This window comes from Scleropages formosus, chromosome 11 (assembly GCF_900964775.1).
Source record: "Scleropages formosus chromosome 11, fSclFor1.1, whole genome shotgun sequence".
In the NCBI taxonomy this organism is placed as follows: Eukaryota; Metazoa; Chordata; class Actinopteri; order Osteoglossiformes; family Osteoglossidae; genus Scleropages; species Scleropages formosus.
Window position 1 is genome coordinate 10,711,181 of NC_041816.1, and position 109,786 is coordinate 10,820,966.

Below are 109,786 nucleotides of genomic sequence, written 5' to 3' on the forward strand. Positions count from 1 at the left end.
GCCAAAGGCCCATACCTCGCAGTCCTCCACCACCCTTGTACTTGCTCTTGATGGCTGCCAGGCTGATGGACTCCTCGCCCTCTTCATCCTCCTCATATCGGTCCGGCTCTAGGTAGCCAGCACTCAGGCCCCGCTGATGCTGTCTCTCCCGCATACGACGTTGCTGGGACTCTCGGCGGATGGAGGCACGTAGACGTTCCTCCTCTTTCTGAATAAGATGAGCACATGAGGGGTTAAAGGTCATAGTGTCAGGTGGCTTCAGATGCAGGGCACCTTTGTTTCACCATCGCAGTGTACAGCAGTTAAACCCCATAATGGTGCTCTTTACAAACAGACTATATTTACATCTAACGAGGATGGGTGAAGTTCCCAGCTGCAGACTCAGTTACAGTAATGCAGGCTTACATAACAGTCAGCGAGACACCAGTGTTTGCACACAAGGCTCATGAAAATAAAGCTGCTAATTTCCACTGAAAACAAACATGACAGTACTTCACAGCAGACTCACCAGTAGCTGCTCAGCCAATGTCAAACTCTACAGTTTATGCAGCCATTGTAAGGCATTGATTTCCCTACCTACAATGATCAATTCCAGTGATAAATCCTGCTTGTACTGAATTTAACCAGTAAGTGACATTTGTTTGTTCACAATGGTAGGCACCAAAACAGAAATTTTTGGACATTATTACTAACTTGTCTTAATGAAACTTGGCTTTGGAAGAAACTAAGCAAATGTTTAAGTCCTGGGGTCCCCAACTGCAGGTGGCCAACACTAACCTTAATCATCTCATTGCGCTGAGACTCGGGGTCGCGGCCTGCCATTGGAAGGATGCGGATCTTCTGTGTTTTGGAACAGCGATCCGCCAGAGAGAGTGTCATTTTCCTATGGGTGGCACTGTCCGTGGAGTGTGGCCTGAGGTGGGGAAAGGGAGCGGTGTAGTGAGGTCACACTGAGATCAACTGTGTGGAAGACAGGGGCAGTCTGAACCAGGTGGGATGGGATTTTGCTGTGACACCAGGCCAGCTTGTTTTCATGCTTGCTCATCTTCAAGCACATAAAAGTGAAATGTAACAGCAAACTCTTCACAGTCCAGTGTGATCATTCTGCTCTCCTTGATAAAGCACGGCTACAGCTGGGACATATCTCCAATTACTCATAAGCTTGCAACCAAGATTTAAAAAAATTAAATCTGTTGTTCTGGCAACTTTTGCTTTAAGCAGATAAGTTGCTGCCCCATAACAACTAAGCCTTCCAAAAGAGGCAACGTTCAGGACAGATTAGGGGAAAAAAATACAACAGGATTAATCTGTTTTTTAGCTGCGAAAACAGACTCATTGCTGAAAATATCAGCATTGCATATTGTCGTAAACTGGAAGTTGAGAAGGAAAACGTATAAATTTGAATCTGGTGAACAATAATGATTAGAAAGACAACCGTTTATAAATCAGGCTATGATTTTTAAATATCACAAAAAAGATATTACATTTGGCCCTCAACTTATGACCAAAATTGGGACCTACACCTAACTAATTGTTCATAACTCCAAAAGCAGTTAAAGCTAAATGGTAAATACAGCTGTCTATTTTTAACACGTTAGGGTCTATAGAAACAGAATGTGAGACAGGGTACACCCATTGTATTATTAATCTCAGAACTATGTTAAAGGTACACATAAACAGCATCACATAAACATGCACAATGGTGTTCAGTTATAGGCTACCTTATCTTCACAATCAATAAATGCAGAAAATACCCAGGTAAATATTTTGTTTGAAACTGTAGAAAATAAGTACCCCATAACAGCTATTTTAACTTTTTTCTAATTTCTAATTTCAAGTGACATTAAACCTAATTTAAAAATGACAACACAACTACATTCACTCCATGAATCGAAAGTTTCTGAAGATTTCTAACTGATTCTTCCCATAAAGAGGCACAACATTCCTCATCTCGTTACTGCTCAAAGAACACTACACTGGAGCTGTAAGCATTGTAAATGCTGTTAGAAGCCTGTGGAATGAAGTCAGTCCTGCATTCCAACTGCCTTCTGTGCATCTATGGACATGTAACAACCTAACAGTCACACAGAGAACCACAGGTCATTTTTACTCCGCAACAAATTTTAGAAGATGACATATTGAAGAAAATGGAATTTAAATTAAAAAAAAATAAATAAATAAAAAAAAAGGAAATTGTTTAACCTTTAAATGCTTTTTAGCAAATCATAACCTGAATGTCCTCAACATGAGGTACTGGTGTACTGTGAAGAAAGCGTGGTGGGATGAGTCCTGGACATACCTGAATGTGAGTTTGGTCTTGAACACAGCTTGTCCCTGCAGACCAGTTCCCTGGCGGATGAACAGGTGGTTGTGGTCTCCCTGCAGAGGAGCCTTGTACACATCAAACACCTCGTTTCCCAGGTGCAGAGACATGCTGCAGAGGGGAGGGACATTGATTCAAGATCATTGCCTCATCCCAGCAAACACTGAGCTCTTCTGCCTCTGGCTGCTTGATGGTCCCACTTACAAGGGGTCCAAAATCTAAAGTCCACAGGTTCTTGGTCTTGGTTTCTTTTGTGATGGAATGACCCCCCTTTTTTCCTCAGGACTGCTGAATCACTTCCAGCATTCAAGAAGTGTTTTTAAAAAATCTCTTTGGAATCCACTTCTATTCTGGTCCTCTAACTGGTCCATAAAGTTGGATCACACCATCTGTAATGATCACCTCTATGTTTGAGAGTCACTTCTACAGAAAGCTACTCATGTAACGTGTCCCAGTGGTATCAAACGGCTCTGCTCTACTCTGAAACATCTGCATTACTATCTTTTTCTATTGTGGACTGCAGTTTTATTAACCCTGAATTAAATGTCGCTTTAAAGAAAAGCTAAATAAATCAATATGCATGTAACTATAAATAATTCCCAGAACTGACCTGCCATCAGACCACTTGACAATGCGTGCGTTGCTCTCGCGGATCTCGCTGCCTTCCTCATCCCTACGGCTCCTCCATCGGATTGTGTTTTCAACCTGCGTGGCACACAAAAGTGTTGCTAGCAAATTTTCCTACCGAAAAGAATCCAGGAGCGTAGGACTTTCTGCCCTGATAATTCTGTACTTGCGTGCCTTGAGTTTCAGTCTTGTCCTACCCTCTTCATCCAACATCTCTTCATCTTCAAATTCATCCTCGTAGTACTGCGGATCAAATGGCCTGAACAGCCAAGGAGAAATGCCAACACTGGGTCATGCTGCCAACAGCCAAATCTGTAAGATTCTGACAAGCATGAGAAGCTGAGGAAAGCCACCTACCTGGGCTCCACACTGAGGAAGTTAGGCAACTTGACAAAGTAAAGGTCACTGCCCAGATCTGTGCTGACCTTGGGAATCTCTACCTCTATCCTGGTTTCAGGAACTGGCTCCTCCTCCTGCTGTTCCGTCTCCATGCCATCTTCATTGTCCTGCAGTACCAGAAAACAGCCATACATAAGTGGACTTAAGAGCATGAATGAATGAATGCTGTATTAATCCTAGATTAAAACCACATGTGGCTAAAGCAGCATAGAACATACAACATGAGCCATATGTACTGTCAATTTCTAAGACAAGAACTGGTGACCACTGGAAAACAAGACATTTTCTTACTACTGTTCTTACTTTTATTCATTTAGCTGATTCTTTTCTCCAAAGCGACTTACAACTTTCAGCTACTTACAATTATTTACCCATTCAAACAGCTCGACAATTTTACTCGTGCAATTCAGGGAAATTACGTTGGTCAAGGTTACTACAGCTCAAGGTAAAATCTTAACCAGCACCTTTCAAATTAAAAATTACACTATGAGATGCCCGCACCACTGTTGTACTTCAAACTGTATAAGTTTATTATATTTACTATTTTCCGCCGCTTATTTGTTAAGGCAGCTGGTAACATAGTGGTTAGAGCTGTTGTCTTTGGATCAAAGGTCGCAGGTTCCATCCCCACTTCCGACTGCAATAGCCTTGAGCAAGGTACTTACCCTAAATTGCTCCAGTAAAATTACCCAGCTGTTTAAATGGGTAAATAATTGTAAGTATTTAAATAAGTAAACATTGTAAGTTGCTTTGGAGAAAAGAGTCAGCTAAATGAATAAATGTAACTTTAATGTGACACATGCTTAGTATACTTTAACCATACCTGGCTGGACAAATGCATCTGCACAAGAAAAACAAATGTAGAGACTATGTCACATGTTGACGTACCAGAGGTTGCCCCGGAGTAGGGGGCTTCTCAGCATCGCTGTCTGACGAAATGTCATCAGCCTCCCCAAAGAGGTCATCTGCAGCAGGTTTCTTTTCTAGAGACAGTGTGACAAGGAGCTTTAGACTCATCTCTGCTGGCTATTTACAGAGCTGCACACACCAAACGTGTACAGTTATACACATGTGATCATGTAGCGCTGCTACGACTGCTTTACCTTTCCTTGGCCCTGCATCACTGTCTGAGTCAGAATCTGAAGCCACTGTCTTTTTGTGCTTCTGTCGAATAAAGTCCTCCTCACTGTCACTCCCTTTAGCAGATTCTGCAGTACAAGGTCAGAACAGGTCAGAAAGTCACCTTGCGTTAAATGAAACCAAGTGTATTGTGAGGTGAACCGTAACTGTCTTTTCAGTTAAATATAATAAAAAATGCTTATTTGAGATAAATGCTGTTTTCACCATTTCACCAGCTTTTCCTCAGTGCAAAGTGACACAAAGCTACACTGTTTGCATGCTGCATGTGAATGAAAGCTACAAATGCTGCTGCACAACATACTGACAGTGAGCTCTGAGGACAGGAATGAACAGAGCTGCACCTGATTTGTGTCTCCTCCCCTCCCCTTCATCGTCAGATTGCTCGTTCTCCTCGCCCGAGTGCTGGGGTTTGTCCTCGTCGTCATCAGATTGATCGCTTTTAGCGCCGTCGCCCCACTTCTCGTCTTCAGAGTGACCATCCCTCCCCGAGCCTTCACCGTCCGTGTGTGGGGTCCCCGGACCAGACCGCGGTGTCCCAGGGTCTGAGCGGATACTTCCGACTTCTGAGCGGGCGCTGCCTGCTTCTGAGCGGGGGCTGCCGCCCTCTGACCTCAGACTGCCCATGTCGGATCTGTGCCCACCCTCACCGTCGTCCTCCTCCTGCCCCTCGGAGCCACTGTGCTGCTCCATGTCTGAGTGTTCGTTGTCCTGCTCCGAGTGCATGCTGGCCTCAGACTGGTTGTCCGAGTGCTCCGAGCGGTTGTCGCTGCCGCTGTGTGGGCTCCCATGCTCGTCCTCACTGTCGTCCCCAAACAGCTCCTTGTTGCTGGGCTTCCCGCTAACCTGCCCCTCCTCCTCCTCTTCATCATCGTCGTCATCGTGGTCCCGCTCGCTCTCACTGCCCGAGACGCCACTGGCCGACTGTGGCCTCTCCTGCTCCGAGTCGGATCCAGACCCAGAGCCGGACTCTAAGTTGCGGAAAGTAACAAACTAGGTTTACTTAAGAATCACACGTCTGCAGCTATGCAATGTCTCTTTCTCTTATAATGCACAATTTGTATTTTTGCTGAAATGTACGTCACTTTAGAAAAAAGCTAAATGAATAAATGCAAGTTAACAGAAGCACACGTCACATTACTGCACAGATGCTAAACACGGTGAAAACACCCCACCCACTCAGCCACTGTTAACCACCTCTCTCATCCCATATGCCATGATGATGTGCAACAAAAACACACCATCATGTCCCATTACGACGTTATCAGTTAGAACATGTACATGTACTTTTTCAGCAGCAACACGAAGAGGAATAATAATTAATATATTCCGTACGTAGCGTAGGTAAGCGGTAACTCACTGCAGACTCAGTCACTGGCACTGCGCGGTGCTCTGCGTTGGTTTGTGCTCATAACTGAGGAATTTTTTACCGTTAAATACACGAATCATGCGCAGCAATAGATGTTCGGTAAATTCCGATATGACCTCAATCATCAAACGAAAGCAAGATAGGTCAGTTTTTAGCACGAACGCCGCAGCTGCCAGTAGCACGGCCTAGGGCCCTAGGAGGCACAGCGGCTCTCAGCACCTTCTCAACAGCTACCGGGTAACACAAGCTTTGAAAGCTCTGTGCCGTGCTACGAGCTAAAGCGCATAGAGATGGAGACTACAAAAGCGAAGCACAGGGCTTTACCTTGCTGTTCGTTGTCACTGTCTCCATCGCTGCCGAACAGCTCGTCCATGTCCGCCATCTTCTCGGCACCCTAAGCAGTCGCAAGAAAACCGGAAATGAATCCCGCACGCACTTTTGTTTCCGGTGTCATTCAAAGTTAGCATGCAATTAAAAGGTTAACCCACAGGGCGGCGACAAATCCTTCTAGAGACTGGAGGTGACCGGAAGAGTTAATGGCCTAAAGTCCCCTGGTGAAAATAGCCGTGTTGGTGATGAATGTGCTGCATTCTAAATTTCACGTTTTACCTGAGAGGTTAAAGATGTTATTCCCAAATATAATGCGACTTGTTACTAGGACCAAAGAACTGTGAACATAACGTGGCACAATTGTGGAATAAATCCCGTGAAGCTGATAATTCAAAAAGAATATGTAAAAATGTCCAGCTTCTTCCACACACATCAGCACATAATCCTCTCTAGGCTGATCTGTCTGAATCAAGTGGTGGATTATGCAAGCTGTCCGTGCATTTTTTCATAATTTGTCTCCGCCTCTGTCAGTTGACCCTTGTAGATGTTTCGGTTGATCGGTTGGAAAAAAGCGGTAAATACAGATAGGCCATGTTTTAACCAAGTAAAATGTTAGCCATTTATGTAGGAAACATTCAGTGTCTACTCGTAAATTTCGTTGTTCTGCTATTTGTTTAGCGGATGTCTCTGTGCAATGCGACTTACAGGGTAGTTTATACAAACACACAATTTTCTGAAACCGCTTGTCCCAAGTGGGGCCACAGTGAGCCGGACCGTAACCCAGTAACAGAGTGTAAGGCTGGAGGGGGAGGGGACACACCCAGGAGGGGACCCCAGTCTGTCACAAGGCACCCCAAGCAGGACTCGAACACCAGACCCACCGGAGAGCAGACCCTGGCCAAACCCACTGTGCCACCGCATCCCCATAGTTTATACAACACAAGACAAAAAAAATGACTATAAGCTGATGAAACTCTAAGATGAGATATTGTTGCTCCTAACACAAAATCAGCCTAAAAATGAACCAGAAAGAAATAATCATTTCACAATTCCACACATTCTTCCTGTAGTCCTCTTTTCAACAGCGACACAACGCACAGAGTGAGCACAAGGTGATAAAAAGTGAACAAAACTGTAGTGGGAGGTTCTTCTTTCATATTGCCTCGTTCTGGTATAATAAAAAACCAACATGGCGGCACCCGCATAATAAAGCAGTATTAAAGAAATGTCTGTGTCGGAGCTTAAATGTGAAGCGTCTTATAACCCCAAGAACACTACATGGTGGCAGCGGTGGGATGCTGCTGATCTCGCGGAAGCGTTTAAGCTGTTCAAGCAGAAGATGCTGCTGGTGTGCGAGGATAATGGCGTCGCGGACGGTCCCGATGTTGCGAGGAAGATTTTAGAACAGGGGTCGGCGATGAAGGACTACGGAGACTGAATGCGTCCGGCTTGACTGACGACGAGCAGAAACGTCCCGAAGAATCATGGGAGTTATTTGAAAAGCAATTAAAGGTTGCTGTGAACTTCAGGATTCACAGATTAAGCTTAATGCAGTATCGACAGCGGGAAAATGAAACCCTTGATGAGTTCGTCACTAGAGCCCGAGCACAAGCACAGTTATGTGAACTCTCCGAGGACGAAATGCAGGAGAGAATCGTGGAGCTTGTCATAATGAGCATGCCCATGGAAAACTTCCACAGAGAGCTGTTGGGAAAAGAAAAAGGCTCCACGCTTCAGGACATGCTCATGGAAGGCAGAAAACATGAAGCTGCGCTCATCGGCACCCGCCAGTTACAGACTCTACAGGATAAGAAAATCGATCACATCGGGATGAAAAAGCCATGTGGCCGTTGTGGGCTACACCACAAACCCCGCGCATGCCCGGCGTATAAGGATGTGTGCAAGGGCTGTGGGAAGAAGGGGCATTGGAAGAAGATGTGTCGATCTGAAAAAGGTAGAGAATGTAATGAGAGACGAAACAGGCCTGAGAAGAGAGATGGCAGGAGGAAAAAGGGTGCAAAGAAGGTTGATGCTGTGAGGGCAAGCAATGATTGCTCCAAGGCAACCGATGACAGCTCCGAAAGCTCCGAAGATGAATTTGCTGAAAAGTTTCATAGCATAGACATACACAGCACAGAGGTTCACACCCGAGATGAAGCCTATACAACAATTAAAATCAAATATCCTGGCTGCAACAAGTCAAAATTCATGAAAATAAAAATAGATCCGGGTGCACAAGGGAATGTACTCCCACTCCGTACCTTCCGACAGATGTATGGCAATATTGACCCAACAGAGGTCCTGAAACCGATGGGTATGACGAAGCTGACATCTTACAGTGGTCACTCCATACCATGTTTCGGGAAGCTCCCCATGCAATGCAAATATGACACGTCCGGGTGGGTGAGTACAGAATTCCATGTCGTAGATGCTAATGGCCCGGTGTTACTTGGGTTACCAATGTGCACTGCCCTGAATTTGCTCCCTTTCAATTGCCGTCTCGAATCCTTAGAAAAGCCTCCAATCAAAGTGAGCGCTACAGAGGATCTAGTAAAATTATACCCAACGCAGTTTGACACGATTGGTAAATTAGAAGGCCCGGCACGAATCATTTTGAAGGAAGATGCAGAGCCACATGTTGATCGCCCAAGAAAATTTAACATCAACCTTAAACCGAAAATTAAGGATGAGCTCTGTCGTATGGAGAAACTAGGGGTCATCAAGAAAGTGAGAGAACACACAGACTGGTGTTCCAGTATGGTATGCAGCCTCAAGAAAGACGGGTCACTCCGTTTGTGCCTGGACCCTAAGTGGCTTAATGAAGCGATCAAGAGATGTTCCCACAAAATACATTGGAAGAGGTAAATCCTGAATTCCATGGAACAAAGTGATTCAGCAAGCTTGATGCTAAAGCTGGGTACTGGAGTGTACAACTCGATGAACAATCACAGGCGCTTACTACATTCCGCACACCCCTAGGGCGTTATTGCTTCACACGCCTACATTTTGGCCTCAACATAAGCTAAGACATATTCCAGCAGTGCATGGACGAAATCTTGGAAGGCCTGGAAGGGTGTGTTGGAATTGCAGACAACATTTGTGTATTTGGCAAGACAGAAGAAGAGCATGACAAACGCCTATTGTCACTCCTTGAAAGGGTGAAGGAGACAGGGCTGGTGTTCAATTCGGACAAGTGCTTCATAAAGCAGAGACGAATTGCATTCTTCGGGAATGTTTACAGCGAAGATGGAATCTCACCAGACCCAGATAAGGTAAAAGATATAAAAAACATGCCTAGCCCACAGGACAAGGAAGATCTCCAACGCTTTCTAGGACTACTGACATACATGGGTTCCTTCATACCAAACTTGAGCCAGAAATCTGCAAGCCTGCGTGAGTTACTGAAAAAGGAAATACCATACGACTGGTCGGAAGACCACCAACAAGCCTACGATATGCTCAAAGATGCAATATCAGAGCATTCCAGTATGGCATACTTTGACACCACGACTTCAGTAACACTTGAAGTTGACACCTCGCTGAAAGGACTGGGCGCGGCACTCCTACAAAACGGGCGCCCAGTGGCATTCGCATCAAAGACCCTAACTCCTACTCAAGCTAATTATAGCAACATCGAATGGGAAATGCTTGCACTTGTGCATGGAATAGAGAGGTTCCATACTTACCTATATGGCCGGCATTTCTACATCAACACAGATCATAAGCCCTTGGAGATGATCTGCAAGAAACCAATAATAACAGCCCCACCAAGACTGCAGCGCATGCTCCTCCGAATCCAAGGATATGACTTCACTGTCACATATAAGCCAGGGCATCTAATGGTTCTGACCGACACGCTATCACGACTGCCAAACCCAGAGGACAACACCGCTGTGGAGGTGGAACCAACTGTCCACGCAATCACCTTTGACCTCATAAACTTCAGCCTCGTGAAACAAAACGAGTTGAAGGTCGAGACTCGACAGTGCCCCGTCTTCAATGCACTTGCTGAGGTGGTGTACCAGGGATGGCCTGAGAAACTCACAGAGCTATCCAGTGATCTGCGAATATTCTGGCCATATCGAGACACAATCGGCATCGATAATGGCATTCTCTTTAAAGGAAAGCAAGTCATCATTCCAGACAGAATGAGGCATGACATCCTTACACAGCTTCACAGGAGCCATCTTGGTATCGAGAAAACAAGACTGCTTGCGAGGGATTCTGTCTACTGGCCGAACATGAACAAGAATATAGAGAGGACTGTAAAGGCATGTCGATTCTGTCAAGAGGATCAAGACCAAAACAGAAAAGAGCCAATGATCGAGAACGAGGTGCCACTGAAGACATGGCAGACTATTGAGACGGACCTTTTTGAGATTAAAGGAAGGCAGTTCATCATCATCGCGGATTATTACTCAAAGTATCCATTCGTAAAGGAACTACAAAGTCCAGTGACATCCAAGTCTGTCACAAACATTTTCAAAGAGTTATGTGGCATGCTTAGAAGGCCTGACCAAATAAGATCTGACAACGGCCCACAATACTCAGCAACAGAATTCACTAACTTCTGCAAAGAATGGGGTATAACACACACAACATCGTCGCCCCACTATCCCCAATCCAACGGTTTTATTGAGCGCCAAGTCCGAACCGTGAAATCATGCATTAAAAAGTGCATGAAAGCCAGAGAAAGCATATCACAAACTCTTCTCAACATTCGCGCCACTCCAGTTGACAAAAAACTCCCGTCCCCTGCAGAAATGCTGTTTGGCAGAACTATTGCCACCCTTCTGCCATCACGAAAAGGAGACGCGGATGACAATGTCAAACACAGGCTCATGCAGAGAAATGAGACGATGAAGCACCAGTATGATGCCCATGCCAGGAAAGATCCACTTCCACCACTGTACCAAGGCCAAGAAGTGAGGGTCCTGGGCGATTCTACGAAAACCTGGACTCCAGGGAAAGTCATAACTCAATGCCCAGAACCAAGGTCATATGTTGTTGAGACTTCCAGCGGTGCGTCCCTAAGGAGAAACAGGAGACACTTGAGAGAAGCGCGCCCACCACCAAGTTCAACCACATCGCAAAGTGACACACCCCAGTTCACTGACGATACCACGCAAGAGTGCCCGGTTACCAAAACCGAGGTGGGAAATCACCCTGATGTGATCCGTACACGATCTGGCCGTACCGTTAAGAAACCAGACAGATTTCAATAAAGGAAAAGAACACAACACGATGAAGAGAACATCTCAATACGAGTAAGACGGTCTGCCCCTAGGTAACTTTACTGATGACTTCTTAGAATATTTCTGTTCCATTGTGAAGACGTAAAAGGGCACAAACTCTTGCTGTCTTACGTTATGTATATTAGTTCTGTTCACACTTTTCATTTAGCAGTGTAACTTGGGGGGGAGAGTAAGCTTGTATATTCTTTTTGTGAAAGCATCGTTATGTTGAGGGATATTATCGATGGGTCTTGCAGTTGTATATTCCAATTGAAAGATCTTTTCAAAGTTTGTAAGTAACTTTGTCTAATGTGATATTTGTTTTCGTTGTATAATGAGGGGGATGTAGTGGGAGGTTCTTCTTTCATATTGTCTCTTTCTGGTATAATAAAAAACCAACATGGCGGCACCCGCATAATAAAGCAGTATTAAAGAAATGTCTGTGTTGGTGCGGTGGCGCAGTGGGTTGGACTGCAGTCCTGCTCTCCGGTGGGTCTGGGGTTCAAGTCCCGCTTGGGGTGCCTTGCGGCGGACTGGCGTCCCATCCTGGGTGTGTCCCCTTCCCCCTCTGGCCTTATGCCCTGTGTTGCTGGGTAGGCTCCGGTTCCCCGTGACCCTGTAAGGGACAAGCGGTTCTGAAAATGTGTGTGTGTGTGTGTGTGTGTGTGTGTGTGTCGGAGCTTAAATGTGAAGCGTCTTATAACCCCAAGAACACTACAAAAACAATGAAGGCAGTTGCTAATGAATGACACTCAGATAATTAAAGCATTAATTTAATATAGTATAAATATAAGCATTTTACTGAACCAAGCCTTTGAAATAAGTTCACACCACTTGTAGAAATGAGAGAGTATGAAAGAGGACAACAAAAACTTTATGGAGTCATAAAACTTGTCTTTATTACATGCCTTTGTTCCTTCTGAAAGAATACCATTTTCCAAAACTTTTATAGATGTAATTATTTTAATGAGGCATTTGCTTCAACAGATTTTTTTTCCACTCACAGAAGGTGACTGTAATGCATTGGAATTGTACTGTGTTAGTAATGTGTCTATCAAGTAAATTGGGGAAAAAAACCACAGCAGATTATATTACCATTATTATAACGTTGTATTAGTTTTATGAAAAGCGCTAAATCACAGCAGCATAGAGACAGAAACAGTATACAGAGAGACTGCAAATAAGTCCACATACATGAAACAAGTGCAGAAGGTCAAAAGATATTTTGACAATGGGAATTTGGCAATATTTCAACAGAATGGGAAAAATCAAACTTTTTGCTAATGTTTCTTGAATGGTTGCGTGAACCCCATTTCAGTAAGTATCCTGTCATATTCCCACAATAAATATATCAAAGTCCAAGGAAAGACTTTAGCACATATGGGCTACATTCATACACAGCAAAAGAAAAGTCAAGGTCCTGCTCCTATGTCTCCCTCAATGAACTGTAAGAATTAGCAACAATACTTGTTAAAACAGTATATAATGCAGAGATCATACCCTAAAATGTCTGATGTAATGAGCTGTTTCTCAACTTCAGTTAATTCTGTCTGTAGCCTGTTCTCATTTTCGAGGGCTGCAATAAAATGCCACAGTTGTTGGTATTTGTAGAAGTCCATGTTGGATAACACAAAATTATTTCTTGGGTTGGCAAAGCTTACAATTATTTGTTCTACAGACAAGAACAGTATATTAGACATCTCTTTAGACAACCATTTGTGGAGTTAAAGTGTTGGAGGTGGATCTGTGGACTGTATTAAAGACTGTTTATTTTCTCCAAGGCTTTCAGAAACTGCAGGATCTCATGGAGTGACGTGAACGCCAGGTCCTTCCTGAGGCTGGAATAGAAGAACTCTGGGGCCTAAAGAGAGAAACAGAAAAGGTCTAAAAATATATATATATATATATTTTTTGGGCCCTATTCTATTTGTGAGTGCCTATGTGTGAATTTGACAGTGAGAGTTCTTAGGGGCAATAATACTACAATCTGTGTAATAATTTAAATGTGCTATAGAACATGAGATCTAACGCATCAAGGTGACTTTTTCAGATTTTGTGGTATTGTTAGAAATGGTGGCTTTTTAAAAGTTGTCATACCTCTTTGCGCAACTTCTGCAGCTGATAAATCAGTGATCCATCATACTCAGCAAAAGAGTTCAGGCAGAAGTGTAGCGCATTGTCTTTCAGCCATGCAGAGACATCTGCCTTCGTCCATGTAACCAGGGCAGGCTCTTAAACACAAATAATAATTGTTTTCTGCTTAACTGTATTGCCAGAATCCAACTGTTATTTGCCAGAGGAATACATAAAACTTGTTTCCATTACCCATACATCCAATTTCAACAACCCCTTGTCCAGAGCAGGGTCATGGTGAATTGGAGCCTATCCCAGAAGCACTGGGCACAAGGCTGAGGTGGGTACACCCTGGATGGCATACAGGTCTGCTGCAGAGTACCCACACAATCTCACACTCACTCATTCATTTACACACTATGGGCAAAATAGTGTCACTGATTCATTTCAACTGCATGTCTTTGGAGTGTGGGAGGAAATGAGCACCTGCAAGAAAACCACGCAGACACAGGGAGAACATGCAAACCACACGCAGATTGAGTGGGGACTAAGCCAACGTTCTCTCGCACCACCCAGACACTATGAGGCAGCAGCACTACTTTCTGCCCCACCATGAGTTTATGCTGTTTTCTTCCTTCATAAAATCCATTTTCACTATGTGACACTGCAATTTGTTAGCTGCGATTTAAAGGAATGTCCATTCACACTTCCTGCTAACATGACACCATAAGATCTTTTTACGGTCACTGTATTGGTGTGCAAAGTCTATGCGGTCTGATGGTTTAAATTTCTATTTTCTTATACCCTGTAACTTTTTATTTATAAGAAAAACTGTAAAGGTGATTTCAATTGAAGGGGCTTCTTGCAAATAGAGAAATCAAGTTATATATTTTGTGTTCTGAAATCAACGCTGAAAAACATCAGGAAACAATTGCCCCGGTGAATCACTCCAAGTTATTTTTGTATTTTTATGTCATCTGGGATTTGCTTTTGAGAGCCTGTTGAATGGTAACATCTGGGCTCCAAATATTATGTTACAAATGATGCAAAATATGCCTTCATAGCAGGAGGTTCCTCCAGTAAAAACATTTTCGCTGTAGTCAACATCGCACAAAAACAGCTCTAGGATCCAAGTCAAAGTTTTTTTGTTATGAACAATATGTCATAGAAATATAGCATACATAAAACTGTTCTGTGAAAATGATTCTTTGAAAAATGAGGATTTTTCTGTTCTTGATAAAGGGTAGCACAGCATATTTTTCTTCTTGACATGTCTTCTCTTCCCAGCTGTTACATTTAATATTTCACATTAAACTGGAAAGGCTAGTGTTCTGTGCCACTGCTGTCCCTCATACTGTTAGTGGTGCATCAAGATTTGCCCTTAGGTAGTACTTTGGTGACAATTTGGGTGGTATTGAGAAAAAGAAATAATCATTTATGGGAGAATTAGATTCTCTGTTGGATTACCTTTGTTTTATTACCTTTGTTACACATCACCACTTCTCTTGGCACTGGTGTGCAACTCTTAATGTCCCTAATGAGCTGCTTTATACTTTCTTCAAAATTGCACTGTTCACTGAAGTCAATCCAGAGTTTTGTTCCTAATAAAGCTCCCAGCCACCCATCAGGCTTGTAGTTCTGTTCCATCATGAGGGGGATGATTTCTTTTCTCAGCTCAAAGGTGTATTCAGCCTCTGTGGAATTTGAAGAGGAACAGTGTGGAAGTTGTCTGGATGAGTCCACCTGACAGCTAGCGTATGTCAAACGGGTCGTTCTAGTGATGTTGTTAAGAAGCAGTAGGTTCTAGTGGTACATTATGGGTGGATGGAGATCTTTGTGGATCCTCTGTTCATTGGCATTCTCATCTACAGTTTCTAAGGTACCTATCAGCAGTCTAAATATATTTTCTAATTCCGGAGGATCAATTTTCTATGCAAACGCAGCACCAAAAAACTCAGCGCTGGCAAAGTATACCAAATGTAAAGCATATCACAGTACTGCAATGAAACTAAATGTAATATTATTTTATTTTCATTATCAGCATCCTGACTGTATTGTTGTTACACCACATTTCAGGAGTACTTTTCTGAGTTATGACAGTCATATGGGCCATACTGTACCAGTCCTGCAGTTTGGGCTGTCTTTGTACTTGGCAGAGACCCCGATGAGCACCACTGATGCCTTCTCCACTGCCTCTGCCATGGCCTGTAGAGTAGAGCCTGCCATTTGCTCCACATCCATCCACACCTTGATGCCAGCATCCTGTGGTGTTTGGTTCAGCGCACAAGAAGAGAACAAGACAATGTCAGCCCCATGTGTCATATTAAAATTTCTTTATCACACATTCGTATTAACAACAGTTGTCAGCTTCTGGTAGTAAACTAACCTGAAGGGCTCTGTTGACCTTCAACATGGTCCCCTGGCTATTCCACTGGTAGCTGATCATGATGTGCCCAGGTGGCCCTGTTACGGCTGCTGCGTATTGGCATGTCATTTTGGTCACAGTTCATATTTGATGTGAAAGTAAAACATTACAAGAAGTATTGATAAACTATTGGCGGCTTGGTTCCTTCCAAGGAACTGCATAAAACTGCTGTGTTTTTAAACAGCTCACGTTTTTGTGTGACTTACCTGAGGGCGGCCTGGCCTTCTCCTTTGACTGCTTCTGAATAACCCAGAGAGCTCCATGGGTTGAGTTACAGACTTCTTTGTTTGTGTCTTTAGACAGTCTGTCCAGCAACTCCATCAGGGTACTGTCTGTCATCACCATCACAAAGGGCATATGACTATTTTCTTTCTTTGAAACAGGCATCATCAACTCAGAACTCTACAATATGCCTCCTCTTATAGAGAATAATATGGCTACTCCTATGCCTACTAATGAACTTCAAAGCTGTAAAACAAGTAGACAGTTTGGCTAATGTAAGGAACCCCAGTTCTCCAGTATAGTCTGTGCTGTGTGATTAAATCAATAGGCCTGGAAAATTGTGTGTTGATGAGCACACACTTTGAACCATCTGCATGGGAGAGCGCGATGTGTATTTACATTCCACGCTCACCTGGAAATGACTGAGTGAATGAACCGGGGTTAAAACTTGGAAAGCATAAAAAACGCATTTTGCGCTCCTTTTTTTAAAAAAACTGTCCGGTCACAGAAAATCAGCTTGGCTTCATTTCGCATCATCTCACACTTTCGCATATACTGGTTTACTCACTTGATTCCAGTTCTTCCCGTATTGTGCAGTTAAAGGCAAGCTGCCAGATAAGCTTGGTGGCAAACAGTCTAATGCGGTAATCTTCGCTCTTCATCATCACCTCACATTGTGGAATAGCCCCAGACTCAAATATCTACAATGTAAGATCATAAGGAAAATAAGCTATTTTTTATTGTGCTACAGTGACCCCTTTCAGTGTGATAAAATGCCCTCAATCATATTCCCATGGTCTGATATGTGGGCTGATCTGTGGTGTCCAACTGAGGACAGTGTTTATTGAATTCCGTTTCATTCTTTGACACTTTGTTCTAGAATTGGCGTGTCGAGCAGATGGTTCACAGGGTGAGGTGGCACCGAGCTGACACATTGCACTGCACTTGCAGTTTTTTCCAAAACCTACCGGAGATGCACACGGACACACAAAAAGCCGTTCACTCAGCCTACAGTACCTTGTTCTTGTTTTTCTCACATGTTGCGATCAGTGTCAGCCCTTCTGCAATTTCAGAGGCGGTGTACCCACGGCAACGGCCATCCTTTGATTCTAGGGCACCCTGGAGCAGCGTCAACATGATTTCCACAGCCCCTTCATGGAGAGAAGTTGGTGTGTCTGTGATAGTAGCATTATTAATATCTTTTAGAGCTCATTCCTTTGGGCTGTGCCTGGATCTATTCTTTTGCTCTTCTGAAGTAAGCGCTGAAACCCACACCCAGATGAACAGATCAGATAATAAATGGAAGCTTGGATTGAGCCTACATGGTTAATTGCGCACACACACACACACGCACACACACACACACACACACACACACACACACACACACACACGGTCTGGATCACGATCATTTATGTTGTAAAGAAATAAAACTTCAGATCATTCCCTATGCGCTTCATTCTGCAAAGCACATGGACACTATGGTTTCAGACAGGCTGTGCAGCGTTCATGACAAATGTATGAAGTTAAATTATCTTTGATCATAAGGATATGGCTCTCAAGTATGTGTAAAAGTATTTATGATATTAAAACTGTTTCTACCATTAATTAACTGAATTAATAGATATTTGTAGTTTATTTTTACAAGAACTCAAAGAACTCAGGTTCAAATTCCACTTCTGCTGCATCACACTTGAGCAAGATACTTACCATGAATGGATACAGTAAAAATGACCCAGCTGTAGTAATGGGTGAGTAATTTTAAGTATCTTAATGTCACTTTGGAGAAGTGTCAGCTAACTGGATTAAAAACAATTACAGTAATGAATCTACCACAGTATTTCAGTTGTGACGTTACATTTGCATTGTGGAAGGATGCATGGATCATGAAAAAAATGACTTTGGAAACTAAGGTGCAGAGAAATTGAACTTGCTTTTGTTGTGAAATTTGTGTGTAGCTGGAGGAAGTGACTTGTGGGGACAGGTGGCTCTGGGGTTGTGGCTGGGAAGACAAAGGTGCCTCGGGTCAGCAGTCTGCGCGTGCGGGTTTGGTTCTGTTCTCTCCCTGATGGTCTCTCCTATTAACTCTGGAGAGAATTAAATAGATGGTGACTAATAGTTTCATTCCTCAGTGGCGTGTTTGTATGGTCCTGCCACCTCCTCCTGTGTCACATCGGACTTTGTGTGTCACATACAGTGAATTGATGAATGATTGCGAGTGAGACCGTCAGTGTTATCAGAAGTGGGAGGTAGTTCTCACATGTTAAGTTATACTAAGCAAAATTTACTTTCTGTGCATAGTGTATTCTGTTCTGTATTTTTTAATGCTCCCATGAGTGTTTATTCCATGTGTACTATACTCTGAACCGAAAATCAGTGCCAGGAGTTGCTGTCAGGACTTTCCAATATGGAGTTGGATTAATGCGCAGGTGCTTGTACTGTCTTTTGCATCTTTGTAAAGATTGCACACAGAACATGCAGGGATGCAGAATGACTGTGCAGTTGGCAAAAATGTTGTACCAAATAGTAAGCCCATTGTATGAAAAATGGGTGTGTATTTTCATAAGCTTTTGTAGTGGCTTTTCACTGTATGCGACCCCATTACAGCAGGGCTGCGTGTACTAAATATGTCACAAGCATTTGGTATCTGCCTTCAGGGTGGAATTTGTTATTTGTTTACAATAACTATGGGCCTCTTACTGATAATGGATTCATAGAAAATACACACACATACCCACATTGTCTGAACTGCTTGTCCCATACAGGGTCGCGGGGAGCCCGAGCCTAGCCCGGCAACACAGGGCGCAAGGCTGGAGGGGGAGGGGACACACCCAGGACAGGACACCAGTCTGTCGCAAGGTACCCCAAGCAGGAAACGAACCCCAAACCTACCGGAGAGCAGGACTCAGTCCAACCCACTGTGCCACTGCACCCCCGTCCCTGGCAACACAGGGCAGAAGGCTGGAGGGGGAGGGGACACCCAGGACACCAGTCCATTGCAAGGCACCCCAAATGGGACTCAAACCCCAGACCCACCGGAGAGCAGGACCCGGTCCAACCCACTATGCCACTGCATCACTGCACCATCATGCCCCCCTCTTCATGAAAAATATGTTATTATTATTATTATTATTATTACTACTACTACTACTACTACTACTACTACTACTACTAATAATAATAATAATAACAATAATAGTGACGATGATGAATAGTTGATACCTGATTCATCCATGATCAACTCAGATTCATCCTCATCAATGATGTAACCCAGTAACATAATGGACACCACTTTAAGAAGCTCATTGTCCACTTTAGTATAATAGGCAATCTTCTGAACCCCATTGTCCTGTCTGAGGAGTGTCCTGTTCGTCGGAACTTTGGCAGTGTTGTGAAGGATGCAGAGTGAAGCCTTCACGAGATACTGCACGTTCTGAAAACACGGATAAGACAAAACTGTCTTTTGCAGTATGTCACTTCTAAGTGGTTCAAAAATGGTTTTCCTAAAACAGACAAACCTTTTCCATTAGTTTTTCTTTGTAGGGTTCATGATCAAGGACTGCAAGGAGATGCTGTAGTGCACCAAGCTTACCAAGCTCTTTGGCTGCCAAAAAAAACGCGCAGGCTATTATTAAAAATTTAATTAAACTCAGTTACTTGTGGTAAATTATTCTACAGTGTGCAGTACTTTTCAAAACTGTAAAGTTTAAACATTTTTATTAAATTTTAAATTTCTACTTACCAAATAAAAAACTTGCATCACTTAGATTCCATATTGCACTTAATGCATAGTATGTTGGAAACCATACCAAGTTGCTTGAGAAAAAACCAGCTGCTGAAAATCCTGTAAACATGTTGACTAACAGTTCTAAAGAGGAAAACAAAATATGTATTAGCATGAAAATGGTAAAATTGTCAAACATAAATTTAAGGAAAGTACAGTACTCACTTTTTATTTACTTTTATTCTGTTTATTTATGGTTGAGGTAATGAACATATAGCTCAGTTGTGGGACTGATTTATTCCCATCTCTGTTTTGGATGAAAATACGAGACAAATCTATGTAAGTACTCTTTATTCTTTATTTATAAACCATGCAAGTGGTGATTTGTACCTGCACCCCCCTCTTTCACCAGCAAGTCCCCAACTTCCTGTCGACTCTTCTCATCCTCATATTGAAAGTAGAGTTTACACAGTTCCTTCAGGAGAGCTGCAGCTTTTTCACTGTTATAGCTGTAAAAGAGGGATTCTTCATCTACTGTACATTGTCCCTGAAGTAGTACACACAGTATAAGGTCACATATTGTACTATAAAATACAAAATTAATTAAAATATATAACATAAATGTGTATAAAAAGGATAAACTATTACTATATGCTATGCTTGTAGGGTAAACTTGCCATGATTTCTTAAAAATCATTTATTTAATATGTAGAATTTACATTTAGATTTATTCATTTAACAGATGCTTTTCTCCAAAGCGATGTACATCTCACAGAAAATACAATTTGCGCATTATATTAGGAGAAAGTGAGACATAGTTGCAGACGTGTGATTCTTAAGTACAGTTAGTTTGTTTCTTTCCCCCATATGCACCAATGTTCATCACATGAGTAGCTGCATAAAAATCAGAATATCGACGATTCCTGATCATCTTCCTAGTATGTTTTTTTTTTCTGGGATACACAAATTGTCACAAAACGATTGTTTTAATTATCCTGTTTCAGTCCTTCCTGTAAACCAACAACATAAAGAAACAAGAAACATAAAGATAATTAAAGAATAATATTTGATACAATACCTTTTCAGGTCTTTTAGTGAAGCAAGAAGGGCAAGAGCCATAACTTGTGTTACAGAAAAATTCTGCAACAGAAAACAACACTTGTGCTACAACGAGTTTGGGAAAGAATACTTGAATTACATGAATTCATGTGGATTTAGTTAGTGACACATTGGGAAATTATCTATATATTGTAATGTGCATCTATATAAGAAAAAACAAGGTGTACTTACCCACAATATCTGTGTTTACGGAGATTACTGTTTGTCTCTTCAGTTCACCTAGCAACTTGAGCCACACAAACACTTTCTGAATGTTCTTCCTAACAGGTTTTATGTTACAAGGATGCGGGGGACAAACATGCTTTAACCACTGACTGTGCTTATGGCAGCATTTTATCAATTACTGTAAGACAAGTGATGCATTAAGAAACCAAGGGACTTCGAGGGAGACACAGCTCTTTGTGTAATGCAAGTCACAAGTGTTCCTTTGTGATTGTGATTGTTTGTTGTTTGTTATTGTGTTCCTTGGTACAGTACATTCATAGAAGGATTAGAAAAACAGAGCTAAACGACCAGAAACAAATGACATGTTATGTGTACATCTGATGATACTGCCATTGCGGTTTGTCATTTTAGACTCTGATCATTTCCCATCTATGGTTCTCCGTAGAAAAATACTGAACTGGTACTGTAATGTAATATAAATGGTCATTACTTTCAGTATTTGTTCCTCACCTCAGTATGACTTTCTATGTCTATTTGTAAGCATTGCCACAGTCACTGGTGTGTTCTACCAATCTGGATTGTATCAAGTATTTTCAGAACACATCCAGACACAAAAGAAAAAAAAACGATTTTTTTTTTTTTGGCTGCATGGACCATGGTGATGATAATCACACACACACACACACATTTTCAGAACCGCTTGTCCCTTACGGGGTCACGGGGAACCGGAGCCTACCCGGCAACACAGGGCGTAAGGCCGGAGAGGGAAGGGGACACACCCAGGACGGGACGCCAGTCAGGCACCCCAAGCGGGACTTGAACCCCAGACCCACCGGAGAGTAGGACTGCGGTCCAACCCACTGCGCCACCGCACCCCCTATTGATGATAATCAATAAATCAGAAATCAGATGTAAAATACTTAAACAAACCTTAGAATCCACTTAGAATTAAAGAAGTTTTTCACCTGCCGATGATGATAAATTGGAGTTTATACCGCACACTAATATGTAAATCCGTCTGTGCTGTTAGATCTAGGGCTTTATCATTAAAACTGTGTGGAGCATAATGTACTGCATTTCAAATGAGTTTGTTAAAATTGACTACAATTCCCAGAAAGCACTGCACGATTTCCTGCGCTTCCTTTATTGTACCAGTGTTCGATTGGTGCTCGAAGTACATGAGGCAGTGAAAACGCCTTCTATCGGTCGATTTTCCCGTCAGTCTGTTCGCGCCGCAGTACGTAGTCTTGCCCGATATCTCTCTTCCTGTGTTGCCGCCCTTGGGGTGCGACAGTTCAGGCGAGAATCTCCAATCGGAAATACTGCTAGTAGTTTACAGCAAGTTAACATCGAAAAACCTCAATTGCTTTATAACTAAGCATTCTTCGCTGCGGCACTTTTTTTGGAGTGTTGCTCTTTGGTAAGGTAAGATTGATTCTCGCTAACTCGGAACGCTTCTAATTTTAAATCAATGACCACCCGACTAGCCGCGGGTCGGTTACACTGTACGGGGTTGATTGTTTAACATGTAGGATTGTGAGGTGATCTTTCCATTAGAAAATGTTGAGATGACATCACTAGTTAGTTTACCCAGCTTCAGCTTGTATGTGAGTAGTTAGTTATCATGAACGACCGCCGGCTCGTGCCCCTGGTGAGTGTGTGTTCAGATCATGATCATGAGAGAGATGGTGTTCTCCACCACGCCTGAGTGTGTGTGTGTCACTGCTAGTCCAGCGTGTGCTTTTCACAGCTGAGCGCATGAGCAGTGCGCGATGTGCATGAGCTCTGCCTGGCCGCAGTGCGTTAAAAACTCGCGCTGTGCGTAGTCAGTCGTCTTCGGGTTTTGTCGCCTGCTGTGTGTGTAACTTACTGCCGTGTGTGGTAGTGGGTGGATGCGCACAGTCCTGGTGCCCCCGGTCTCTTCTTGCTCTCATTATTCTTTAACGGTTTAAGTAACTTATTGATACTGATAGCGAAATTGCATCGAATTTTTGCAATGAAGCTGAAGTGCCGCGCGGTTCATGCATGGACGATCTTTTGGTAACAGCTGTGACTGGGGTTGGAAGCACCGTTGTATGGGATTATCATGATTATATTGCTATTAACCTTTTTAGCGGACTGCTGTGTGCAAGGAGACTTAGTGTTCGATAAACGACTCGGTACCCTTGATATATAGGAAGAATGCCCTAGGGAGACTCGTTGTAGTGCTGGATTTCCTTGGGCAGCAGGTGGCGTAGTGGTTAGAGAGACTGCCAGGGTTTGAATCTCATCTCCTCCCCCAGTTGACCAAGGTATTTACCTGGAATTGATAGTCAAATTACCCAAATGTATATGGATAAATCATTAAGTTGTTTTGGAGAAAAGCATCCACAACAAACAAAAGTATGTATGAAGTGTAATACAAGAAACTTTACAATGATTTACCCATGCATCAGGATGTTCTTACTGCATCAGCCAAGGGTAGATGCAGTATGCTGAATAAGGGTATTGTGGTACAAGTGGGATTTGAACCAGCAGCTTTACTTTGTGAGGTGACTGCCCTTACATAACACTACCTGCTGTCCCGGGGCTGTGTGTTACAATGGGACTGGATCCATTCCTTTTGCAGTAGGAGCGAAGCCAAGGTGCCCGTGGGCAGGGCAGCCTCCCGGGTACAAAACCAGTCCTAAAGTTGCTGTTAAGCCTTTGTCGCTAGATTGGTCAAAGTTGTTAAAAATAGTTTCGACTCGTGGAACTTGTTGAGTGATGCCACGTTATCTTGTATTCTTGGTCAACTGGTTTATCAGGGTAACTTTAGACATTCTTTCTGGAGGTGAAATACAGGTCAATGTTATGTTAATGTGTGGGATAAATGTCCGTTTCCATCTGCTGTTCCTGTTGGGATCACTGAGCAAAATGTACTCAAATAAATGTCTCTTCATACGATTTTATTGCTTGTTTGTGAGCGCTAGTCAGATCCATTAATTGCTTTTTTTTTTTCCCCCCGACTGAGTTAATGAGTCGACAGTTAGCCGGACACTCCTTAAATTCCTTCTTTGTTGCTCACGTTTGCTGTCATGCCCTGATAAGCATGAGGCCTGACAGAGAATCTGTATTGTTATAATTTTGTAAATGGACTTGGAGCAACAGGAAATATATAAAAATTTCAGTAGTTTGGTCCTAAAATGTCTGTCATGCTAGAAAGGAGTAGAGCAGCTAGTATTTCCTGCGCTTGTGTGTGTGAGCCAAACATCCAAGAACCAAAGAAGGAGCTTTTAAACAATGTGCTGAGCTTGTACCACACTTGTAATTTCATCTGTAAATGCATGACCTTGTCTTTGCGAAAGGAGTTCTTGATTATTTAGTTGCGTATGCAGGCATATCATCAGATCTGACTTTCAGATTTAGTTATTTAATAAGAGGCGAACGTTTTCCTGAAACTTTTCAGCAAGTGCAGTGCTTTGGAAGGAGCTGGGATTATAGGTGCCTTTGGGAGTTTATTGGTAGACAGCTTGTCAAAGACGAGTCATAAGGAAGTGCTTCGGGGCATCTGCCAGAAAATCTGTGTGGAAAAAGACCATGTATGACTTGCAGCCAAACAACTGGAACAGTCCCCCCCCATCTAAATCAAATTATGATTGATGGCAGACTTCAAATTAAAGGAAGTTGGCCAGTCCACACCTCTATAGATGACGCAAACACAATAGCGCTGTGGTGTTCTCACAAATCCACAGCTACCCCTCCCATGTTTTCACTCAGCTCTATATTTATTGTGCAATTTACCAAAACACAACAGTCAACAAACCAAAGTGAATTTTGTAGACTTTTAAATATGCCATTGCTTAATATCTTAATAGCCATTTTTACCTAGAAATAGTTGAGGAAGTGGTCAGGATTGGAAAATGAGGCTGAGGAACATAACCTTCTTTCTTTGGGAGTGCTGTTGGGAAGTCATCTTGCTAAATATAACTCTGCAGTCATTTTCTGAGATAGTAATTCTTCCCTTTTCCTCTTCATGTGGTCAGTTGCTAAATACAATGTTGGTGCTTTTGCAATGAGATGCAGCGAAAACATGCTCTTACATGCTACAGCTGGTAGCGTAGTGGTTAGAGCTACTGCCTTTGGACCCACAGATCATAGGTTTGATTCCCACCTCCAGCTGTAGTGGCCTTGAACAAAGTGCTTAACTGCTAGAGTAAAATTACCCAGCTGTAACTGCTTCTCCAGTAAAATTACCAAGCTATACAAAGGGGTAAATAATTGCAAATACCTTAACACTGTAAGTCACTTCGGACTGGTGTCCTGTCCTGGGTGTGTCCTCTCCCCCTCCGGCCTTATGCCTTGTGTTGCTGGGTTAGGCTCTGGTTCCCCGTGACCCTGTATGGGACAAGCGGTTTGGAAAATGTGTGTGTAAGTTGCTTTGGAGAAAAGCATCAGCTTAAATGAATAAATGTAAGAAATTGTACAGACATTATTGTGGCTTTTCTTATTAACGTCTAAAAAGCTGCCCGTGTACGGTATGTATGCCCAAACCCATTCAGAGAGGTCCTCAGGGACGCTGCCCAGGACTTTTTAAAATATCCCTCTTTGGTATGTTTAGCTGTGATGTCTATGGTGCTGCTGGTTACATTTCCCATTGTTTCAGCATCTGCTTTTCTTTACAACTAGTTCTATGTGAAACAGGTGTCCGCTCTGCTAGGTCGCCGTGGGGTGCAGAAACTGTGGGTGGGTGTACATTGTAATGTAAATGTTTATATGTATATCCAAAAAATAACTTCTAAGAAGGTGATTAGGAATAGTCAATATTCTGGTAAAGTTTTATGCAGCTACTTTTGTGATGAACGTCGGTGTATATGGTAAAGGAAGCTAACTGTACTTAAGAATCACACATCTGCAGCTATGTCTTTCTCCTAATGTAATGCAAAAGTGTATTTTCTGTGATATGTATGTTGCTTTGGAGAAAAACGTCTGCTAAATAAAAGTAAATGTAAACATACTGGAGCTAGATCCATAACTCCTTAGTTGGACAGAATCAGACTTCAGTGATTTCCTTAAATTTGACTTTTTAAAATCTGATTATCCTCCTCTGTTCTGAGAGGTTCATGTTTTCTACTTCTTGTTGGTTATTAACACTATGGACTTTACAACTGATTGTGATTACTTTGAAAAGCATGAATGAAGAAATCCACGGTCCCGAGCAGCCTGTACAGGCAGCGTTTGAGGTGTGCTTTCTCGGTTCACGAGGGCGAGTTCTCTCAAGTCCTGCTGAAAGAGGCTGCTGCCCGAGTCGCACAAAGCTGGCAGCACACCACTCGTGGGTATCCAGGAAGGCTGTCAAATAGATCTGAAAGTGAGAGCTGTAGATGAGGTCAGGAATTGTACACACCCCTCTCGTTGGTTGATCCTCCCGCATTAATGCCTGACTCAGAGCAACACCTCACTTAGTCAGGTCATGACCGTGTGACATCATCTTGCAAGTTCAGGGGAAGAAGGATGAGTAATCTTAAAAAAGAAAAATATATATTTCCCGGTATGAATGAATGAATGAAAATGAGCCCCACTTAAACAGGACCAGATTTTCCTCCGCTCAAGCATTGACTTTGTCTGTGTTTTTTGTTAAACACTGTTTAATCAAATAAGTCAAGCTTATTTCCTTTAGTAGAGGTTCAGCCAAGAGTGCTTTCAGAGTTCGAGATGATCACTGAGGTTAGGTTTTTAAGCTTAGTTGTTAAACCATATATAAAGTGATTATTTTATGTTTTGTTTTTTTTTTTTAAACATTTTGTGTTTATTCCACAATGTTTACCAAAGGTTGTGGTTTGGGATGTTGTTTTGCACACATTTATGCTAATAACTAGTTTGAAATACAACATGCTTAATGAATCAAGAATTTATTAGTTTAAGGATTTTATTCAGATGTGTTTCGTGAAAAGTACCTGGTAAGGGCTTTGAGATACTGGCTGGAATCGTATCTGTCTGTTGCTTTTTTGGCTGAGTAACCACTCTTATAAAAAAAATTTGCAAATCCACTTGTTAATGTCAGCTCACCTTAGGGGAAAAAAGCAGACACCTGGTTGAGTGGCAAAATCTCAAGAAGCACTCATGTACTAGGGATGTTAATTCATGGTAATGTCTTTGCTTTTTACTTTTTTGTGAAATGTTTTGTGCAGCTGTGTGCTATGAATAATACATGTAAGTGCAACGCTTTAGTGCCATTACCTGCGGTGGTGCCCTTTTAAAGGCTGCACCAGTTTATTTCTCCAGACCTCAGTTTGTGGTGTTTGCTCACCGAGGGGGTGCTGGGACATGTTTTAATGTCGAGTCAGAAGTCGCATAAGCGACAACATGCTTGTTTCTTGAGAACGGCACATCTGTTGTGTACTGTGTGAAATGTGGAAAAATGAGGTCATACGCCATGGGAGAGCGGCAGGAAGAACTGGTTCTTTTTTGCAGATTGCTGTTTATTTCACATCACAAGGAGCTTCTAGAATCCGGGTGTACTTTATGGAGACTTTGCACATAGGTGGAATCTCCCTGTAATAGTTATGCTTGTATTTCAAATCTAGAGGTATGTGGATCAATAATGCGGTCCGTTTTAAAGTCCTTATTTTCGTAATCCGATTGCTGTACATGGCTTACCCATTGGCTCTTTCAGATAACTTTTGTTTTTTAAACAAAGCTCTAGTCTTTTATAAAAGACCGATGGGGAAATATATCAGTTAAAAATGTGGCAGAATGCATTGAAAGACCTCTTTTGCTGTGCGTTGCTCGTTGGTCTTCTTTCTACCTTTTAATTTAGAAATTATCCACAGCTGTAACTTTTGGTTAGGTAGTGGCTTTAGAGCTCTGGTTAAAAATTGTAAAATGATCAGGAAAGTGAATTTATTTAGAGAAAAATAAAATGGAACTTTCTACAGTTTAACTTATAGAAATGAAATCTCTTCTATTCTGTGTTTCAGGAGTGTGAACCTGGCTGGGTGTACTGATCAAAAAGCCTGCCTCCACCGAGTATATAGCCTCTCCAGTTATGGCGCTGCCATTTAAGAAGGACTTGGAGAAGTACAAAGATCTCGATGAGGATGAGATCCTCAACAAGCTCTCTGAAGAGGAGCTGAAACAGCTGGAAAGTGCTCTTGAGGAACTGGACCCAGAGGTGAGTGATAAAGAGAGACATGGGTGCTATACCCTGTGATGAGGCAGGAGCTGGACCCAGTTGTGAGGTAAAGAGAGACTCTGGATGAACCTTGTAAATGTAATTATATTTGGAAATGTTCTAATTCAGATTTCTAGCGCACTGAGTAACTATATATCTATTTTTTTTTTTACCCAGAATGCCTTGCTTCCAGCTGGCTTGCGGCAGAAGGATCAGACCACTAAATCGGCCACAGGTCCCTTTGATAGGGAGAAGCTGCTGAAATACCTGGAGAAACAAGCTTTGGAGTACAAGGACCGGGAAGATGTGGTCCCTTTCACAGGGGAGAAGAAAGGTACTTTTTATTTACTGGTTCTGCCCCTGGTTACCACTTGTTCACTGTTCCATTTGTGTTGTATTACACAAATGCTGTGATCATTGCAGTGCCAGTATTCTGCAGCAGTAGTAGTAGTAGTTTAGCAAACATACTGCAGGTATTCTACTGCATTGGGTATTTTTTTCCAAAACCAGCTCTTGTTTACACAAAATACATGTTGACTGTGGTGCTTAATGGAAAATTATGTTGATTTTTGTGGAGTGTGTAGTGGAATAGGAAGAATGTGACTGACTTTCATTTGAAGCAAAACTGTGAGGCAGTTTGTGTTTCAGAAAAATAGAACTGGTATTTGTCATGCCATCACCTGAATCTCATAATTTTCTGTGAAGCACAGGTGAAATAAGCATGGGGCTTGAGCATGCAGTCAGATTTCTTTTTTTTTTTTTTTTTGGCCACCTAGTGTATAATAGATAAAATTGGCATTTAATGTCAAGACTGATTTAGATTAGAATAGGTTTCTAGGTTTGAATAAATATAAATCGGTAAAATATCAGCCTGCTTGACTTTGATTCCTTCTACGTCTTATGATGTATACAAATTAAGGAGCAATTACAATTCAAAGGAAAATAATTGCTTAATGATGGAAGAGAGGGGAAAGTCTGTGGTACATATTTTGAACAGAAAGCTTTCTACACCCTACACAACTTGTATGCCACTCATATAGTGGGGGACAGTGTAGCTCTGTGTAAGAGAGAGCGAGAGAGGGCAGAGTTTTTTTTTGTGGTGAAAAAGGTCTGAACTTTATGTATCCTATATACTTCTGTCACTGGTATTTTTTTTTCTTTCTACACTTAGATAAGTGGTAATAAATGCAATGCACTTTATCACAGTATAGGCCAGTTATATTACCAGTGAGCTTGATGGCTGAGTAAGTCTTTTTTACTTTTTATAAATGACTGTGTATATGTATAAAACTGAAAATGGTTGGATGACATTCTGTCAGTTGGTTTTTTGGGTGGAGTGCTCTGGGTAGTGTTAAAAGGGTAATTCAAAAAAAAAAAAAAGTGTTGTGCAATGATTTGATATTTGTGTGCTATAACTAAGACCCACCACTCATACTTCATTGATGTTAATGCTGTCCTGATGTTTTGCCCCCATTTTCAACTAAGAGAGTAAAAGTGCACAGTAGAAACTAAACTCTTGGTTCTAGGCTTTGTCAAAAGGAGCAGGAAAGTCTGCTTAAGGTAGGGTTCCTCCAACTGTCCTCTGATATGTATAAGAATGTGTTATGCAACCCTGCTGTCATCAGCTGAGAAACAGATGTTGCGTCATTACATCCAATGCAACTTAGAAAGTATAGATTGCTGGTGGCGTAGCAGTTAGAGCTGCTGCCTTTGGCTCTAAAGGTCACAGGTTTGATCCAAACCTCTGGCTGTAGTACCCTTGAGCAATGTACTTGCTCTGAATAGCTCCAATAAAATTACCCAGCTGTATAAATGGGTAAAAAAAACTGTAAGCTTGTAATAACTGTAGCTTTAACATTGTAATTAACTTTGGAGAAAAACATCAGCTGAATGAATGTAAATAGATTGTACGAAAGGAGGACAAGAAGCTGAAATTTTCCGTCTAAAATTGGTGTTAACTTATTGTTGGGGTTAGTGAGTATCAGTGTAGATGTTGGCACTTCGGCTATATAATGGGGTTCTTCTACAGTGATCGGTAAGTTATGTATTCAGTAGAGATGCATCTAAGTATGAACTGTTTCTGATTTTTATTTGGTAAAAGCAGCAGAAATTGATTTTGTTTCATTACATATCTCCTAGAAGCATTATTCTCCACTTTTAGACATTAATTTAAAAAAAAAAAAAAAAAAAAAAAAAAACTGGTGATGGATCTTAGCTATCAGCCTCTTTTAGTTGACTTTACTTGTCCTCTTCACTAACATGTTAAGTTGATTGACATGGATACACCTATGAGCTCAGACTTGTCGTTGATCATTTACACCAAGTAGTACTCTCTTGTGGTCCTTAATTCCCAGACGTGATGCAAGCAGTTGTTCAGTGGTGAGGGATCTTGGCTTTTTTTTAATATTTTTTAAAAGATACAGTAAATACAGTACCTCTTACACACACCTAGCCATGTGGTTCTGTTCATTCACTATTCATACAACAGGTTGTGGAGTCAAAGGGACTGGAGGAGGCTTTAAAAATGTCTGAAAACACAGGCTCTTTAATGACAGCTGGGGGTGAGGGAATGGGTGGAGGTTCAGTCACAACTATGGAAAAGCCCAAAATCTCCAAGTTTCAGAAAAAAAGCTTTCTTGGAACCTTTCCAGAGAAATTCCAGAACCATGAGTGTGGAGCCCAAGGGGTCCAAACAAAGGGAGAGTGGGATAAGATGAAGATGTCAGAAATATGCTTGATACATTCCATGTCTCTTAATATTGTTTTCTTTCAAGATGAAATTCATCATCTGATTTATCTATGAAGGAGAAACAGTCCTCTCTGTCTAAAGTGTCTGAAATATTTCAAATTAGTTTAAAAGTTGAGGAAAACTCTTTTGTATTATTGCAAAGATAGACTTTTTGTATAGATTAGAAGTCTTAAGCCTCTTAATACCGGGCTGAGTGACCCAGATTCAGGTCATGAAATGTCAGTCACTGGGTGGTGATGCGTTCAATGATGGCATTAGTTGACACTGTGTCAGCACCAGTACTGTCTGCCATAGTTAATATGAATTATTAAATTTTTGAAATATCATTGGGCTTTAACTGTCTGGTTGATGCCTTACATTGATTCCACTAAGAGATGATTTTTCTTAATGCCCTCTTGATCTATATGAATGTTTAAATGAGGTCTATGCTACTGTACTGTATCTGTATGCTTAAGTAGTTGGTTGCTGCAGGTCTGCATTAGAACTCTGAGCTGGTGGAGCAGTGTAATTTGTCACCGTATGACATGGGCTGTATGGTACCATGTGGCACCGAGGCAGACTGCTCGACACGCCCCTGATGTCTCAACACCCTTGGCTCTGCAATGTATAAGCACACAGTAGACTTGCCTGCCCGTTGACAGTGAGTACTCCCAGGTAATGCCACTATTAGTAATTACTATTAGTTAATATTTGTAAAGTGTGTGACACTTATTTATAGCTGCTTAGTTGTCCAGCAAGTCTTGTGTTCAGTGACCCACTTTGCTCACTCAAACTGTGCAGAATGTGGCACTCCGGCAGTCTTGCGTGTGTCCCGTCATTCCAAGTGGATCGTTGAGATTCCCACAGGAAGAGCACTGATGGCGGCCTGATTGTGGAGCACAGCGGCCCTCAGGAAGCGCAGGCTCCCACGGTGCCGCTGGTCCTCGTCAAGGCCCTCTCTGTAGGGGAAGCAGGCGGAGGAGAGGGAATGAGGGGGCAGAGAGGGGCTCTGTCTTTCAGTGTGCCGGCCAAGTTTCTCACACCAACACAATGGTGTCCTGGATCTGTGGCAACAGCACTTCTCTCTGTGTTAAACAGAATGGTCAGTTTCCACGGCAACATCACAGTTGGCTAGTGCTTTAGAGACCCCTGTTTTTTTCTAAGGTTTCTGGTGTCAAGTTCTTATAGCCATCACTGTAAGACATTAAGGATTTTCATTTCAAGTCCTTCTCATGACAGGTGATGGATTCCATATTTGTAAACACAATTCTAAAAACTGATCTTTTTGATTAGAGTTTGGCCGCTATACATTTCTGTTTATTAGTTTAGCTGATTACTAACTATTGTTTAGCGCACACGTTTGTCCAAGAATACTTACCGTGCTTAACACTTTGCAATAACTCACTGCTGTTTATTCAGAAGTGACGTAACACATTTTCACTCGCACGGTCATACAACGAGAGCATTTTAATGTAACCAGTTCACCTGACCCTCATGTCTTTGGGTTGCGGGAGAAAACCCACGGGAACACTGGAAGAACGTGCAAACTGCATACAGAGCCAGATTTGTATCAATATCCAAACTTGCTGTGCCGCGGTACCACCCAGTAAAATTAGGACCGATGGTTCAGAGGGTACTTTCTCTTTTCCACTGCTGTACAGATAACATTGAGAACTTTTCTGGTCGTCTTTGTACCGTTTGCCTTTGTGTTTACTTGTTGACTTGTGTTGCACTGGTTCACTTTCGGTTACAGATGGTGGGTTAATTCTTGTTTGACTGAGAGAAGAAGCTCTCCCAGTGCATGTCCTTCTGGAAGTGGTCCTTTGTAACAAGGAAGGATAAAGTAGGGATCACTTACAGGCCTGGATATCCAGCTGCAGGCAACACTGCCTCCTTGAAACTGTGTTGAACAACCAGTTGGGCCATTGACACGATGGAAATGTGCTGCATTTATATTCTCGCTGCCTTTTATTAGCGACTGAGGAAAGCAGTGGTTCAGCGTGTTGGGGCCCTTTATTCCTTTCTCATAATAGCACCAACATGACATTGGTGGAAAGGGGAAAGCTGTTTTCCCATAAAAAAGAAATCCGAGTACTGTATATTTATGTCATTCACGGGGTTTCCAGGTTTCGGTGAACCACTTACTTGCTGTGTTTTGCGTGATTAATTTACAACTTGTGTGAATATGTGAACAAACAACATACGTCAACATTTGTTTTAATTTTAAAATTAGCTTCAAACTGGTTCTAGATGCTGGCCTTTAAAAACAAGGCTTTGTGCATTAGATTACGATTTCCAGATGTCTTCTTCCCTGGAGACGTTCATTAATTATGAACAGATTTCTTTGGAAAGAACATTTTTTTTTCCATGAAAATCATCCTGTAAAAATGACATCAGTGCTGGAAGGTTTCAGAATAATACCTGTAATTTGGTTCGTCACTATTACGTAGGAGCATGTTGTATTTATTTAATTCTTCCCCTGTTTGAATTCCTTTATAATCTCTAAGTCTTTTGGGAATGGATAAGAATCTATCTTGTCTATGGAAAGTGAACATGTCCACCCTCTTGATGCGTTCTTGTCAGAGGATTAAATTCAGTTTTAGATTTTGGAGAACTGTGAACACAGAGGAAGTTGGCCACTGAGAGATAAGTCATATGTACCATAACTAGCTGAGTGTGTGGTAAAATTTGATGGTTTTTTTTTTTTTTTTTTTTTTCCCCCCCAGGTAAAGCGTGGGTGCCAAAGCAAAAACCTGTTGAAAAACGGCAAGAGGAAGTAACAACCCTCGACCCAGAATTAGAAGAAGCCCTCTCTAGTGCCACTGACACTGAGCTCTCTGACCTGGCAGGTATGAAGTTGGCAGATGAATCCTTTGGCAGCTTGACGGGAAACTTTGAGAGGGGGGAAACAAAACCCAAAAACTTTAGACACTCTTGTAAGGTTTTATTTTCACAGGCCCTGTGAAATGTGCGATTGTTCAGCACTGGGCTTGACTGATCACCCAGAGCCCTCTGTACTGGAGCCCTGTTGTAGATAGAATGCCTTTTGTTTGGGCCCAGTATAATACATCTATGTCTGCCTCTAGTTTGATAGCCTGTTTAATGGACAGGAAATGGAAAATAAGACAACAAAGAGACTGTTCGGTCCATTTGGTCCCCAAAGCCCTTGCAGAGAATAGAACTCCTCACACCATAATGTGCCTTCTGCCAGCTGAAACTAGCTCAGTCCATGCTGACATAAAATCATCTTAGTTTTTACTATATTTTTTTCTTCTAAAACTTCTGTGTGTGTCTTAAAATATTTTATATCAGGCATCAGTATTTCTTTATTTCTTGAGTCCTATGTTACTTTTAGTTAGACACCGAATTAGAGCCAGATCTCATTTATTTGCATTCACAATTTACACTTCTAGAGGCTTCCAACTAAGCATACAAATGAGTAGAGAAGTAGCCCATTACTCTTCTCTTTCTTTACTAGGAGTTATAGGTATAACCAATCAATGTGAGACAACTGCTTGCTTTTATTCAGTTCAGTACTGGAAAAGTTAGCCCTTCACTTCTAGTCTTGGTGGACTCCCTTTTAGCTCGGGTAAAGGGGTCCTCAGTAACGCTTGGCTCTAAGTTGCTGTAGTTACACACTGAGCTGTAGCTCTGTTTCAAAGCCGATGTAGATGCTGTCATCAGAGGTTCAAAGTTGCATGCGCAAGGAACATGTAATTGATTGAATACATTGTGGTTATTCTTTGTTCTCAGCTATTCTTGGTGTCCATACACTGGTGACAAGCATCCAAAGCTCCGATAGTACCAACAGTAAAGATGGCTACAACAGTGAGTAACAGTGTATTTGTTCAGATTTTGCCTTTGTCAGTGATATTTTAAACTTCCTATGTATCCTGCTTTGTGTTCTGTTGGAAAAAAATAGCTTTGCTGTCCTTGATGCTTTTGCAGATGTCATCAAAGGGGAGAAAGTGAAGCCCGTTTTTGACGAGCCCCCAAATCCCACAAACGTGGAGGATACTTTACAGAGGATAAGGTCTAATGATGCAATGTTAACAGAAGTCAACTTAAACAACATCAAGGTACATAGCAGTTTCACCATTGAGGATTTCAGCCAATGTTATGTGCTCGCCAGGTGTGTGACATCCCTGTTTTCACACTCTAGAATATTCCCATCCCTACACTGAAGGACCTTGCCAAGGCCATGGAGAAAAACACACATGTGAAGAAGTTCAGCTTGGCAGCAACACGGAGCAATGACCCCATTGCTGTGGTGAGAATCAAAACTAGATCTTAGAGGAAAGTAAGCACTGACTTGTGTACCTTTTACACTCTTTCTGTGAATATAAACATGTCCCTTGGCTGTTTTACTGTAGGCCTTTGCAGACATGTTGAGAGTGAATAAGAACTTAAAAAGTCTAAACATGGAGTCCAATTTCATCACCAGTGTGGGCATTAAGGCCCTGGTAGAAGCCCTGAGGGACAATGAAACACTCACCGAGATAAAGATTGACAATCAGGTAAGGAGCTCTGTTGACACAGACTGCGTGTGTCTGCTACCACTAGTTCTGTTTGTCATGAAATGTTGGATTTATACCTATGGTCTGCAATGGACCTGGACGTATTGTTTGATCTCCATTCTTGTCTTGGGTTGTGTAGCGGCAGCAGTTGGGAACCACAGCAGAGATGGAGATTGCAAAGATGCTGGAAGAGAACACAAGCATTCTCAAGTTTGGGTACCACTTCACACAGCAGGGTCCAAGAACTAGGGCCGCTGCCGCCATCACCAAAAACAACGACCTGGGTAAGGCCTTCTGGGTTGTTCTGTTCGTGTGCCATTTGCACAGAAACTCTATACTCTGTTGGACTACTGGTTGTCCATTGGAGAAGTTGAAGTGCAGGAGTTTTTAGTGCGTTAATTTGTTTTTGAATTTGTTTAGTTTTTCATTTGTTTTGAATTTAAATTAGCAAAGCGCTTATGTGGTTTCTGTTTTTTCAACCTAAGCTATGAAGCAAAGTACTGCCATCCTGTCTGCGGTGCCATAAAGACTCTTTCATATCAGTGCAGTCTTCATTCAGCCCATGATGCTCTGGGGGGTGCCTAAGAATGCAGTCTCTTGGCAAAGGTCTCCATGCTCCTAGCTGTGGTGTCCACATCTGCTTTCTTTGGTTTCCTCCTCACCCATAATACCCCTCTGATTAACAGCATGGACTGACAACACTGGATATGCGTTTTTGTGGACAAGGTTCTGATCTAACCGATTCTTTAACCCAAATCAGCTGGACTGCTTTGTTTTGCTTAGTGCTCAGTTGTCATTTAAAACAAATAGAGGTTTTAATGCTTTATGTGTTGACTTTATGGTTTTGTACATGTGTGTGGCGTGCCGCAGCATGCTGCTTGGATGTCTGCTGCGTAGCATCCACATCTCATGTTTGTGTTCAGTCCGCAGGAAGAGACTGGAAGGCGATCCGTAGAGACGGGGAACTCGACTGCCATGCGCCAAGTGGCACATACTGTTGGAATTACTTCAGCTGTACTGCAAAGTCTTGTGCCAAACGGTGGGGCACAGCATCTTCAAGGAGCACCATTCTGAGAAGAAGGGAAATGACTGGAATAGCCCTTTCCGTTAATTGTTTATATTACTGTTGTTGTGCTAGTTCTTACTACTGTTATGTTATTCAGAAATAATTGAGTCTAGTGACTTTTTTTTGCTTTCTTAAGATCTTTACGTTACACCCACCGTTCTGCATGACCACATGTTTACCACTTTTGATATCTTGGCATTCTTAGGCTTTTTTTTTTTGGTACCACAGAACCATTGTGAAAGTGTTTTAAAAAAAAAAAAAAAAAAAAAAAAAAAGGCACTGATGCAATGTAAAATAACAAGGAATACGGAAATATAGTTTCTGCATTATATACGTGACAGTGCTATGGTTGCAAGCCATTAGCACATCTAGCACAGCAGCAGCACACAGTGGCCAGTCTTAGAATTTATTGGCTGCACCATATATAGATGCACACATGGCTTTGTGTGTATTTAATGGAAGTAAAATGCATTGTTCCACATTGTAATGACAGTTCTTCTTTAGTATTGTAGAAAACGTTAGTCGGGCCTTCTGTTTTGTAGATTCAAACATGTGGTGATGTTGACAGTGGGACTGTTTAATACTGTAGAGGAGTTGGCGACTGGAATTGGAGAGCACTAACACACACGCTCACATGGTAGCCTGCCTTCATTCTTTTATAAACTTGTTCACACACTCTTAAGGGGTGACAGGGTTTGCTAGTTGTACTCTGGCTTTTCCTGAGCTGTGGACAGTGTAAACTGCACTGTATAGATGCATATCTCTCAATGGCAGTGTGTAAATACTTTTTTTTATAGTAGTTATTGAGTTTCATTCCAGGTCATGCTTTGTTACTTTTTTGTTTCCCCTCCACTGCAGGAAAAGGGATCAAGCTGAACAAAGATGGTGGTTTAACCAAGTATATGTGGTCTTTTTTCTTTTTCTTTTTAGCCAAAACAATTTAGTTTTAGCAGTGATTATCTGTAAACATAAATATGTAAGGTCATTGTGCTACCTGGACTCCACTCTAACAGAAAAGTCCACTCAAGTAGCAACTTCTCTGTCATGCCAAAGATGCGTGCTTTAACATTCACACCTCATTCCAAGACATTCCCATTTTGGTGTTCTAGTCCTTTATCACATACAAAGTACATTAGAGAAGTACTAGGAAATTTTTTTTAAATAAAAAAATTATAGAATCTGGGAACATGTACTGAGCACTGTACAACCAATTTACATAGCTGTGATATAATACTGTTAATATCAAATAATGTCTACAGCTTTGAAATGCAGCCTCACTGTTATGTGCTACACTCCGGTACTTGGTTGTCTGAACTTCGTAAATATAAACGGTAGAATTTATAGCATGCTGTAGGCTACAGAACAACTGGATGGCACAGGGCAATGTGCATGTTTTTAAAGGTGCATGAATCAACCAATTCACCGTTGTCATTTTAACATTAGCTGTCCGAACACGCTGTGGAAATCTAACCACGTATCTACATGTATGTTGACTTTTTATGTTTTAATGCATTCAATTATTTTAAAATATTTTCTATAAATGTTTAGTAAATCCATGATTCTCTGTGTATAGTCTTAATGTTGTTGGAATCAGATTGCGGTTATTATGGGTTCTCTATGATGGGTACCGATTAAGCGGTTTTTCTTGTAAGAAAAATTATGTATGCAAAAAGTGGATTGGTCTTTGGCTTTGCCCTTTCAATATTATGTAATAGTTATGTGTACTATAAATGTCCATCTCAGACTGTTGAAGCAGATTTTTCCAAATTTGTTAGCCAAAGTAATTCACTAAATTTAAGTTACTGCTGAGATCATATGCATACTACAGGTCTGAGCTTAAAAAGAGGAAATATTACTATATGTACTGTTAGTGAAACAAACCAAGTAATAAATGTTTTTCATATCACTGTTTTGGATTTTTCTTATGAATTCTACAGTATGTTCTTAGGACATTCTATAGGCAGGACTATGAACATACATTCTGTGGGTGAACATGAAGAAAAGTGTAATAAAAATACATTTATTATAATACAGTAAACATGCTGTATTAAAGTAAAAGGTTTTTGAGTTTAGTTTTTTAAAAGCTGCTTTAAAAGGAATGAAGTCTTTGATCCCCTACTGAAAGAACGGTATTGGCATTTGGTGGGGCTGAAGTGGAAGAATGCAAATGACGGTCATTACCATGGAGACTAGCATGTAGTCCTGGCCCATGTAATGCTTGGAAGGATCTACAGGTGGAAGCCTTCTAACTGGAGCCTTTTTCTCTGAGTGTTTATGCATACCTTTTGGATAATGTAATAGTGCTACATCATTCCTGGCACATAGTGTTGCAAGTACATGGCCTAAATATACTGAGATCCATACATGTAGCAAACTAACATAGAAAACTGCTATTTTTGTTTATGGCAGATAGGAAACCTGGCCTTTAAGATGACCATATATATATGGTCATCTTATTTGTGGGCTACTGGAACTAAAACAAGGCATCCATGGACAAAAGATGAGAATAGGGAACTGTGGGAATGCTACTACACAAGTAACCCCAGTGAAAGGGGTTACATGAAGAGGATGTGGGACCTATGGATACTTCGAACCCAACATCAAGACTAACGCCTAAACAACCAGTAGCTCTGTGTTACAACATCCGCAAGAAACAACTGCTATCACAACTAGAGATTGATGAGGTACAACACAAATGTTACGGCAAGGGGGAGTCAGGACAACAGGTCAGGGGGGAGATATCCCCACGCTCCAAGATACCAAGCCCCAAGAACAATGAGCCCTTGTAAGCTGAATGCAAGAGCAGCTGACCTAAGAGATAAAATCATGGCTAAGAAGGACACCTGGAGCCCCTGTGGCCAATTACCAAAACCAAGTGAAGTACCTACTGAAAGTCTACTAGAAGATGTGAATGCAGCACTACGAACAATCCCTACTGCGACCATCACTGAGACCAACCAGCTGATGTACAACACAGCAACAGTGATCCTTGAGATGCTTGGATACAAGATGTATACCAAGCATAAGAAGCAGTATCCTCCATGGAAAAGAAGGCTAGAGGCCAAGATCAAGGCAGCACGAAGGGAAGTTAGCCAGCTATCGGAACTGCAGAAAGGTGTGATGAAGACCCTGCCTAAGAAGTACAGCAAGCTGTCTATACCTGAGGCCTTAGAAACTGCCAAGCAAAGACTCACAGCCTTGGCTAACTGCCTGAAGAGGTACACAAGAGAGATAGAGGGCAGAAGAATAAACCAGATGTTCTCCACAGAACCATCCAAAGTGTACTCTCAGTGGCAGGGTAATAACATGAGAGCGGACCCACCAAGGTTGGAGACTGAGCAATACTGCAAAAACATATGGGAGAAGGAAACATCACATAACAACAAAGCCCAGTGGCTAGTGGATCTAAGAGCAGACCACAGCAACCTCCCTGAATAGGATCCAGTAACCATCACAGTGGCAGACATCCAAGAAAGAGTCTCAAGTATGAAGAACTGGACAGCACCAGGCCCTGACATGATCCACGCCTTCTGGCTAAAGAAGCTAACTGCACTCCATGAGCGCCTGGCAACACAAATGAACCAGCTGCTAATGGATGGGACCCACCCTGCATGGTTAACAGAAGGCCAGACAGTCCTGATCCTGAAGGACCCCCAGAAAGGAGCAGTCCCATCCAACTAAAGCCCGATAACCTGCCTCTGCACAACATGGAAGCTGCTCTCAGGTATCATAGCGGCTAAGATGAACAGGCATATGGCTCAATACATGAGCGGGGCCCAGAAAGGAATTGGTAGAAACACCAGAGGAGCAAAACACCAGCTACTGGTAGACAGAACAGTCACTCGAGACTGCAAGACCAGACAGACACAGGTTGTGCACCACTTGGATTGACTACAAGAAAGCCTATGACTCGATGCCTCACTCATGGATCCTGGAATGCTTAGAACTATATAAGATCAACAGGACACTAAGAGCCTTCATCAGGAACTCAATGGGGCAGTGGAAAACAACCCTAGAGGCCAACTCCAAGCAAATTGCGCAAGTCACCATCAAGTGCAGCATCTACCAAGGAGATGCATTGTCCCCACTGCTGTTCTGCATAGGCCTGAACCCCCTCAGCCAGATCATCACCAAGACTGGCTACGGATACTGACTACGGAATGGAGTAAACATCAGTCACCTCCTCTACATGGATGACATCAAGCTGTATGCCAAGAGTGAATAAGACATCGATTCCCTGATCCACACCACCAGGATCTACAGCAATGACATCGGAATGTCATTCGGATTGGATAAGTGTAGTCGGATGGTAACAAAGAGAGGGAAGGTAGTCAGAACTGAGGGGATTGTACTACCAGAAGGCAACATAGCAGATGTTGAGGACAGCTACAAGTACCTTGGAATCCCGCAGGTGCATGGGAATCATGAAGAGGCCGCAAGGAAAGCAGCAACTGCCAAATACCTGCAGAGAGTAAAGCAAGTCCTGAGAAGTCAGCTGAATGGGAAGAACAAGGTCCGGGCTATCAACACCTATGACCTGCTGGTCATCAGATACCCCGCTGGCATAATAAGCTTGCCAAAAGAGGAGATAGAAGCCACTGACATCAAGACAAGGAAGCTCCTGACAATGCATGGAGGGTTTCACCCCAAATCCAGCACCCTGAGGCTGTACACTAAGCGGAAAGAAGGAGGCCGAGGACTAGTGAGCGTCAGAGCCACTATCCAGGATGAAACAACAAAGATCCTTGACTACATCAGGAAGATGGCCCCGACTGATGAGATACTTAGTGAATACCTCAGGCAGCAGAAACCCGAGAAGGAGGACGAGGAAGAACAGGAACCACCATGGAAGTACAAACCCCTACACGGTATGTACCACCGGCAGATTGAAGAAGGGGCTGATATCGAAAAATCATACCAGCGGCTGGACAAAGCTGGACTGAAAGACAGCACAGAGGCACTAATCATAGCAGCACAGGAACAAGCGCTAAGTACAAGATCAATAGAGGCCGGGGTCTACCACACCAGGCAGGACCCCAGGTGCAGGCTGTGCAAAGATGCCCCTGAGACAATCCAGCACATAACAGCAGGGTGTAAGATGCTAGCAGGCAAGGCATACATGGAACGCCATAACCAAGTGGCTGGCATAGAGTACAGGAACATCTGTGCCGAGTATGGGCTGGAAGTCCTAAGATCAAAGTGGGATACACCCCCAAGGGTGGTCGAGAATGACCAAGCTAAGATCTTGTGGGACTTCCAGATCCAGACTGACAAACTGGTAATGGCTAACCAACCAGACATAGTAGTGGTGGACAAACAGAGGAAGAAAGCCGTAGTGATAGATGTCGCCATCCCAAGCGATGGCAACATCAGAAAGAAAGAACATGAGAAGCTTGAGAAATACCAAGGACTGAGAGAGGAGCTAGGAAAGATGTGGAAGGTGAAGGCAACAGTGGTCCCCGTGGTAATCGGAACACTTGGGGCTGTGACCCCTAAGCTGGGAGAGTGGCTCCGGCAGATCCCGGGAACAACATCCGAGATCTCTGTCCAGAAGAGCGCGGTCCTAGGAACAGCTAAGATACTGCGCAGAACTCTCAAGCTCCCAGGCCTCTGGTAGAGGACCCGAGCTTGAAGGAGTAAGACCGCCTGCAAAACGGGGGGCGAGTGGGAAATTTTTTAATTTTTTTATTTTTAATGTGATTAATTTTTAACATCTTGTTTTAGGGAAAACAGTGATGAAAATGAATTGGACAAATCTCAGATGTATGGAAGAAAATTAGTCCCAGGAGCACTTTAACACCCTTTCGAAACAAACAGAATGGACTCTTTTCATCAGGCATCACTGCTTTATAGCACCAGGTGGCATAATGGTTAAGCAAGATCCACTTCACACTACTGTGGTAGTCATGAGCAAGGTATTTACACCAAATGACTCCCGTAAAACATACCCTGTTGTGTAAATGTACCAAATACTTTTAAGTCTCTTATGACAGAAGGATCAGATAAGCAAAGTATTAATAAAACATGAGATTTATTTATGGTAACAGATAAAACTAAGATTTAGCTGTAGTAAGAGCAGTAAAATTATACGCAACTTGTTCATCTTATAGATGTATGTAAAATTTTAGTAGATTTGTAGTTCCCTGTAAAAAACATGCTTGCACAAGACTGAGGGAGGTTTCTAGATCATGTTTGTAAACAATGGCTGAGCTACTTTGGTGAACAGAGTAAAACTGGCACAGGCAATGTCACTTTGAGCATGGGGTACATCCAACAAATGGGGTTACTGAAAGTTTTGTCTCTGCAGGCAATGTGGGGTCGCAGATCATGTACAGCCATAGAGCAATAATGGTCAGCCATCCTTGGAATGGGCTGTTCCTCTGGTATTGCCTCGAGTTCTTTTCGAACATGCCATTGCAGCTTAATCTCGTTGAAGTTTGACCTTTGCTCTCGAAATCTACATGACGTTGGAGAGCTTGTGGGTAAACATTTCAATCACAGAACACACAATCACATGTATTCATGCAATGTTTTATATTTAAATTTGTTCATTTGGCAAATGCTTTTCTGCCCCACCCTGCATGGTGACCATGCATCAGACTACTGCTCTTGTATTATGTACTGTTCTGTCTTCTGATTGCTTCAAGATTTTGTTTCCTATTGCTTTTCCCAAGATGGCTGAACATGCTACAAGTGCAATACACATGATTTTATCTGTGTAAGGTCCTTTACTCAGTAATTGCTTACAGATGGATCTAGGGGGCCCAAACATCTGCAGCTGTTTTGTTTGAAGGCATCCTTTCTAATAATGAGAAATTTGCCTCATCTCTTTCAGGGTATTGCTGTTGGTGACCTTAGTTAGGGTGTTGATTCTCCTCCAAAAATGACGAAATGGTCCGTAACAGCTGCCCTTTCTACATTATTTCCAGTACAAATAACTGGCAGCATGTGTTACATTGAATTTGTCTGGGAAGTATAAAGGCATGGAAAATGTCTGAAGGACTTCTTTTTTGTAGCTGAGAGATCTGAGGCCACCCTTGATTAGATCAGATCAATTTGGTGTTTGTAATTCTTAAAGGCCCTCATTTTGTGTCATGAAAAAAATAAAAATGATTTTTTCAGTATAGGCTTCCCTTGTACAAGGAAAGGTCCTTTTCAAAGAATTCAGACTGCAGAGAAAATGTAATCTGTACTGTAAAATTTGAAAAATGTGATGGCAGCTCACACAAGTAATTCCTTCAGAGCGGAAATCTGAGTTCAGTGCATGCTCCTCGATAACATCAAACACCACACAAGGTCAGCAGACCCACCACCACCACCACCACGTGCAATGTTGCCTTCCCTTCACTTCTCCGTTCATGCTGACAGGAATGTGTCATATCTCACAAGTCTTTGTCATCCATAACAGGCTCTAAAGCAAAAAAGTTTTAAATAAAGTACCAAAAATTTAAAAGAGTACTTCATACTTGATGTTATAAGCCACAGATAATTTTCTTGAAAGGAAATATCATTATGAATTACTGATCCGATTTAATATTTCATTGCAAATGATACTTTGCAAATAGCTCAGTAGAAGGGATGGGAGTGTTACGTGTGGTTACAATAACTACGTAATGACAGTTGTCTTCTCAGGTAGTATTAATCTCTTTTATGGTGCATTAACGGTAAGAGCAGTCTCTCAAAGCACTTTACAAAACAAACAAGATAAACACACACACACACACTGTCTGAACCGCTTGTCCCATATGGGGTTGTGGGGAGCCAGAGCCTAACCTGGCAACACAGGGTATAAGGCTGGAGGGGGAGGGGACACACCCAGGACGGGACGCCAGTCCATCGCAAGGCACCCCAAGCGGGACTCGAACCCCAGACCCACCTGAAAGCAGGACTGTGGTCCAACCCACTGCGCCACCACACCCCCACAAGATAAACAGCTTACGGTAAACTATAAAACATCCATCCATCCATCCATCCATCAGCAAATCTGCATTTTTCAATTAAAAAAATGTAAAAAAATAACAATGGAATAAAACAACAAAATAACAGCATGTAAAAGCTGCAATACTAAAAGAAGGACAGAATCATCCATCCATCCATTTTCTTGGCTGCTTAGTCCTTCTAGGGTCGCGGTGGCAATAGGGAGAGCAGAGAAGCCTAGACATCCCTGTCCCTCGCGACTTCCTCCAGCTCAACCCGAGGGATCCCCAGCTGCTCCCAGGTCAACTGAGAGATATAATCTCTCCGGCAGGTCCTGGGCCAACCTCAGGGTCTCATCCCAGTTGGCCGTGCCTGGTATACCTCCAAAGGGAGGGGCCCAGGGGGCATCCTTACCAGATGCCCGAACCACTTCAGCTGGCTCCTCGCAACGTATAGGAGTAGTGGCTCTGCTCTTGAGTTCCTCCCGGATGGCCGAACTCCTCACCCTATCACGGAGAGTGAGTCCCACCACCCTGCGGCGAAAACTCATTTCAGCTGCTTGTATCCACAATCTTATTCTTTCGGTTATTAACCAGAGTTCATGACCATAGGTGAGGGTAGGGACGTAGATCGACCGGTAAATGGAGAGCTTTGCCTTATGGCTCAGCTCCCCCTTCACCGCTACAGTCCGGTACGGTGACCGCACTACTGCTGCCGCTGCTATTGCAGTACTATTGCAGCCGATCTCACGCTCCCTTCATCCCTCACTCGTGAACAAGGTACCCCAGGATACAACTCCTCGACCTGGGGCAAAAACTCTCCCCTTACCTGGAGGAGGCGTACCATCCTTTTCTGTGAGAGAACCATGGACTCAGACTTGGAGGTGCTGATCTTCATACCAACCGCTTCACACTCGGCTGCAAACCGTTCCAGTGCGTGTTGGAGGCAACCATGTGCCTGTGCCAAAAGGACAACATCATCCACAAAAAGCAGAGACGTCATCCACGTAGAATGCCCTCCTGACCTCGACTGCACCTTGATATGCTGTCCATGAAAACCACAAACAGGAGTGGAGACAAGGCACAACCTTGGCAGAGTCCAACACCCACACTGAACAGGCTTGACTTAATTCCAAGTATGCGGACACCGCTCTCGGTCTGTGTGTACAGAAACCAAATGGCCCGCAGTAGTGACCCCAGCACCCCATACTAGGATGGAATCGATCCATTGTTTATAATTGCTTGGCCAATGCAGTGCTGCGGTGGTCTGGATCCTATCCCTAAAGGATAAGGCAGAGAGGATAGCTGGTAGTGTACTGGTTTGATTTAGACACCAAGGTTGCATGTTCAATTCCTACCTCTGGCTATAGTACTTCTACGCAAGGTACTTACCCTACAATTTCTCCAGTAACATTACCAAGCTGTATAAATGGGTACATAATTATAACCTTAACATTATAAGTCCCTTTGGAGAAAATCATCGAATGAATGTAAATGTAGGGCACGAGGCAGAAGACACGCTCCGGTGATCACTGTGCTGTGTCTGCAACTCACCAGCAGAGGTCGCAAGAGCCTCATATTCATTGCAGACAAGGAGCTCAGGGACCTTTAAATTATATACCAAAATATGCAATTCAACTATCTGTGTGACATTTATTAAATGCAACGGTGAACACTGACATTTCAGCCTGTGCTTCAGCCCAGTCTTATCTCTAGCCAAAATTTTGGCATAACCTCATCCCAAAACATAACCAGTATTCATAGCTCTAAGACCTGCCCTAACAGTTCTGCTCTTCAGAGGTCTGACCCTTCACATTAATCGGACCCTAACTCAGAGCCTGTCGTACCTTCACCCTTTCTCTAGACCAGATTTTAAGCTTGAACTCATTCCAAAGGCTAATATTAGCCTTAGGCCTGGCCGCAACAATTAGACTGGCCCAAGTGTGATCTTACATCCCACCGTCACCCTTAAACTATTTATAGCACAAAATTTGAGTGTAACTCCTATTGATATATGGGTTAATAATACTCTTTATACAAGGACTTTTTTGGTATATTTCATGCTTTAAATACATGCAACATTAAAATAAAATGTTTAAAATGAGGTAGATATATAATAAATAAAGGTAAATATCCAGTATGTGGTAGTGCAATCAGGATTGGGAAATTATGATTTTTTAAATTTTACAGTTACCAGAGATGAGAGAATCTGTGTTTTGATCTTCATCTCAGATGGGCTGCCAAAGATGACAAGCAGACGAGCATCAGAAATATAAGCATACTAACTTAAGATCCCACATAACCGGTTTGTGTCAAATTAAAAATCCTTACAATGATTTATAAGGATATCTACCCTTTTTAATACAGCAGCATTTTTGAGAGTAATGTGGTCATTTTCCTTTCATGACAGGTGTAAAAGGAGCTCATATAGTAATAAAGCCATATACCTTTTCTCTTGTGTTATTTCAGTCAGTGGTGCTTTTTCAAAGGTCCTCAGTTATTCATGCTTCCATCCGCTGCCACGTGTGCCGTAGGTTGTATTTCCCCCCAGCGGGTAGTAGAGAGCCACTTCACCCGCAGGGACACAGTGCCCACCACAACATCCCTGGGCCTACACCCGGACCGCCTTCACTCACACTTCATTCAACAAGCCTGTGTGTGCACATTAAAATACAAAAGTAACATTTTAAGCAAACATAATCACATATTTCAGCTTCATACAGCATAAACAGGGTATGTAGACAAACAGGTGCACCACTTTGTATTGCTGAGGCAGGTACTCACAACTGGGAATGGAGGAGCAGTGATTTTATTCATTAAAAGGTGTTATAGAGAGCCCCACTGAAGCCCCTGGCCCTTCGTTCACTGCTGCTGCTTGCAGCTTGCCATGTGATCAAGGGCTTTTGCAAAAGCATGGAAACACTTGGTGGAAAACTGCTATGCTTCCACCACCACACCACATAAAGACATTCTTCCCTACCTATATTGGCCTAACATCAACATGTAAATTCAGGTAACATTAGAAATATGGGGAGGTGTTAGAGATTTGAAACTGTGCCTCTGGGTATATTGTGGTAGAGAATGAGGGGAGCTTTCACATGACAGAAGTTAAGAAGAAGAAGCTCCAGGCACACCGCTCTTGAGGCGTTCAATCAGTGTGTGTGTGCATGCGTGCGTGCGTGCGTGCGTGTGCGTGAGCATGCATATAGAAACATTAAAAAATTAGGGATAACATCATTCAACCCAGGAGGGTGTGATGGCACAGTGGGTTTGGCCAGACCCTGCTCTCTGGTGGGTGTGGGGTTCAACCCCTGCTTGGGTTGCCTTGCAATGGACTGGCGTCCTGTCCTGGGTGTGTCCCCTCCCCCTCCAGCTTTGCTGGGTTAGGCTTCGGTTCGCTGCAATCCTGCTTGGGACAAGCAGTTTCAGAGAGTGTGTGTGAGTCTTAACGTCTGCAGTGTGGAACTGGCTTTGTATTCTGCTCAAAAGGAAGCATAACTGTACCTGGGAGCAACTGTTGCCATGGAATCCATACAGCTGAAAGGACTGAGTCACTTTAAACATATTTTTAGAAATTAGCAGGTTCATCCACATTTGCACAAAGTAACATGTTGTCACAGGTAATAGAAATGAAAAATAGTAGTAGTTTTATTACGAGGCTTGCTTTACACACTTGTTTTTTTCTGTCTTTGGTTTAGAAATCAAAGCGGTGTAAGCTGTAATAATAAAAACAATATAAAGCAGAGATACTGAGGGGAGAATTAATGATAAATTATCAGTTGACACACCAGGTTATAGTGCACCGTTAAATTCATATTTCTAACCCATGTTAGTTAGTGTTCACTCACATTACAGCTAGCTGATGCTTTTCTGCAATGTGATTTACAGTTATTTACCCATTTATACAGTTGGGTAACTTTCCTGGAAGAAATTTGGGGTTGCTACCTTGCTCAGGGGTACTACAGCTGCATGTGGGAGTCAAACCTGTAACCTTTGGGTCCAAAGGCAGCAGCTGTAACCACTACACTTGTTCATGGGTACTACAGCTGTAAGTGGGTTTTGAACCTACAACCATTGGGTCCAAAGGCAGCAGCTCTAACCATTACAGTTACTCAGGGGGACTACAGCTGCAGGTGGGATTTGAACCTGCAACCTTTGGGTCAAAAGGCAAACCACTACACTTACCCAGGGGTACTGTATGTGGAATTTGAACCTACAACCACTGCATCCAAAGGCAGCAGCTCTAACCACTGCACTTGCTCAGGGGTACTACATGTGGAATTGAACCTACAACTGTTGGGTCCAAAAGCAGCAGCTCTAACCACTGCACTTGCTCAGGGGTACTGCATTTGGGATTTGAACCTACAGCCACTGCATCCAAGGCATCAGCTCTAACCACTGCACTTGCTCAGGGGTACTACATGTGGGATTGAACCTACAACTGTTGGGTCCAAAGGCAGCGGCTCTAACCCTACATTACCAGATGCTCCCTATTATAATGATACACGTAATGATTATTTCCCGAGTGGAGTTTCCGCAGTCGGTGGGAAACAATGTCGCGTTTTCAAAGAGATACGATCACAGCACTTAATTGATCCACTTCCCGCAAAATCATTGTTCGTTACCAGTTTTTCTGGAAAGAATCAGTCCAGGTCCCTTTGCAAATGTGACTTATGGACACCATGAGTAACAGTTAGGAAAGCGTGATGACCCGCTCCTCAGAGAAACGTGGGGGAAACACGCGTGTTGTAAGTACGCATTACAGCACCTTTCCTGTTTTTTCATTCGCTCCTTTTTTAGAGATTTGAGTAACAAGAGACACGTTTTAGTCTCTAATCCTAAAGTTTCCAATTACTGTAATTTACAGGATCGACTCGTGAAAATGAGTAAAATGAGGTCAGGATAATCGAGCGGAAAGTTTTTTGATAACACTCAGTGTTACACTCTGGTGAAGTTTCCCGATGGGGGTTGGTCTTCGAGCGTGTAACGGGCACACAGTTACAGTACAAATGCAGAAGTTACAAAAAATAATAAGAAAAAAATAAAAACGGCAGTGCTGCTCCGGTGACAACGCGATGACCCTACAAAACTCTCCTCCCACCGAGGGAGGCAATGGAGGCGCACGAGCCCCTCCGCTGAAGCATCCCGCCAACGGGAACAGGAACTCGAGCCGCGCGCCTCTCCTGGCTCTCGAACATGTCTCGTGGCTGCTGCTCCAGCACGCAGAGCCGCAGGGGCGACGAGGACCTTTAGAGCGGCTCGGAAAAGGAGCACATCTCTTGGGCGAGGTTTGCTCACCGCCGTGTAATAGGAGCCGCCGAGTCGCCTCGTCACGCACAGAGGAAGATGGCGGAGTTCTCCCCGGTGCTGCCGACGCGGGATGGAGGCGGCCGGCTGGGGCAGCCCGTGTTCCCGCGCTCCCGCTCCGGCTCCGAATCCGAGAGCGAGCTGTCGCAGAGCCTGGCCCGGACCAAGACTCGCTCGTACGGCAGCACGGCGAGCGTGGCGGCGCCGCTGGGCGAGAAGTACGTCGAGCACCGAGTGACGGCGAGCGACACCCTGCAGGGCATCGCGCTCAAGTACGGAGTGACGGTGAGAACGGCCGGGGTGCGAGGAGCCGCTGTTTGCGCTGAGTAACGGGCGAAGGAGTCGGAGCCGTTACGACACTGTTAGCATTAGGGCGCATTTTCTGTGTGAATGTGGGCCGTGAAAGCGCGCGCATACAGTAGAGTACACACACACACACACAGCAAACACATTGTACTGTACCATCTCAGATGGCATCTGTACGTGGTGATCAGTGATGTCATCGAGGGTGTGTGTTTTGGCTGCCGTACCGGCGTATCGTTATGCTAGCGGTTCTGTACAGTGAGTGTGTGCAGTTATTGCGCAAATGTGTGTTTTTCGTTCGGCCCTCCGTATCTGCGGCGAAATGACGAAGATCCGACACACGGACTGAGGGAGGCTGCGGTTTGGACCCGGTCCTGTGCGACCACTCGGAGCCACAGGGAGCTAGTGTTCGAGTCCTATTATTGGAGGGAGACGGGTATCTTCAACAGAGAAGTGCAGTCTCGAATTGAGACCATTTGGGCACCCGATTAAAGTGTGTGTCGCTTGAGGTTAGGCTTGTCAGGCGATCCGAAGGTTGCTGGTTCGAATCCCCCCGTGCTATGGTACCCTTGAGCACAGTGGCTGCCCTCATTTCCATCACTAATAGTACCATGCTGTATAAGGTGGTAAATAATTGCTAAGTTGTGTATATATAATATAATATTATAGATGACCTTTGACAGTCACTAAGTGTTTATTAGTCATAAGAAAACAAATGGTTATGATCCTGGAATTTGACACAAACCCATCCTCTTCCTTTCATTTAATGCAGATGGAGCAGATAAAAAGAGCAAACAAACTCTTCAGCAATGACTGTATATTCTTAAGGGCCACTCTGAACATTCCGGTTCCCTCGGAAAAGTCATCGCTCTTCAACGGACTGACGCTCGAGTCTCCGGAGAGTGAAGGCAGCGAAGCCTGTACGCCCCAGGAAAGGCCCGTCGTGACCCTGGATGGAGAGGACATCTCCTCTTCCCCGTCATCCCCTACTCCAAGTCCTCAGGAGTCCAAAAGCCAACCTGTTCAGCCAGAGGAGCTTTCGGCCAAGGACTACTTGCACAGACTGGACTTGCAAATTAAAATGTCAAAACAAGCTGCTAGGAGACTGAAGGAGGAGGACAGCAGGTATGACCTAATCCAGATGTTTAAAAAAAAAAAAAAGATATAATTTAATATAAATACAGACTTGAATAGGAAAACAATGAACAACTTGGCTGGCTAACCACAGCGGTCAAGTGGAATTTAACTTAATGTTACCAGTAGATGACAGATTAATGTAGTGTAACCAAAGGAATAATTTTGACAGAGCTTTAAGTATGAAGTTCACTTTCATATGGGGGAAATGGCTCTTTTTCATATGATTTTGAACAAAGGGATGAGTGTGATCATGAGCACCCTGCTCGTCCTTTCTTGGCTGGCGTGAGTGTTGATCTGAGGTATGCACACACCCGGTACAGTAGGCCCAGCTTTTTGCTCATTTTAAAATATTGCTTCTGCGGAACGAAACAGAGCCTGGTCTGTTTGAAAGTTAAAACAGCTGGATGTGTGTGTCATTTTGTTTGTTGGCAGTTTATCTGTATTAGGTTGCATAAACAGCCCCTGATGTGATGAGCTTTCCGGCATGTTGCACTCAGCAGTTTTTGGTGCATTATGTTGCCGTAGCACACGTGATGCATGTGAACAGCCTGAGGGATGCCCCTTACTGTGACGAGATGTACTAAGCATTCATAGCACGGAGCCCAGCTGCCAAATGCTTACACTCAGGTTTCTGCTCATCATCTTCCACACAGCAGAGTGTGCTGGGCACTGGAGTGTGCGAGTCAGTCAGCTATTACTTTTTAAGCTTTTAAATGGATCTGAAATAAATCTGTGTTCATGATTGCTGCATATCAGTTGAAGTCTGTACTAAGCAGAATATAGACATTTACTTGGCTGTTTAGCATGATGCATTTTTTTTCTTAGGAAAGTTTAGAGTAAAACTAGCTGTGTTCTAACACTGCATCTCTCAGTGAGAAGGAAAGATGGAGTATTTCAGTGTGTGTCCTCTTTGTAAAAAATAGCAACACAAAACTCCATGTTTACAAGGAAGGCTATAATCAGCTCACCGGACATTCCTCTTCAGAAGTAAAGAGATTTTTTTAAGCAGGTCTTCAATAATATAACCACTTGTGTGCAGGCAGATGAACAGACTCGAGTACAAACAAATTTGTTTGACCCATTCCGTTCCATTTATTTAATACAGATCTAATGCTTTCCAGTTTATGGTGAGGGAAGGTGATTATTAAAATTTGAAGTAAAACTGATTACTTTACAATTATGCAGATTAAAAACAGGAATTTGCAGTCAAATATGATTTGTTTTGATCATTATTTTGCCTGAAACTAGCTTTCATCACATTTGGCACAATACAGACTGATGGGCAATCAGCAATGAGAAATTTACCTGCTATAAAAATATTTTAAAATATTGTTTTAGTCTTTGTTCGTATGTATTCATTATGCAGATGCTTTTCTCCAAAGTGATGTACATCTCAGAGAAAAATACAAAGATTGCATTCCATCAACAGAAGGAGGGATTTGGATGTAGACACGTGATTCTAGAGCACAGTCAGTGTTTGCCATGATGATTCTGTGGTGCTTTTTTAACTAAAAAAGTGGATGTTGTTGATCTCAGTCAATGTATCTGTGAATACATGAGGAGGCATCAGTAGTGCAGAGCAGAGGTTTGTCATCATGAGTCCCCTAATAGGCCAGCCACGAAGTAAACTTCTCTTGGCTCCATATCCCCTGCATGCTATTTTTAAAAATTGGAAGAGAAGAGCCAAGAGGAGGGGGAGAGAGCGTGACTCAGTAAGATGTGGAATGAAAAGATAGCCGGAAGACGGCTACATGCTTTAAGTAATGGCCAAAGCACATTCTCAGCAGGTGCTGTGTGTTCTTGGTGTTTTGTGGAGGCAGATGTCATGCTCATGTGGCCAGAAGCCCTCATTATTAACTTGTTCCAACCAGTAAACACAAGTAAAAAGTAAGGTTAAACCATGCAAGTAAGGCAGAATGAAGTGTAGCTGGGATGGGAACCAGTTGCCCTCTTGAAGCCCCCCCCCAAGTGACTGAAAGAACTAAATGTGACTGTTTGTTTAAACATTCTGTTGTTGCTGTCCAGTTATTAAAAAGTATCACATTTTTTGCTTTTTAATTGTTTGTGCTTCCAGAGTCAGCGAAGGAGCCGATTCACATCCAGCATCATCTTACCAGGAAATATGAAAAAGACGAGGGGTGTTCTGTTTTCCTTGAGATGCTGTTGTGAAGCAATGACAGTGGCACACCTTTTTTGTGTTTGGCTTTCTTTTTTATATTCTTTTGCGAAATTATCAAACAGGATTTCAGTGTATGTCCATCATTTGCACTGATGCCATCTTTTGCCTTTTATTATTGTTATGGCTGGTGATGTTTCTTTTGAGGTCCAACATTGTATATGCGTGTGTGCAATTTACACATCCAGAGTATTGCAGTCTCATTACATGGTTCTTAAGCTGCTGTACATTTAATTTCCTTGAAACATGCAGGAACTTTAAGTCAGGAAACATATTAGCACTTTAGAGTGGCTGTCAATGTGCAAACCATTTGAAGTCCTTTCCAAGTGAAGTTGTTCTGCATATGTAGACATCTGTAGTAACTGCAACTGTTTTTTGTACTAAATCTAAACAGTTCACTAGGAGCTTTGAATGTGTTAAAGCCTGATTTTAATTTGCCTGTTCAAAGCTGATTTTATTAAAGGGATAATGATGTTTTAATGTATGGATGTGTTTTTGTGCGACTATTTAAACCTTAATTGCTTTGTTTTACTGTGCTGTTTTTTGGTTTTGAAGACAAATAAAATGTTAAAAACCCATTTATGTTGTTTTCACTGCCAACCAACTCTCTAATTTGTCATTAAGCTGTTACACATTTTTGTTTAGAAAGGAAACAACTGTGCAATATTTGATAATGAAGTAAACACTGTTATCCCTGCCTTTGTGGTTTACACCCCACTCCCCCACCTACTGCTGTCCATTTTCTGGGCACGTCTGCATTTCCTTGGGTCACACAATCAGTTCAACACACCACCACATTACCTATTTTGACAGTAGTTAGTAGTTCACAGTAGTATTTTACCATGTTGGTCATATCCAAAGCTCTGCCGTAGTGTTTGCACCCATGCATTGCCCTCATATGAGTAAAAGAACATACAAAATCTTGTTTCACTAGAGTCCTTCTACTATACCATCATACACAGCCTGTTGCAGCCAAGAACTACAAATGTTTGTCTTCATATACATGTATAATTTATATTTCTGTAATTCACAGTGTAGTTAGTATCAGTACTCGGTACCCCAACACTTAACTGCAGTATGTTAAATATGCAATTTCTCTGCATTTCAAGCTCTGGACAAAATACAGTTTGTTATAATGCATTTCTATGTTCTGTACAAATATAAAAAAAATCAAAATGTTTTGAGTAATTAAAGACTAATACGTATAATCTGTGGCAAAATTCAAACTGGTGGGGTTCATGGTTTCTGCATAACGCTGGGATAATTGTGTGTTGAGATCTGAGAATACGACTAATCTCCCGCAATCATGGCATTAATATTTTATGATTGTGTTTTGGCAGTCCATTGGTAATTGGTTTTTAACCATTTTCATTTGGTAGACGTAATCATCGCACAACAGTTAATAGTGGCAGTAATGGCCAGTGTGGCTGAATACACATTCCTTTTTGAAAGCTAGTTAGCTATGTAATAAATTATACTATAAAGTATATGTATATGCAAAATAATGTTGCAGTCAATATTAGTGTAATGCATGTTGTGTATAATTAGACATTATATATTAGGTGTTATTCCCTAACTATCCACCCAAAAGCATTAAATTCTTTGTCTATTGCATTTTAAATAGTATTGTTGCTTCTAGGAGCTTTAATGGCAACAAACTACAGAAATAAAGAAAGGCAATGCTTTAATTGCTTATACATTCTGAAAAAAAATCACAAATATTTACATTTGGAAATGCTTTGTTTTGTGTCTTAGCACTTCCGATTCCTAGCGCTCTGTTGACATTAGTGTATAATGACAAAGTAGAGAGTAAATAAAGCCACCTGCACTTTTTCTTGACTGAGTCAGGTGTTGGGGGGGGGGGGGGCTAAAACTAGGAATGACACTGGAACTGTAAAGAATTTCTTTTGGCAAAATCCAAAGCTATAGTACAGCATGTTTTACACATACACAAAAAGGAACAGCTATAATGACATCCTCTAGAACAGGCGACTTGCAATGGGTGATATTTTGATATGCTATTTTAGCAAAATCTACAACGCAGCTGGGTACGAGGCAGACTAGGTGGGGCCACTATCCTCGAATGAAGCCGTCTGCAATGCTTTCCACTTCCACATTGTTGTGGCAGGCATCTAAGTGCCGTAACTCTTCTCATTTATTTTTAAAGAGCCAGTCCATGTGCCGGAAATAGCATTGCAGTAATTTCCATTCCCTTGTGCGTGGGTCGCATACTACAGCTTCGCGCTAGTGACACAGTTCAATAGCATTCGTCTATTGCTACATACTACAGGGTATTGCTATTGAAAGGACACATCCAGTAATAGCAGTATTATTATTGCCACGATCCCTCAAGATTTTACACAACTGCGCAAGAGCAAACCTTGTGAAATGCAGGTCATTTGCATGTATCATTTTCCTTTAATACATACACATAATTTATTTTACATTTTTTAATTGCATTTAGCCTATTCGTTTTCTGCCTTGTGCTCGGTAAGGAAGTGAACGGGGTTACATGCTGTCATAGATCCTCTTGATGACCTCCCCCTCGTCTTTCTTCAGTATGCCCTTGTTGATGTAAGTGTCCACCTGCTGATCCATGAAGTCCCGCAGCTTGGACAGGTCATAATCTGAATGGGGAAGGTTAAAGGTTACAAGGTGAGTGCAATAGACAGCCATTCTGCTGCACACCTGTAACCCGACACTTGTCCTTTCGCCTCCCAGGAGAGCCCCTGCTGTAGCTTCCTTGGGCTTCATCTGATTTGTTTCAGGAATGTCAGGATGTGAAAATGTCTAAAATTGAAGCATCAGCTACAAAATACATGTAGACATAATGAAACAAAGTAGGAATGTGTTGGGGGGGGGGGGGGGGGTTCTTGGAATGGTCTACCAATGGACCTTGTCCGTCTTCTGCACTGCCAGTACGTGACCCTTTAGTAAGCCTAAGCCAATTATGTTTCTGACTCTAGTGACAAGGTCAGCCGTAAATAAGAAGCTCTGCTTATTTTTTACTGCCAGCTCCTGTGGGTTATGTTAATGCTGATTTAATGACTGGGAGCCCCTTCCATCTGTTTCTTTAGGATGCACATGCTGGGGGAATCGGTCTGCTTGGTGAGCGAATCTGCTGAATTTGGAAGCAAAACACAATGCTGCCAAGCGATCGTTTCTAAGCGACACCGTTCTGCTACAGTAACAAAGAACTACAATAAATTCTTCAATGCTGGTGATTATTATACTACATATTTGTTGTACTACATCCTATAGGAAAACATATTGAAATTTTGTTTCTGATTTTTTATATCATTAGTACTTTATAATTAATAAGAGTAATTAAGGTTTTTGTGTACTTTAACTACTGTAAATGATCACGTTTATTTAAAGTCATTCCTTCATTTTGCCAAATTCACATCTATTTGAAGATGTGACGTTGAGAGCAGAGACAAGTGAAACATTTTCATGTTGGAAAATCACTCCTCCCTTTATCTGACACCTCCCCTTTTCCATGTGTGCACATGAATAACTGAGTGAATGCGCATTTTTCGAAGACACCCAGAAACACACCTCTGTGTGCCAGTGTGTCTGGAGTTGGGGGTTTGCACCACGTTAACTGAAGTCTGGCCCAAGTCCTTTGACTCAGGATAGACTCGGAGACAGATTCCGACCGCACTGTGCCTTTGGCGTTGTCATCTTCTCTTAAAAGAGGCATGAATATTATGTCTAAAGCTTCTTGATTAAGCCCTGTTATCATATTCAGCTACTCATTTTCTGTCCATGTTTCAACATCACTTCCTTAAGAAAACACCCGTTCATCATTTAACGGATTCTTTGCCGTCATTTAAATATTTTTCCGAGCAAATCATTCCTCAACGTATTGATCAATTTTGTAACTTTTTCTATAATTGCCCTGTGATGCACTAGCCTCCTGTCCATGGTGTACCTCGCCTCACGTCCTATATTTCCAGGATAGACTCTAGACCACTGCAACCCTGCACTCGAGAAGTGGTTACTGAAAACAGATATAGGAATAGTTTAGAATTTACAATAATATATCTCTTTTTAATGAATATTTATTGTTTTTTTTGTTAATCAAAGAGATAATAGATTATGATAAAGGTGGAAACAATACATATGACAAGATGATTTCAGGTAAAGTATGGACAAACTGCAGGTGGTCAGGAGAAAGAAAAAGGCTTTTGCTATAGCACAAGGCTTACACTGTGGTAATTAGAGTATGAATATTTAGTATTGTATAAATATTTATAAATCTAATAGGTGACCATTCTGAAATGCCCTCAGTGATAATCTGAATTGCAAATTTAATGTTAATTTTCCTTTAATTTTTTTTCTTCCATCGGTTTAATCAGAGGCCTATCTACCGCTAGAACTTTACAGCCGCTGGCTGAACAGCTGAACAGGCCTGAAGTGCCGGTGTCCGTTCGACAGATTACACTGCAGGATTAACACTAAGCAGTATGTTCGCACGCAAAGGTGATGGAAAGCTAATTTCACAAGCAATAGTTTGGAACATTTCCATTGCTGAAGGGAGGCTGAAACAGAGACAATGCAAAATGTATACCTGCATATTGCCAAGACTTTGCCCTTTTGAAGATCTCACGGACTGGCTTGAAGGTGCAATGTGATCACTGTGATTAATCATGCCACTTCATGCTGCGTTCGCTCTAACGGAAATCACAGGGCAGGCCTCCGTCACACTACGCCACAGCCACACACACACTGCAGGCCACCAGGAGCATTTATGTGCTCTCGGAGCACCACTCACTGCTCACCCTCCTTGCTGCCGCCTTTATTCTGCTTTTTCAGCCACTCAATATTCTTCCTGATAGCCTCCAGATAGGTTTCCGATTTCCCGGAGTGGCCTGCGAAAGAGAGAGAGAGACGGAGAGCGAGAGAGAAAGATGAGGCGCCCCAGACGCAGTAAAGATAGATGTGGCCCTGGGACTTTGGCAGACTGAATGGCCATCTTCAGTTTCACTTATACTGTACTCTGTTTTACCTCCAATAGCTGCGGCCTCAACAAAACCAAGTAATCTTTAGGTTCTAAGTCATATTAAATAAGAAAAAAATTCAATTAGATAATATTGCTGTCTTGGTTTTTTTTCGTTCTCTTCATCACTGCTCTCCTGTTCGATTCAGACAGGAAAGCAGAACAGTCATTTTTTGATGTTTACTTCTGGTGTCATTCCGTGGACCGCTCCCTCAGTGAAGCTTGTCTCTGGAAGAGCAGTGGTGCAGCCAAAGCTTTTTTTTTTTTTTTTTTTTTCCCCCCCCATCAGCTTTCTTCCGAGCGCTTTTGAAATGCCCTAGATCTGCTCTGACTGGGTGTAGGCTGCTGCCTTACTGCTGATGGGGGTTGTTGCACTGGGGGAAATTCTGCAGCAGAACAGCAGAGCTGAAGCGCGAGCTCATTCTGACAGCATCGGGATTACTGGCATGTGGCACAAATTGAAAACAGGCTGAGAACGGAGACGCGCCCCGTGAAATCAGCTCTTAAGTAGAAACCTAGTCATTTGGCACATGCTGATTGTGAGTTATTGTAAAAACAACAGAAAAACCCACGTGTCTCAACGACTGCCTGATTGTCCTTGGTGGAGTCCTTCAGCAGTTCGTACTCCTTCTGCATTCTGGAGGCTGCTTCCTTTGTGTTGTCCACCTCCTCGCTGCTCTTCTCTACAACAAGGACATGGAAACCCACTGTTGAGTCGAGGGTCGAGACATATTGTGGTCCGACTGGGTTCTGATACGGCACGATTTTAACGTTGATTATTGAAACTTAAATGAAGACGTGGGACTGCGCGTTTACCTGTGAATGGTTTGCTGCTTGTTGTAAGGGATTTTCCTAGCTTCTTCTTCGTATGCTGAGCAATCATGGCATCCAGGTTTTCTGCATTAGACAGCAGGTGGTGCATTTACTTAGAAACAGCGAAATGGTTTAAAGATGCAAGCGAGACGTACGACTTTTGCAAACGTGTACTTATGTTTTTCTCACGACTTATTATCATGATTAATTAGTAGCATTATGTGTCACAATCAGTTTTAATATTGAACAGATGATATGTAAGGTAAGTAGTTGTTCTATACTTGTACCACATACCGATTTAATCGTGACTCAGAGATGTGATCACCCTATTCCCTTCAGGTTGGAGTTATGCACACGAACAGATTAAGACTAAGAGACATGAGTCACGCTGGAATACATGGCATTGTAGGACAAATGGAGCAATCAGTGACTTGTTTCCAGGCAACAAAAACATGCTGGTGGAACCCCACCACTGTGTTTATGGGGCATCTTTTGAAACTCACATAAATCACAATGCAGTTTTATGAAAACTGTTTTTTAAGATATCTATGAACATACAAGGACAGATTAAAGAAACCAAGTAAAGTACACTAACTTTGCAGTCATAAAGACTTCCTTAGTTTCATAGGGGGTTTCCTTTAAGTATTAGTAAGTTTATGCTTAAGCAATATCAATCTAAGAACAGGATAGGATAACAGGTCACATTGTTCCCTACTGGTTGCCTTTGAGAGGCACATGTGGAAGCACATGATGAGCTCTCATGCCTGAGTTGCACAATACAGACTCTTTGGGCACAGTTCCTTTTACTCAAATGGTGATTTCGAAGAAGACGTGGCAAGGTCAAAATGTGCCATCACTACATTACCGATAGAGGAAACCAACTCTAAATGTGCTGTTTTTGGAGAAGCTGTGACATTTAAATGTCTGATAATTCATCCCCCCTCCTGCTCAAACCAGTTTGAAATTAATTCAAGCTTCTGTTGACGAGGGCTGAAAGGTTTCCACGCTCAACGAAAATGTACCAGGCTCCCTTTGTTCCTCTGTACATATCAGTTTGTGAGCATGGTGGGAGGGCAAGTAGAAAATAGTAGGAGAGCAAGTGGAAAAGTACTGATGTGATCATACATCCCACCCACTCCATAATGGGAAATGAGCTTCAGTTTCATCGTAGGCCACATTTGTGAACAAAATAATAAATTGCAGAATGTCTCTGAAAAGCCAAACTAAAACAAAACACGTTCTGCAGAAATACACTGATTATTTTAACGACAGAGATATGTTTCTTGTAGGTCAGACAGCTAAGAGGGAAAGTCCCAGGAAAACACATATTTCAAATTCTTAAAGATGTGCAGAGTTAAACTGTTATTTTTATCCATTTTACTACTGGTGCTTTTGTAACACAATGGTTCTGGCTTAATCCTTAATCCTGTATCATTACAATATCATTACTTCTTTTAACATCACTGGCAATATAACCATCCAATATGTGTGTGTGTGTGTGTGTATTATGTGCAATTGTTTTAAATTTTAATATAATAATGTAATATAAGGTGTAATATCATGTGCTGTGTCACTTGCTACCTTTCACTTTGCTTGTTGTGGTTAATCTGTTTGAGCAATCTCTGGCACAAAAATTTCCTTTGTGATGAATAAAGTTCTATCTTATCTCTAAAATTGCTTTCGTTAAGATCACACACACTGTCTGAAACTGCTTGTCCCAAGAGGGGTCACAGCAAACCAGAGAACAACCCAGCAACACAGGGTGTAAGGCCAGAGGGTGAGGGGACACACCCAGGATAGGGCACCACTCCGTCACAAGGCACCCCAAGTGAGGCTCGAACCCCAGACCCATCAGAGAGCAGGCATAGGCCAAACCCACTGCTCCTCTGCACCACTGCACCCCCCCTCCCTAGTAAAGATCAATAAAAGGGTTTTCCCCTTGGAAACAGTTCAAATTTATTTGTAAATGTGTGAAACTGGCAATTGATAGCATCCGGTCAAAAGTAAAAGGCAATACATGTAAAACTGCGAACATGACTGAGCATATGCCAGAAGCTTGAGGTTTAAACCCAGAACACTGCAAGTGCAGTGAGCCAGAGAGCAGAAGAATGAACCCAACTGTGAGCATGAAAGGAAGCTGCTTTTAAGCTTATAAGTGCGTGGTGCTTGAGAGATTCAGGGAAGAGATGAAATGTAAGACACTTCCCAAATCCACAGAGAAATTCTACTTTGGTCCTAGGCTGTGGAGTCAGTCCTGTGACTGTCAGAGTTAACAATTTAAGAATGTGACATTAAAGTGGCAATCAAAGCTTGCTTTTGGTAACAGCGATGTCAATATTCACATCATATTAGGCAAAGTGTGAATGCTGAATCACAGCTGTGATTTGTAGTTTAGTTTCAATGCGTAATAAAGCAGCCCGTGCATCCTTACCGAGGTAAGACACTCCTTCCTCAGGGGTGATTGTGCTGTATTTGACCATCATCTTCACAAAATCAATCAGAGTCTTCATTATGGTGATCAGAGTTTCTCTTTCTTCTGCATCTTTCTCTTAAAAAGGAAAGGAAGAAAGTATATTGTTTGTAAAGGACCTATATCTGTCAGGATTTAGGCTTTATCTAACAATGTTGCTTACAGTTATTGTACTCAGTTCAACCTAATTTCAGCGTGTCTTGTATGGCATCCCCTTGGATGATGAGTGCCATGTACCTTACCTGTGTTGAGGCTCTTTAGAAGGTTGTAGAAGTTAGGGAAGTACTGCAAGTCCTCTAGGCCATCTATAGAGCTCAGCTGGTTGCTCTGGTCTGCTTCCTTGTGGGGGGTCCAGACACCATCCACGGTGTCATCATGCTCCTGTTCGGCTTCCACCTTATCCTTCCTGCCCGGCTTCTCTGTGGTCTCCTGGAAAGGACACACCCAGGGGACAAAAAACAGGATTACATGACCTGCATCCATCACAGATATGTTATTGACAGGTGTTGTTATTCAGTTCTTGCCATGTTCATGTCTGGGTTCTGCTCATGGTCACTGTCCCTGGAGATGGTGTAGTCCATGCTGATATCTTCAGCTTCATTGTTTCTGGCATTCTTTGTGATGAGATCTTGTAGGGCTTCAGCCACCTCATACTCAAGAGTGTCAGCCTGGCTCTCTGTAATCTGAAAATGAGAACTGATTGATACGTATATGATACGATATTGATATGTATCCCTCTCTTTAATGCAACTTTGTCTCTCTATATTCAGAGATGTTTCCAAGAAACCATGTATCCTTAACGCTCAGGATTCAGTTTCCTATGAGCAAGTCATAATATAATTAAAATGTGATTTTACTGCAGAAATGACCCACTCACTTGATTTCAACGTTTTTTTAAGCTTTAGGACTCAGCCTGCTCTTAGGAGAATTTCATTACTAGCTGAGCTCCTGTAATGGCAAAAATTCACAGTTTCTTGATATAAAAAAATATTTCTTTTTACCAGTCCAAGTTTCAAGAGCTTAGACACGATCCTGTCGAACACTCCTCTGTCATCTTCCTCATATATTTTGTTAGCAATCTTCTGAACAATATCGTCTGCCGTCAGTGGAGTGCCGTCTATCTGCTGGAAACTATCTGGGTCATCTGAAATGAACCGAAAAGCAGGTAATTTGGAAGCTCAGTCAGAGGACAGTGACCTTTTGCATACAAGTTGCATCAGTCTGCCTACAGGTATCCTCTGTCGAGATGTGGGACAGCTGGTAGCGTAGTGACTAGAACTTCTGCCTTGGTCCACCTACCACTGTGGTACCTTTGAGCTCTGTACCTGCCCTAAATTGCTCTAATAAAATTACTCAGTAGCTACTCAATAAGTGAGTGAATAACTGTATGTAACTTAACATTGCAAACTGCTTTGGAGAGAAGTGCCAGATAAAGATATAACATAAATGTGGTACATTCCTCATTTCAGTTGGGCAGGGGGACTGGGAATAGAAGTCAGGAGGGTTTGGGACTGTTGGTATCTCCCTCTAAACCTGTATGCCTTCCATGTGTGCTGTAGCTTGTGGGTGGCACAGCGAGTAGCGCTGCTGTCTCACAGTGCCTCAGTGGTGTGAGAGGAAGTGGGTTTGATCTCTGCTCAGTCTGTGTGGAGTTTGCATGTTCTCCCCATGTCTGCTTGGGTTTCCTCCCACAGTCCAAAAATATGCTGTTCAGATTCCCCTGTGGTGTGTGTGACAGAGAGAGTGTGTTCCACTGATGTATGGATGAGTGACCCAGTGTAAAGTAGTGTATCTAGCAGTGTAAATCACCTTGGTGAATAAGGTGTGTGGGCTGATAACACTACATAGTATCCATTGTATGTTGTTTTGGAGAAAAGTGTCTGATAAGTGAATAAATGTAAATGTAAACCTGATGCTGTAAAGAGAAGCTTTGATTGCTGTGACATAGCTCGCTGAGACACTTCTGAGGATGCGCATCTGACCTGCACAAACACCACTTCTGAAAATCTGCTGCCCACAGCACAACACTGTAAATGTTAAGGTTCACCTCCATAGTTGTCTAAAACTGGTGCATTAATGTTCTGTACACAAGCAGTGAGAGGCATGACGCTGCATCTTCTTTCTCAACAGTGCAGTTAATCACTCTGTATTTTCTGTCTAAAATTTGCACCACAGATATTATGAATACCATACTAGAAAGAATAGAATTCACTTGCTGTCGTTAAACACCTGTCCTTGGAAGTAGTGGGAACAAGGCCTGACTTTGGAAGTAGGGTACACCCCAGACGGGATACCAGTCCATCATAGGGCAGCCACACACACGTGTTCACACACTACAGCCACGTAGTACAATGTAGAGTCATTAATTCACCTGAAACATGTCTTTGGACTGTGCGAGGAAACCAGAGCACCCAGAGGAAACCAGCAAAGATACAGAAAGAACATCTGAAACTCCACAAAGACTTAGGTGAATTTGCACCCACGTACAAATAGCTCAGGTGTTATGAGGCAGCATAACTACCCTCTGCATGGAGATAGTCAATATGCCCTGTTTAAAAAACACAAGCCTGTGGGTTTTTTGAAGAATGCATCAGCACAGGCAGCTGACTGGCAGCTACACCCAGGCCAACCCTGGAGGTCATGGAACTACACAAGGTCAAGCTGTGCTGTCTGAAATCCTAGAAGAATAAGATTTAGTGGTGAGCATACAGTGGCTCGTGGAGTCCCTGAAGGGGCAACATGCAGGTAAATTGATATTATCCTCATTCTAGGAATATGGGCACTGTGGAAAATTTGCAGCAATGAATTTTCAAGTGTATTTAATTACACATGACATAACTAATTACTCTTTACTCTGCCTTCTTTCTATAATATTAATTTAAATTATCCATTCATCCATTTTCATTAATCACTTGTCCTGGTCAGGGTGGCAGGGGTCTGATGCCTATCCCAGATATCACTAAGCGCAAGGCTGAAGGGGGTACACATAGAAGGGGGTACATATAATACTGTATATATATATCTGATGTTAAAATAGAGAGTTCATTCTGTCTTCATCAGAAACACCACTGTTTAACTTCAGCAATGTCAACGTGCAATTTTGTAAAATCGAAATGTGTTCTTGGTGTCATAGTTATTAAAGAAAAATGTATTAAAGTGGGGGGCGCGGTGGCGCAGTGGGTTGGACCAGGTCCTGCTCTCCGGTGGGTCTTGGGTTCAAGTCCTGCTTGGGGTGCCTTGCGACGGACTGGCGTCCCGTCCTGGGTGTGTCCCCTCCCCCTCCGGCCTTGCGCCCTGTGTTGCCGGGTAGGCTCCGGCTCCCCGCGACCCCGTATGGGACAAGCGGTTCAGAAAATGTGTGTGTGTGTGTGTGTGTGTGTGTGTGTGTATTAAAGTGGGACAAATCTAAATACATGTTATGACAGATGGAAGAAAGACAATCTCACTCTATTTTGCAATAAAATGTTTTGTAAAAAGACGTAGGATCAAAAGCTGACATGCTTGAACAAAACAATTAGAAAGGCAATGTGGCCTATGCGACTATCTTTAAGATCCAGCATGCAATTAGAACTGAATATGTCACAGTAATCGTTGTCCACAACTGACAAAAATGTATATACCTTTGTATTTGTGGTCCATGGCACTTTTGGTGGAGTCATAATCTTCTGCCAGCCGTCTGCTTTTGGTTGAATCCACGTCTTCGGTGAAGGAGAGCACATCCGAGGCGCCGGCACTAGTACCTTCGCTCGCCGTGTCCTTGGCTCTTTCTGCTAGAGACTTTAGCGCGGTGAAATTGCTGTCAGGTTCTGTTGTTGGCTCAGCGGACTCAGATTCTGACTTGTCTGATGGTGAACACAAAAAGGAGACAATATGATGTTAAAACCAAAGTAAGCGACTATTCAGCACACACACACACACAGACACACACATTTTCGGAACCACTTGTCCCATACGGGGTCGCGGGGAACCGGAGCCAACCTGGTAACACAGGGCGTATGGCCAGAAGGGGAGGGGACACACCCAGGACGGGACGCCAGTCCGCCGCAAGGCACCCCAAGCGGGACTTGAACCCCAGACTCACCAGAAAGCAGGACCCGGCCCAACCCACTGCGCCCCCCCCCCCGACTATTCAGCACTTTCTCCATATTTACTGTGTGAAAGAACAAGTTCAAAATGTTCCATAGTTTTTATCCAATTATTACTGGCCTCATAATGCTCTTCAGGATATGATAAAACTAATGAAAATATAAATGAACGAATCACTGTTCAGGAGACATTCATGATGGCCAAACTCCATAGCTCCCCCACCAGAAGGGTTTGAACTGACAACTTACTGTTTGGGTTTGCCTTAGTGGCGCTGTCTGCTTCTGCAATCTGTTGGAAAAACAAACAAACAAACGTGTCATAATATGTTCTCGCAGTTTTATTTAATTTTCCATCTTGTCTGACCTTCATTGTGACAGGAAAATCATAATGGAACACAGGTAATGTTTACTTTCTTGGAAAAAGCTGCCAGTTTTGTGAGTCCACTGTCTCACATTATGGTTGCATTAAATTTTCCCATTTTGTGCTCAGAGCGTTTTTTTTGAAAGCATTATTTACAATACAACCTGTCCAGGAGTCCCTCACAGCCTTAAAGAAGCTCAGAAGCTCAGTGTCTTACCTGTTCCTGCAGTGGACGTTCTTCGCTCAGCTGCCTGTTATATACAGCTCTGTCGACTAACAAAAGAATCATCTGCATCAGCATTTTGATCAACATAACGAAGAATAACTCTTGAACCTTTCAATGAAATGCTGTGATTTATAAGGATGTATAACACAGCTGGTAGTGTAGTGGTTCCAGTTACTGTCTTTGGATCCAAAGGCTGCAGGTTTGATACCCCCCCTCTGGCTATTACCCTGGAGCAAGGTTCTTACCTGAATTTGCTCCAGTAACATTATCCAGCTCTATATGGGTCAATAATTGTAACCTAAACATCGTAAGTTGCTTTGGAGAAAAGCTAAATAATTGTAAAAATATGAATTATTACGTACCAGCAAGTATTCATGACTATACTTTAAACTCCTATACCAGAGCCCCTGTGAAATAATCGGATTACACTAGGAACACAAAAGATTAAACTTCCATTAAAACAGGGCACAATCGCTTTGAAAGCCCTTACTGTATGACGAAATTAAAAAATTATATATTTAATATTAATTCTATATCATCATATTAAATACTGGTATATTAATTATCCAAAGCGTTTTACTTTCGTTGCTTTATCATGAATCATGCTGGAGAGTACACTCTGGTTTCAGTTTCTGCAAATATTTTGAGTTTATCATGAGGCGCGATGCCGATCCAAACAATGTGTAAACGGGATAATAATAATAATAATAATAATAAAAATAATAATAAAAGGAAGAAACGAAGCAGGCGCCTCTCACCGTCTCTCTCGCCAGGTGTTGGGAACGCACCGCTGTGATAAATAAAAAATGTAGATAAATGGAAGAACATGTGAATAAGGACGAGGTATCCGGTGAAGAAGCCCGTGCTCTTGGACGCCATCCTCGGACAGGCTCTCGCTGGGAGTTCGCGGCGGTCTCGGGGGATCCGGCCGGTGCTTTTTGTTCCAGGCTATTCCGGACAATGAAACGCAACCGTGTGATGAGAAGAGCAACGTGCTGATATGTCGGACAGCTCCGCTCGGGCTCGACGCGCGTACCCGGAGACCGGAGCGTCGTGAGCGCGCCTTGTGTTTCCGATGGCGCCGCGGGAACGGAGCTGTTCGCGTGTGCGGTGCTGAAACGAGGTCGCCTGCAGTAACCGGAGCCCGAAAAGAGACGGCGCGACTCTGGCTGGTGCGAGGGGAGGGAAAAAGAAAAAAGAAAAAAAAAAAAAGAAAAAAAAAAAAACAAGAGCAACTCGCGGGGACGAGCGGCGGAGGAGGCGGCGCGCGAAGCAGAGCGCGCATTCGCGTCACCTGGAGGCCAACGTGCGTCAGTCCTCCTCAGACCGTCCCGCTATCGATCTCTGCTTTAACTGAGATTAACAGCAGCAAGAGCGGGACGCATCTCCCTCCGCAGAGCCGCACAGCACATTTCCGCGGGTCCGCTGCATCCGCGCGCGCTGAGTGACGCGCTGCTGCGCATTTTCACCTACAGAGCCCCAAGTGCTGAGACTTTCCTCTGCAAAAGTGCCCGGGCAGTACGGGGAGTCGTGGGGGGTCCTCTTATAAACCCTTGATATTTCTTAGTCGGTCATGCATTGATGTCTTTGACCCATTTATACAGCTGGGTATTCTTTTTTCTGGAACAGGGTTAAGTACCTATTGTATAGTGTTCAAGGGTGCGACAGAGTAGCGAGGCGTGGTGCGTGCAGTTCTATGTCCTTAACTACTACGCCACCAGCTGCGACTCTAATAATGATTATTATTATTATTATTATTCTCTTAGACGTATACGCTGTATACACACACACACACACACACATTTTCAGAACCGCTTGTCCCATACGGGGTCACGGGGAACCGGAGCCTACCCGGCAACTCAGGGCGTAAGGCCAGAGGGGGAGGGGACACACCCAGGACGGGACGCCAGTCCGCCACAAGGCACCCCAAGCAGGATTCGAACCCCAGACCCACCGGAGAGCAGGACTGCGGTCCAACCCACTGCGCCACCGCACCCCCTACGCTGTATACATTACAATAAAAATAAAATCCACAATAAAATTACAGTACAATGCTAGATACAATCGAGGAATCATAACATGGCGATACTGGCCCCTGTTCCGCCAGTCAATAAAGTCATTACTCTATTTACCTGTATAACCGAACAGCCCTGGCTGAGGGTTAAATAATATTTCCTTCCCCAAAATACAAAAAGTCGTGACGTCGGTCATAGCTCGTGCGCAGTTTCACCCACTGACGGTTTCTAAATTCGTCTTCTGTCAAGTCTTTATAAACATTGATCTATCCGCCACCGTTTCTGAAGAACTGAGTAAAAACCAGTGTGTCTTCTCGCTTTATGGTTTAAACTGGACCTGACATTATGTTGGACGAGTTTAAATTAAATTGTCTTTGGTATATGTATCATGGCGTGCAGCGCCGCGGGGTTGAAGAGGATGAAAAAGAACACGAAGAAAGTGTTCACTACGAACGACTTATTAGAAGATCGACACCAAAAAAATAATGCTGCCGGTGTGAGGACCCTATTTTTCTTAAGACCTACGCTTACTACCTTTCTTCTCAGTCCGGTTAGCACCTAAAAGCTCTCTCCTAACTCTCTGGAGAAACACGGTCACCCCATCATTTTCCCCGTAAGTGCCCCCAGTGGTTACACACGCTCATTTCACATTATCCCCCATAATGCAACTTATTTACACAAAACATCTTCCCCTCTAAATACCAGTAAGGCGTGTTGTTACAATATTAATAGACAGATGAGCAAACTCCCAGTGTCTCTCAGATCTAAACTCGAGTCTGTAAGGCCCAGACTGCTACTCTCACATCATTGTGCTCACATCTGATTTTCCAGGACTGCCAGAAAAAAGACATCATATCTACTTTCATCCATGGGATCAAATGATGTTTCACCACACAGTGATACTGAAAAAGGGCGAAACAGATTGTGGGAGAGACATATTTGTGTGACCTCTGAAACGGAGCTCAAAGATAAGATTGTAGTTTTTTTTATTTTTATTTTTGTTTTATAGTCATGTTTTTTACTAATATTTTTGCTTATATTTTATGGGGCAGCTGGTAGTGTAGTGGTGTGAGCTGCTTCCTTCAAACCCAAAGGTGGCAGATTTGAACCCACCTCCAGCTGTAGTACTCTGGAGCAAGGTACTTACCCTGAAATTGCTCCAGTAAAAATTGCCCAGCTGTGTAAATGGGTGAAGGATTGTAGGTAAATTAATGTTAAAATCGCTTTGGAGAAAACCTTCAACTAAATGTATGTTTTGCAACACCATCCCTGAGCTAGTAGATTCACACTGATGGTCAGGGTGTTTGAAACATCAGTGTGTGAGAAGTGCCAGCACAGGCACATTAAGTCCACACATCTTCCAGACCCAAACAGTACCACCGTACCCCATGGGTTCAGCAACATCCTTATGAAGCCTGTTTGTTTCTGTGGGATCTCCTTAAAGGACAGCATTTCCCAGTCCTGCAGAGCCTGTGGGCTTCGATACTGTGTCCACTGTGGACAGGAGCGTCTTGAGGACCTTTCGGAGCACTGCCCCGATCTCTGCAGGTCAATGTGAAACGCAAGTTCCAAGAACCACAAGATCCTCTTGCACTCCATTGTAAATTACACCAAATACTGTCAGCAGCGCCCCCTTCTGGGCATTGGAGGTAAGTGCAATAACGATTGCTCCGTGCTGTTGTACACATTGTGTGTGTGTGTGTGTGTGTGTGTGTGTGTGTGTGTGCGAAGCAAAATGTTTCATTTTTATTATTTGGCCTCGTGTTATTCATTTATTGCAACCCACTGATACTAAAGTAGTCTTTTTCTCAGAAAATAAGTGTTTCATTAATGATCAAAAAGCATTTTGAAAAGTCTTACAGTGTTAAAAGCATTTATCCACCCATTGATCCATTTATCCATTCTGTTTATTCATTTATCCATAATCAATAACCTCGTGTCCAGTGCAGGGTAGTAGTGGTGCAGTGCTTATCCCAAAAGAATGATTTAAGAATCACATGTCTGCAGCTATGTCTCTCTTACTCCTAATGAAATGCATAGACTGTATTTTCTCTGTGATGTATGTAGCTTTGGAGAAAAGCATCTGCTAAATGAATAAATGTAAATGTAAAAGCATCGGAAGTATGGCAGAGTACACCCTAGATTGGCAGTCGTACGCACACTCATTCAGTCTCACATATATACACTAAGGGTGATTTAGAGCGACAAGTCCACCTGAATGCATGTCCTTGGATTGTGGCAGGAAACTGGAATACTTGGGCGACACACACAAACATACAAATGCCATACAGACTGATCAGCATTCAAACCCCTGTGTAATTCAAGAATGCTACGACTGTGAGGTTCCAGCGCTACCCGTTGCACCACCATGCCACCTTCACAAGAATATATTTTGAAGCAAACTTCTCTATTAGAATAATCGAAAGCAACGAGCAACCATATGTTAACTGAAGCAACCTTTGCTATTGAATGGCTGTAGTTGGCTTGCATGATTGCATGAGGAGCTTGTTTTTCCAGTTGGTGCTAAATTTGGGTCAGATTTCTTGATGATGAATTGATTTGTTGCTGTCATTTGCTGACCATGTGCCTTATTGCTTCTGAAGTGTGGCATTGTGTTTGCAGGCCCCTTATCTTTTCCCTTGGAGCATTTTGTTAGGATGTTTCACTGAATGTTTGTCTCTTTCTCAGGAGGCGAAACTGCTCTTTTCTGTTCTGCTGGTTTATTTTTGTTCATCTTCTTCAACAATAACAGTACTCTTCACTGGCACCTATACTCTTTGTAAATGTAGTCTCAGAACAAGCAGACTTATACACACACACACACACACACACACACACACACACACACATCTTCAGAACCGCTTGTCCCATACGGGGTCGCGGGGAACCGGAGCCTATAGCTAATTTTAATTCATTTGAGATGCCGGTGTGCAGTCATACCACGAGACTTTGGCCCCGTTCTCTGCATTCTGCATGACACGCTGTTCTTGACTTTTGTAAATGCACAAATTGTATTTTCTATGAGATTTCTGTCACTTTGGAGAATAGCATCTGCTAAATGAATAAATGTAAAGTGTAAATGTAAATGAATTTTGTTTTAATTTCTTCCACATATATATATATATATATATATATATATATACCTTGTGATCATTTACAGAATGCTAAAAACCATTAATTCTATTTCTAGGTGTTCTAGTACTGTAATGCTATAGGAAGAGTAATAGATAGTGTGTACAGAAACATCAGTGAGTGCTCTTGTAGTGGGCAGCTGAGATTCGATATTACTGCAGTATTAAGTCTTACTGCGTGCCAGTGGAAGAAGAAATGCACATTCCAGTTGAGACATTTTTATTTCACTGCCCTCCCACGTGCCCATTTTCCATGTTACCTACAAAAAAAAAAAAAAATGGTTGCGTGGTGAAACCACAAGAGGGCGACAACAGCTGACAAAACAGCAAATAAAATGCCAACTCCTTGCTGAATATTCCTTGCAGAACACAACATAGTTTAGAAGGGTATAATATTTAATACATCTGAGATCTCACACAGTCTCTACACTCTGTGTTAATTGTATCCCTTAAGCACGTGTACGACTGAAGGAGATCCTGGAGCGAATGCCTTAATGAAATAATTTCTTGGAGCCTGTCCTGTGTTTCAAATTAATGAAGTTTGAAAAATCACTTGGTTATGAAATCTCATCTGCCTTGCAGGCCATTAGTGCGAAATGAAGAGAGACAGAATGTTGAATCCAGATTGTGTGCCATTTGTTTCAGAGAGCTGTCACAGCCATTTAAAGGCTTTTCAACTTGAAATGTTTAAGCTTTGCACTGGAACATTCCACAGTGAAAAGAGCATTGAGACATAGTCACGGCAAAGTGTTTTATTCACTTATGAACAGGTTCTTGGTTGTGATTTCTGTACTTTTGTTTTATTTCGCTATTCTATCAACTTTACCAAAGAATAGAATAACATTGTCCACTTTATCTGCTTAGCGATCCTTGTCTTTTTCAGTCTGGGCATTTAAGTGGAAAGCAGGGAAATGGGTGTCTGGAAGCTGTTATGATATTATATGCGGTGTTTAGGAGAAAGGAGACGTAGCAGCAGAGCAGCAATCCCAGTTGGCTACGGTGTCTGGCACAGATTGTGACGTTGCACAAAATGGGTTTCCATGAAGTCTTTTTTGATGTGCGTTTGGGAACTATACTGCAATATTTTCCACAGTAGTAACATTAATCATAATTAAAATTATTGTCTAATTTTCCCATGATGTTTTTTTGCACAGTACTCTATAGGTGGCTTTTCTGAAATTAAGGAAAGAGAAATTTTGTCCAGTTACTAGCTATGGGAACCATAGGCTTTGAACCATTGTACATTTTTTGCACAGTCAGGCTTCATGGTTATATATAATACAGTAATGTGAAGTGGATACTGTTATTTTTCTCATAATCACAGTTTTAACAGCTGATATAGCAAAACCGCTGCTTTGTCCTGTTTTTATTATTTTCGAAGTTAACAAACAGTACAAAGAGTAATGAATAGTAAGGAGTCCCTTATTTGTCCCTGGCTGTGGCTTTTGCTTCTGTTTTCAGTCCCAGAATGTTGCATGGACATTAACATAATGATACCATGCTGTGTGTGTCCCCTCTATCTAAATGAAAAGTTTTTCTTAGAAATGCTGCTGGCAACACAGCACTGAAGGTCAACATTTCTTTTGCATACATATTCTTTACTCACCCTTTATGGGACATTTCTTAAACCCTTCATCAACACCTGTCTTAAGCTAGGCATCTTTGTGTCAACTGTGAATGCTTGCGTTACAGTAATACAGCCCCTTGAATTATTGAATACAACACGTAACTTTTAAGAACCTGTCCACTAGGAAGAAAGGTCGATGAGCAGTGTGAATCTGATTTTGATGTCAGAGGGCCCAAGTTTTTGTGTGTACATCAGTTAATTTCCATGACTACAAATGGTGCAAAAGCTTTGTTTAAACCCCTTCATGATCACATGGATCTCTGTTTCACACAGTCTGGCAGGATAATCCCCAGGATTATGCTCTGTTGAAAATCTATCTCATTTAATCTCTTCCTTTCCTGGATATCTTCTCCAGAAAAGACCCTTAGAAACTGTACTGTATGTTTTTCATAAGTTCTGAATGTATAATATGCGTCAAGTGGTACTTCTCACTGAATGAGCCCATTAAACGTCTAGACTCAACCTAAAAATAAACATTACAGGGCATATTAAAGACATTTAGTAAAAACTGCAAAAGAAGTGAAAACCATTATCTTAAAGCTGCCAAGATCCTGAGCGCCACTTCACAGCAAAATGCACGGTATGCCTGCCGCTGTATATGGCAGAACTGTGTGTACTGCGTCATGTTCTCTAGAATAATTAGCAGTGATGGGCCTTAGAAGACGAGAGGTGCTGGATGAATTCTCAGTGTTGTGACTAACGTCACCCTCCTTATACTTAATCACACTCCCTGTCACACTCTAGTGTGACAAACTAAATTTAACATAATTCTGTGACTCATTTGCGGTGAGAAGAATGGCAGGAAGGTCCAGGTCTTCAGCCTGTCTTGTCTGTGTTTTTATTGTTTGCGTGTTCGCATTGTTCTATTGGTTCTGTCAAGACAAGACTGACAAGAAGGAAAATGAAAGATTCTCTGCAACAAGGGTAGATACTGACGTCAAAGCAAAGCAGGAACTTTGAGAGCAGTGAAAAGTAGTCACCTGTTGCTGTAAAAAAAGGCGATTGCATGTGGATGTCGAATGCGCTCCTCTGAGTACGTGCAGTCAGCGTGGATAAGTGTGTCGGTTGGAGCAGCTACCTCGCCGCTTTTGCCCCACAGCTACGTTCACTGCTGGCTGTCTTTCTTGGAGCAGCAAATATCAAGTCATGACAAAATGACCACACGTTATGTCTGTGTAGTCTACGAAAACGAATCATTTGTAACTGAGAATATCATTCTTGACGCTTTGTTTTCATGATGGCTTGATGCTGAAAAGAAAGAAAATCTCAATGACAAAACGCTAAGTCGAGTTTGTTGTCTGGGATTTTTATGAAAGACAATTGTCACCATGACAAAGTTGTCACACACTTTGTATACAGGAGTACACTGGCGGTCACAAAGGCTTGGTGTTTGAGGCAGATCGTTGACTCATTTAGCTGGCTGCCAGCTATATATGACAGCAAGACAGTGTGATTCACGGGAAAACTGCAGGGAATAATGTCTGGGCGCTTGACGGATGCTGTCGGTCAGAGACTTCACATGACGTCTACTTGAACAAACACCTTTGTACAGACTAATGGAGATCACGTTGGCGTGTATTTATACTTCTCTGCACACTGAAGGTTGAAGCTTCAACACATCAGATTGAAGTGGTAAAACTTGACCCCATGCTACCCGACCGTTCTCTGCAGGAACCTTATAAAGCTGCACATAACTGCAAATAAATTCTCATTTTCGAACATACAACTTACAGAAGGAAATCCACACCTAACTTTTGTTCTGTGACTTGGTATAGCTTGGCCATTGACACAAAGCTAGGAGGACGAAGCCACAGTGCGTATAATGCTACATTGGAGCACGTGTACTGAAGCTTTTCCTAACAACAAATAATGGGTTCCACTGAAGGATGGAGAAAAATAACATTTTGCTACCAATTTAGACAATAGACACTTGGCAATATATTTGTTCAATAAAAAAATGCACAATTCGGAAATACATCAGGGCTTAATAGAAAACAAAGCAAGTCAACAAAAAGAGAGACATTTGGGTCAAAGCACGCCCTCGTCCAGAAGTTTGTTAATCCCCTCGCATATCTTCTCAAGGTAAAGTCTGTACTCGGCGGAACCATAGAGCACGGAGAGGAACTCCACATCGGCAAAGTGGTTGAAGACGCGGTCGATGCGACCGTGGGAGCGGGCGGTCAGGTGGCGTTCCACCAACTCGTGCAGAAGGTCCCTGCACTCCAGCAACACCTCGGACAGGATAACCCGATCGAAGGTGTAGTCCACCTCGTGAAAGCTGACTGCAGTCATGGCTGCCTGGTTCATCTTCTTCTTGAAACGATCCACTGTCTCCAGCTCCTCTGGGCTGAACTGATGGTTGCGGTAAAGGATGCCAACCTTGAGAGCAATCTTGATAACATCCTTGATGATCTTGTGTGCCTCTTTCTTGCTTCTGGTGTACTCACGAGTCGCTTTATAGAGCTCGTCCAGTATCTGGCTGCTTGTGTCATCTGTCAGGAGATTGGCCACTGCCATGGTGGCCACCTTGCTCAAGATTTTCTTCTGTGCCTGCAGGGCCAGGCTCCTGGAATTGAAGCTCTCCTGGCCTGCAGGTGCACAGAAGACAAAGACAGGAACAGCTGAAACATATACAAATTCCGCTGTGGCGGGGGGTCTTTGGCTCCAGAAACAAAGAATGGCTCAGTTGCTGATCTGGTTGAAAGATGAGGTTAGCATGTGTTTGGCAGTAAAAAACACAAACTTTATCCCCTTTTCATGAAAAAACAGGGAAAAATGAATTTGTTTTATCAACATGCATGTCAAATTTAAGCAGCAGAACAGAGAAAAGTTGAGACTGAGATTGAGAGGTTTTAACAAGAGAGAATGGTGGGCTTGCTGGATGATAAGAAGAATCCGTCATGTTTTATCATCCCAGTTTGGTTGTGGGAGGCTGTGACTGCGGTTTCTGAGAGAACACCATCCCTGAGCCTGTTACTAGGATTTGGGTAGTTTAAAAAAAATAATTCTTACCTATACATGTGTTCACTGTCACTTTCATAACTTAACTATGATTTATTTTTGTGTACATCTGCTGACACTTGGCAAATGTCTTATTATGTCAATAAAAGATAGATTATGACAGATGTGCATATGTATTATGGTTGTATAACAGTAATACTGTAGAATGATCACGTTGGGAGAAAATGTGAAGGAGACATTTTTTTTCAGGAGGTTCTACCAAAAGCACATGGATTTCTGTTCATCTGAGCTGCATGATGAGTGGGAGAGAGGAATAATGGATTTTTATTTAGATGCCACCCAGCTGCAAATTACACACCAAACAACACCAATTAGGATTATAGGCTCTGAAAGAGGGAAAGAGTTTTTTCTCTCTTGCAAAATGAACAATGCGAATGTCAATGTGGAGTGGGTCATCTCAATAAAATGGTAGGTGCACAGCATGAGAGCAGATCCTACATTAAATCCATCAGTTAATTATACATTTTCAGTAGCATTCAGTTGCAAGAGATGAAAATGGAAGGACCCAGACTTGTAAGACCGAGAATGAGTATGAAATATATTCGTAATTGGATACTTGGACATTCGGACACTCTGCCGGCAAACCAAGTCATAACTGGCCCTGACCAATGATATATCAATTGGTGTCACTGAAGATTGCACTGGCACTGCTTTATTGACGTGGTGAGGAAATGACCAAGTGTTTTATGGGGCTATGAGAGCTTGTGTGTGTTGTTTAATGTTGGGCGTAGGGTGCGATTTTGAGTTCAGGCTGCTTGGCTAAGCCAGTTGAGTACCATAACTGGAAGAAACTGAGGTTTTTACTCATTTCCCTTGCCAGAACCCAGCATGGAGCCAGCTTCCAAAGCGAAAGACACCAGGACCAATGACACCGGATTCTGCTTAATGACGCTAATGTGACTGCAGTGTGTGACTCAACCCAGAATTGACAAACAGTCAAACCTCTCTGCATGTTCGCTGTGTTTGATGACCTAAAGAAAGAAATGGTTCCAGCCGACTGTACAGTGATCCTCAGAACTTGCATTATGTTGCCCGGTGCTCTGAGACTGTTCAGAGTACAATATCTCTCCTTTCACAGTCTGTTACAATTACTCAGTTTTGTCAATATTTTAAAAACATAAATTCCATGGGACACCATATTAGCAAATGCTTCCTCTAACCCTTTGAAGACCAGGGTGGCAAAATGTGACAGCTGGTATGAGGAGCAACGAAAAAATGTCGGCCTCAGATGTAGTATGAAATGTTGAAATCTGACAGCTATTTAGTTGAAGGCATCAGTTCACAATAATTGCTTTTCCAACCCTACCTTGTGCTTGAATGCTGTGTTCTTGGGAAGGATTCCTGACGGGTAGGAGAATTTGTCCAGGGCAAGCACCATGTCCCTGGAGTCTCTTATTGTTAGAAAAGTCACGTAGAGAAAAAGTGAAGGTGGCTATGATGTGCTCAAAAGGGAGTCAGTGCCTCTGGTGTAAAACAGACTCATTTTACCAGGACCTCAGTTCTGGACTACAGGGGACAGTGTCTCTTTATTAAAATCAAAGTAAAACACTCTGAAGGGATCACATTCTTTTTGTTCTCCCTTTAAGAGAGTGCTCTTATCCTATCTGGAATAGGGGAGTCTTTGTTTAGTCTCCAGCCTAGAGCCGTGATTCCTTTTATCTAACCTGGCCTTGAGCTGTCTCCTGCACGGAGCTGCAGAAGCTCTTAAATCACTGCTATTCCCGATTTAATACCAGGTTGCAAATCAGGTTCTTTACACCCAGTTAAATGAAAGGATTGCACTCTGCCAGAAACTTTGTATGATGGGGCAGAAGCAACTAAAAGGAATATTTTTTTGATCAGTGCAATACCCTTATACTACAGGCATTTCGCTGTTAAAACGTTTTATTAAACTTCAGTTTACTGAATACAACAAAGCCATTATTGATGGGAAAGAAAAATGGCTTTCGTTGTGGGGCATTTATTTTTTTAAATGTATAAACTAATTTTCTCCTGGCCAATTGCTGAGCCCACTGCTTTTTGGCAATTAGTGAGAGTTGTGGCATCCAAGACTTCTTACATGGCTCCGCGCAGTTGCCCCCCCCAGTGGGGAAAGGTATGGATGGGACACTGCAATAGCTAGCAAACCTTGGCGATGGAGAGAGAAGCACACAGCAGTTAGGTCAACTTATTGGTTGAAGCAATTACATGTAAGGGTTGAGCTAAAACTGCTAGCACATGGTTTCTCATCATGCCGCCTGCCTTTCGTAACGTTCCCTTACTAGATGCCAGCTGAGGTTTGTTTTAAGAAAAGTATTTGCTGCCAAGGCAGTGCGGTGGCGCAGTGGGTTGGACCACAGTCCTGCTCTCTGGTGGGTCTGGGGTTCAAGTCCTGCTTGGGGTGCCTTGTGACAGACTGATGTCCTGTCCTGGGTGTGTCCCCCTCCGGCCTTATGCCCTGTGTTACCAGGTTGGCTCCGGTTCCCCGCGACCCCGTATGGGACAAGTGGTTCTGAAAATGTGTGTGTGTTTGCTGCCAAGCCAGCTCCATTCCATAATATCCAACAATAATTGCTTTGCTGTTTGTTGTTTTGATAGAAGTTGTGAAAAGCACACCCACACAATTGCAGCTCATCTCAACACCTGATGCTACCTATAGCTTTCACAGCTACAGCTTTTCTTAGAAGGGGGTGTGGTGGTGCAGCGGGTTTGGACTGTCCCTGCTGTCTGGTGGGTCTGGGGTTCGAGTCCTGCTTGGGGTGCTTTGCAATGGACTGCTGTCCCATCCTGGGTGTGTCCCCACCTGTGTTGCTGGTTTAGGCTCTGGCTTGCTGTGACCCTGCCTGGGACAAATGGTTTGTGTGAGTGAGATCTTTTCTAGAGCCTTAATGAGTTTGCTTTCTGTTCATATCTATTGCACATGATGATGTCTCCCTTGAGGGTGAGCTATAACTGCCTGTATCAATAGCTTAATCAATTGGTGGATACCCTGCAGCTTGAGATTTTCTGTCCTGCACCCACGTTTATGTCTGAACCTGCTACTGTGAGACAAACCTCCCCTCCAGGCCATAATTAATCTGATATTGACTCTTTGAACCTCTGATGTCAAACTTATTTTGGCCATTCATGTTTCACACCCATGAGAGGCTGGTAGTCAGAGACTGTGTGGAGGGAGTGTCTGGGGTAAATTGGTCAGATGCTTAATTCTTATCTCCTCCTCATGAGGAAAGGTCAGGCTCGGAGTGGTCTAGGTGTCTCTGGGGGTCTTGACAGTTCACTGAGGATATGAGGATGGCTCCACTTATATTTACATTAATTAATTTAGTAGACATTTTTCTCAAAAGGGATATGCACTGGATAATATGGAGTATTTAGCTGAAGTATTCAGCTGATACCTTTATGCGTGGCGACTTACGGTGTTAGATACACTAAGCTAAACTCCCTGCAGTTATTTAGCCATCCGTAAGCCTGAGCAGTATACAACGTACATACACAAATATACATACCAAAGAGCAATTTAGAGTCACCAATTCACTTTATACACCAGAGTGTCCATGACCCCTCTTTTGGCAGTACCACGTGATGGTGGGACAACACTTAGAGGTATGCTGTGCCTGTATGGCAGGCTGCACTTGGATGTCCATTGGACTGACTTGCCTTAACGCACCATGGCTGACTGACCCAGCAACAATTCTCCAGCATCCTCACAGAGTGACTTGCGTGAGTAGACTTTCTCGCTCTTTAGCTGTAATGTCACTAATGCTGTGTCACATGGTGGTAATGTCAAGTCTTTGCGGCAATTATTTTGTTTCAGTTCCTCCATTCTTGATTTTTCGCTGATTGTGTACTTGGCTGGCTCTTATGATGGTGTTGACAGAGATGGGAACTGACTAGTGCATTTGCTGCTGTTGCACTTTTGATAAGAAGAAGAACAACATTATGAATTCCAAGCTTACTGGAAACTTCTCCCTTTGAAGGGAACTTGGAAAACACATTTTTTTCTCTCTCTTATTAAAAGCAGGCAGAGTTCCGGAATAGGAGATCTGGAAGGGGTCTCACATTCCCACCTTCCATCATCTCCCTTCTGGCCAAGATCACAGTACCATCACTTGTACAGCTAGCATGTTTTGTGTCTGAATAGACAGTAAGGAAGCTCTCTGCTTGATTTGGAGGTTGTATTTTATTCATTTACTGTAATTCTGCCAGACCAGTGGCAGAATTCAGCTGTCGAAGCAGGTCTCCAAAGTCAATTAAACTGTACTTGATGTACTTTCACTTTACAGTGAATTAGCTGGAGTACTAGGAGTGAAGAGAGGTTAAAGGTGCACAGATCTAGTTAAGAGCTCTTTTCACAGAGCCATGCAAACTGTTCAGGAGCTCAGCATGAGCCTGCAGCGGAACACTGTTCCTTCATTACGTTGTGGGCAAGAATGTGTCTGATTAGCCTCAGAGCAGCTACTCTACAAAAGCTGGAGTATTCACCGGAACATCGGGCGACTTGTTTGACTGCACATTTGCCCTAACCCCTTGACAAGTCGTTCAGTGACACTGAGGTGTTATATACCACACGAGGTGTATTTATTAGATGCACTGGAATTTGATCGCGTAAACGGCTCTGTGGGGAGACAGGAGTGGCCAATACGCTCTGCTGGAGCAAGGTGCCTGCTCCCATATGTTCTTATCAGTAAAATTATTAAACTGCTGCAGATAGATAGTCTTTTCACATGGATCATATCGTGGACATGTTGCAGGGTATTCCTAAATGTTAGAGTGCTTCTCAGCAAAAAAAATGGCATAAAGGTCTCAGAAAAAAAATTCATAAAGGTCTTGGAATATATATGGGAAGTACAGAATACTACACTGATTATCATGAAACACTGTATCAGTGAAACACAAATTACAAAACACTGTAAGGCTAGTTCCAGTTCATTTTGAAATGTTGTTGAGGGACCCTTTCCCACTAATGAAAAATCAGTAAAAATCAGGAAACTGTTGCATTGTGTTTCTTCATGTTGCTCGCTGGATTTTTGACAACCTGCCCATATTACTTATGACTAGGAATGCTCCAGTGAAGCAAATAGAATATAATTCATTTGTAATGACATCTTGTCTGTGTTATCTACACATTACACTACCTAATATACTGGTTACCAAAGTGCATCTTATCTGCATCAAATTAGGCTGCCTGTCAGGATCGCATCAGTTTGGATCACTGCCCTGTTGTTACTCCAAGCTCAGCTCATCTCCTCCAGTGCAATTCCTGGCCCAATGTGGGTATTTGCTGGACTGAAGGAAGCAGGCCTTTCAAGAGGAGTCCTCATCAAGTGTCCAGTTAATGTATTGGTCAGCAGTGTACGCATTCCAGGACGAGTGCCCCGATGTTTGTGGTTGCTAAGGACCCCGGAGATGTTTGTGAATATTCTGAATGAGATCGTTCTTCATTCATGACTGCGGATTGGCAGCAGGAAGGCGAGTGATTGGCTCACAGCCTTCGAAGTCACAGAAAAGGAGCAAGAAGATGAGCATTTTGCTCGCTGAAGGTCACTACATCCATTGGTGCGCCTGCCCGTCAGTTTCGACATGGTGCTGTATGAGCAAGTCCCTTCTTTTACTGACTTTGCTCTCACTCTGCCTGCAGCTCGTCTGTTGGCATTCTTTCAGACATTACTAAAAATGCTAAAGTGACATCTCACATACACACACACACACACATTTTCAGAACCGCTTGTCCCATACGGGGTCACGGGGAACCGGAGCCTAACCCGGCAACTCAGAGCGTAAGGCTGGAGGGGGAGGGGACACACCCAGGACGGGACGCCAGTCCGTCGCAAGGCACCCCAAGCGGGACTTGAACCCTAGACCCACCGAAGAGCAGGACTGTGGTCCAACCCACTGCACCACCGCACCCCCTACATCTCACATAATGAACTGTTTTGTGGCCCTGAGGCCTTCAGTAAAATGCTTTTAAAAAAAAACAAACAAAAATATGCACTTGTGGCCACTATGGACTAAACTAGAATACTGTTAATATTTGGTCCCTTTCACTACTAATATTTTTGGACCAAAAATATATTTGCAATGGTACATAGAGTCATGGAGTCATAGATAAATATTAGGGGGATTAGGCTTACTTGAACAGTGCTTTGGTCAAGTCCCCCTACCTTGTTACACCTCTGTTTCAGAGTAAAAAGCGATCCCTGTGTTGTTGTTTGAAACATCGGGATACTACCTCTTTTCAGAATTAGGGGTAACTGTGGCTCTTGTGTAGCCTGTATAAATGAGACATCAGTCAGATCCCATCTCATCTGCTAAGCAAATGTAACATGCAAACTCCGCAACGACAAAACTGGGTCCAGATTTAAACCCATTTAAACATGCTACGCCACCATGCCAGTCTCATACCAGAACAGTGGCTCTGGAAATGAGCACAGCCTGATTGCCATAGAGGAAAATTTTATGCAACATTTGCAGATGCAAGTAATTGGTTTCTCCTCTCTCTCTCTCTCTCTCTCTCTCTCTCTCTCTCTCTCTCTCTCTCTCTCTCTCTCTGCACATCTAATTTCTACAAAGTGGGATCTGCAGCCTGCCCAATTACAGCAAATTGATTTTCTGTTCTTCACAGTAAATATTTCAGACCTCGGCTTCAGGTAGAGGTTACTCAGTAACAAGCAAAAAGCTCAAGCTGTAATGAATCTTGGTATTTATTCTCCTGCTGATTAATATTCAGTCCTCCTAGATGCAAATATGGTGCATGTGGGACTTTGGATTCTGTGTAAATGTCCCTTAATGGATGAAGGGCGCCCCTGCGAACAGATAATGAAGGAAAGTTGCTGTCGTGTTTAATTTTTATGGTGCCCCCTGGGATGTACAGAGCTCTAGGCTACAGTGTGCCTCTGCATCTTGGCTTTCACATGCCGTGACAGCTGTGGAAACACAGGCGTAGGCCTCCGGATGAAGAGGGCCATTGTCACTTCATGTCAAGGTTCATACCAGAATGTGTGCATTTATTTATTTAATAATAGATTTTTTTTAATTGGCAAAACTCCACTTGAGGGTATAAGCAGCTTCCTGTTACTTAGACATTTCAGCACCTTCAGAAATGCTCCTTGAGCCTCAGCAGAATGAGTGTGTGTTACAGAGAGACTGTGGCCCAGTGTCCACAGTCAGATTGCGGCATATGAAGTCCAGCAGCCAGCCTACATGGATTTAAAGCAAATGTTTTGCGTGAAAATGATGTGTTTAATCATCTACTAGCCACTAGCCGCAACTTTTTCCTTGAGGTATCTTGGCTTCCTCGGTGCACATGGATTGAAATGTCCACTGTTTGTGAAAATGTTGGCATGCCTGAGATCAACGATTAGTGAATTTCCTGAGCACTGCGCCTGAGGTGTTTGCAACACGCTGAGCTGGTTGAAGATTATTAATGTAAACAAAATCAACCACCCATTGACTGTACCTTTAAATAGTTTTTTAGAATCTGAACTCAGCCTTACAGAACTTTTTTTTTTTAAAATAATGCAGCTAAGTTCCTTAGAGACATTTTTGATACATGATTTTCCAGTAGTTAAGCATGCAAACTCTTTTCAGTGGAAATTAAAAAAATCAGTTCCAGGGATATGATCACTGCATTATATACTGTTTTAACAAGTGTTGGTGCTAATTCCAAACAGCGCATTGGGGGAAGTATGGGAGCAGGACCTTGACTTTTCTTTTACTGCATATGAATGTATATGTGTTAAAGTCTTTCCTGCCCAGACCTCACTCAACATCCAGAAGCAAAGGCTCAAGCTGATTCACAGAATCTACCTCACTTCACTGTGTCTTCATAGGATGCGCCCTGGGATATTTTAAATCTATGGCCGTTCCAAACACTTTGGACTTTGGTACGTTTATTGTGGGAATATGAAAGGATACACACTGAAGTAGGGTTCACTCAACCATTCAAAAAATTTCAAACAAAAAGTTTCATTTGTCCAACTCGATCTTCTTGTTAAGCCACTACTCAAAATCCTTCTTTGATTATGTCATGGAATGTTGGCTCATTACTCTTATACTTGACAAAAAAAAGTATTTTAATGATACAGTCTGTACCTGAAGTTCCCCCTGTAAAAATGCGGATGACCCAAGTGTTTAGTTCTCTTCTGCTTGAAAAATTAACATTTGATCTGAATGACGATTCAAAGGAATTCTGGAAACCTTCTGGAATTTATTAGGTAATGCGACATGATCATACCTGTGATTTTTTTCAACCTTTTGACCTTCAGTCCTTCCTTTGTACCTGGATGCAATTGCTATTCCTTGGTGTGTTTTCTCTGCCTCTATGTTGCTGTGACTCAGCCCTGTTCATAAAACTAATTTTAAAAAGTGCCAAAAGTTTCTTGACCACGGGCATTGGGGACAGAATTAAGGCACGTCAGGGGTTAGCTTTTGGCATTTAATATGTGAACGGATAACTGGAAACACACAGTGGCATACTGCTGACAGTGTATGATATCAAAATGACAGTCTATGTTTTTGAGTGCTTATTGGATTAGCTTTGTGGAATGGCATCTTATGACAAAGTGAAATTCATTAAACCGATTATATGACACAGCACAAAAGACAGTGAAGTATACACTTGTTGGCTCTATAATCCTGCACAGCTAGAAATCCTCTTAAAAGGGTGCTCATGCGGACTGTTCTTACTTCTTCCTTTTGCGTTCCTTGCTGGAATCCACCATCCTGCACTGATGGCTTTTATTCAAAACTGCATTAAGTTTTTTATTACAAGTTCAAAGGCAGAGAAGCAAAGAATACAGCTTCAGCTACTTTTTTTTGTGTAGCCGACACTTTTCGCAAAGCAACTTGCAATGTCAAATTACTTATAATTAGTGTGTGTGTAGTTACCCATTTAAACAGCTGGGGAATTGAGTTTAGGGTAAGTATGTTACTTAAAAGTATTGCAGCTGAAGGTGAGATTGAAGCCTGCAGCCTTTGGATCCAAAGGCAGCAGCGCTAACCACTATGGCACCAGCTACACTTCTCTAGCAGAATGAGCGAGATGCCCTGCGAAAGACAGCGAAGTCCAGTCTGCACGTGCTGGCGGCAGCACTGTATCATGGAAACCAGGCCATGGAAAATGGGGAACAGAAGGCATGCGGATGGACTTCATGGAGGGTGAAGCTCAGTCCAGGGGTCCTGCTGGCAAATTATAAGCTTGCATTGCCCCCGAGTTGTTCAGCTGGTCATTAGTCCCCTTCATAGATTACCAGGCGTGCACCCATGCACACCGCTGACCATCTGACAGCACACGAAAACAGATTCATCTTCCCTTTGAGCCCCAGGACACTGGGGTCTGTGCTCCATCCCTAGACCCTTCTGAGCCAGATTCCCTGTGCCAGGTCAGGGCTCTTCCTCCTGGGACTGCGCTTTTGTGTCTCAGCCACTAAATCCTACTGCTCCTCCCTGTCTCCTCTTTCCTCTGTGGGCCACACCTCGTCCTGTGGCTGGGCTGGGTCGAGCAGCGGAAACCATTGTTACAGTTCCAAGACATAGAGGAAGCCCAGGGATGAGACAAGGCAGCCTCTGTCAAGCTCTGCTTTCCCATTAGGAACTAGCGGGAGATGCTCGATGAGGAACTGTGGAACTGTTTGTTCTCCCCTTTGTTTTCAGCAGTGATGACATCACCGTAAGGCAGAAATTTTAGAGGGGCTGCTTGTTTCGGGGAAGGATTTAGCTAGCCTGTGCTTTCAGAGATGAACAGAGGCAAGACAGCAGGGCTGTGCAAGACATTATACCATGTCATGGGCATCCATGTAAGAACTGACTCGCTTCCCTGATGTTTCCTCTGTGTTCATCTGCACTTGTTAGCTACCACGCTGCTCCTGCACTCCCATATTCCTGCAAGGGCCGCAGAGGGAGAAAGTTTCCACCGACACCTCACTGGCAAACATGGAGCCTGAAAACCTCTAAATAGAGTCCTTTGCTTTTCCTCCTCAAATGGAGCAGAGGGCTGAGGGATATTAATGAGATGGGAACAGCTGACTGTGCAGGCACTCGCTGGTTCTACAACTCGGCAGCAGCAGGAGTCTGCCTGTATGGTGGTAGCGGGCAGCAGCCATATGAGGTTGTAATCTGAGCTGGAATACAGTTGCGTGGACCACCAGGCATGGACTCCTAGCATCAGTCTGGGGAAAAGACCTTTCGTGAGCGTTAGGAATGTCTCATTGGACACCTCTTATGATTTGTGTAGACCAAGATAGTTCATTTTTTACCTTCTTTAAACTCCTCATCTCTATTAAACTTTATTGCTGCTCCTGTGTTCTGGCCTAATGTGATGGTATTTATTCTGGCCCTGAGCACCAGCCGACAGTTGTTTAGTTTCCACTGCTTAGGCAATTACAGGAGAAAGAAACCCGTGTCTTGTAACAATAATAATAATATTGATAGTCATAATAACCATATGGTCCTGGCCATCTGCTTGTGAATATAAACTTAAATGGCAGGCACTGGGATCCTTTTTAATAAAGAGGGAGGATTTTGGAGCTGAGGGCACTTCTTGCTCCTGGCAGGGCTGCAGGGCCTCACTTTTTCCGACTGCGATGTGGCGGTGTGCCCACAGCCATGCTGACAGATGTCAAGAGCCCCAGCCTCGGCCTCTGTGGCATGGACCCTTGTGATCAAGGCTAAGGTGACCGACTGCAAGCAAGCGGACTGCCTGCACTGGGGTTCACACACACACGCACGCACACACGCACGCACACACTGAAACACACATACATACACTCACACTTTCAAGCAGAGTATTGCTGTGGTAGCAGAGGTCCTCAAACTCACATGGCACCAGCTCACTTAATCTGGCCATCCCTTCGACCTGGTCCTCTGTGAAGGATGCATAATGCAGACACCAGTGGGACGATTTGTTCCTTTTCATAAAAGTCCTGCTCTTCTGTCCGTGACATGACCTTCTCCTTGTCTCTCCAGCACTCCCCAGAGTTTCATGGTGTACAAATACACAGAATGGCAGTAATCAGGTGCAGTGCATGCTAAATTATGGTTCAGAATGACTTTCCTGTCCACTTTCTGAAAGGTTTATGTCATCCACAAGGCATCTGTCCACTGACTTTGCTATTAATAAGTAGCCAAGTTATAGTGTTTGTGTGGATATCCAGGTTTGCTGTCTGAGTTGCACATATGACCTTCTGTTTTGCTTCACTGGTTTAGAGGAATGTTAACTAAGGTGATATTTTATTACTGCCTTTATGAGACTTTAACTTGAAATTTGCTGGTCAAAGTCTGCTGGTTTCAGTGATAATTCTTTTAATGTATCAGGAGATTGAGAGCATGTACTTTCATATTTTCCTTGAGTAATATATCTGTACAATGTTCTGACTTTTTATGTATCTTGCTGAAGTTGGACAACATGCTGTATATATTTACGTCAAAGGTATATCATATAAGCTAGGCTGTCATAAACTGAAATGGTATACAAATATTATTTACATTTCATATACACACACACACACATTTTCTGAACCGCTTGTCCCATATGGGGTTGCGGGGAACCGGAGCCTACCCGGCAACTCAGGGCGTAAGGCCGGAGGGGGAGGGGACACACCTAGGACGGGACGCCAGCCCGCCGCAAGGCACCCGAAGCAGGACTCGAACCCCAGACCCACCAGAGAGGAGGACCCGGTCCAACCCACTGCACCACCGCACCCCCTCATTTCATATACATCATCGTGTAAACAGAAACAGTATCAGAAAGGTTATTTATTTCCCTCACACATACACAGTAATAAGTTTTATGCCTTAGGAAATTACATAATTGTCATTAACTTGGTGCTCGTGTCAACTAACTTAAGTATGACAAATTACTTCTGGAACTTGCTGTGACTATGTGCTGTCTTTCTTGTTCAAATAAAATGTAAAGCAGCTGCTTTTTGTCCCATTGCTATAACAGAAGTCAGAACCTTCAGGCCTCTGGTATACTGAGTCCCTTTCGCGCAAAGGTCGGCATCCTTCACCGGCAGCATGTGAAGGAAAGGTTCTCTGTAAAACTGTACAGCTCTCCCAAACCACCGCGGCCCATTTAATTTACACTGGTTCCTTGCATGTGCCTGCGGGGCAGAAAACCATTGCCTGGTGAGTTTACATGAGAGCTGTGCTGTGGATGCGGTGTCCCCAAGGTCAGAGGGGGACAGCAGGGCCTGAGCGCTCTCCCAGTCCCTGGAGTCAGTCAGCTACTGTGTCTAGAAATCAAGGAAGGCTGGGAGTCCTGCAGAGGGCTAAAACCCAGAAGTCTTCGTGGCTTCAGAGGCTCATCTTCAGTGCCTTACAAGGAAATGGGAAGGTTTGACCCCTGGCTGGCCTGACTGTGGAACATCGTTACCAGGAAAGCTTTTGAGCATGTCTTGCCAAAGCACCTCATAACTCTTTGTCTCGGTTTGTTTTGTTTTTCGCTTGTTCAGTCAAATGGTAGTTTTTTGGGTCGTATTCGGAGCTGAAGAGCTGTGTGTTAGAGGTAGCTGGAGACTGGTAGCTCAAGGCGCTGACTTTCATTATTACGTGAAGGCCGAGCTTGGCTTTTTTGTTCCAAACGTTTTGTTACCCATCAAGGTAACATTTACATTTACATTTATTCACTTAGCAGACGCTTTTCTCCAAAACGACTTACAATGGACACTATGTAGTGTTATGAGCCCACACACCTTATTCACCGTGGTGACTTACACTGCTAGATACACTACTTACACTGGGTCACTCATCCATACACCAGTGGAACACACACACTCTCTCTGTCACTCACACACTAATTAACATTAACATAACACACTACTAACATTGTAGAAGCACGCAGAAAATGCTGCACTTGTCATTTATCTCGGAAATGTGTTCTGGGTGAATATGCATTTCAGTACGTATGTACTGTGGAGTATGCCTGTGACTAGCTAGCCCGTTTTACATGTAGCTGAATTACTTTTGGCCAGTTTTGTTAATTAGCTTTAGCATAACATGCTAAAGGCAACAATAGGCCTATTTATCAGGACTGGACACAAACCGGGTAATGCAAAGCAAGCTAAGTGCGACAAGGTGACCATGAGGTGTTAATTCTGTGCCTTTCAAGTATGCGTGTAAGGAGTACAGGTCCCTGCTATCGGTAAGCAGGCCTACTGCAGGTTAAGTCAGCAGGTAGCAAGTTAGTGTGCAATTTGGCCATGACCCATTCAGTCATCCTGGATGTTCGCTGCTTGTGGTCTGTACCAGGACAGTCACTCCATTACTGAATTTTAAACATCTGTGCAGGGAGTGAGAGGGAACTGACGCAGGGGGGGGGTGGCCATCCTAAACTGGTAACAGTCATCCCATTGTTATCCTGTTCGGTATTATGCAACAGTTTCATTCTTATTTGCAAATAAAAGCATGGTGCAGTTTGAAAACAAATGTAAAACAGAGCAGCCGGACGTGAAAGCTAGCTTCTTTGCTCAAGAACTACACAGTCAGAGCAAAGGCGGTGGTGTTCGTTGCCTCTGCTCAGCTAACTTAATTAAACATTATTTGCAATGATTGCTTTAAAGCCACACCATCTCCACTTTCAAATGGGCTGAGTTCTGGGGGAAATGGCTGTGGTTCCACATTCCTAGCCAAAAATAGCTCCAGTAAAAACGCAGGGTTAATAGCGTTTGTAGCACGAGGAGAGGCCCCGCGCTTGGCGTCTGAGGCTCGGCGAAACCTGTCTGCGGAGCGTTTATGTGTCGCAGCAATGTGCCTGAGCAGCCTCTCCGCGCTGCTCATGAGTCCCTCCGTTTTCCAATTCCTCTGTAAATGTCAGGCAGTAGCTCCAGCTGCCAAGCCTGCCAAGCACTGCGCTCACACAGGCGGTGGCGCGATGCCTTGAGCCTACTGAGAGCTTTTCCTGCTGAACTGCACCACGAAAGAAGGCGAGGGAGTCATCTGCGATGCTTATGCGGATCTGGCTTCCAGTGGTCTCCGCACGTAGAACATAATCCCAGAAACATGAGGATGTACTTTGCCATCTAAAATTCACTGCGTTTCAGTTTGCACTGTTGTTGAGCTCTCGGGGCTGTTATATTTCACTTGCACACAGGAACATTACAGTGCAGAACTGATTCCCTCCCTTGCATTTTGTCTTATATTGCTGCTGTGTCTCTGCGCAGCTCTACGGAATGCAACGTTTAAGTAAGGTAATCCTTCCCTTAATGTTCAGCCTTTGGTTATGTCAATTCCTGAAAATAATAATGGGAGATAAAAAAGCCACGTGGCACTGAGCATGTGCTATTGAACGAAGCTTTGTACTTAAACTGATGCAATATAGCCATTATTTTTGCTGTAGGGAGAAGGACCAGTTGCTTTCTTCAAGCTGGGCAGAGTTTCCAGCTCATGGCAGTGTAGGAAACTGGTGGCCAGGCCACAGAGCACAGCTACATCTGTGGAGCAGATTAAAGGCCAAGAAGGAGTGTGCAGCCAGTGCACTACTCATCTTTCAAACATCTGGCTCTGCACCGTGGCGGCGATAGGGCCTGACGCGTGTGTCACCATTACTCACACACTTTCAAGGTATGACTCGGTTTGGAGGGCTGGGGTAATGAGAGGCTTGTGAGAGACAATGGTGGCAACTTCCAAAGTGCCCTCAAGTCCTGATGTCTGGGAGGGGAGGATGAGGCATGACACAGTTTGAGTGTGGTACAATTTGTTTTAGTGGGGCTCCCGGAGTCTGCCTGCTCCACCCGACTGAGTGACTATTGCCTGAGAGTTAAAACGGAAAGTTGTGACACTTCAAGTTTCACTGGAAAGAAAGGCCTAGGAAATTATAAGAATGTGGAAGTTTCTGTGCACTGTTCTCTTTCTCTGGATTTATTTTTCTCCAGATTTTTTCATGGGGAAAAAGGGCCAGATCACCGTACTCAACGGTACCACTGAAGATCCGTACTACGTTCACTGAACATTCCTTGTTCCTGAGGCAGAGCACACCCTGCCTTCGACATTGCTGTGAAATCGTTCCTTTTGCAGCCAATAATACGGCCTGCTGTAATGAGCTGTCTTCCTGTCTGATGGCCGTACAGCAGCATGTATGTCTCTCTGAAGACTCAGTTTCATTCTGTAGCCCACAGAGCAGTACATGCTGTTGTGAACAGAATGTGATTTGACTTTTTTCTGGCAGACATTTGATACAGTAATTGCAGTACATTTTTTTTCACCAGACATGACTATGTTGACTAGAATTTTTAATGTAGTATTTTTGAGAGAATCACTACTCGGTTTGACACTCCTAGAGATCAGCCAGCTTTAATAGTTAATTTATATTTGCATTTTTTCATCTATCAGACACTTTTCTTCAATGCAACATACAGCTCAAAAAGTCACTGACGTTTAACCAGCCAACAGTCAAAAGTTATCCCTAGTAATCAAAGTCATCTTAAGGAGGACCTTATGGCCTTTAAATGCTTCCTGGGAACACACACATGATTGTAATGCAGTGCTGCACACTATCCACATATGTGCATGTCATTTTTCCAATTTTACACTCTTTGAGACTTCTGTGCAACTGGTTGCATCCATGGGGAATAGTTTCCCTGTTTTCAGCTGTTTATCCGGTATGTGATGAGGTGGACAAGAGCTCCTAGTCCCTTCTTTTGCTACCCCGATGGTTATCTGCAGCATGGGAGGCAACATTCAGCACATCGCCTCTTCCAGCCTGATTTGTAAAAGAGGTGGAGTTAAACTGCACTAATTGAGCTCCTCCAGTTTTGGCATCTGAGACATTTGCAAGGGAATGGCATCTGAGAGGGGTTTAACTGGCGCGACCTGTCTCGTGGTCGCCGGGAGCCGGCATTCCAGTAAAAACATTGATGGTCCAAGCTGCAGGCGTCAGTTACCCGAGTTGTTTAGGGCTAGTGTCCAGGCCTAATGTAATTTCAGACCCAAAATTCCTATAGAGGAATATAACTACAAAGAAGGCCATTGAGCGGACAGAACCCAGCTACAGTCTGCAGGATTAAGCGTTATCAGAATTAAGATGCCAAAGTGTGAGCTAGTATTACAGTGCTCACTGATACCATACCGCCCGCTGCACTGGTCCTTAACAATGTCACAGCTACACAATCAAAGTCCGTCATCTGTGTTTACCCAATGCCACACTTAACAGACGGGATAAACGCAGGACAAAATTAAGTAAATTTTTCATGTGAAATACAAATACAAAACCTCACGCAGTGGAGCCCTCGTACTTTTCCCACCCTTGCATTCATCATTCCTGTTTTTATGTGATTTGCGCACCTCATGTTTCAGTAGTTTTATCACCACTTTCTAACTCACATCATGGCCACAGAGCAGAGTAAAAGAGCTTGTGAAGAATATAGAAAATGTAAACTTGGGAACCTCTGGGTTATATTCTTCACCTTTAACCATAGCTGTAAATCTTTATCTAGTGGTCTTTGACCTTGCAAAGTTCCAACTGCTGGGTGAGAGTAACGTGATCTCAAACCTCCTGCTTGCATCTCAGAAATTCATTCATCACAGTCAATTAAAGAGTATTTTTAACTACGGCTAAGGCCCCCCGACAATTTGATTCATGGCTAAATGAACATGGCTAAATTCCCTGTGGAACCCAAAGTGTTGATCAAGGGCCCCGCAAGCAAGTGCCTGAGCTTGCCAGATCTGCTAGTCAATGCTGTGCTCACAACCCTGCGAGGAGCGACCTGGGTGCTGCAAGTTTGTCGAAGAGAGACACGTTGGGTGGGTTGGAGGGCCCCTTACCTGGAGAAATCTCCCCCTCGCTCAGCTCTCCCGAGTCTGAATCCATCGTCCCCCCGGCAAATCTCTTTCTTCTCTTCCTCGAGACGTGCTTCTTAGCCGCAGCTCCACTGAAACTCTGTTTTTTTCTTTCTTTTTGGCTGAGAAGCCGCAGCTGTGAGCGGAATCTAACTGCCCGCGAGACTGCCTGCTATTTAGTAGGCTCTCTTCTCTCGCTCTCGCTGCCTCCCGCCCCTCTTTCTGCCCTCGCTTCCTCCCTCTCTCCCTCCCTCCCTCTCTCTCTCGCTCTGTCTTTCTCCCTCTCGCCGTGCTCTGAATCCCCACCTCCTTCCCTCCTTTGCTGTCTCTGCTCCGACCCCCCCACCCCATCGCACCCCCTTCCATTTCCCTCGCTGACTCAGAAACCAGTGCCCTGTAGAGAGGAGGATTGAAGGAGGAGATGGGATGTGGTGCCTTCATTTGTGGCATCTCTGAAACTTTCGCAGCAGACGGCTATTGAATGTCGCGGTCAGAAAGTGGACGGCCATTAGTTAGGGGACCACACATGTCCAGCCAGTGAAATGACTCTGATGCTACAGCAATTTCACTTCTCTTTCCACAGCTACTGAACTCACTCTCTGTTCTTTCTCAGTGGAAACAAGAGCTGCTATTACAGCTTTTTAAAGATTTCTGTTTGCATGCTCTCTTTAATGCTTACTTTTACGGACAGAGTAATAGCACAGTTTTCTTGGAGGTTGAGGGAATATATGCCCTGACAACACCAGGAAATTCCAGTGTTTACACATAGCAGGTAGAAAGTGAAGAACACTGATTTTCCACAGGTTCCAGGATGGAGAACGATGCAAAAGGTTTCTTGTACCCCATGCTTTTTGAGCAGTTTACCTGCTCACCCGCTGACCTTTGCGTACTCAGGCCAGCTGTGTCAAAGACCATCATGGCTCAGTGATTCTGTCAGGGTGAAAAGAAACCTCCTGCTTGGTTTCTGAAACAGTGCTGGATGGGCCTGGGCCATTGCTGATCTTAACCCCACAGCATTAAAATTGGATTCCTGTTCAGATTGAGTGCTGCATCTGTAACTTCTGCTGTGTTTGTTTAACGGTGGACAGTTCCTAATGTCCGTGTTTGCTGCTGTCAGCACTTCAGTGTATTTCCGCTTTCCCAGCAGGTTATGTATTCTGATGTATTTTTAACATGTTGGACAGCATCCTGTTGTAGTATATGTGTTCCTGGTGTTGCTGGTCTCACGAGGAATGTCAAGGGTGTCTGTTAAGAAACTGGTTGAATTAAATAACTCAGATTTAGGGTTAGAAAGCCCCATTACCATGGGCTAATTGAGTTTTCTTGTTTGTGCAGATTCCATTTCCTTTCTGTTACACACATAAAGAGGCATGTTTGTGCACCAATATGAGCCCACCCCCACAATATTCAGCTTAGAATATTAATATGTAAACAGATGGGGACTGAATAGAGCCTTTAGATCACATTCTAGTTTACTTTAATTGCTTATCTGTCTGCAATAATTGCTGCAATTTTTCCAAAAATTACTAAATCATTGCCACAATGAAACCAAGTTACTTACTGTAATTATAAAATATTGTTTTTTTTTAACCACAGTATGACATTATTTTTATGACTGCAGACTGTGTATTGTTTTTTTGTTATTCTGAAGACACACATATTGTTTAGTGACATCACTTAAAAAAATCCTGGGGCGTCCAGTATGTTTCTGCTTTGCTGCTCCTGAATTAGTCCTAGAGGTTTACAGTACAGCAAATTTGCTTTCGTAAAACATTGTTTTGCCATTGTTGAAATCTATGTTATTTACAAAGGTATCCTGCCTAATAATACTTTGAATATGTGTACATATTAAAAATTTATCGCATTTTTAAGGTTATATATTTGTGAAACCTGTCTACATTTCTGCACTATGTCACAATCATAATGTTTCTTAAATACTCATATGTTAAACAAATTGTGTGGCTTGTTATAGGGCAGCTGTTATCTGGGATAAATGGTTGCATAGTGGTTAGTGCTACTGCTTTTGATCCAAAAGTTGCAGGTTTGATCTCTGGCTGTAGTACCTTTGAGCAAGGTACTTACCCTAAATTGCTCCAGTAACATTTCCCATGTGTGTAAATAACTGTAAATAGCTTAATGTTGTAAGTCTGTCTGAACCGCTTGTCCCATACAGGGTCGCGGGGAACCGGAGTCTAACCCGGCAACACAGGGCGTAAGGCTAGAGGGGGTGGGGACACACCCAGGACAGGATGCAAGTCCATCACAAGGCACCCCAAGCAGGATTCAAACCCCAGACCCTCCAGGGAGCAGGACCTGGTCCAACCCACCGCGCTCCCCATGTTGTAAGTTGCTTTGGATAAAAGCATTAGATTAATGTTTTTAAATTTTTGCTCAAAATTTGTAGATCATTTGATGTTTTGGCTGATTTTTTAGGACACCATGTTCTAACCTTCGCAAGGAACAACAGTGCTGAAACTAACCATTCTATTTTATACATTCTAATAACCTGTGACAAACATACATCTGAGTCTTGGTGCTGTGAACTTGAACATTTCCTCTGATTGCTAGCTTACAGATCTGTGAAGCTCCTTAGGCTTTCAGAAACTAAACTGATGCTGGTCCAACTTTATGTCATTTACAATTCTGTGTTAAACAGGGACGTGGACGGATTAATGATAACCTCATTCAGATGGTGTTTCCATGGTAACAAACGGTGGAAACTCAGCTGCCAGCTTGGAACTGTGTGATGTCTTAATTATTGTCTAAAGACCTCCAAAATGTTCATAACCTGCAATTCCTTCTCTTATGATATGTAAAGACACCTTATTCTTCCAGGTCAGTGCGCTAGCATTCCACCTGTCATCTTAGCCAGTGAGGAATACAGGAAGAATATGGAAGATGTAAGATGAAATATAAACGTTGTGAAAGTATAGAGTTCTGGGAGTTCTGGAATTATAAAAATCACAATTCAGGAATATTCCTGCATAGATATGATGCCACTAGAATTCCTCCATTGCAGTGATGCTATAGACTGAATGGATGCATGAAGTCAAAATCTATCTGTGATACTTGTCTTATTTGTAGGTCAAAACAAAAAAAAATATAGTTCCATAACCTACTGGATACACTCTAATTGGTCTGTGCTACAAGCCATGTGTCATCATACTTCACTGGCTGGGTGCATGAGTTAAGTACCTTGCTTGAGTGCAAACAGCAGCACCTCCCTTGACTTGAAACAGAAACCTTCAGGCTACAGGTCCTTTATACAACTACTGTACTTTCTGCCTCTATAGTTTAATGCTGTTACTTAGGCAGTGTTGGTTCCTAAAATATCATTCACAATGTTGTATTCATCACTGCGGTGGCGCAGTGGGTTGGACCACAGTCCTGCTCTCCGGTGGGTCTGGGGTTCGAGTCCTGCTTGGGGGTGCCTTGTGACGGACTGGCGTCCCGTCCTGGGTGTGTCCCCTCCCCCTCTGGCCTTACGCCCTGTGTTACCGGGTAGGCTCCGGTTCCCCGTGACCCCATATGGGACAAGCGGTTCTGAAAACGTGTGTGTGTATTCATCACGTAATGCATTAAAATTCCTCTTATGTTTCAATAGCCTTACAGGTCCCTGGGAAAGGTACTCAGTCAAGTACTATTAACAGAGAAAACAGCAGCTTTCTCTTTAGTTCCAGTTTGTGTCATCAGTTTAGTGTGAAGGTCATTTACTCTCATTTGTCACTAAACAGCATAAAAAACTGGTAATACTAATCTGTATTGATTCTTTTTTTAATGTTTGTGAAAAACTAATATTCTCAAACAAAAATAAGATCATGAAAGCAGTTAAAACACTAAAGAGGAGGGGCATTTTTAAACATTGCACTCCCTCTTTCTCTAAGATAAGGTAAAGGCCGCAGTTCTTTTAAGGTAAAACACAAGGGAAACGTGATGCGTGTTTATACATGTCCATTGATCATCGTGTCCCGAAAATCTCTGTGCAGACGGAGGACACATAAATTAGATATTTATTCAGATATCCTTCCACATACCAGTCAATTATCTTGTGTTAATGGCAGAATCAGTCATTCATTTCATTAGTTTGGCCCAATTTGTTTTCCCCTGTCAGATAATCATGCTATGTAATTTTACCACTGTGCAAAATATGAAGTGACATTATAATAAAAGTGGGAACTTTTCTTTGTTTGAGACAAAGATTCACAGCAAACATACACTAAACACACACACTAAAGAAAAAAATGGAAACTGGTGAATAGGCGCATTACCTGACTTTTGCACGTAAGAATTTCTGGGCAAGAGACAAAAAAAATGGTTTTGTTCCAGAGTACTGGCTCATTGTAAAACCTTAATAAAAACTGAACTACTTGTTATATGGTTTCTATAAAGGTACAATTTAGCTTCAAAGAGTACTAATAATGCCACTGCACCTTTCCATTTACAAAATTACTGACGCAACAGAATGTTCTTTTAATGCCAGGATACAAAAAATCAGAGTGGAAAAATTACACTGTGACACCAGTGTGCCGGAAAGGAAGGAAGTTATAGAGGAAGCACAGATAAATGCTGCTGTGTGCAAACAGACTGTCTTGTACTGCACAGAGGAAGGAAGTGCTAGCTAGATGTTAAAAGACAATCACATCAAATGATCATCATCATTAAACCTAATCTGACACTGAACTTGTTACCTAACACCCACTGAGTCCTTTCCACTTGGGATGCAGTGTGAGCTCTCGGCTGGACATGAGCAAGGAGAAGAATAAAGAAGGATGTTTTCCAGAACCGGTGCTCTACATGTGCAGCCCTCTGCAGAGTCGACTGATGTGTCACCTGTAAGCATTTGGCAAAGTCTGATTTGAATTTTTCACAGCTTTCTGAGAGCTCTCCTACCACTCTCACAGTGCATTGCTTAGGCACTCGCTGCATCCGTGTGACTCATCCAGGTAGAAATTAAATCACACAATATGCTTGTTCCCAAGAATTTCATTGCACTTAATATGGAACAAAGTGCTCTGGTGATGGAGATAGAAAATGATCTTGATATTTCTGGGTCCTGCTTCAGGTAATGCCATAAAGGGGGGCCTGGAGGAAATGGCTCGTCATCAACGTTGTGCTGCTGGAGTAATTGACTGCTATTTAGGATGCTGTGAGCCCTGAAGTCCAGTGACTGGACTTCATAATCCACTGCTGGTATTGTACGCTTGTCAAAGAACAGTGCCGTTAAGAGCTTTATTAACGAAGACCCTTGGAAACTGCAGTAAGATGCTCGGTACGCCTGTGAAGAGTTTGAGTTTTTGAGAGACTTGCAATGACACCAGTGCTGTCTGTGTTCAGGATCAGGATGCCATACGATGTGCACAGTGAGCAAGACAAGGTGTCACTTGGGGCTGGCCATGCTGCTACAGAAGAAGGTGAGATTATTCATGACACTATGCATTTTTCACCTAGATGATACTGAAGCATTTTAGGAGATTCTCAGTGGGAGAGTAACATATTTTGTCTCAAACTCCATCTGCATCCTTTGAAAAGAAGTGCAACTGCAGCATAGTTCTGGACAGAATAAATTTGGACAGTCCTTGAACTTTAATGATCTCCAAAAATGAACAAAATGCAAGAATGCTAAACATTAAAGCATTTGAAAAGAGTAGTGGGATCAGACAGAATCAGACCTTCCATCCTCAACTTCAGTAGAGCTCTTGCACTTTCACCCATCCAGAAGGAGAACCAAAGAATAAGTGACAGGATAGTCTATAAGCGTCATGACAGAAAGAACAGTTGTGCCAAGACACTCACTGAGGGTTAGCTCTGTAACTATTTTTGGTTATGAGCACTTTATTTTAATTATTAGTTTCAGAAGTCGAACCTTAGCCAAGACAGCTACAATTTCATCTCAATTTTCTAATCGAATGCACTTTCATCTGAATATCTTAAAGGTTCCAAAAAGAAGAACAGCCCACCTTATTATCCTGGGTATTATGTGGAAAGAAATCATTGCAGAATGAAAGTGCAAGATTAACCTTTGAAAGTAGGACTAGTTTTGTATTATTCACTGCTGCATTTCTCTTTGACTGTAAAAGGTAGTCATGTATGGGCAATGCGAAATAGAGAATGTAGAGCGGGGAATTAGTCTGGGGTAAAATAAACACAGAAAGTGATTATGACATTTTGACCTGAGCTGCGACAAAGACTTTAGGCCTGCGCTCAAAGAGACAGACCAGCGGTCATCGTGTTCTCTTCATGACTAGCGGCCGGGAGTCCGCACAGAGCTTAAGAGCGAGTGTTTAAATGTTGACTTGGACTTGTGATCTATAATACAAAGTTCCATGACCACAGTTTTTTTTTTTAATTGTTACCGTTCCGTGCTACCTTGTTGTTTCAGTTGTGCGCACACAAACACAGCCCTACTCTCGCCGTGTCCGGCCCACCTGCACACGTTCTGTGACAACAGTTATCTGTCGCTGCTGCATATTTATTTATTTATTTTTATTTTTTATACAGCGCTCTTCTCACGCAGTGACACAGAGCGCTTTAACACAGGCATACAGCAAGAAAAATTGATACAAACAAAGAAGACAGTCAACTAATGGCTACCATAATGAAGAACTTATTATAGAGCTATAAGTATACCTATAACACAGTTCTCGAGCGAAATCACAGGTGCTGCAAAATTTAACGCTTCGCTGTCGATCTTTTCAGCCTAATCTTTTAATCCAAAGCATAGCATTTCTCGGGATTTTCAGATGTACGTGGTGTGCGTCATCAGGATGCTCGGAACATACTGCAACTGAGTCAGGTGCTGGCAGGGACCCTGTCGCGAAAGCTTCGGCTTCTTAGGCTCTTTCAGGCGCGTATGACTTATCGAGTACCACATGGCACACTGCTGCTGAGCCTCCAGGTTACGTGCATAAATATGGTTGCGGAATGCACTCGCATGTCGTTCCAGTGACACAGAAAGACCTCGGTTCAACAACTTAATTTTGCACGTAAAACGAAAACAAAATGAGTGCGATAAAGGACGCTTCTGTGCTTTGTAATCACTGCATGCGCACAGTTCTCTATCCAGCATCTGGTTATAGTTTCAGATCAACTGGGTTCCAGTAATCCAAGACATAAAGTAGACTTCCTTGTTCCACTGTAGGACACATGTCTTTGACAAGGAGGTCTGCTTGACTTTTCAAAATATAATCTTCAACAAGTCTGAAATTAAAATGGAAATAAAAGTGAAGAGATCCCGTCTGACTTCTGCAGCGATGTGTCTGTTTTATCGTGCAAGCTGGCAGGAAGGCAGCAGAATCCATCTTTGTTAGCTCATTCCTTTCCATGAATGCTTCACTTTCCCCCGAAATGTCAAACTGCAAACACAGAAGCCCCGCAGGAACCAAATGTGCCTGACCGGGGTAGTTCATGCCTCTTTTGCCAAAGGGAACTGAATGCCATCGCAAACCAGTGTACTAATTCTCATAACGCACTATTTCAGTTTTTATCAAAATCTAGTGATTATAACTCATGAAGTGTCTATAAGGACCTTTGCATCTCTGTTTCTGTGTCTGCATGTGTCGGTGTATGTGCGCTTCTGTGTATGTGCCCACGTGTGAGTCTGTGCATGGAAGTGAGAGAGTTTGCACCGGTCTATATGTGTCACAGTATGGATATGTTTGGAATATTTCCTTGGACATTGTCCATCGTAGTAATGATGCCTTAATTGGCTGCAAACATGACGTTTGCGAACGTGCTGCGGTAGCGATGGCGGTTGGGCCCAGACGCAGCTGTGATGGTGCTGTCCCGAGGGAGCTCGCCGATCCAGACCACGTAATGGCTTGCCATTTATGGACGGTCGCCTGCCAGACAAGCCTCTCCGTGTTGCCAGCGGCTCAGAGGTAAGCCACAAAAGTACCGTGGCCGCTGCTAATGCACAGTCGGGCATTCGTGGGGAGCGGCCAGACTCGGCCAAATCGCCAGCGATAACTCTTTAAATCTACTTCTTTCAAATGAAAACAGTTCATCGAAACTCGCTCTGTGGACTGGGTCACTCCGGTACTTGTACTCAACCCTCCTCCTTCACCGAGGACCACAATCTTAGTGCCTGCATTATGGCGCACTCTGCTGTGCATTCTGTACCGTGACCCAAGTCTCCTCTCGCTTTCGCCATACAGTTTCTATACGTTTCCTTTAATATCCACGCCCTCGACACACTGAGTAAATAATTAAACGGAATCAGATTTGGAAAAAGCATATATTGCTGAGGTAATAGGACACAGCATTGCGTTACTCGGTAACTTGGATGTACATCTGCTGCTGATAAGATGTGTTGTAGGGGCAGATGGTGGACTGGGACCCTTGGGTCACCAGCATGGCTCTCATCACCATGGAGACCCGAGGCCCTGCTTGCCAGCGGGCCCCAACATCAAACAGCAGGGGAGGAGGGACCTGGCCACTGCAGGAAAGATAGCAGCCCACATGAGAGGACGAAGTGCTTTCTTAGCAGCTCTCCAGGAAACGTGTGTTAATGGAGATTAAAAAGAGCTCTAACTGATTATGAGTATTATAGTTGTATTACTGGTATTATGTCTGAAAATCCTGAGCACCTGCAGAAAGTCCCATGAGAGGGATAACGCTTTGTGTCAGACCAGAACCAGTTGCAGTTTCTTATCAGGCCAGTGTTAGTATAATTGCAAACGTGCTTCCAAAGCTACGCTCCCAAAAACACAAGGCCAGACTGGGCGACTAAGGGAGCTGCTATTGGAGACAACATGGATATAGCTCAGTTTCCATTAAACATGTCCTTTGTCGAACTCTTTTCCAGCCGTGTTCTCTGTTTTGTGTTATTTTCCAATTGAAAAAGATCTATATTAATTCATTGAACGTTACACATCCTGATCATTGTCCTTTCTGTTCCTATTCCTAAAGGTGTTTAATGGAAACCAAGATTTATGTGCGAAAGAAAGAGTTTGTTTCTTTCTGCTGCTCTGCAGCTGAGGTCAATTTGACCCGAGGTACAGTATCTCTGACTACGACATAAGTGGAAGGAGTTCTTTGCCCACACATGGCAGAATAGCGCTACCATTCAGCCCTGCTGCCCACGTTACACCTTCCGTGGTTTCTCGGTGTTTCCAAGCGTTCTCAGCGCAATGTGTTTGTAACTGTAGGTGGTGCATGGGCCTACGGACCTAATGTTCCAGCAAGAAGAAGCAGTCGGGAGAAATTCGTCTGGATTGTTCTCCATGGTCCCTTACCTGTATGGCTTAGGTCTAATGAATAAAAATGGCTGATGTATGAAACACTCAGTTAATACACACTTTGCTGCCTTTTGTTTTCAGCCGTAATGGCCTAATATACTGTGCTACTGTGTACTACAGTGGTTTGAAAGAAAAACAGCTTTTACTTTTCAAGAGAACATGTTTGAGGGGGGTGTGGTGGCGCGGTGGCGCAGTGGGTTGGACTGGGTCCTGCTCTCTGGTGGGTCTGGGGTTTGAGTCCCACTTGGGGTGCCTTGGGGCGGACTGGTGTCCCGTCCTGGGTGTGTCCCCTCCCCCTCCGGCCTTACGCCCTGTGTTGGCGGGTAGGCTCCGGTTCCCTGTGACCCAGTATGGGACAAGCGGTTCTGAAAAGTGTGTGTGTGTGTGTGTGTGTGTGTGTGTGTGAACATGTTTGAATTTCTTTTAAATTTAATCACCTGTCATCCATGAATAGCTTCATTATAGCTCCTTAACATTTTATTAGTGGTGTGCCATTCATACAACATCGTCTATACATCTTTCTCCCCCTTATTGTTCTTGATGTTATTGTCAATTATCTGTTCAATTAAGTTATTGTCTTAATTCTTAACTTTTGAAAAATATTGCTAGATCAATAACTCATTGATTTCTTCATCATGGATTTATGCAAATATTAAAATGGGGGGGGTGCGGTGGCGCAGTGGGTTGGACCAGTCCTCCTCTCCGGTGGGTCTGGGGTTCAAGTCCCGCTTGGGGTGCCTTGCGATGGACTGGCGTCCCATCCTTGGTGTGTCCCCTCCCCCTCCAGCCTTACGCCCTGTGTTGCCGGGTAGGCTCCGGTTCCCGGTGACCCCATATGGGACAAGCGGTTCAGAAAATGTGTGTGTGTGTGTGTGTGTATTAAAATGGGAATTACAGTGCTGTAATGAAAATTTTTACATTCCATGCAACAAAAACACTGCTTTACTTTTACATAAAATGAACTAGATAAGTATTAATTTATTTCTATTTCTTTTCATTTATTACTTTCATTTTCAGTATATTATTAATGTATGTATTTATTGTTTGAGAGGGGTGCATGGTGGTGCAGTGGGTTGGACCGGGTCCTACACTCCGGTGGGTCTGGGGTTGTAGTCCCGCTTGGGGTGCCTTGAAACGGACTGGCGTCCCGTCCTGGGTGTGTGTCCCCCCCCCCAGCCTTACGCCCTGTGTTTCCAGGTTAAGCTCCAGGTCCCTGCGACCCCATTTGGGACAAGCAGTTTCAGACAGTGTGTGTGTGTGTGTGTGTGTGTGTGTGTGTGTGTGTGTGTGTGTGTGTGTGTGTGTGTATATTATTTGAACTTCTTTTTCTCTTCTCCCCAAACAATTTTTCAGTCACATTGCCATTACAGTTTTGTCTCTACATCAGGCATCACACTGATCTGCTCAGAATGACTGTTTTTTGGCTTTCAGATATTCGGAATTCAACACCTGAGGAGTTTGAAGGTAACAAATAGATAAAAATAAAAATAAAAATCACAACTTTCACTGGCGAACAGTTCAAAGCAGGCTTTGTCGCCACCTACCGTCCAATGCGATCAATTTTTGAAAAACGTTGTCGAGCTCTTCAACGGGCGGTGTTGTGAACCCTAAACCAAGTGTACATACTTGAAAACAACATGTTTTATGTAAAGGTCTCATTGAAAGAATGCGTAAATTTATTAAACGTTTCGAATTACAGTCTATTGTAAACATTTCCTTGGTTTTATAGAGTGACTGAAAATGACAGCAAAATTTATGTCACTAAAATGTATGCTGACTGTTCATATTTGTACAAATACATGCACTATAATATATTCTGCTTCATGAATGTGGAAAAAAAGATGTTGCTGTGGCTAGAAGAATATATTCCTTTCTTTCATGTGCATGTAAATGGTAATTGGTTACTGGTTGTGAATCCAGTAGACAGCAAGTCCTTCTCAGGGTCAGTGTTTCCTGCAGCAATATTTCTGCTTCAGTATTTACTGTACTGATGTGATGTTCAATGCACATTTTATGTGTTCTGTTTACTGATCCGGGGGTCACCTGGTGGATTCGAACCCCAGACCCACCGGGTCCTGCTCTCTGGTGGGTCTAGGGTTTGAGTCCCACTTGGGGTGCCTTGTGACAGAGTGGCATCCCGTCCTGGGTGTGTCCCCTCCCCTTCCAGCCTTGCACCCTGTGTTGCCTGGGTGGTGCGAGAGGACATGAGTTTGATCCCCCCTCAGTCTGTGTGGAGTTTGCATGTTCTCCCTGTGTCTGTGTGGGTTTCCTCCCACAGTCCAAAGACATATTGTTCAGGTTCCCCCATAGTGTGGGAGTGACATAAAGAGAGTGTGTTCCACTGGTGTATGGATGAGTGACCCATTGTGAGTAGTGTATCTAGCAGTGTAAGTCACCTTGGTGAATAAGGTGTGTGGGCTGGTAACACTACATAGAGTTCATTGGAAGTTGCTTTGGAGAAAAGTATCTGCTAAAAAAAGTAAGTGTCTGGTACAATTTATGTGTTTTGTATGCAGTTGTGCTGAACATCTTATTGGTGTGTTGACCTCTAAGCGTCTCAGATCCCTACAGCGGTGGTGTTGTTTCCCCACCGAAGACTGACGCCTTTGTGGCTCCAGTGGAAACAGCCTCTTGTTTCACCAGCAGGAGGCAGAGCTGAACAAAGTTTTTCATTGTGTCTCTGTTCAGCGTTATGAAAGAAGTAAAACGTAGTCATTCGCTATTTATTTTATTTTCTTTTATTTTGATTTATTTTTAAAGCATTAGAGCCATAGCTAAGAAGGGATTACATCTTTAGCATTCATGACCTTGACATTAAAATGACACTACATTAAAATCACTGCTCTTGATATAAGCCAGTGGAAGAAAGGAGAACTGCTCCTTTGAGTTACAGGAGATGTGATGTCCCACATGTTCATCCTCAATTATAGAGGGTGTCCCTTTCCCGCCATTGTTTGACAGCTGAAACCTTCTCTGTGTGTCGCACACACTCGGAATGTATCTTCCCGAATCGGTCGTCACTCTTATGAGTGTAGTGTCATTACGGGTACAATAAGCCATTCTGTGTGGTCAGAGAATCTTTGTGTTGTTCCATGGGGATAAAGAAGCTTGTAAATCCACTGAGCGCCTACATCCTCCGTCAAAGGATTTGCAGTGCTCAATTGGGTATCTCTGTAGCAGGCGGCGGCTTGGCGAAAGCCAGCTGCGTGCTTCCAAAGACCCGGGTTGGCACCATCAAACATGTAAGCCAGTTTCCTGGTATAGACCAGCAATGGCTGAGATGTGTCTCGCTCTCGCACTCAGTGGACCAGCTCCTGCAATCACATAAACAAACTTGTTGTTGCCCTGCGCTGCAAATTCAATACACAGGTCGCCTCTGGTTTCCCAGTCTATTACACACACACAGTTTCTGAACCGCTTGTCCCATACAGGGTCGCAGGGAACTGGAGGCTACCCGGTAACACAGGGCATAAGGCCGGAGGGGGGGGGACACACCCAGGACAGGATGATGCCAGTCCATCACAAGGTACCCCAAGTGGGACTCAAACCCTAGACCCGCTGGAGAGCAGGACTCAGTCCAACCCACTGTGCCACTGCACCCCTATCCAGTCTGTTACACATTTGACCTTTTTCTAGTAGTAGCACACATTCCTCTTCCACTACTGATTCATATCTGACATCTTCATTTGGTTTACACACACACACACACACACACACACACACAGTCTGAATCACTTGTCCCATCCAGGGTCGTGGGGAGCCGGAGCCTAACCTGGCAACACAGGGCGTAAGGCTGGAAGGGGGAGGGGACACACCTAGGACAGGACGCCACTCCGTCGCAAGGCACCCCAAGAGGGACTCAAACTCTAGACCCACCGGAGAGTAGGACCTGGTCCAACCCACTGCACCACCGCGCCCCCCCCCTTTCATTTGGTTTATTTGGTCAAAATAAAACTAGTACTTGGGAAGAAACAAATGTGTGGCCTGTCAAATCTTCTCCTTGACATTTTATTTGCTCTTTTTTATGTACTGACGGAACAACTAAACCCTTGCTTTTTTGTCCCAGTATGATGATGACGATGACGCAGTGATACTTGTAGATAAAACAATATCTTGCAGTTTATTTTCCTTGGGTTCTACACACCATTTGCAGAAGAAGTCTTGAACAATAAATGTCTCAGATGAGCGAGTCGCACGCCTGCGCAAAATAGCAGTGCGCTCTCTCAGGTTCGGAATGGAGATGGCTGCCTCTTCGAACCTTTCACCCACTCTCTGTCCACCTCCGTAGTTTGGACCAGACGCTGACTGGGGTTCTCTGTTGTGTTGTTGACGTTGCAGGCCTCCCCCACAGGCGCCATCCCACGTAAGCGCTGTCGAAGGCACTGAAAGACATTGTCACTGCTGGTCAGGAGCTGTCAAAGTGATGGCGCACTTGTGTGTGTAGGTGGCTGCTGAGTTCTCACACTGCTTGTAGCATTGCAGTCTCCATGGCGTCTCGAACAAAAACTCACATCTCACATTCCATTTGTATTAGGATTGGATCTGAGTTTATACCAATATCTTATTATGGATTTTTCTTTGAATGCAATATGTGGGCTTGGGTATTTTTCTGCCAGGTCTCTTCACAAAGTGTTGTATTTGATTTATAAGGCCATAAAAGATGATTATAGCAGAGAAAGATTTTTTAATAAGTTCTGGACCGCTTCCGCTTCAGTTTTCTTCTTGTCTTTGACAGTTTGAAGTTTGCTGCAGAACAGCAAGTCAAAGGCTCATCTAGGAAAAGAGCCAAATTTTCGGGAAACACAATTAGCATATCAAACATCAAAACATCCTTTAGATGTTCTGATAAAGGAAGCTATTTTTATATTCAGCAAAAGGCTGTCTTTTCTCAGCTGCAATTATTACCTCCTTACACAAGTGTGTGCTCTGCCACTCTCATTTGTGTGTGTGTGTGTGTGTGTGTGTGTGAAGTGGGGGACTGTTGAAGCCCTGGTCCAGTCAGGCATGAAATACAATTCATTGCACATCTGCACACTAATCGTCAGGGAACAGGAGGTCAGCACCCTGGTACTCTTGCGACTCACTTCCGATGTATGCAAATTGGCGTATTGAGAGCTGCGCTCTTTAGGAAATGATGTATCAGCTGCGATTATTCTTATACTCCCCTTCTTTAGAGAAAAATTTTCAGAACTGTTTAGCATACTAGATGGGAAGAGAACCTTGCACAGATTTTCAGACATTTCTAACTATTTTGGTGATGATATACACATTTAGACTTTCTTCTATTAAAATGGATTAAATGGATTCAAAGGCTCAGTGAAGTCTGGGGTCAAAGGGCATTAGGCCCATGACTGAGAGTGCGCTCAGCCTTTTCTTGCAAAGCAGGGCCTTGCCAATGTTAATGCTATCCACCTTTTGTGTGCATCATTGGCTAGCGACCTGTGACCTCCAGGCAGTGAACCTGGGGGTACCTACAAGGGGTCTGCATGTCTGCTCACACCACTTTGGACCCAGGCCCGAGACACAGACCTTTCCTGGTGTGTCATCCATGCAGAAGCCATTCATATAACCGCTCCCTGATGCTTCCCTGATGCTTTAGCACACTGATGTCCCTCAAAAAGTACCTTCCCAGCAGCAAACAGCCTTCCTCTAAACCTGCATCAGGAAAGACTGACTGGCAATGGAAAAAACAGAGTCAGGACACATATCAGACTAGAAGGGGTCTTATGGCACCCAATACCAACCAGAAACCCCTTTCTGGCTGTGTGTGAACTCACTGCCCCAAGAGCCCAGCTAGAAGCACTGAGCGCCAAATGGTCATACTGGATCTGTGAGGGTGCCATTGCTGTGTTTCAGGGACTGGGCTGCATGTCACCTGAAGGTCAGCACATAGGATCCTCAGTTCAGCATCCAGTGGGTCTGGTGAGGGGTTGCTGGAATGAGAAGATCTCCCAGCATTCCAGCACTTTCCATCTACACTTCCACAGTCGCTATCTTCTAATTGCCAGCTTTCCTTTTTTATTAAAGTTTAAACGAAGCATGGCTAAAGCCTTGTACCCTGTGCTTCTAGGATAGGTTCTGGACCACTGTAACCCCAGTTAACAACGCTGAACCAGTGGTGCTTTTAAAGCTTGCTTGATATACAGTAAATATTTGTGAGGAGATAAATTCAATAGAAAGAGATACTGTACTCAGTTTTTATTACATGCATTGGACTCTACTGCACAGGTGTGATGATGGACATGCCATCGAGTCGACCCAGAATTGTAGCAACCACTTGTGGTTTGCCACTGCCTCCTTCCATCCATATCTGGGGGGTGCAAAACCATGAAGAAATATGCAAACACCCTGAGCAGAACTTGACCCCAACACTAACTGTGAAGCTCAGGAGATATGAGATACCATCTCTACCTTCTGTGCCACTGAATCGACTCTAGCATAGAGATGGTGGTTAATAAACTACCACTGATACTTAAACCGGTGGTACAATGGGTGGAACAGGTGACTTACGTCTGGGCTGTGGATTTGGACAACAGTATGAATCAAGCCTGGTCTCTATGGAGTTTGGATGTTCTCCCAGATCAGCAAGGGTTTCCTCCCACAGTCCAGAGACGTGTTTCACGTGAACTGTTAACTCTGAATTGCCCATAGTGTGCGTTGTGTGAATGAGGGAGTGTGTGTGATTGTCCTGTGATGGACTGACATACCATCCTGGATGTACTCTGTCTTGTGCCCTATGCTTCCAGGATAAGCACCACACCGTGATGACGATAAATGAATAAAATCTGCATTTCAGGTGAGCAGCTCCGGTTGTTACCCAGCCGAATGTACCATGTGGATATTTAAGTGCAAAAACTGAGTATTAGATTATTCAATTTTGATTAAAGCACCTACTAAGTACAGAAACATTTTAAGAGTTAATTCCAACTTAGTGATGCATCTTTCTTGATTCTGGTTGGGTTAAAAATATGGTTAAGGAACTGAAAGCAGACAGAGAGATGGCAGTGAGCCTGGCCCATCATGGGGTGGAGTTAAAGGGGAAAGTGGTGAGTCACAGGTAAAAGTCACATTGGCAGCCAGTGACACTGAGCAGATCAGCAGCCCCTGAATCATTCAGAATCTGCTTGCCTGGAAACTGAGCAAAATAGAAAGTGCTGTTATACTGTATATGTTTGTGTCCCTCATAAATTTATTATTTAATTAAACTGTTAAAAGAAAAATGCTCCTATATATGTGCCCCTCATAGTGTTTTATTTTATTACTGAATTAAATTATTAAAAAGGAAACTACTGTTATATATGTGTCTGTCATAATGTGTTTTATTTTATTTCTTAATTAAATTATTTGATATAATTGGAGGGTGGATGGTGGTGTTGTGGTTGGTGCGGCTGCCTTTGGCTTTGAAGATTACTGGTTTGATTCCCCGCCTCTGGCTGTAGTGCCCTTGAGCAAGGTGCTTGCCCTGCAATTGTTCCAGCACCTTAGCCTGGCTGTGTGCCTGGGTATCTAGCTGTGGCCCTGCAATGGATTGGTGTCCCATCCAGGGTGTGCCCCCCCCTCCCCAGCCTTGTGCCAAGTGTCTCTGGGATAGGCTCCAGCTCACCGTGACCCCACCTCGGGA

At 43.1% G+C, this 109,786-nt stretch overlaps 6 protein-coding genes and 1 long non-coding RNA gene across 10 annotated transcripts in view; 2 read left to right on the forward strand and 5 right to left on the reverse strand.

Moving 5' to 3' along the window:
- Positions 1–6,258, reverse strand: part of leo1 (LEO1 homolog, Paf1/RNA polymerase II complex component) — a 7,160-nt gene extending 902 nt beyond the window's left edge. The window contains exons 1-10 of the mRNA XM_018763363.1: positions 6,180–6,258; positions 4,831–5,457; positions 4,453–4,557; positions 4,238–4,332; positions 3,308–3,456; positions 3,125–3,209; positions 2,934–3,028; positions 2,300–2,434; positions 778–913; positions 16–208 (exon numbers count right to left, since the gene is read on the reverse strand). Of these exons, the coding sequence (XP_018618879.1) occupies positions 16–208; positions 778–913; positions 2,300–2,434; positions 2,934–3,028; positions 3,125–3,209; positions 3,308–3,456; positions 4,238–4,332; positions 4,453–4,557; positions 4,831–5,457; positions 6,180–6,237 (1,678 nt within the window). The 5' untranslated portion in view covers positions 6,238–6,258. The remainder of the gene's footprint in view (positions 1–15; positions 209–777; positions 914–2,299; positions 2,435–2,933; positions 3,029–3,124; positions 3,210–3,307; positions 3,457–4,237; positions 4,333–4,452; positions 4,558–4,830; positions 5,458–6,179) is intronic.
- Positions 6,259–12,759: 6,501 nt separating this feature from the next.
- On the reverse strand, positions 12,760–16,953 carry LOC108941064 (uncharacterized). Of its 2 annotated transcripts, none has more exons than XM_018763504.2 (6): positions 16,708–16,953; positions 16,124–16,249; positions 15,879–15,967; positions 15,613–15,754; positions 13,517–13,650; positions 12,760–13,280 (listed from the first exon to the last, which is right to left on the reverse strand). In XM_018763504.2, the coding sequence occupies exons 1-6, from the start codon at positions 16,802–16,804 to the stop codon at positions 13,176–13,178; spliced, it is 693 nt and encodes a 230-aa protein (XP_018619020.1). In that variant the 5' UTR covers positions 16,805–16,953; the 3' UTR covers positions 12,760–13,175. The 2 variants fall into 2 exon arrangements, with proteins under 2 accessions (XP_018619020.1, XP_018619019.1); XM_018763503.1 differs by lacking the exon at positions 12,760–13,280 and adding an exon at positions 14,960–15,186 and having other exon boundaries at positions 13,523–13,650.
- Positions 16,954–22,360: 5,407 nt separating this feature from the next.
- On the forward strand, positions 22,361–38,496 carry tmod2 (tropomodulin 2). 3 transcript variants are annotated; one of them, XM_018763575.2, is made up of 10 exons: positions 22,361–22,572; positions 28,086–28,279; positions 28,457–28,613; positions 33,734–33,856; positions 34,761–34,835; positions 34,956–35,086; positions 35,170–35,277; positions 35,381–35,524; positions 35,664–35,808; positions 36,448–38,496. In XM_018763575.2, the coding sequence occupies exons 2-10, from the start codon at positions 28,154–28,156 to the stop codon at positions 36,477–36,479; spliced, it is 1,041 nt and encodes a 346-aa protein (XP_018619091.1). In that variant the 5' UTR covers positions 22,361–22,572; positions 28,086–28,153; the 3' UTR covers positions 36,480–38,496. The 3 variants fall into 3 exon arrangements, with proteins under 3 accessions (XP_018619091.1, XP_018619092.1, XP_018619093.1); XM_018763576.2 differs by having other exon boundaries at positions 22,361–22,567; XM_018763577.2 differs by lacking the exon at positions 22,361–22,572 and adding an exon at positions 27,582–27,694.
- On the reverse strand, positions 30,478–49,867 carry LOC114911943 (uncharacterized). The gene is made up of 3 exons (XR_003798009.1): positions 49,805–49,867; positions 46,954–47,158; positions 30,478–31,966 (listed from the first exon to the last, which is right to left on the reverse strand). It is a non-coding gene; the product is annotated as an uncharacterized LOC114911943 (long non-coding RNA).
- lysmd2 (LysM, putative peptidoglycan-binding, domain containing 2) lies at positions 48,920–55,685 on the forward strand. The gene is made up of 3 exons (XM_029256542.1): positions 48,920–50,098; positions 50,889–51,241; positions 53,328–55,685. The coding sequence occupies exons 1-3, from the start codon at positions 49,853–49,855 to the stop codon at positions 53,377–53,379; spliced, it is 651 nt and encodes a 216-aa protein (XP_029112375.1). The 5' UTR covers positions 48,920–49,852; the 3' UTR covers positions 53,380–55,685.
- An 82-nt stretch (positions 55,686–55,767) lies between these two features.
- Positions 55,768–67,767, reverse strand: scg3 (secretogranin III). Its single transcript, XM_018763574.2, has 12 exons — positions 67,145–67,767; positions 66,378–66,433; positions 66,049–66,088; positions 65,335–65,556; positions 62,716–62,858; positions 62,239–62,397; positions 61,957–62,143; positions 61,676–61,792; positions 59,248–59,328; positions 59,004–59,114; positions 58,214–58,303; positions 55,768–56,056 (listed from the first exon to the last, which is right to left on the reverse strand). Exons 1-12 carry the CDS (start codon positions 67,263–67,265, stop codon positions 55,938–55,940), a joined length of 1,446 nt encoding a protein of 481 aa, XP_018619090.1. The 5' UTR covers positions 67,266–67,767; the 3' UTR covers positions 55,768–55,937.
- A 7,375-nt stretch (positions 67,768–75,142) lies between these two features.
- On the reverse strand, positions 75,143–93,152 carry tnfaip8l3 (tumor necrosis factor, alpha-induced protein 8-like 3). Its single transcript, XM_018763451.2, has 2 exons — positions 92,915–93,152; positions 75,143–75,747 (listed from the first exon to the last, which is right to left on the reverse strand). Exons 1-2 carry the CDS (start codon positions 92,958–92,960, stop codon positions 75,188–75,190), a joined length of 606 nt encoding a protein of 201 aa, XP_018618967.1. The 5' UTR covers positions 92,961–93,152; the 3' UTR covers positions 75,143–75,187.
- Between the last annotated feature and the right edge of the window lie 16,634 nt (positions 93,153–109,786).

What these genes read in the sequence shown, in the direction of transcription:
- tmod2 (XM_018763575.2), top strand. Translation starts at nt 28,154, where the DNA reads ATGGCGCTGCCATTTAAGAAGGACTTGGAGAAGTACAAAGATCTCGAT. An exon ending in TTTCACAGGGGAGAAGAAAG is followed by an intron (nt 28,614 to 33,733) that starts GTACTTTTTATT and finishes TTTCCCCCCCAG; the next exon opens with GTAAAGCGTGGGTGCCAAAG. An exon ending in TGAGCTCTCTGACCTGGCAG is followed by an intron (nt 33,857 to 34,760) that starts GTATGAAGTTGG and finishes CTTTGTTCTCAG; the next exon opens with CTATTCTTGGTGTCCATACA.
- LOC108941064 (XM_018763503.1), bottom strand. Translation starts at nt 16,804, where the DNA reads ATGATGAAGAGCGAAGATTACCGCATTAGACTGTTTGCCACCAAGCTT. An exon ending in AGGTCAACAGAGCCCTTCAG is followed by an intron (nt 15,755 to 15,878) that starts GTTAGTTTACTA and finishes CAAACACCACAG; the next exon opens with GATGCTGGCATCAAGGTGTG. An exon ending in ACAAAGGTAATAAAACAAAG is followed by an intron (nt 13,651 to 14,959) that starts GTAATCCAACAG and finishes TTTGTGTTTAAG; the next exon opens with AGCCTGCCCTGGTTACATGG.
- tnfaip8l3 (XM_018763451.2), bottom strand. Translation starts at nt 92,960, where the DNA reads ATGGATTCAGACTCGGGAGAGCTGAGCGAGGGGGAGATTTCTCCAG. An exon ending in CGAGGGGGAGATTTCTCCAG is followed by an intron (nt 75,748 to 92,914) that starts GTAAGGGGCCCT and finishes GTGCACCTGCAG; the next exon opens with GCCAGGAGAGCTTCAATTCC.
- lysmd2 (XM_029256542.1), top strand. Translation starts at nt 49,853, where the DNA reads ATGGCGGAGTTCTCCCCGGTGCTGCCGACGCGGGATGGAGGCGGCCGG. An exon ending in CGCTCAAGTACGGAGTGACG is followed by an intron (nt 50,099 to 50,888) that starts GTGAGAACGGCC and finishes CATTTAATGCAG; the next exon opens with ATGGAGCAGATAAAAAGAGC. An exon ending in CTGAAGGAGGAGGACAGCAG is followed by an intron (nt 51,242 to 53,327) that starts GTATGACCTAAT and finishes TTGTGCTTCCAG; the next exon opens with AGTCAGCGAAGGAGCCGATT.
- scg3 (XM_018763574.2), bottom strand. Translation starts at nt 67,265, where the DNA reads ATGGCGTCCAAGAGCACGGGCTTCTTCACCGGATACCTCGTCCTTATT. An exon ending in AACACCTGGCGAGAGAGACG is followed by an intron (nt 66,434 to 67,144) that starts GTGAGAGGCGCC and finishes TTCTTTTGTTAG; the next exon opens with TCGACAGAGCTGTATATAAC. An exon ending in TCAGGCAGTCGTTGAGACAC is followed by an intron (nt 58,304 to 59,003) that starts GTGGGTTTTTCT and finishes TCTCTTTCGCAG; the next exon opens with GCCACTCCGGGAAATCGGAA.